The sequence below is a fragment of the Squalius cephalus genome (assembly GCF_949319135.1).
Source record: "Squalius cephalus genome assembly, chromosome: 5".
Taxonomy (NCBI): domain Eukaryota; kingdom Metazoa; phylum Chordata; class Actinopteri; order Cypriniformes; family Leuciscidae; genus Squalius; species Squalius cephalus.
In genome coordinates, this window is record NC_137126.1 from 18,626,027 (window position 1) to 18,746,044 (window position 120,018).

The 120,018-nt window shown below is 39.5% G+C and overlaps 3 protein-coding genes across 5 annotated transcripts; 2 read left to right on the plus strand and 1 right to left on the minus strand.

Annotated features, from left to right (window-relative positions):
• Positions 1–69,089: 69,089 nt before the first annotated feature.
• Positions 69,090–72,687, plus strand: fam163b (family with sequence similarity 163 member B). 2 transcript variants are annotated; one of them, XM_079873078.1, is made up of 3 exons: positions 69,090–69,314; positions 71,074–71,194; positions 71,284–72,687. In XM_079873078.1, exons 2-3 carry the CDS (start codon positions 71,102–71,104, stop codon positions 71,734–71,736), a joined length of 546 nt encoding a protein of 181 aa, XP_079729204.1. In that variant the 5' UTR covers positions 69,090–69,314; positions 71,074–71,101; the 3' UTR covers positions 71,737–72,687. The 2 variants fall into 2 exon arrangements, with proteins under 2 accessions (XP_079729204.1, XP_079729205.1); XM_079873079.1 differs by having other exon boundaries at positions 69,092–69,314; positions 71,079–71,194.
• Positions 72,688–78,340: 5,653 nt separating this feature from the next.
• On the minus strand, positions 78,341–107,149 carry LOC307159492 (ADAMTS-like protein 2). The gene is made up of 19 exons (XM_079872898.1): positions 107,072–107,149; positions 104,088–104,190; positions 103,586–103,728; positions 102,625–102,700; positions 102,303–102,405; positions 102,074–102,219; positions 101,847–101,970; positions 97,056–97,136; positions 96,006–96,181; positions 95,258–95,579; positions 91,320–91,674; positions 89,597–89,697; positions 89,351–89,477; positions 87,121–87,334; positions 86,739–86,894; positions 82,552–82,722; positions 82,298–82,474; positions 79,904–80,048; positions 78,341–79,211 (listed from the first exon to the last, which is right to left on the minus strand). The coding sequence occupies exons 2-19, from the start codon at positions 104,187–104,189 to the stop codon at positions 79,090–79,092; spliced, it is 2,841 nt and encodes a 946-aa protein (XP_079729024.1). The 5' UTR covers position 104,190; positions 107,072–107,149; the 3' UTR covers positions 78,341–79,089.
• Positions 107,150–113,189: 6,040 nt separating this feature from the next.
• mymk (myomaker, myoblast fusion factor) lies at positions 113,190–118,861 on the plus strand. 2 transcript variants are annotated; one of them, XM_079870464.1, is made up of 6 exons: positions 113,190–113,436; positions 114,558–114,672; positions 114,900–115,048; positions 116,329–116,445; positions 116,563–116,703; positions 118,087–118,861. In XM_079870464.1, exons 1-6 carry the CDS (start codon positions 113,302–113,304, stop codon positions 118,204–118,206), a joined length of 777 nt encoding a protein of 258 aa, XP_079726590.1. In that variant the 5' UTR covers positions 113,190–113,301; the 3' UTR covers positions 118,207–118,861. The 2 variants fall into 2 exon arrangements, with proteins under 2 accessions (XP_079726590.1, XP_079726591.1); XM_079870465.1 differs by having other exon boundaries at positions 116,563–116,740; positions 118,087–118,169.
• The last annotated feature ends 1,157 nt before the right edge of the window (positions 118,862–120,018 follow it).

Sequence of the window (120,018 nt, forward strand, 5' to 3'; positions counted from 1 at the left end):
ATTACTGCCATCCCTATGATCTTGGAGCAGTGCTGCTTTCCCCAGTGATATTAGACCAAACTGTAGTTAATGGTTTTGTCATAAAAAGTCAGTTACGTATTTGGAGACAGATAAGAGATTACCTTAATATAAAATCACTCTCCCTCTTAATCCCGATCGCAAATAACCCATCATTTCCCCCTTCGAGGTTGGATTCGACCTTTAATCAATTGGAAGGAATTGGGTATATGCACAGTCAAGGACCTTTATATTGATGGGGCGTTAGCTTCCTTTATGCAACTACAACAGAAATACAACCTTCCAAAAAATAATTTTTTCAGATTTTTACAGATAAGGAATTTCTTGCGTACACATAATGTCGCCCTGGATGAGGTCCCGCCCTCAATCAGTGATGATTGTCTCATTCAGTTTAGAGGAAACAAAAATCAGTTATCTTTAATTTATGGAAAGTTACAAGCAGCTACTTCTCCCTCTACAAGCTTGATTAGAGAGGAATGGGAGCGAGAGATGGGGATTGGAATCTCTGAAGAGATTTGGCAGAATGGTTTAGAGGATATTGATAAACAATCGGTCAATACAAGATTATGCCTCATTCAATTTAAGGTCTTACATAGATTACATTTCTCAAAAAAAAAATTACATTGGATTTTCCCCAATGTCTCGCCTCTTTGTGATAAGTGCAAATCAGAGGATGCTGATTTAGCCCATAGTTTTATTTTCTGCCATAAAATACAGGGATTCTGGGGTGAGGTTTTTAAAATGCTTTCAGATGTACTTAATGTAAACTTGGAACCAGACCCAGTGCTCATTATATTAGGACATTCTAACCATATATATTCGTTTAACAGTGGTCAAAAGAAATTTCTCACATATTGTCTGATAACAGCCAAGAAACAGTTACTACTGTTTTGGAAAAAGGTTTACCCTCCTGATGCTAAATTATGGCTTGAGGAACTGATGTCTGCTCTACACCTGGAACGAACTAGATACCTTCGGAAAGGCAACATTGGACAATTCCACAAGATTTGGGACCCTTTCATCTGCTACCTCAATAGGAATGTTACTCCTTAATGCAATGTATTGTAGGCTGACTTAAGTGCTGTGTATTAATGTCACTGGATTGTATATTAACAGGCGGGGGATGGGGTGTTGGTTATAGTAATTTATTTATTTTTTTTATTATTAATTTTTTTTATCTTTTTTTTTTTTTTTTTTTTTTTTTTTTTTTTTTTGCATATAAGAAAATTAATCCTGGAACCTGTAATTATTTCAAGGCTATTTGTTGTTTGAATAAAAAAACCATTTGACAAAAAAAAAAAAAGTAAATATATATATATAGGCTATTTTTTTTTTTTTTTTTTGGAGAATGACAGATCGTTTCGATAAGACCCTTATTCGTCAGCTGACATCATGTAGAGCCCTTTGCTGCATTGAAACTGCTATTTGGACTTTCAACCCATTGATAACCGTTGAAGTCCACTATATAAAGAAAAATCCTTGAATGTTTTCCTCAAAAACCTTAATTTCTTTTCGTCTGAAGAAAGAAAGACATGAATATCTTGGATGACGTGGGGGTGAGTAAATTATCAGGAAATGTTAATTCTGAAGTGAACTAATCCTTTAATTTTGGACTCTGCATGTATATTTATAAGATCCTTCCATTTGCCTGGTCAAATGCGGGAAGAGAAATGTAACACTATCTAGTGTAAATGATAAATCACATTTGAGCTGGATACTGTATACAGGCCACCAGGGCACCATACAGACTTTATCAAAGAATTTGCTGACTTTCTATCAGAGTTAGTACTGGCTGCAGATAAAGTCCTAATTGTTGGTGATTTTAATATACATGTAGATAATGAAAAAGATTGGTAACACTTTATAATAACTGCATGCTAATAATCATTAGTTAAGCATTAGTAAACAGTTAATTCATCATTTATAAAGCATTTATAGACATTAATAAGCAGATTATAAATACAGTTATAAATGCTGTATTCTTGATTTAAAAGCATATCTATAATGTGTTTAATTATTGTATTTTCATACTTTATTAATGATCAATAAATGCTTTATTAACATGTATTTCTACTGTAATTCAGGGTTAATTCAGGTAGTTATAAAGCATTTAGTAGTGGTTAGTTCACTATTTTGTGAGCTCATCTAAAGTGAGGACTAGTTATGCCTTGTAAATTAAATCGTTTATAAAGGAGATTTAAAGACTGTTAATATTTTTATGTTCTGTATCACTGTGTTGTGTTTGTTTCCTTTTTCTGTTTAGAAGAAAATTGAGTCTTTAAATCTCCTTTATAAATGCTTTATAAGGCATAACTACACTGTAAAAAATGTTACTGCTATTTACTTAAAAAAATTATGGTAACAATATTACACATAATATTTTTGAGTAGTTAAACCTTGATTTCATTCATGGAATCTACCTGAATAAATCATGTAAAATGCCCTAATTTATTTAGTCTATGACATAATGAATTACAAGAAATGTGCTTTTTTATTTGAAGTATTTTTATTCTCAAAATTGTGTGAAGTCAAGTGAATGGATATGACCTGTTTATATTTAACTTTGAGATATATTGTTTTATAAAAAGACTGTATGCTCCTAGGACAGCACAGAATCAAACTTGTTACTGCAATTTCATTAGCAGAGCTATTGCTACATGTATACAACAATATGCTTCAGAATATTAAAAAAATGCAGTTTTTCACAACCTAACCATAAGCCCTACTCTTCTGCACAATGGTAACGATCAAAACTTTAAAGGAGAACTCGGCAACTCTAGCGAACTCTAGTCACTTCTTCACTGATTTTCCGTTTTGTTGTCGCATGTTTTCCCCACGAGCTCCCCCTACAGCTGTGGGGGGGCGTATATTTCACAACACGGTCGTAAAAAACTCACTTGCGGCGGCCTCCTCCCCCTCTCTACCGCTGTTCATGTGCGTTTGTTTTGATCGGAACAAGCCAACTGTATCGTGTGGAGCTATGTCTGACTACCGAGGTGGGTAATCTGGTAATACATCATACATGCGTGTGTTTATGTCGAATTGCCATAAAGCAATTCGTGTTTCGCGCTCGTTCTCGTTCTCGTTCTCGCTTCTCACGAGACTTCCAATTTCTATCTTGCCGGGACGGTAGTCCCCAAGTTGCAAGGTTGGTTTTCCGCCTGGGAACGCTGGGGGGAGCGGGGAATGTCACCAATATCACCAGAACAGGTTGTGTAACCATCCAAATGATTTCTAGACAGTTTTATTAAGTTAAAAAAGTTACCAAGTTCTCCTTTAACATAATAGAAACCCTTTCAAATGTCAAACATACCTGAACATTAAACATTAACAGATGTTTCCCTTTACTCAAAAACACATGAAATAACACTTAATTTAAAGATTTACTCTCCATTTCCAGCCATGTGCAAAGCATGCTGGGAACAAACAATGGTGTCTCTAAATAAAACCGCATAAATGAGCTAATTCTCTTAAAATAAATAGGTAGCTCCTTTTCCTTAATTTTATGAGGTTTATCAGTTCCTCAATTCAAGCCTTAAAATTGTGTATGTTTCCTTTAAAAAACAGGAAAATGCATCTCTTGGTGTTATTAGTGAAATGTTCTCAATATTTTCAATAAAACACTGAACCACAATTTTCTTAATAAAATATACATAATATTTTTAATGATCACCTCAATTTTTTTTAATGAAAATTACTAGACTCATGATTCATTTTTTACAGTGCAGTCCTCACTTTAGATGAGCTCACAAAAATAGTGAACTGACCACTACTAAATGCTTCTGCCAACTATGTTGATTTTTAACACCATGTAGGCTGGCTATCCCATTGTGTCCTTCCACCATAATAACCAACTTAATTTGATGTAGCCTATGTGTTTGAGAGCACATGACATAAGCAGAAATGTATTTTGTATTTCAGATCACTTGACATAAGTAGAAATGTATGACTTTTCCATGTCACAGGGCCACCTCCGAGGTAACAGATCAGGATTTGTTGTTATTGAGAGAGCTGACAGGGACACCTATGAGCTACATAGCAAGCAAACCCCCAATAGATGTAGTAATAGGTCAGGAGAAGTACTCTCTTGGAAGTGGCTTGAGCTACCAGGTAAAGCAGATGTAAAAGATAATGACTCATTTCTTATCATTTGCAGGGAGACATTTTATTACAGTCACATAGCCAACATACATTTGATTTCATTCACAATAACAACACAGTAATTGATTTATCAATCATGTCAGTTAAAACATAAAAACATTCAAATTCAGGAGCTTATCTTAGCTGTGTGTACAGACAGATCATTGAGCTGGATCCTATGCTTTTATAATGTTCGGCTGGAAATTGGACAGCATACAGACCACAAACCATACCTGATTTATGTTTCCAAGCCTGACATTAGGAATCCTTCCAGAAACCATTTTAAATTTCTTCACTTTGGCTATGGCTCTTTCTACATGTACTCTATGTTTGGCTATTTTCTTTGTCATCTCAACGTCTGTAGCTGGCATCTGACTATTTGATTTGGCAAAGGGGGGAATGTTCAAATTAAGTCCAAGCTCCTTTACATCCTTATCAATAAGAAAACCCTTATCCACCATGAGCCCATCACCTGCCTTAAAGTGTAAGTTGCAGGTTAAATTTTTCACGAAGATAATGCAATGTGTTTATTAAACATAAAGATAAGAACCGCCCACCATTGTTTTTTATACCAAAATGCTGATATAATATGAAAAGTTGGCACTTTTAACAGTGGTTTTAACTGCTCCCGCTCCCTTCCACTAGATGGGGCGTGATGTCATAAGAGGAACTCACTAGTAGAGTTACCGTACGCTAGCAGCTATAAGCCTTACATAACTTCAGAAAAGTTGGTTGTATGTTTTATTTGATAAAAAAAATGATGGATAAAATAACTCCATTGTAAACATACTCATGTGTGCTGACTTCAAGGGGACCGTGATCATGCCTGAAATGAGAATAAGCTAATCGCAAAACAAACGGGTTCAGGCACGTCAGCTCAGCCGGTCACAGGTCGAGCTGTTCCACTAAACTCCAAAACGCGTTCACCTCACAGCAGCACATACTCTCCACTGCTGATTCAATTGGGTGGCATAGCCCACAAAAACACAGTGATGGGGACATCGATCTCTCTTTTTCTTTTCTGACAATAAACATCGCTAATTAAATCGTGAGAAATTGCTAAAGCGTGGATTGAGGAAGGGTATTACATGACGTTTGAGGCGTCGATGAGACTAGCGATTGATGCCTGTGCAGTGTGTGCATCTCTAACGTTACAGCTCTGATTTGGACTGACTTACTGTAAGTAAATAATGTCTTCAGTCGTTGTCCCTCCTTGCTATTCTACATGACGGCAATATTTTGAAAAGACTTGCTTGTTCCGTTATATTATCCGGGTTAAGTTTGCACCAGGCTAGACTTGCTCTAACGTAGCTAACGTTACTCACCGGGACACCTGGCTAACCCTCCACTCATTCTCCTCACACCAAACATTAATAACTCTTTGAGTGCCATGGCTCCCCTCTCTCACGCCTGACCAGTTAAAAATTGTAGGGCTGTGGTCCATAAAGAATTTGATGGTTTCCCACATCCTCAGTCGTTCTCCAAATAGCCATAATACAGTAGGAATCTAGCAGAGTATTGGTTGCGAGTTCCTCTTGTGACGTCATCACCCAGTAACTGAAAAAACACGCTACCTTTGAAGAAACCCCAATAAATTTTATTTTAACGCATTTTAAGACAGAAATAATTAAATATATACATATAGAGCACTTTAATTTACACATTAATTGGCTGTGGTGGTTAACCTGCAACTTACACTTTAAGGTAGCCACACTGAAGCAGACCTTTCAGTAAATCTTTGATTCCACATTGTCTAAATATCTCTTGGTCTGAGATTGATCCTGTGTAAAGTGTGGATACAAAGATAATGGCGCCACGAGGATCACAGGCAATAAGGCAAGTAGTATTAACATATACCATGTGTCACTTTTGGGTTGATTTATGACCCCTTTGATTGATTTATGATACTAGTGATTGACAGGGGATCCATGTGTCAAAAAACAGGGTCTCTGATTTACAGGGCCAAGCTGGCTGAGATTTGCGTCCTGATTGATATGTGACCGCATTGTCACATGTCTACCCGTGATGATGTCTGGTGGTGGATATTTTAAAAGACAAAAACAGATCAAACAGATGTGTCTCTGATTTACAGTGCCAAACTGGCTGGCCATTTGTTGAATGGTATCTGGCTCCTTCCAGTCTGATGGGGATAAACTGTTTGTCTGGACAGGATGCGGAATGTGTATTGTGACATTATCTGTGGTGCTAGGTGTGTATGTAAATGCCGTTGTAAGGGAACAGCCTACATTTAACACTTTTGTCCATCCAATGGTAGACTACCTGTATAAAATTGGGGTTCACTTCATCAGTATTCACCCAAGCAGCTCGCGTCAGCGTCTCTGTCTCGTTCTCAAAGTATTTTCCACGGTACATTTCGTTATTGGAAACGTGTGCATACTTCACAAGAAGATGGACGCCTGTCTTAACAGTAAGTGTTTTTTTATTATTTAGTAATATTGTTAAGAAACTTTTACGAGAGTCACTGTTCTATTGCGTTACTTAAACAGGTTCTCTGCGGTTCAGGTGATGCGACTGGAATGAGTCTTTTCGATATTGTTGAGGAGCTTAATTTCCTGAATCAAGCGAGCGGTACGTAATAATTACGTTTTCTGTTTAAATGTTGCTATTGTCTGTATGCGTGTGCGTGTGCGTGTGTGTGTGATGCATAGGCTAATCGTTTTTTTTGTTTGTTTGTTTGTTTAATTAACCAGGAGATCCGAATCATAGGTCTAGCGCTGTACGAAGTTCGGCTCTTAAGGCGTGCCAGGGGGGCCCCAACTAACACCCCCCATCCTCCCACCCGCCCGCGGCCACCGCCACCTTTGTGGACATCCATTTCAGATGGGCCATCTGAGTCTCCCGAGGTCTCGTGTCGACGCGCAAATCTGCGAGCAAGCTGCCCCTCGACCGGGCAGGGGCCGTCCCCAGGCGCGTCCGATGCTCCAATCGACTGGGCACCCCAACTTGACGGCCCGAAGGAGAGGGTGCGCTCCTCTGGGCCCCAGGCAACCCTGAGACGCCTGTTTTTCATTACCTTGTCCAATAAGAGTGTCGTCTCCCTCCTCTACAACACCTTGAGCATCCATGTTTGGACCGTCATTGCTTCAGCAGGAGTGCCAGCAGGTGTACGGATCTGACTTTGACCGGAGATGACCCACCCTCCCTGGGGCTGGCCCGGGAGGTCTGCGAGCATGGAGCTCTTCTTCAAAAACAAGATATTTTTGGACATTTTTATGGAGGAATATCCTCCAGTGTGTCTTTCACCCCTAGCTCACCCAGGTATGCACGCCCTGGCACCGAGGGACTGGGTGTCCAAACCAGACCCTATTTACTGGAAGTCTCGCCCGCACAAAGTGCACTTTCTCTGGGCTGGGTCAGGCGGTTTCCCCACCCGTTCTGACCACCACGGTTCTCTGGTCCGTGTTCCTTGTCTAAGCGGAGCATTGCCTCCACAAAGACCCAAAGGTCCGGTTTAGGACCAACTTTGCTCCAGACGGAGCTCCAGCGGTGGCGGACAAATCCGAATCTGGCCCAGGAAGGGCCACCCTCCTTGGGCTGGACAGGGGAGGTCTGACTGCATTGAGCTTCCAAATGTATCACAATATTTTGGACATAGTTCTTTTTTTTAGGAGGAATTTCCTCCAGTGTGCCATTTACCCTTAGCACGCTAAGAGCGTTGCACCTTCACTTGGATGCGCACCGGTGGGTCATCAAAAAAATTTGCTTAATTGACCAATCCCCATGATTCTGTTACTAGTCCGACATTAGTTCTGGAATGTGTGGTTGTCAAGCTAGCTGTCAGGATTCTAACTGTAACAACATGTGTTGTTATGGAAGTTTCAGAGTGGAAAAAGTAAGTGGATCAGTTTACCCCCAGCTGGTTCACTTTACCCCCTTGATTTCTCTGGTCTGTCTCAGTTTACCCCTAAGCTGGGGTAAAGTGAGACACAAGACCACTTTTTAAAAACCATTCATATTTTCACTGCCCTTCGTCCTGAATACAATCTAATAATTTCCATTGCTAGGAAACATCCTGAATTAATGGGAAATGTGTAACTTTGACTGATATATCATTTTAGCTCACTTAGAGGGGAACAAATGTAAAAAATGTCTCACTTTACCCCACTCTCCCCTATGTGTATTTCCAGAAGGCTTATCAAACATTGTGAACCGTATTGACGCGTCTGAATCCACTAATGATACGGAGAAGACTAGTTTGTGTGGAATAGTGGCAAAACCGAAAAACAGACTCAAGCGTAAAGCTGCTGTGGACATCGCCCTAAAAGCAAAAGTACCAGTTGATTTCAAACCACAGACATCAGCCCGGAAGAAGCCAAGACGATCAGCTGCTAAAAGTATGTGAACAAACAAAACTGATGGATTGATTTCTGTTTACTAAATCAGATGCAAATAATGTAGCAGAGTATGATAATGTTTTTATTTGGATGTAATAGAGAGAGAGCCCATGTCTCTCTCTCTGTGTGTGTGTGTGTGTGTGTGTGTGTGTGTGTGTGTGTGTGTGTGTGTGTGTGTGTGCGTGCGCACGCACGCGTAGGCCTATTGCGTTAGTTTAAAACTGTTGTTGACATGCATGTTGTTTAAAAACGTAAACTTGCATATCTCTTAGAGTATGCTTTTAGCCTATCTTTTTAACTGTCTGTAGTGGAGTACACTGTGTAAAAGTGTAGACATCTCTTCTCAAATACCTTTATAATTAGGCATGTTGAAAAAAATTAAAATATAATAATTTCATCTTTTAATGCATAAATTATACTATTTTTATTTTCTCCCACCTCTTTTCTCAACAGATGTGGTCGTGGATGACAATGCGGTTCCCGATATAAATGATGTTCAGAGCTGGAGTGATGGTCTGATAGAATCGTGGGATGACTGTGTATTTACACCCAAACCCGAAACACAGCAACCTGTTCCATCCAGCGAGCGTGTGGTGGCTGTGGAAGAATCCGACCCTGAACAGCTGCCTTCAAATCAGGAGGCTTTCAGACGGGAATCACAACCCAAAATAGACATTCAACACATATTCGGACTGATACAGGAGACTGTCAAGACCACATTGAACACCATCGAGGTACATTTAAACAAAACCCTTAACGAACGCCTTAATGGTTTTGAGAGATGCTTAGATGCTTATGAGAAAAAGCATGATGTTAGTCTTAGCTGCGCAACAATTGCATAGGGGTGATAACCAAAAAGAAGCCCAAGATCAAAGTCTGGCAGTGGATTTGTTAAAAACAGGTCGTGTTCATGCTTAAAAAGATTCACCGGTGAGTTGTGATTAGTTGTGTATTATTTTTATTTTAGTTTTGTGTGTTTTACTTTTTTTCTTTTACACAATGTGTTTTTTTTTTCTTTTACCATGTGTAATTTCAGACTGGTTGTATAGTTGTTGATTAGGTAGTTTTTCTTTCTTTCTTTTTTCACTGGTTTTATTTTCTGTAGTTTCAAGTGTACAACCTACCTATTGTTTAAATAAAAAAACAAAACAAAATTGTTTTAAAATGGCCAAACGTTGTCGGGAGTGAGATGATTTTGATCAGGATCGGGTAGCGAGGTTTAGACGGGACGATGGTAGTATGGTACCCCTTGATCAGTGCAATAACACAGAAACATTGCGTTATTTAATACAGACAATGGAGGAAATGAATAGGCCTAAGTCTACAACAGATACATTGCTAGAATTATTAACCATTATGAGCTCGATGTCAGATGAAGATCCAGAACTAAATTCTGATTTTGAACATTTAGTGAATACCCAACATATAGGAGAGGTGTCTGAACCTACTCCAGAACCAAATTCTGATTTTGAACATTTTGAAACTCCCCAACAGTCAGGAGAAGGGGTGTGTACACAGTCACAGCGCACACTCAATCCTGATGCACCCAACATGGGTCTCACACATGGCGATATAGAATCACTTGTAAGAGAGGGTGGTGATGTGAGTGGGTACACTGTACTGCCACGAACTCGGTTCAATGGTCTGGAAATCCACAGGCTTATAAATCTGCGGGAGATATCTTCTACAGATTTAGCAGCCTACACCGTGTTTTTACATGACACACTTTCTGAAATAGTGGCGTTTTCCAGACTGTTAGGCGGAGATGGTAGTTTAATCAGCATCACCTTGAGGGGTCCGAGTTTGACATCAGATGTTAGTACACTTTTGTCAGGTGGCAATGGTTACAGTGTAGATCTATTTATAAACGAGCTTGAAAAAATAATGCAGATCAACTCTGATGTGCAGTTTGATGAGAGATTGAATTTAAGAGCGTCGATAGCAAGAAGTAAACGTGGCGTTGCTTATCGAAAGTTACGTGACCTTGCCCGCAATGAAGTGATTGGCAAAAACAGACTTAATCTGTTCTGCCCCACGAACGTTTCAAACAACCTTTGTTTTGCAATCTGCCTGGCACATTTCCTAAACCCTCAGAAACCACACGCTGAGCTAGAGTCTGTAGCATCTTCATTGCAGAAGTCAGCTGGATATGCTGATCAACACAAGATAGCGTTTAATGACATCAGACAGTTTGAACGCATGCTGAATGTTAAAATAGTTGTCTTCTATTGGTCTGATACGGGTGTTTTGGAGAAGTATACAAACACTGACGATCCGCATGCTAAAACAGTATTTTTGTACCTGCATGACAATCATTATTTTATGATTAAAAATCTTCGCGCATTTATTGGCACACCATATGTGTGTGAGTTTTGCTACCAAGGATTCACCTGTAGGAGAGATCACAGATGTCGGTACGTCTGCGATGTCTGTAACGACCCAGAATGTCATAAACAACCCAAAAAGCCAAAACATTGCAACGACTGTCTGCGCTACTGTAAGTCTGACTACTGTTTTGAGATGCATAAAAAAACACCTCAAGGTATGCAATACGCACAGTGCCATGTGACCAAATATTGCGGGAAATGTAACGTTACAATGTCAGCGGCCCTAAACCAAGACCCCATAAATGCCCTGCAGTTCGTTGTGTGCACTGTGGTGAGAGTTTGGTTACCGATGGTGTGCATCAATGTTTTATCCAGCCAGTTAAGGCAGAGATGCCAAACGATCGTTACATTTTCTACGATTTTGAGACCTGTTATGAAAATGGAAGGCACATCGCCAATTTCGTATGCGCTATTACGTTTGCTGGCGAAGAATTCGTGGCTGAAGGACCAGATTGTGTGGATCGCCTCGTTAAAAAATTCAGACAGCCTCGTTACCGTAATTACACATGGATTGCGCATAACGCATCAGGGTTTGATAATTTCATCTTTTTGGAATACTTTACTAAGAAGGGGTTTGCCCCTAAAATTACGATGCAAGGCTGTCGTCTAATCTTAATGTATGACGCTGCATTCAAACAGCGGTTTATTGATTCATACTCCTTCATACCCATGCGGTTGGCCAAGACACCTGTTGCATTTAATCTGACTAATGCTGAGAAGGGATATTTCCCGCATCACTTTAACCGCGTTGAAAATGACAACTACATAGGCCCGTACCCTGACAAGAAATTTTACGGGTACACGACAATGTTGAGCCAAGACAGAGAGGCGTTTGATAACTGGTACAGTACCATCTCCGACAAAATGTTCGATTTTAAAAAAGAACTGGCGATTTATGGTAAAAACTACGTTGTTCTGCTGAATGTATGTCATACAACACGCATACGTCATACAACACGGAACGCATTGTTGCGTGTTAGTGCAATTGTGTCTTTAGGGATGAAGTGTGTTTTATACGTAGCCATACATGTGGCCGCCAAAGTAGTGTAATTAAACGGATCAAGACATGTACACAGAATGAATTCATTGCGATACTTCATACATACGTCAATGTTGCATACACGTTGCGTGTTGTATGACGTATGTATGAAGTATCGCAATGAATTCATTCTGTGTACAGGTCTTGATCCGTTTAATTACATTACTTTGGCGGCCACATGTATGGCTACATATAAAACACACTTCATCCCTAAAGACACAATTGCGCTAACACACAACAATGCGTACATCAACCAGAACAAGACGTATTCAAACATTTCAATTGAATGGCTTGAATATATCCGAACAACGCGGTCCATAGATGTTCAACATGCTCTAAACCGAGGTGAGGTGTCATTTGGAAAATACTATCAAGTCAAGTCAAGTCAAGTATATTTGTATAGCGCTTTTCACAATACAGATTGTATCAAAGCAGCTACAAAGTATTAAATTAAAATAATACAACAAGGTTTGTTTCTAGTGAAATTTATTGATTGATAAAATTAAATTAAATATTCCCAAAATATCCCCAAAATATCCCCAACTGACCTAATGGTGAGCTGAAACTCCATCAGGTGACCTAATGGAGAAAAAAAAAAAACCTTGGGAGAACCCAGGCTCAGTCGGGGGCCAGTTCTCCTCTGGCGTTTATGAACTAGAGGCCGGATTGTAGTTTGAACTGTAAGATTAAGAATATTATATGAATGCCTGGCTGAAGAGATGCGTCTTTAATCTAGTTTTAAACTGGGAGAGTGAGTCTGAGCAACGAACAGTATCAGGAAGGCTATTCCAGAGTTTTGGAGCTAAATGTGAAAATGCTCTCCCTCCTTTGGTGGATCTGGATATCCTAGGTATGACCAAAAGCCTTGAATTTAGTGATCTTAAAGAGCGCGATGGATTATAGGGCGATAGAAGATCCGTTAAATAGACTGGAGCTAAGCCGTTTAGGGCTTTATAAGTCAGTAGCAATACCTTGTAATTAATGTGGAACTTTATAGGTAACCAATGTAGTGATGATAAAATCGGTGTTATATGATCATATTTTCTTGATCTAGTAAGAACTCTAGCAGCTGCATTTTGGACTAACTGTAGCTTGTTTATTGAGGATGCAGGACAACCAGCTAATAAAGCATTACAGTAATCTAGTCTTGAGGTCAAGAATGCATGAACTAACTTTTCTGCATCAGAAACTGATAGCATGTTACGTAGCTTAGCAATGTTTCTAAAGTGGAAAAAGGCTGTTCTTGTAACATATGAAATATGATTTTCAAAAGACAGGTTGCAATCTAATATAACACCCAGGTCTTTTACTGTAGAGGATAAAGTGACAGGACATCCTACTATGTTAAAGTTGTATTGTGAGAGGTTTTGTGGGCGGTTTTTTGAACCGATAAGTAGTACCTCTGTCTTGTCTGGATTTAATAAAAGAAAATTACGCGTCATCCAATCTTTTATATCTTTAATACACTCTGTCAATTTGGATAATTTAGCGTTTTCATCCGGCCGTGATGAAATATAGATTTGAGTGTCATCAGCATAACAATGGAAACTAATTCCATGTTTCCTTATAATATTTCCAAGTGGCATCATATATATTGAGAATAATAGAGGGCCTAACACAGATCCCTGCGGCACTCCATAGTTTACTGAAGTTATGATCGATTTTTCTCCATTTAAATAGACAAAATGGTAGCAGTCAGATAAGTATGATCTGAACCAGCTTAATGCTTGTCCTTGAACACCAGTATAATTTTGTAGTCGATCTAAGAGTATTGTGTGATCTATAGTATCGAACGCAGCACTAAGATTAAGTAAAACTAGTATTGAGATACAGCCTTGGTCAGAAGCTAAAAGTAAATCATTTGTGATTTTAACGAGCGTAGTTTCAGTGCTATGGTGCGGCCTGAATCCAGACTGAAACTTTTCATAGATGTCATTTTCTTGCAAGAAAGAGCCCAGTTGAGCGGACACCACTTTTTCTAATATTTTAGACATAAATGGAAGATTTGAAATGGGTCTATGATTTGCTAGGTTATTATGATCTAATTGTGATTTCTTAATGAGTGGTTTTATAACTGCCAATTTAAATGTTCTTGGAACATGACCTAAAGTTAACCCCCTGGGGTCGGCGGTATCGCCGGCGATACCAGCTCGCTTTTTTTCTTATCAGTTCAAAAGAAATTAATTTTGCTCTGTTGACTTTGATATTACAAACACGTTTCATACATCAATCGATTCTGTTAAATGTGTATTATTTTTGTGTATACTCACAATAAAAACAAAGTGTTGTGCTTTTTGCCAAATAAAGAAAAATAAACGTGATGCGAGTTCTGCCTTCTCTCTGTCAGTTAAGTCCATTCTGAAACCCGTCCGAAAATGAACTGTAACTCAGCGAATACTCAGTCAAACAGGCATACAGACGCACAGGCATGAAGCTTGAATTCTCTTCTTTTAAATGAAGTAATTTATATAAAAAACAAATATTCTCATCTTGTGAAATCTGTATTAAAAGAGATCGATTCCAGTCGAGCTCATTAGAGCTCATTCAAATGTAATGTGACCTCGCCCCGGAGAGCGCATGCTATTCAAATGCAAATTCTGAGAACCATTTCAGACCTGTGAAACGCCCACATCAGCTGTAAACACAGCACGCTGCGAGTGAGGCATAATATAGCCTACCTAATAATCCTGGAGAAAAGTTTCCTCAGAACAGTGCTGATATGAGGAGCAATAGATCCCGCTGAGGAGTGAGGTAGGCTAAGTTATCTTTTCTCAAGTGTTAATGTGGAATAACGTTATGGAATAACGTTAGTGTAGGCCTATGTAAACCGCAAAAAGATGAATCGCGTTTCTATAATATGAATCGCGTTTCTGTGAGATGAATGAAGGGTACATATTTGTAAAGACTGTTTAGCCTAAATATGAATCGCGTGTCTGTGTGTGAAAGAATAAACCGCTTTAATCAACTAAAATGCTTTGCTATACTGAGATGAGTAAAAATCGACTGAAATATGTTGAAATAAAATGTCTTTGTATAAGCAACGTATTAAACTGCAAATTAACATTTATATGCCCTAATATTTCATAAAAACAACGTTACAGTCAGGCGAAATATGAAAGACAACATTTTGTTGACTAGATTTGGGTACAGTTTTTACTGTAGAATATACTGCCACATCAAATAAGCTTTTGTTTAGCAATTTCTGCTCATATGTTATATATATATATATATATATATATATATATATATATATATACTATTTACTATTTTTGTCAAAAATAAAGTCATAAACTAAGATGTTAGATGTTCCAATGTTGGCTATATTCAAACTAATGAATACATATGATAAAATGTAGGCCTATAATCATTTTTTTACAATGAAAGAGTACACTTGAAATATTGTTGAAATTGTAATTATTGTTGTAATTGTAACCTTTTTAATAAAATAGCAAAACATATTTACAAGATAGATGTAAGCAAAATCTTAAATGGTCAATATAAGTCTTCTTCTAAATATATCTTTTGTCCTTGCATTCATTCTTGGCTCAGTCAGTGTCACACCTGAATGAATGGCTCATTATACAGAGTCATTACGCATAATGGGTGGGACATTGTATTCTCAGGTGTAAACTACTCCTCCTTCACGCCCCCCTCGCATATTGGCTTTCCAAGCAAAACCTGTTTTACACTATTTAAATCAATGTATTGTTTTACGTAAACGATAAAGCAAGACTATTTTCACATAATTTTGAAGCCAGAACTCGAAGAGACAGCATCCATTAGTCAAAAGTCTTGTGGACACATATTTAGCATGAGTTTTGTGGTCTTATTTCAGCAACTTTCATTTTTATTTTTTTCAATAACCACGCATAAACATTATTCTCTTAAAAATACAAACATCTACATACATGTTGCTCGCATATTATGGTTGCCCTGTTTGTGCTATATAGAGTGAATTTACACCTTTGCCATTATCATGTTTATAAATAACTGAAAAAAGCAAAAAAATAAGAGGGCATGTCAAAACATCCCAAGGGCCCCAAAAACACCTTAGACCCCAGAGGGTTAAAGATGAGTTAAAGATGAGTTAATGACTATGTGGATGGTTTTTATGGCAACGGTACCGTGAAAAAAGCATTCGAATTTCTTGGGTGTTTTTTTCATGGTTGCGAACGTTGTTATAACCCTAATGATCTCAATCCGTTATCAAAAGTACCTTATGGTATTCTGAAAAGACAATGTGATGACAAGCTTGAAATTTTGGAGCGCGCGTATGGTCTTCAGGTCGAGGTGGTTTGGGAGTGTGATTGGGTCCGTGCTAAACAGACCGACACAGCAGTGATGGACTTCATGTCCACTTACAATCACCCTGAAAGAATGAAACCACGTGAAGCTTTATTCGGGGGTCGAACTAACGCGTTAAAACTGTACCACAAAGTCGCGGAGGGCGAGCGTATTAAGTATGTAGACTTTACTTCTATCCCTACTGCCAGGCGCGAAAATGCTACCCAATTGGTCATCCTGAAATAATATACAAGGATTTTCAAAACCTTGAAGATTATTATGGCCTCGTCAAGGCTACGGTCCTTCCGCCGCGGAAGCTGCTTCATCCTGTATTTCCTTACAGGAATGGGGACAAGTTAATGTTTCCACTTTGTAGGTCCTGTGCTGAACAACAAAACCAGACACATCCGTGTGCACACACAGATGAGGAAAGGGCTATTCACGGTTGTTGGGTTAGCATCAAGCTGTTAAAAGCAATTGAGAAGGGTTATGTAGTGACAAAAATCGATGAGGTCTGGCATTTTCCCCAACGATCTGAAACATTGTTTTGTGATTATGTTAAAACATTTTTACAGTTCAAACAGGAAAGTTCAGGTTTTCCAAAAGATGTTGTGACTGATGACGACAAAGAATCTTATGTTAGAGATTACTTTGAGAAAGAAGGGATTAAGCTGAATCTGGACAAGATCGAGTTTAATGCCGCATGCAGATCCATTATGAAGCTCGTTCTTAATTCATTGTGGGGCCCGGTTCTCTATGCGCGAACAGCTACCGACAACTGAAATACTTACAGACCCTGAACAGTTTGCCCGACACATTTTTGGCATTGAGTATGACGTCAAGCATTTCTCATTTGTGTCAGACACCGCTGCGATCGTTCAGTGGTCTTACGCAGATGGGAAAGGAGCTCAGACTCGTGACATTAATGTCTTTCTGGGTTCTTTTACGACAGCCCATGCACGGTTGGAACTTTATGATCTTATGCAGAGGTTGGGGGACAGACTGATTTATTGCGAAACCGATAGCGTTGTGTACATATCTAAAGACGGTGAATACGAACCCCCACTAGGCCCATACCTTGGCGACCTTACTGATGAAGTTGGGGATGGAGACCATATTGTGGAGTTTTTGGGTATCGAACTGCCAAGGGTAAGGTCTGTATGAAGGCCAAGGGTATCACTCTGAATGCAGTAAACTCTGAGGCCATCAGGCTAGACTCGTTAATAGGGCTTGTTGATCAGTATGTGAGGGGGCGGGGCGACAGCAGTTATATTCTTGCACACGCCGACAGTATAGTGAGGAACAAAAAGCAGTTCACATTACACAACAAGTCAGTTGTGAAAAAATTCCAAGTTGTGTACAATAAGCGTGTTTTGCTACCTGATCTAACCACATTACCATATGGCTACTGACAATGTTTTTGGTCATCGGGGGGTGGTAGACACAGATTGTTTCGATTTCAGAATGCAACACCCATTTTCATGTGTGTTAAGTGGGCCTTCTAGCTCAGGAAAAAATTTTTTGTAAAAATGTTGTTGGAAAATGCTAAAAGTGTAATTTCTAAAAATGTTGAAAACATTGTATACATTTATAATTGTTGGCAATCTTTATATGACGAATTGTTGAAACTGGACTTGACTTGACTTGAATGACGATCGTTTGTTTCCACCCAACAAAAATAATTTTGTGATTTTAGACGATGTTATGGATAATGCTAGTAACAATTCTGAAATCCAACATTTATTCACGATGTATGTGCACCACAAAAACCTGAGTCCTTGTTATATTGTACAAAACTTTCTCAAGGTAAATCTAGCAGGACCATCAGTTTGAACACCAATTATCTAGTGCTGTTCAAAAACCCCAGAGACAATACACAAATTAATGTATTAGCACGCCAAATGTACCCCAGAAACACACATTTTTTTATGGAGTGTTATGAAAATGCGACCAGCATGCCTTTCGGGTAAACAAAGACACGTTATTTTAGAGGCCGCTACAGACAAACTCATTGTGTCGTTGTGTGAAGTAGCTCTCAACGTAGTCCATGGTAATATTCCACTATCACCACAACAATATCAGAAACTAAAGAGAAAAAGAAACGAGATCAAGATTGTTGCAGATAAAAAGGTTGGCGTTAGACGTAAAAGATCAATCAACAAGGAGGATTTCTATTACCGTTGTTAAGCGTTGCAATTCCCTTTATAACCAGTTTAATTACATCTAAATAAGCTGGTGATGGAGTACGCTGAGAAGATGTTTTTAATCCCGCTAGCTACACCAGTTGGATAAACTGAAATCCTCTAACACCCGTGAATCTATACAGCATGTTGTGGAGAACAATTTGGATGCGACTATAAGAAATATATGGCAAAGGTCTGACATAGATCACCATGAAAAAGCTAAGATGTACACCAGTGTTTTACAGAGGTTTTTAACACTCACTAGACAGGGGGATAGGGAATCCTCCACATTAACATTAAGTCTCCCACAGCCTGACAACATTGTAAAAGAAGATCCACCCCCAACAGACCGCGTTACTGTCCGCGATGGTTTAGATGATTTTGCAGATGAGATTTTAAAGAATATTCCACAGAGGAGTGTGAAAAATGTCCGTTACATTTTAAATAAAATGTCTAAAACTAAAGATATTACATCGTGGACTGAGTCGGGAGAGTTTGTGTTTAAAGGCAGAACAATACCTGGTTCACACATGCTTGACTTAATTAAAAGTGTAACGGCTCCACAGAAGATTGCTGATGAGAGGAGACCTGGTGGGTGGCACTAGTTTCTGGAGGCTTTTGCTAGTTTAAATTTGCCACACTCTGTGGTGCCAAACCACTATGTCAGACATGCAATTAACTCTTTCAAAACCAAATCGACCCCAACTGTAACCGATTTACCTAGGAAGAGTAAAAAAACGGAAAGTGCATCCGAGCACACCGATACATTCAAAACATCCAGAAGACCTCATATTAAAATCACCCAGTCTAGACCAGAGTTGATGGTTAAGTTTTTAATCCCCCAGTTTGTGTGTAGCCTGTTGTGTTCTCTCTTTTTTTTTTTCTTTTTTTTTTTTTGAGAACTTATGACATGTATTGTTGAATATGATGTGTGTATGTTTAATAAAAAAGAGTTTAAAGAAAGAAATATCTGTTCTTAAGTTGTTTTATTTAAAAATATTAAGCATGAGACATGTACATTTCATCCAATTGCACACACTGAATACATTTGAAAACATTTTCATTACATGGAACATGTTTTAGTTTTTTCACAAATGTTGACACCATTTTATCATTTTTAATTAAATCATTGGTATACAATTTCAACACATAATCATAATCAAATCCCTTTGACATATGGTAGAGAAAGAACACGCAGTGTTGACCACATGTGTCTGATGAAAAATCTTGGACTTGCACAGTGGAATGTTGTACTTCACTAGAATTGAGATTTAAAAAGTATTTTATAACAGGGTGAAAGCCTTGGTAATCTGGTTTATTGTAAGTGGAATCTCGAAAAGAATAATGACCATCTGGCCTGACGGGGACAAAGTCGTTTTGCATCACGGAGGTACTGGAGATTTTTATGGTCAGTGATGACTTGGAATGGGTGGATGGCACCCTCCAGCCAATGTCGCCACTCCTCCAGGGCGAGCTTGATGGCCAGGAGTTCACGGTTGCCAATGTCGTAATTCCTCTCCGCCGGGCTGAGCTTCCGAGAGAAGTAGGCACATGGATGGAGTAATTTAGGTGTCCCATGAAGTTGAGAAAGGACGGCTCCAACTCCGGAGGTAGAGGCGTCCACCTCCACAACGCAAGGAAGCTCAGGATCTGGATGCGTCAGGAGGGGTGCTTGTGTGAAGGCGGACTTGAGGGATTGGAAGGCTGCGGCTGCTTCAGGAGTCCAGAGGAGACTTTTGGGTTTACCTTTGAGCAAATTGGTGAGTGGAGTGGTGATGATGCTGTAACCTCGTATGAAACGTCTGTAAAAGTTGGCAAAACCAAGGAATCTCTGGAGTTCTTTGATCTCGGTAGGTTCTGGCCAGGTAGTTACAGCAGTGACCTTCCTCTCATCCATGCGGACCCCCTGACGGTCAATGAGGTAGCCTAAGGACTGGACTGATGGAAGATGAAAAGAACACTTCTCGGCCTTCAGGAAGAGATGATGAGCTCTGAGTGTGTGGAGGACCTCCGCAACGTGGTGGCGATGTTCGACTTCACTCCGGGAGTAGATGAGGATGTCATCTATATAGACGACCACGAAGCGATGCAGGAACTCCCGGAGGACCTCATGAATGAAATTCTGAAACACGGAAGGGGCGTTGACCAGACCATAGGGCATAACCAGATATTCATAGTGGCCAGTAGGGGTCACAAAAGCGGTCTTCCATTCATCCCCTTCTCGTATTCTCACCAGGTTGTAAGCGCTGCGGAGGTCCAATTTCGTGAAGATGGTAGCTGAACGGAGTTGTTCGAGGGCCGCAGGGACGAGAGGAAGGGGATATTTGAATTTGACAGTACCTTGGTTTAGGGTCCGGTAATCAATGCATGGCCGCAGCCCTCCATCCTTCTTGGCCACAAAAAAGAAGCTGGATGCTGCGGGAGATGTAGAATGCTGAATGTACCCTTGATCGAGAGCTTCCTGAATATACTCCTCCATGGCCTTGGTCTCTGGAAGTGACAACGGGTAGATCTTACCTCTGGGCAAAGGAGCATCAGGAATCAGGTCTATGGCACAGTCCCATGGCCGATGAGGTGGTAGCTGGGAAGCTCTCTTGGGGCAGAAGATGTCTTGGAAAGAAGAGTAGATATCAGGAATCTTCGTGGACTGTTTCTCGAGTGGACTTTCGACTGATGTGACATATACTGGAACAGGATTCAGAACAGGACATGGAAGAACCGGAAAACATCTTGGTGAGCATTCCTTGCCCCACTTTATCACTTCCCCGGAGCCCCAAGAGATGATGGGATCATGCTTCACCAGCCACGGACGCCCCAGTATGATATCCACATTGGCTCCCTCCAGAACCAGCAGCTGAATATCCTCTTTGTGTAAGGCTCCGACTTGAAGTGTAATGGGTTCACATTTCCGGTGAATACGTGGACGTGCAGTGATGAACTTGGTTATGGGTTGGATCTGGTAAACATTTGACGAGGCTTCGGTACGGAGCTGGAGCTGGCGACAGAGGGTCCCCGAGATGAAATTTCCAGCTGACCCGGAGTCGATGAGTGCGTGAGCTGAAACAGAGGATGTTTGGGTGGTTAACTGGACACAAGAAGTGAGTGGATGCATCTTTTCTTCATCAATATGGAATACACTCACCGATGTTCGTATGGGATGAAGTGGACAGTTCAACCGGACATGCCCACTGGCTCCACAATACATACAAAGACCCCGGGTCAGCCTCCTCTGTCGCTCAGCAGCGGTAAGTTTACCAGATTCGATAATCATGGGCTCTGGTTCTGGAGGGCTGGCGGTTTCAGATGGGCGGAGGAGTGCAGTAGAGTTAGAATGAGACTGATAAGATTGTATACGGTCTGAGCATCTGATGGATTGTTGAATGAACTTTTCGAGCCCCATATTATCATCCAATGCGGCCAGCTGCAGACGGAGTTGAGGTGTGAGACCAAGCCGGTAGGTGGTCAATAAGGACCGCTCGTTCCATCCACTGGCTGCAGCTAGAGTGCGGAAGCGAAGGGCATATTCATGAGTAGACATCTTTCCTTGAGACAAATGATAGAGTTGCTCACCGGCTGATATCTCTCCATCCGTTCGGCCGAATACTTCTTTGAAGTGAGAAACGAAGGTTTGTATGGAACTAATGGCTGGGCCAGCTTGCTTCCAGATCGTTTCGGCCCATTGGAGAGCTGGACCGGTGAGTAGAGATGTAATGAATGCTATTTTTGACTGATCGGTTGGATATAAAGTGGGCTGCATGGTGAATATTAAAGAGCATTGAAGCAAAAATCCGTTGCACTCCTCCGCCCCGCCAGAGTAGGGCGCTGGTCGGGCCATGGGACTGGAAGATGCGGTGGTCGAAGAAGTGCTCGATGGTGGTGGTGCTGGTGGTGCGGGAGGCGTGATGGTATGAGAAGATGTTAATACCCTCTTCAGAGAATCCACCAGCTCTTGAAAGGGATCTGGAACACTCATGCTGTCGCTGTCTTTAGGTCCGGGCTAACTGTTACGGAAGCAGACGGACAACAAGGTAAGTAGTGATGTAATGTTTATTTTCAACAGCAGAGTATCAAGATGAATCAACGTGCAGTATTAAGGTGAGTATCAGAGTTCAGAGGTGGAGAAATCTTGAGTGCAATTCGTGAATGAATAATAGATGTTTCTTTTGCAGGAACGGCGGGATGAAACTTCCAGAGTGGATTCAGACTTCGCATGAAGTGGATGACAGGCTGACGGCACACACTCACGCACCACTAGACTGGACAGAAGGCTTACGGCTCGCACACCACTCGAGATGAGATCTGGACAGACTGGGACAGACTGGAATCGGCGTAGAGAACTGGTAAGTAAACACAGGTAAGTTTAGTTAGTGAAACTCGCAGAGAGAAACACTATGAGTCCGCTTCGGATAAACGAGCCCGGACAATGAGAGGTGCGTGGTGTGTGCTTATGAAGCAGAGTGGTTGATGGGGTGCAGGTTTGTCTAATTAAAACTCAGGTGACTGTGATCGCTGGGTGATTGTGGTGGAAGAACCTGGCCAATCCGTGACAATCGCACACCGGACGCGCACTTTCTCAGTTTATGGCCAGCAATATCATTACGTTTAAGGACATTATAGAATTGAGATAATGTCTGTACTATTTTATGATTATACTGTACAATTAAATACAATAGTTGCTGAGTCTGTCATCTGAACACTTTACCTCAGAGCGTCCGTTAACTGAATGCATTGAGAATATCACCTGAAAATCCGATAACATCAGCAATTTTCATTCAAGCAGCTGATTTCAGTAAATAAATGTAAAATTAAATGTAGGCTATATTGCAGCACAGGGTGAAATCATTTAGGATGGTTTGAGACAAATATAATGTAAATTTAATATAAAACTATGTAAATGGCGCTTTGTGTCGTGGCAGGATTTTGAACACGGCCCTGAGCCGTTGCTGGGCGCCGCGGCCGCCGGTGTGTGTACACTCATACAGAATGTGTTCGAATTTTAAAGACGTGGCGCTGCGCTTCTCGTCCGGTGTGCGACCACCTTTAAGGTGCTGTTTTCTTTGAAGCCGAATAACTCTGTTCTTATTACTGGCGAGCTTACTTTTTTCGGGTGTGGACAGTGTTTCACTCTAGCTGCGCGGGTGCGGACAAGTGCTGCGTCGTCGTCTTATTTGACAGGTGTCTGCGGATGCGATACTGCCACTTGAGAGGTCAACAAGGTACTGGCGCTGTAGCATTTACGTGTCATGTTATCATAAGAGTCCTATTCATTTTAAACATTGTGGTTATCGCCAATACCGGTATATTGTCACACTCTAAATTAACACGATGTCGATATTTCATGCGTTGACTATCACGATTATCGTCAACACCGGTATATTGTGACACCCCTAATATATATATATATACACATATACATGTACATATACATATACATATACATACATACATACATATTAGGGTGCATCAAAAAACACAATTCTTGAATTTTGATATGGCTGGGTGCTAAAAGTGTTCCAATATATGTAGAAACAACACATGCAAAATATTTTTCCAGTACATGATGATTTAGGGGTGCCACCAAACATCTGTTTTTATTGGATAAAGTGGTTAACAGTGCTCAATGGTCGCCATGGAGATCTGAGGTAAACAATACTACAGCTCAAGAAAACTGAGGTGATCTTTCTGTTTGAGGTGATCTTTCTGTGTTGGGTATGTATTATTACATATTACTATCATATCTGTAGTTGTGTCTTTGTATACTTATTTATCATAAGTCATTTAAGTCATATTTATAGGTATTTGGTGCTCATTACATCTAGCTAACGTTAGCTAGCAACAGTTTGCTAACCACAGTTAGCTATCTATGTTAGCTAAGCTATTCAAGTCAAGTCAAGTCATCTTCATTTATATAGCGCTTTTAACAATGTAGATTGTTTCAAAGCAGCTTTACAGAGATAAGCGTATAATTTAAGGTAACAGAGATTGTTTCGGCTTTACAGCAGAGTTAAGTTATTTCCATCTAAAGTTAGTTTTGATTGATTTGCTTCCGTCGCAATGATCATTTGTTATTAAATTAGGGGCCGCTAAGACGACACCATTCCCTCTACACAGACTTTAAACGCGAACCTGTGAGAAACACTGATGGCGTTCACATGAGCATTTAGAATGAGTTCTATAGTTATGTGCGTTTGAATATATGCAGGTTTGGAATTCCCTACAAGCCAAGCCTAAACAAAGTACTTGTCTTTCCCCATAAATTTTGATAAAGAATTTTATTTTATTTTGTTGCTTTGGGGTAGGAACGCGAAACGGATTTTCCCGACAACGCCTTATCTGTAGAGTGGTAGTGGGATCCTCCATAGGGAGAGACTAGTTGGCACTTCAGCACTGCGTTGTCATCGGTCCAGGCGAAGGTCCTTCGTCAGATCTGGATACGGCCTGGATCCGGCAGGCTGCAGGAAAACCTCGGGATAAACACAGACACTAAAATTAGCGTAGATGCCATTCTTCTCATGATGTAACGAGTACATCAGGATTTTTGGGAAGTGTTCCCGGTTCCGGCTGACCTAATCTATGCAGCCTAACATTAAATTATAGAAGTCTATAATGTATTATGTGAAAGCTAGGTCAAAGAGATGTGTCTTTAATCTGGCTTTGAACTGACAGAGTGTGTCTGCTTCCCGGACAACGGTAGGAAGACTGTTCCAGAGTTTTGGTGCTAAATAGGAAAAGGATCTACCGCCAGCAGTCGATTTTGATATTCTAGGTATTAGCAACTGGCCGGAATTTTGAGATCGCAATAGACGTGACGGACTATAATGCGTTAAGAGCTCGCTCAAGTACTGCGGAGCTAAACCATTTAGTGCTTTGTAAGTGATCAGCAATATTTTAAAATTGATGCGATGTTTAATAGGGAGCCAATGCAGTTTTGACAGAACAGGGCTAATATGGTCATACTTCCTGGTTCTGGTAAGAACTCGAGCTGCTGCGTTTTGAACCAGCTGTAGTTTGTTTATTAAGCGTGCAGGACAACCACCCAGTAGAGCATTACAATAATCTAGCCTTGAGGTCATGAACGCATGAACTAATTGTTCCGCATTTGTCAATGAGAGCATATGGCGTAATTTAGATATATTTTTAAGATGGAAAAATGCAGTTTTACAGATACTAGACACGTGACTTTCAAATGAAAGATTGGTATCAAAGAGCACACCCAGGTTCCTAACCGACGACGAAGACTTAACAGAGCAGCCATCGAGTGTTAGACAGTATTCTAGATTATTACGTGAGGAAGTTTTTTGTCCAATAATTAGAAACTCTGTTTTTTCAGAATTTAGAAATAGGAAATTACAAGTCATCCAATTTTTTATATCCGCTATGCATTCCGTTAATTTTGTGAATTGATAAGTTTCGTTAGGTTTTGAAGAAATATAGAGCTGAGTATCATCGGCATAACAGTGAAAGCTAATGCCATGTTTCCTAATGATATCTCCTAAGGGTAGCATGTACAGAGTGAACAGCAACGGTCCTAGTACTGAGCCTTGTGGTACGCCATACTGAACTTGTGATCGATGAGACATCTCATCATTTACTGCTACAAACTGATAACGGTCAGATAAGTATGATTTAAACCATGCTAGTGCAATTCCCGTAATGCCAACATAATGTTCTAATCTATTTAAAAGAACGTTGTGGTCAATGGTGTCAAATGCAGCACTAAGATCGAGTAACACTAATAGAGAGATACAACCACGATCGGATGATAAGAGCAAATCATTTGTGACTCTAACGAGAGCTGTCTCGGTACTATGGTACGGTCTAAATCCTGACTGGAAATCCTCGCAGATATCATTTCTTTCAAGAAAGGAACACAGTTGTGAGGATACTGCCTTTTCTAATATCTTTGACAGAAAAGGTAGATTTGAGATCGGCCTGTAATTGACTAATTCTGTAGGATCAAGTTGCGTTTTTTTAACAAGCGGTTTAATCATAGCCAGCTTAAAGTTTTTTGGTACGTATCCTAGAGACAAAGACGAATTAATGATATTAAGAAGAGGATCTATGACCTCTGGAAGTATTTCTTTCAGTAGCTTAGTCGGTATAGGGTCTAACATACATGTTGTAGATTTAGATGATTTAATGAGTTTAGTAAATTCTTCCTATCCTATAGCAACGAATGAATCAAATTTTTCCTCAGGGAGACTACAATGCACTGCCTGATGCGATACAGTAGTAGACGGTTGCATAGTTATAATTTTGTCCCTGATATTATCAATCTTATAATTGAAGAAGTTCATAAAGTCATTACTGCTGTGTTGCTTGGAAACTTCTGGGCTTGAAGCTTTATTTTTCGTTAGTTTAGCCACCGTTTCAAATAAATACCTAGGATTATGTTTATTTTCTTCTATCTCATCACTCCTGCGAACAGGAAGGGGGCCAGAGCAAATTACAGTCCTTGACATCGTACTTGCAAGTTCACACACCTCTTTAATATTAATTTTGGTGATCTCCGACTGGCGGAGTCGAACATCATTAGTGCCGACATGAATAATGATCTTAGAGAATTTACGATTAGCATTAGCCATCACTTTTAAATTTGCTTTAACGTCAGGCGCTCTGGCTCCCGGCAAACATGTGACTATGGTGGTTGGTGTCTCTATTTTCACGTTCCGTGTGATAGAATCGCCAATAACTAGGGCACAATCATTCTCAGTGGGTGTTTCACTGAGCGGGGCAAATCGATTTGTTATGGTAATCGGAACGGAAGAGTGGTTTTTAGATCCGCGACTAGAGCGATCCCTCACTGTCACCCATTTGCCCGGCTGCGCAGGCTCTACTTCAGCCGGAACCACGCCATGTAAAGTGTTCACTATTCTATGCGCATCCAAAACATCTAAAGCACTAGCACTCTTACTATCCTCAATTAAAGTTTGGATGCGTGTTTCTAATTCTGAAATCTTCTCTGTCAACCTAACTGTCTCCTTACATTTATCACATATAAATCCTATATTGTCGACAGAGAAGGCTATACTAAACATGTGACATGAAGTGCAAGTGACAATAACAGGACAAGACATTACTCACCGTGTTTGTTGACTGATTCTTACTCACCTGAGCTTTTTATGAACTCAAAGGCGCGGACGCGCGAGAGAAAAATAAATAAATAAAAATAGCTGAGCGCACGGGTGGCGCGTTAACAGGCTAGCGAATTACTAGCGTTTTGTGCTAGTAGTACTAATAACAAAAGCTAGCGATGTCAGGTTAATCTGAGATGTTGGGTAAAATGTAGTAGTATAAACAACTAGAAATGGTAGTAAAATTATGGTTCAAAACAAAGAAATATAAGGCTAAGACGGAGCTTACAGCACCGAAGCACACAAACACACTCACAGCAGGCAGCGAGGCAGACAGGAGCAATCGATCGGCAGACAGCAATCAACCTTATTAAGCTTAACATCAACAGTATTCTCGAGTGGACAATGTCATATTCAGCGTATACAGTGGGGAGAACAAGTATTTGATACACTGCCGATTTTGCAGGTTTTCCTACTTACAAAGCATGTAGAGGTCTGTAAAAAAATTTTTATCATAGGTACACTTCAACTGTGAGAGACGGAATCTAAAACAAAAATCCTGAAAATCACATTGTATGATTTTTAAATAATTAATTTGTATTTTATTGCATGACATAAGTATTTGATCACCTACCAACCAGTAATAATTCCGGCTCTCACAGACCTGTTAGTTTTTCTTTAAGAAGCCCTCCTGTTCTCCACTCATTACCTGTATTAACTGCACCTGTTTGAACTCGTTACCTGTATAAAAGACACCTGTCCACACACTCAATCAAACAGACTCCAACCTCTCCACAATGGCCAAGACCAGAGAGCTGTGTAAGGACATCAGGGATAAAATTGTAGACCTGCACAAGGCTGGGATGGGCTACAGGACAATAGGCAAGCAGCTTTGTGAGAAGGCAACAACTGTTGGCGCAATTATTAGAAAATAGAAGAAGTTCAAGATGACGGTCAATCTCCCTCTGTCTGGGGCACCATGCAAGATCTCACCTCTTTGGGCATCAATGATCATGAGGAAGGTGAGGGATCAGCCCAGAACTACATGGCAGGACCTGGTCAATGACCTGAAGAGAGCTGGGACCTCAGTCACAAAGAAAACCATTAGTAACACACTAAGCCATCATGGATTAAAATCCTGCAGCACACACAAGGTCCCCCTGCTCAAGCCAGCGCATGTCTAGGCCCGTCTGAAGTTTGCCAATGACCATCTGGATGATCCAGAGGAGGAAAGGGAGAAGGTCATGTGGTCTGATGAGACAAAAATAGAGCTTTTTGGTCTAAACTCCACTCGCCGTGTTTGGAGGAAGAAGAAGGATGAGTACAACCCCAAGAACACCATCCCAACTGTGAAGCATGGAGGTGGAAACATCATTCTTTGGGGATGCTTTTCTGCAAAGGGGACAGGACGACTGCACCGTATTGAGGGGAGGATGGATGGGGCCATGTATCGCGAGATCTTGGCCAACAACCTCCTTCCCTCAGTAAGAGCATTGAAGATGGGTCGTGGCTGGGTCTTCCAGCATGACAACGACCCGAAACACACAGCCAGGGCAACTAAGGAGTGGCTCCGTAAGAAGCATCTCAAGGTCCTGGAGTGGCCTAGCCAGTCTCCAGACCTGAACCCAATACAAAATCTTTGGAGGGAGCTGAAAGTCTGTATTGCCCAGCGACAGCCCCGAAACCTGAAGGATCTGGAGAAGGTCTGTATGGAGGAGTAGGCCAAAATCCCTGCTGCAGTGTGTGCAAACCTGGTCAGGAACTACAGGAAACGTATGATCTCTGTAATTGCAAACAAAGGTTTCTGTACCAAAAATTAAGTTCTGCTTTTCTGATGAATCAAATACTTATGGCATGCAATAAAATGCAAATTAATTATTTAAAAAGCATACAATGTGATTTTCTGGATTTTTGTTTTAGATTCAGTCACACACAGTTGAAGAGTACCTATGATAAACATTACAGACTTCTACATGCTTTGTAAGTGGGAAAACCTGAAGAATCTGCAGTGTATCAAATACTTGTTCTCCCCACTGTATATGTCTAATGTGTATTGAGAGTAGCATTGTAGTTGTTACAGTAAATTAACAGGATAAGGCCACGTGAACATGTCCCATTGACCACCATTCATTTTGTCTATAGGACAAATGAATGGAGAATCGTGAAAGTTGAATTCTGAGAAATGTCCAAGTTGCCCAAAGCGCAAACAAACAACTTTTACTTTTGATAACCCTATAGAACATGTTACTGTATAAAAGTTCACTGTACTCAACATTTCCAGGTCAACCTTTTGGCAATTAGATAAAAAATTTCTAATTTTTCTAAATTTCGCCAAAGTTCATGTGTTAGGTGGCACCCCTAAATCTCAATGGAATTCCTCAAAACTTTGCAAAAGTCATTTTTATGTTCATTGGAACAAAATGCAATGCCAGCCAAATTTATATTTTTAAATTTAAATTTCCCATTCAAATTTGATGCACCCTAATACATATATATATATATATATATATATATATATATATATATATATATATATATATATATATATATATATATATATATATAACATATGAGCAGAAATTGCTAAACAAAAGCTTATTTGATGTGGCAGTATATTCTACAGTAAAAACTGTACCCAAATCTAGTCAACAAAATGTTGTCTTTCATATTTTGCCGGACTGTAACGTTGTTTTTTATGAAATATTAGGGCATATAAATGTTAATTTGCAGTTTAATACGTTGCTTATACAAATAGCCTACATTTTATTTCAACATATTTCAGTCGATTTTTACTCAACTCATACAGTTTGCTAAAACATCATCATTCATTCACACACAGAAACGCGATTTAAATTTAAACTGTCTTTTTGCGAGCTGTGGTAAACAGCGCACATCTCTGCCGTTTATTCATTCACACACAGAAATGCGATTCACTTGAGAAGGAAACAGTATTCCACAGCTCAGTCGGATCCTTGCTCCTCGAAATACCCGCACTTCTGAGGTACATTTTCCATTATTATTATTCCTCACAGCGCTGAGAGACGGTGTAAACAAGTAGGCTACAATGATCTGATTAAACTTGTGTTTTCTCGAGCTGATATGGGGGCGTTCACAGGTTTGCGTGGATTGCCTCAGTTATTTGCGTTTGAATAGCGCGCGCTCTCCGTGGGCGGGGTCACATTAAAAATAATTAGATGAGATGAGAACGACTGACATCTCGCTCTTTTCTTACAGATTACATGAACTGAGAATATTTGTTTTTTATATAAATTACTTCATTTAATAGAAGAGAATTCAAGCTTCATGCCTGTGTGTCTGTATGCCTGTTTGACTGAGTATTCGCTGAGTTATTGTTCATTTTCGGACGCGTTTCAGAATGGAATACACTGACAGAGAGAAGGCAGAACTCGCTTCGTGTTTATTTTTCTTTATTTGGCAAAAAGCACAACACTTTGTTTTTATTGTGAGTATACACAAAAATAATACACATTTCACAGAATCGATTGATGTATGAAACTTGTTTGTAATATCAAAGTCAACAGATTATTTTGGAGTCTCCTTTGCACTGATAAGGAAAAAAGCGAGCAGATCACGCCGGCGTGATTGCCGACCTCAGAGGGTTAAGGTCCAATCCATTGAGTAAAAGTTTATCTTGAAAGAAGATGTCACTGTGAACTGGTGCGAGTAGTTTGACCACGTTACTAGCATTGGTGAAGGCTGCTCTCTTTGTCAGGCCACTATTTTCTCCGGCGGGGTCCGACACATCCATATGCCCCGCCTTGTCTTTGTAAAAGAGCCCCGCTGAGAAGAGTGTTTCAAGGGTGTCTTTACCATAATTAGTAAGACACTCTATCATACAGCGGTATGGATATGTGCTAGAACTCTGTGAAATGAGACGATCTCCAAGCGATACATCCACTTGTGAAAAAATAGTTGCTCCCGGATAGTTAACAAGCCCTACGGGATCTCCATCTCTAATTTCCGTTCCATCTGCATAAGTGATTTTGAGACGCATAAACAACAATGTGTTGTTTAGATCCAAGTAATCCTCCCCATTCCCCGCAATAAAAAATTCCAGAGGGGATGTGTCAGATATCGCTGATAATGGTGGTATTTCTATATAAGTGTTTTTTTCAATAGCGGTTTGTGTCAGTGGTACAGTAAACAGATCCAGTTCGGTTTTTAAACACTCTTCTGACATGTTGTGTAGTAACGCCATGATCTAAAATATTGTTTTAACAGAACTCCTTGATCTTTTTGAAGCACTGCGCTTAGCTGTCTCCTTGCGCTTGCGTTTTACAACTGATGTTTTCTTGGGGGTACGTTTTGTTTTCTTCTGCTTCTGGCCACTCCTCCGCACCCCCGGCGGCCTAGGTACACTTTTGTGGGCCATCACCATTAACCCGGATCCGTCTTGAGTATCGTGATTGTTATTAAAAGATCGTGATAACGTATTACTAACAACGTCACTTAGTATGTTATTCGCTGCTGATTTAAGATGTGGCTTGGCGATGCTAAATCCTCGCCTTAGTAGTGGTATAGCCATTCTAAAGAGCCCCCTAAAAAGTCCGCCCAAACCAGCGCCATACATAACTCCGCCTCCTGCATACCCCGGAAGTCCATTGCCGGCCTGATTCTGGTAATAGGCCACATAACGCATGGGATCAACATTGTGATTGTTGAAATATACCATTTGAATGAAAATTTTTTACAGGCCTAAAGTGTAGTTTAATGCACACTTTCCCGTAAGAAAATGGGACGTGGTGATTTTGATTGTCCTTTACTTCTATAGTAATATCTGCGATGACAGATTTGTTGATAGACACGTAGTGTGGTTTGTCGTATCGAACACTGACTGTGTTATTGTTATCACCTGTTATTTGTACACACTCCAGGAGTGGTACGAAGGCATCACCTACTGACTGGTATCGGATAATATCTGTGTATATATAAAGAGTATAGAAACCTCCGTGTATGTCGGCCTGATGCATTGCATATGTTACAACATCTTTTTCAAAATTAGTTTTTCCAGGGTTTGTTTTTTGTCGCATAGAATCTCCTATCGGGAAGCCTGGTTTCAACCCTAAAATAATGGCTAGTTTTCCATGGAAGGTTATTGAAATGTTAGGTTTTGCTTTCAGAAATACTTTGTTTTTTACAACATCGTAACCGAATGACCCATGAGGGTCTAGTAAATCATTTATCACACTAACTAGGGATGGGACCTTGTCGTAATATCCTGTTTTTATCAGTATGCGTAGTCTCGATAATTCGGTCTTCTTCACATCTACACCACGGCGTATGCTGTTAGTGTTTTTTTCGTCGTCGACAGTGATGGATTCGATGTTTATCTCAAAAATGGCATCTTTGCTGTTAAATGTGTACCAACTTCTAGGATATTCAATTTGAACAAGCCCCACCTCCCATTCTCCTTTTATATTTATAGGGGTAGCCAGCCTTGTTCTATAATTAGAGATTTTATTATCAGGGTATACAGACAGTGAAGCATTGCATGGTAGTGTGACATATAAACCACCCTCTGCCATGTCTGTTTTTTATACAACTGCAGGCAGTCTGTGTTTGTCCTTTGTTTCGTACTTGTACCTGTACGTCGACTAATTCTTTCTGATCGATCCATGACGCAAATTTTGCAGGCCACCCGAACCACTGTACCAGTACTAATGTTTTGCGACCCTTCGTCTTCTTATCTAAAATCTTTTCAACTTTAAATGTCTTGTTTTTACTGACAAAGATTTTTTGCAATTCTTCAGCATAAAAAACACCTTTGATAACATCCCCATCATAATCACTCAATCTGTAAACAGGGGGTCTCGTGGAATACATGCTGATACCGTAAAATATTCTTGTGTGTAGTTTTCCTCAAGCCCTTTTGCAAACGGGCCTCTGACTTTAGAAATTCGAACCACGTCACCAATCTTGTATTTAAATATGGGGTTAACATCGCGAGGTTTGGTATCTCCATATAGGTTATGTAGCACCACAGATTCGTTTTCTTTTCCCACATCAATCGGTCTCATCTTGATGCTTCTGTGATAGCTCACATTGTATCCTTGTGTAATGTCTTGAAGTATGTCGATGTAACGTTTGGAGTTTATAGCTGTTAAATATCTCCACATTCTTCCTTTTAAGGTTCTATTAAACCGCTCAATAACACAAGCCTTTAATTCTGTGTCTGTTGCAAAATGGTTAATATTGTACTTTTTTGTCACGTTTTGAAAGTGTTTGTTAAAAAACTCCTTTCCTTTATCTGTCTGTAATTTCTGTGGTACGCATCCCTCTTTCAGTATGGATTCAAAAGCTTTAGAGACCTCTACACTGCCCTACAAAGGCAAAAGACCTTAAGTCGCTAGAGTGTGGAACTGAGAAAAATGACTTTAAAGATTTTTTGTTGTCCCATCAAATTAATCATAGGTAGGACACTGGAAATCTGGCAAATAGATGTTTTAGTAATGGAAATTATATACATAAAAAAAATTTGAGCTCAAACTTGACTTTTGACCACTATTTTAAAGTTACTGTACTCTGCCTTTGTATTGTCAGCAAAAAGTGAGAAGTCATGCCAAGGCAAAAGGCAGTAACTTCCACATTCTCAATATTTGGTTGCTGATCACCATTAACAAAATCATTATAGTAACACCTGTATAAAATCTAGTGATCATGGCATTTATTTTGTATGATTTACAATTATTTATAGCCATCTACTTATTGCTATCCTGGGCTTTGGTTGCATTCTGATGGCATTATTAATACATTTGACATGACAAAATACCTCCATAGATATACTAGTCCAGCATTGGCTCGACCGTGTTTAGGGCGGGGCTGAAGGCGCCGGCGAAGTTTTGGCAATCTGCCAGATAGATACATGAGTGTTTCAACCAGGTCCTGTACCCGAACTGAGTGAGGCGGGGCTTTAATTCTTGGTTGTATTCATCTGATACGGCAATGCGTAACGTTTTTTTGTCAACTCTGCATAATCCTTCGCTATCGATATCGTACGTTAGTCGACGGCGGGTTCAGTTGTGCAGGACAAAGCTCTGAGGACATCAGAAGTTAGAGGGACTGATGGCAGCTGGACAAAGTACACAGGCTACACCGTAATGTTAACATTAAAACAAAGGCAGATAACCGTACAATCTGGTAGGTAGCATTATTTGATAGAACACCGGCACAGTAACTTCATATTGACGCGCGGCTAAACAAAGGCAGAGCACCGTAACTCAATTTGAGCGTTCCAAAACAAAGCCAAAGAGCGGTAACTGATGTTACGGTGTTCTGCCTTTGTTTCTCATGGGCTTTTGGAAGTTACTGTTAAGACAATTCATTATTTTCTCGAAAAAACAATGGAATTGATTTAAGATACTTATCCACATGATAAAGGAGGTCTTGAATGTGCCAAAAATATAAATAACTCATTTTCGACCAAAAACGAAGTTACGGTCTTTTGCCTTTGCACGGCAGAACACCACTCTTGTTTTTTAATGCACGTGTCCATGCGTACTTACTAAACAAATCGATGCATGTCAACAGAAAGTGGTTGTTGTCATTTACCTTGGCATATGCAGACATATCTACTAGATCGGCTTGGAACTGCATATCAACACCATAGACAAAAACCCGATTCCTTTTATATTTTAGTGGGGCACTTCTGTGTAGTGTATATGCATCCTCGCCAGCGAGCCAGTCTGAAACTTCTTTATCGGTTAAACGAACCCCCGTCTCTTTTAAAACAGCTTCTTTTAAACGTTTTTTTACCCCCTAAAGAACCAGGGTTAGAAGGTGTGTAATAAATCTTTTTCATTTCTTCTGACATATTGACACTTCACACTCCACAAAAGAATAACACAGATGGTTAAGTGGTTCAGGGTTTTATTTCTTAAACATTAAAAGGATACAAAAGGTATCATACAGCATCAATGTAGTGTAGAAATTTTATACACATCACAATGTTTTTCTCAAGAATGTAATCAACCAATGTTTCAACAATTTCACATACATCAGTCTGATTGTTTCTTGTCAACATGTCCACACATAGATCCGATACATATGTACACAAGCACAATATATCAGCTATTCTAATAAAGCTACCACATTCAGTCATCAGGTCTAAAACTTTTCTGATGGTTACACAAACTGGATCACCAGCATTAACGCATAATCGCATCATATCTGACCATTCATTTGACACATTTCTTACAACAGACATTTGTTTCTTAAGGTTTGTAAAATGTTTGGCATCAACACCACATCTGTTTACAGTAACCGATAAATTGGCACATTCATTAATGTTGTTATACAACAAGGTGGTCATCTCACATCTAATACGTTGTTTAAGTAGACACTTAGCCAGTCCAGTTGCAAAACAAGTGTTCCCCATGCTGTTGTCACAAACAGTCAACTTAGACAATACCTTTCCAGCTGTCCACAGTGTCATAGACAATTTGTTCACTGCTGCCGTCCACAACTTTCTCTCTGACTTTGCGAAGCTTCTCCACAATGAAAACCTCGTCACGCAGTTCATGTAAAATAGCATCCACTGACCCCTGAATCCTCTGGGGGTGAACCCTTAAACCACAACGGCTCAATGCTTGAGCAACGATGTGCTTAAGATCTGGTCTCACCAGATTACGTGTCAGTTCCTCAAAGTAGGCGTCAAAGAAATAGGGGTCCGGTTCAAACAAACAGGAATGTCTAATCTGACTGGGGTGATCCACTTCACAGCCCAAACAGATTTCTTTCAGCTTTTTGTTGATGACGTGTTCCAGAAGGACCACAACGGTTGCTTTTATGATTTTGAACCCGTCAGAACGGATACAACTGTCTGTGTCGTCAATTCCTGCTAAGGCCGCAGCTCCAACTATTGCACCGGTGTTGCCGTATGGAGTTGTAAGGAAGGTCAGGTTGTGATATCCTAGATCCATACAAAATTTATCCAACCAACTGTTGTCACATGTTTGGGGGTGGGGTTCCAGCGGTGTGGCATTGTCATCAGGCATCGCTGGGATAGTCTCGGGGGTGTTGCTGTAGCAGTAGACAGATGTAGATCCTTGAGACATGGTGAATGAATATTGCGATTGTACCGATCCGTGCGCGTTTTTAATGACTGTAATATGTGGGTGGGCTTAAGAGGCGGTCTTCGGGGTTGGTAACGCCCTTCTCAGGGTGAAACAATTGCATCTTTACAGAACTGTAACGATCATACATGTCACACCATCTAAACATCTTGTCTATGCTTGTAAATATATTGTCAAGCATACGAACATCTCTCCACTGAAACAGAAATTTCATGTCGTAGCACGTGTGATGCTCAGATTCTCGAATAGGCCACGCATGTACGTTGAGCTTTGTCTTGTCGTTGCAGCAAAAAATATAAACACAGTCGTCTGGTAGCTTTTTACTGTGGTCCCCGACCACACGAAATCTTGTGTTAGGAGTTAAGCCATCCCTCTCGGCAATGTATAACGGATCATCACCACTGTCGTTCAAATCTCTCCAAACGTAGTTGAAAAACAGAAACCAGTCTTTGTCTTGAAAAATCAGACATGGAGTATGCCATGTAAATTCGTCTCCAACATCTGCAGTGTAAAGTTTCACAATACGCAGCACCTTGTCAAACGCATATCTCAGCACGCGTTTACCAGACATTGGGTAATCACATTTCACATTAGCTATGTCTTCATGAAGAAACTTTGTCAAGCTAACATTTTGCTTTTTCCTAGGTGCAAAAGTTAGTTCCTCTCTCATTTCAACAGGTCCTCTTGTTGGCGAAATACACATGACCTTTCTAGGGGTTTTAGGAGTTCCCGGAGCAGCCATTGTAACAGGAAAAGATGCAGAAAGTCTTCTGTGTCTAACACTGCAATCCCTAACCTTATTTAATCCATGGTGTAGGTAGTGACGTAGGTGTGAAAAGGCAGAGCAGGGAGGACCATATCATAAAAACGTCTTTGGCATATGATGAGGTGCAAGTATTCACGTCAATCAGGACGCAAATCTCAGCCAGCTTGGCACTGTAAATCAGAGACCCTGTTTTTTGACACATGGATTCCCTGTCAATCACTAGTGTCATAAATCAATCAAAGGGGTCATAAATCAACCCAAAAGTGACACATGGTATATGTTAATACTACTAAGGCATTTAAGTGTGTTGGCAGATTTGTAGTTTGAGTAAGTCTGACTTTGAAGTAACAGTGATGTTGGTTTTTCTATCTTAATCTCTGTACCATCAAGAATTGCAAAGGTTGTTGGGAACTCTGCTCTGTAGTTGTCAGGCATGTTTTCTGTTATGCTGTCCCTGTGTGGCCAAATAGACATGTTGCCTAGTCTACCATACATGGAATCAATCCATGAATTGAATAAAATACTAACAGTTCGTTCTGGAACTTGAAATTTGAAGGCCAGCTCTTTCAGATCAAAGTTTTGCCTCAGCTTCATAAGCACGAGTAGGAACTGTTGTCGTAAAGGCATGAGGTTGATCTGCTGATCTACTCTGTGGTATGTCGCAAGTGTTTGTGTATCTGTTGCAGTGCTGGGTATCCTGAAAAATGCACACAGCTTGCTGAACTCATCATAACTAAAACCTGTGCAGTACTTAAAGTACTCAGGCACACTGCAGTTAGATATAGTCTCTGGTGTGAGTTTGTAATGAGCTTGAGTGGGTGTGGTGTGGGTGAGTGGGTGAGATGCTTGATAAGTTTTAATCTCTTCCCTCAGCAAGGCATTTTCTTTTTCTTTATCGGCAAGTTGCCTCTTTAATTGATTTACTTCCTCTTCCTCTTGGTCCTCTGTGCGATCCTGGTGTGGATCCTCTGTGTGAATCTGGTCTGCTGTGTGAATCTGGTTTTCTGTGTAAAAACATAACAATGAAATTATTAAAATGAGGCCTAGTTAAAAAATATATATAATAAAAAAAAATTAAAAAAAAAACAAGAAACATAATGTAAATAATAAATGTATTTTTCCCCCCTTCATTGCATACAGCTCCCACTATTGGACAACACTTCACAAGCATCCTCCCAATCAAACTCCACTGACTTCCCAGCATTCCCTTTGCCATCACAGCCAGGCTCTTTCTGTACTGTCCTTAATGAAGTGCAGATGGAAAGGTTCAGTACCATGGTAGTCTCAAAACCTGAGGCAGATGCACTTGAGAAAAACACCAGACAGCAGAGTAGCAATAATATCTGGCATCATGTCCGCTCCATTCGCCTAACCTCATCCTCCTTCAAGAGAATATTCTCTAGAAGAGCCGACTTTGAACAACTTGCCACCATTATGCAGAGGAAGAAGAAGAACATTATGACAAAAGCCATGAAGAGAGGCCTGGAGCTTGAGCCAGCCGCTGCAGCCCAGTATGCTGTCATCACTGGTAATGAAGTTCAAGTGTGTGGGTTTGTCATCAACCCTAACGCCCCCTATTTGGGTACATCCCCAGACAGAAGGGTTAAGAGTGGTGAGAATGAGACCTATGAAAATCAGTTACACCGATTGCCAGTACCTTAACCCTCTGAGGTCGGCAAACGCGCCCGCACGTTTTGCTGGATTTTCTTCACATTGTAGCACTATAAACTTAAATTTCTCCGTCATTTATGGTCATACAGAAAAAAGAAATATAAAAAAAGAATCTGTGATATTTCTACTTTTGTATGTGTCCACTTACAATCAAATCAAAACATTGTGCTTTTGTAAAATAAAGAAAATAAACAGGGTGTGCGTTCTGCCTCTCCGTCGCGGTGAACTTTTTTTTCTTGAGCACGTCTATAAACTGAAACAAAACTCAGCGAATACTTGTCACACATTTATGAGCCATATACCTTTATAAACAATTAAGTGTGTACTTTTAAATGATCGGATTCAAACTGAAAACAAATATTCTCTGTTTAAGTAATTTGTATAAAACCAACAAGATGTCCAGCTTCTCAAACGCTTCCTAATTATTTTTAATTTGAACACGCCCACTCACACGAAAGAGATTCACATGCAAATTTCCACATGGAACGCGATCGCGCTCATTACCTCAAAAACAAAACACCAAAACACTAGTTTTGAGTTTGAAAGAAGCGCCGTGAACTTACCTTGGATTTACATCAGAAGAAGAAGAACGCGATTTGAAGACAAGAAAGATGTAAGGTAAGAAATTCTTACATATTAGTTTGTTATTGTTGCATAAATTTCACATTGCAGTTGAACTGTTGCTAGATATGGTGAATATTATAATATTTAGACCCGTGTTTACTGTTACTGTGTTTGTGGATATCTGCTCAAACGTAGATATGTAGGCTATATGGTAACCATAATGTTTTATATTTGAGCGCGATCGCGTTTGAATGTATCATATTTTGGATCGCGATCGCGTTTGAAAAGCACCAAACGGCTTCATGTTTTTACTATTATCTCATTTCATATCATCATAACGAATGGAAACATTTGAAGTAACATGATAATCAATATATTTTTCTCTAGCTTAGTTGTTACTGAAATAGTATGGAAGATTTATAGGCTGCTATAGGTTATTGTTATTATTTTATGCAGCACTGCGCATAGCCTATGCCTACAAGGCACAACACACCTGGTGTTCATTATATTATATATTGTTGGAAACATTTGTGTGTGTGTGTGTGTGTATTCTGTGAATTTTAAAAAGCAATTTTAACCAGAAAAATCTAAAAATTTATTCCCAAAAATCATGCAGGCCTTTCTCTTGATATCAGTATGTTCACTTTTTTTTTTTTTTTTCAGGGACCAGATGCCACTGAGTCCTGCTGACTTCAACATTCACATGAGTCTCTGTACATGAACATGGTAAAGTGAAAATCAAACACCTTGGAAATGAAAGGTATGTACAATGTTTTTAGGAATGGCAGAAAGGTCTCTGTCTTTGGATCATTGTTTTCAATAAGTGCTTTTTTGTCATTTGTTGTGTATCTTTGGATTAGAGCCCTGCACGGGCCTCAAATCTAGGCCCGAGCCCGGCCCTGGCCCGAGACGCTCAGGCCCTAGCCCGACCCGTGTCCGACAGCTCATCAGAATTATCAGCCCGAGTCCGACCCGAGCCCTTTTTTTTTTTTTTTTTCACAGCGGCAGACTGCCATTAAAATATGTCCGTTTTGTTAGTTATGTTTCTTTTCATTTCTTTATTAAGCTAATTTAGACAAATGTTGGGAGCATTTAAAAACGTTTCGGCCAACCAAGCCGAGCCAACAGCGAGTAAAACATGTTTGATCAATTTAGCCTCTCAAATCAACGCTAATACTTTACTTAGCTACAATAAAATCCATAGATGTAAAACACTTCAAGCATATCACACAGACAGTTAGTTGTTTATTTATTAAACCACAGTGAGTATTTTTTTTTTTTGAAATACTGAGGCAGGCTCAGGCTGCTCGCAACAGCGCTCGCAAACGAAATGAGCAATAGTCAATCTAAACAAATTAAATTAAATAAATCAAAAACAAACTTGCAGGTTATCTTACCTAAAAAATGCACCACAGAACATGGCCATTCTTTTTTCCAGTAGTTTCCAACAGTTAAACGAAAATAAAGTCCAATCGAAAGAAAAACATCAGTAGTTTCCAACAGTTAAACGAAAATAAAGTCCAATCGAACGAAAAACGAAAAACATCAGTAGTTTCCAACAGTTAAACGAAAATAAAGTCCAATCAAACGAAAAGTTAGAATAGTCTCTACAGAGCATCGTGGAGAAAAAGAATAGCATCCACAGTGGAAGATTTTAACCCAGTCCTCTCTTCTATCACTCGCGATTTTTCTCTTAATATTCTCCATTATTTGCACATGAGGTGAATCGTTGGTTCCGCTGACGGGAAACCTTCTGTGTGTGTGTGTGTGTGTGTGCGTGCGACTGTCATGTCAATCATATGTCAGTGTAAATAATTATAAGATTATGAAAGTTATGAGGTTATTAAATGTCTTTCTATGTTTGTTTTTCTATCGTCAACGTCAACTTCTCATATTTTTTTATATTAATGTCTAAAAATATAAAAAGAAGGATAACTCAAAAAAGGCCCGAGGCCCGGCCCGCATGTGAACTATGACGTGAAAATTGGCCCGAAGCCCGGCCCTAGGGGCGTGAAAAAGTAGGGGCCCGTCGGGCTCGGGCTGAAATGCAGGGCTCTACTTTGGATTATGTTGTGTTGTAAATAAATCCAAACAATCTAAAAGCCATTCTTTTTTAAATCTCCTCATTCTTTGTGCAAGGTTGCTCAGAATGACAGGGCCTGATAGCTCCTAATAGGGCCGTTAGGGGAGGGTCTTTGTCTTTCTCAGGTGTGAAAAGCCTTACATATTAATGACCTCCGCATAAAGCTTTCTCACACAAAACACGTCGTAAAAATTTTAAATCAATATATTGTCTTCTCTGAATGAGCAGTCAGGGTGATTTTCACATAGTTTTAGAGCAAATATTCTAGGCTACGTCATACAATTTTCAAAAGTCTTGTGAAGAAATAATCAGTATGGGTTTCATGGCCTTATTTCAGTGAGAAATTTTTTTTGTATTTTCACAAACCACGCATAAATGTCATTATCTCAAAACTACAAACTTTTACATACATGCTGCTGATATATTATTGTAGCAGAGTTTGTGCTAAATACAGTGTAATTAGACTTTAGCCATGAAAATGTCACAAGTAACAGAAATAACCACAAATGTCAGAGCATGTCAGAACACCTCCAGGGCCCAGAAAACAGCTCAGACCCCAGAGGGTTAAACAGGTTAGTGATGACACCTACAGGCTCAATCGTACACATGAATATTACTTCCAAATCATGGGACAATTGGGGATAACTGGGATGCCATGGTGTGACCTTTTTGTGTTATGTGAAAGTGACTATCACCTGGAGCGAATTTGGTTTGATCCTGAGATGTAGAGGAAAATAAAAGATAAACTTGACTGGTACTTTTTTGAGTACTTTCTCCCTACAATGTGCAGTGAGAGTCCACAACAGTCACATGAACTGTAGCCCACCTGTTTCAATGACCATGGACAACTCCTCTGATGTGGTATCCTGCACTGATGAGCCTGATACTGTGGAAATGCCTCTGTAAATACATATGTGAAATTGATTAAAGTGTTTGATATTATTCTGATACTGTGTTGTGGCTGTAATATTCTTTCTGCAATTTAATTATTTTATTATAACTCTTATCTTTTAGTCGGCAGTCTTCGACCTTTGATTGCACTTCCTTCATCATGAATAGCAGGGACTGGATTTGGGAATTCGGGACTTGGTTCCCCATTGACAAAATGCTGAAATATTAATGTAAAAAATTGTTGGACTGTGGCAACACGGTGGCGGTAACGTTAGTCACCTTCAAAACTACCACAACAGTGTGTCTGTAACATTAAAGGGATAGTTCACTTTGAAATTAAATTTTGGTATGTTTTAGCTTACCTCAAGGGCATCCAAGGTGTCCTAGGTGTCTTTGTTTCCGCAGTAGTTTCAATTTTGATATTTTTAAGTCAAACCGTTCTTGTCTGTCAGTCATATAATGCAGGTCTATGGTCACCACCTCAAAGAGCATGCACAGAGAAGTCCAAATTATGATGGCCTAAGACACGAAACGAGCGGTTTGTATGAGAAAACGAACAGTATTTATATTGTTTTTACCTCTACACAACACGTCCAAGTGATCTGAGGGCGCGCGCGCTTCCTGGTGTGTGACGTGTGCGTGCGTTCTGGCTTTAGTCTGCGCAAGCGCCGGAAAGTGTACAAAAGGTAAAAACGATATAAATACTGTTCGTTTTCTCACACAAACCGCTCGTTTTGTGTCTTAGGCCATCAATGTGTACTTACGATGGGGAATTGTTTAATTTGGACTTCTCTGTGCATGCTCTTTGAGGTGGTGACCATAGACCTGCATTATATGACTGACAGACAAGAATGGTTTGACCTAAAAATATCAAAATTGAAACTACTGCGGAAACAAAGACACCTACATCTTGGATGCCCTTGAGGTAAGCTAAAACATACCAAAATTTTATTTCAAAGTGAACTATCCCTTTAACGTTAGGTGTTTGTATCTTGAATAACAAAGTTAGCTAACATCCAGCCGCTAGTCAAAACATACAATCCTGACTTATGTGATAACTAAACTATCGCTAAGCTTGCTTGCTAGCACCTTGATTCTTCATTAATTAGGGTAGAGAACCGAAATCATAACCTAAAACAGCATAAAACTGTCTAACTAGTATAACTTCACAGTAAGGTGAAAAGCAAAATTTACCTTAGAGCACACAAAAGTGTGCTTGTTGATCCTTGAGGGGTTTAGCTGACTGTGAGGACGTCCACACAGTTTAATCCAAAGAAGACACTTGTCAGGATTTGACTTCGGTTTTGGGAAGGGAAAAAAATGGACACCCCCTCCAACCTCTCTGGGAAACGCGTATCTGTGTTACAAATGCCCCAGGCACAACGTTTAACCATATTTTTTGATAAAACTACGACGGTAATAGCCTGCCGAGACCAAAAATATGAGACGCCTGCGTTAAAGTCAATGGAGCGCTGTGAAAAAGTGTCGGACCTCTGTGGGAGCTCATTCTTGGCTGCGCTGTGATTGGTCAATCTACATTCTAGGGTGTGGCTTAACCAAAGGCGAATTGTGGCTACACTTTAGTTGTGGTTATAAGTTGCAATCCTAAATTCACATAATATTTTTATACATTTAATAAATACATTCTTAATATTTGTTGTTTTTGTTTTTATGTTTGAGCTTATATATCTCAATATTAATAACAGTCTGGTTAATTTTGAGTCTTGAACTGTAAACTCTCAAGAGTTGGTTTTCTAAATATATGTTGGTTATGTGTCTATTCAGAATGACTTATGAGCAGCAACCTTTTTATTTTGGGTATGTCATGTATGCATCACTTGCCAAAATTGGGGCTAACTGGTAAGGGGTGCATTTAAAGACATTCTGAACTCTACTGGAGTTAGACAACACGTGTCAGGACCTACTCATTGTCGTAATCATACACTTGATCTAATATTATCACATGGAATCAATGTTGATGCCATTGAAATTCTGCAGCAGAGCGATGACATCATTATCTAGTCTTGTGTATACTTCATGTATACTTCATGCAGCCAAGGCTGCAAAGCCGACTCTGTGTTACAAATATGTTAGACCTATCACTTCTGCCACTAAAGATTGCTTCATTAATAATCTTCCTGATCAGTTTCATCATCTCAGCATCCCAGATAGCTTAGAAGAACTCGATATTACGACAGAAACTTTTAACTTTTCCAGCACTTTAGACACAGTTGCTCCGTTGCGCTTAAAGAAGATTAAAGGAAATAGTCCAATGCCATGGTACAATGAGCATACTCAGGCCCTTAAGAGAGTGGCCCGAAAAATGAAGCGCAACTGGAAGAAAACAAATCTAGAGGTATTTCGCATTTCATGGAAAGAGAGCACGATTGCATACAGAGAGGCCTTAAAAGCTGCTAGATCTGCTTATTTTTCAACCCTATTAGAAGAAAATAAACAAAACCCTAGGTATTTATTTGAAATAGTGTCTAAACTAACGAAAAATAAAGCTTCAAGCCCAGACGTTTCCAAGCAGCACAGCAGTAATGACTTTATGAACTTCTTTACTAACAAGATTGATAATATCAGGGAGAAAATTATAACTATGCAACCGTCTACTACAGTATTGCATCAGGCAGTGCATTGTAGTCTCCTTGAGGAAAAAATTTATTCATTCATTGCTATAGGAGAGGAAGAATTTACTAAACTCATTATATCATCTAAATCAACTCTTTCAATAGCTTAGTCGGTATAGGGTCTAATATACATGCTTGTTAGACCCTATACTGACTAAGCTATTGAAAGAGATGCTTCGAGAGGTCATAGATCCTCTTCTTAATATCATTAATTAATCTTTGTCATTAGGATACATACCAAAAACTTTTAAGCTGGCTATGATTAAACCGCTTGTTAAAAAAACACAAATTGATCCTACAGAATTAGTCAATTACAGGCCGATCTCGAATCTACATTTTCTGTCAAAGGTACTAGAAAAGGCAGTATCCTCACAACTATGTTCCTTTTTAGAAAGAAATGATATCTGCGAGGATTTCCAGTCAGGATTTAGACCATATCATAGTACTGAGACAGCTCTCATTAGAGTCACAAATTATTTGCTCTTATCATCCGATCATGGTTGTATCTTTCTATTAGTGTTACTCGATCTTAGTGCTGCATTTGATATCGACCACAACATTCTTTTAAATAGTCTCGAAAATTATGTTGGCATTAGTGGAATTGCATTAGCATGGTTTAAATCATACTTATCTGATTGTTATCAGTTTGTAGCAGTAAATTAAGAGATGTCTTATCGATCAAAAGTTCAGTATGGCGTACCACAAGGCTCAGTACTAAGATCGCTGCTGTTCACTCTGTACATTCTTCCTTTAGGAGATATCATTAGGAAGCATGGCATTAGTTTTCACTGTTATGCTGATGATACTCAGTTCTATATTTCTTCACACCCTGACGAAACTTACCAATTCACAAAATTCAGTGGATAATACCTAAAATATTAAAATCGACTGCTGGCGGTAGATCCTTTTCCTGTTTAGCACCAGAACTTTGGAACAGTCTTCCTAAAATTGTCTGGGAAGCAGACACACTCTGTCAGTTCAAATCTAGACTAAAAACACATATATTTGGCCTAGTATACACATAACACATTATAGACTTCTATAATTCAATGTTAGGCTGCATACTTTAGGTCAGCCGGAACCAGGAACACTTCCCATAAATCCTAATGTACTTCATAAGAATCATAAGAAGGATGGCATCTACATTAATATTAGTCTCTCTGTTTATCCCAAGGTTTACCGCAGTCCACCGGATCCAGGCTGTATCCAGATCTGATGAAGGAACTGCGCCTGGACACGACAACAACGCAGTCCTGAAGTGTCAACTAGTCTCTCCCCTGTGAAGGCCTCCTTCCCTTCCCTTTACCTCTATACAGATAAAACGTTGTTGTTTTATCTGTACAGAGTCACCACGTGGCTACGCGGACGTGATCAATAATTATGTATTATACATTTTTAAGGCCAGACAAGTAGTTTGTTGAGGGTTGATTTGTAAAAAATGACTACACGCCTGCGCACATATATATTAAAACGCGCATACCTATGGACTGAACACGTAATGCGCATGTGCGCAACGTCGGTGTTTGCGCAGAGGTTTGCACAGAGGTTGCGTAGGTTTGCGCAGAGATAACTGATAATCATTTGCACCTTGGAACCTATTTCCAGGAGTGCGTTCTCGAGCCACCAGGCACTGTTTTGTGCGAATGGGCGGCCGGAACTTATTGAAGGTTTTCTGTTAGAACGGTGTCATGTTAGCGGCCCCTAAGTTAATAACTAATGATCTTCGCAACGGAAGTGAATCAATTAATCAAAACTTTAGCTGGACAATAACTTTATCCTAGAGCTGCTGTAAAGCCAAAACAATCTCTGTTAATGTAATTTCCTATTATCACTGTAAAGCTGCTTTGAAGCAATTCATATTGTTAAAAGCGCTATATAAATGAAGGTGACTTGACTTGACTTGACTAAAAGTGTGCTGAGTATTTCCTACTTCCTGTCACGAGTATATTAGTTTCATTGAGTTTTGGTTTGGTTCTGTTCTGTTTGCCTGTGCTCCCGATCCTTGTTTGTTTCTATGGTTACTGATTACGTTACGCACCTGTCTTTAGTTCTGTTGATTAGCCTCATTGTGTATTTAAGCCCTTAGTTCCCTTTGTTCAGTGTTCGGTCTCATCTTAGTTTGAATGTGGTTGTGCTATTCTGTCTTCTGGTTTATCTCCTACATGTTACTTTGTCATTGTGTGCTCATTACAGCCACAGCCTAACAGAAAACCGAACCTAGATTAGATTTTTTTTTTTTTACTGCCGAAAATCAGGAAAGAACATGGATTTATCTGCTGTGCATCTCCTTTTGCTGGAGCAAGAAGAGTGTTCTTCAAGGAACACACAAAGGACTTTTTAGATCTGCTCGGTCTGCGTATTTTTCTACACCAGGCTCAGCGAGTGGTCCAAGGCACGCCTGCCCATTGACGATCCTCGGGAGAATTTCACCGCCTATGTGGAGTGGGTGCTGGTCTGCGCTGCAGAAGAATATGTCACCAGATCCAGAGCCGACACCAGAGCCAATCATCGTCCTGGAGCCTGAGCCCAACGGAATGTCTGACCAGGTGTGTGAGCCGGCAACATCATCCGTTCCAGTGGGTGTACTCATGGAGTACGAGGGGATGGGTTGGAGGTTCCTGCCCAGCTCCAAGTCTACTGCGTCTCCGCTAGTCCCGCCCAGTTCCAAGTCTCCTGCGTCTCTGTTGGTCCTGCCTAGCTTCAGCTGTCCTTTGTCGCTGATTGTCCCACCAGCCTCCCTCTCCTGCCTCCTCTACCTAAGACAGACAGTTCTTTGTCCCCACCTCCACTGGTCCCCTTCAGTCCCTCTGATTAACTTGAGGTAGCTAAATTAATATTACAATCAATTAATCAGTTCCAATGAACTATTTTGATTATTTATTTATTCTAAGAAAAGTGTATCTTTCATGGCCACCTGTCACGGTGTGGGTTTTGTGTCTTGTTCCTTGTTCTTGTCTGTCATGTAATTCCCTGCTTGTCATGTGATCCTGCCATGTGTCTTGTCCCATGTTCAACTGTTCCCCGTTATGTTGATTAGTCTTCCCAGGTGTTTCAGTTTAACCACACCCCCTTGTTATCTTGTTTAGCTTGTTTTCCCTGTGTATATAACCCTGTCTGTTTTAGTATGTGTTACGGAGTCCTTGTTATTGTTACACCACTTCTTTGCTCTGTTTTTGCCTGTTTATTGTTTTGTGTTTTTGGATTGCCTCATTTGGATTTTGACCCTTGCCTGGACTAGTTGTGAGTACGCATTTTCCCTAATAAACATACTGCGATTGGATCCCCTGTTTCCTGTGTGTGGGTACGTGACGCCACCGAAAAATAATTATTTCTTAGCATGTACAGCACTTAGAGTTTGTTGCAAGCAGAGAATCAGAAACCAAATACATATTGTGCACAAGTTTTATTAACTAACTCACAAACATAACTAAAACTAAACAAACATACATACAATCATACATAGGTAAAATGGTGAGTGATATGGAACCGTTAACAGGAAATGGAACTATGGAAAAGGTCTATTTAACTGTAAAAAAAATTGATACTTTAAATTGATACTTGCATGGTCTGTGCAGTGGACAATTCTTGAAGTGGTTGAAAATTGAGTTTGTTGATGGGTCCGTGAGTGTCAAATGTCACTGTACAAGTTGCAATCGGTTTCTTCTCTGCTGGATGGAGAAGATATGATGAACTTGCATGGTGGTTTCGACGCTGTTGTGGTTGAGAGAGTCCTTTTTCTCCTGAGGGAACACATGGCTGTTGTGAGTCGAAGCCTGCAGCCCGGCCCTGCTGAGGCCACGCTGGACAGCACGGCATCCTTAAGTGCCGAGAATGCCAAGAGTTGATCATTGCCCGTTCAGTGATGGTAAGGTTGCAGTTTTCTGGATTGAAGAAAAGGCAGTCTGACTCCCTTTGGGAGCATGAAGGCACTATCAACGTGAAGAAGCAGCAGTTGAGGCCAGAGACAAGAACTAAGAGAGGGAAGGGCTAGTGAAGAGGCCTTTTAAAGCTTGACAAAGGTCACACCTTGCAGGGCTGGCTCAACCAATAAGAAAGGTGAATTTTCTGAGCGCGAGTTTCTTCTGTGGGGAGGATTTATGACGCTATCTCAAGTCAAGTCAAGTCAAGTCATCTTCATTTATATAGCGCTTTTAACAACGTAGATTGTTTCAAAGCAGCTTCACAGAGATAAGCGTATAATTTAAGGTAACAGAGATTGTTTTGGCTTTATAGCAGAGTTAAGTTATTTTCCATCTAAAGTTAGTTTTGATTGATTTGCTTCCGTCGCAACGATCATTTGTTATTAAATTAGGGGCCGCTAAGACGACACCATTCCCTCTACACAGACTTTAAACGCGAACCTGTGAGAAACGCTGATGGCGTTCACATGCGCATTTAGAACGGGTTCTATAGTTATGTGCGTTTGAATATACGCAGGTTTGGAATTCCCTACAAGCCAAGCCTAAACAAAGTACTTGTCTTTCCTTATAAATTTTGATAAAGAATTTTATTTTATTTTGTTGCTTTGGGGTAGGAACGCGAAACGAATTTCCCGACAACGCCTTATCTGTAGAGTGGTAGAGGGATCCTCCATAGGGAGAGACTAGTTGGCACTTCAGCACTGAGTTGTCATCGGGTCCAGGCGAAGGTCCTTCGTCAGATCTGGATATGGCCCGGATCCGGCAGGCTGCAGGAAAACCTCGGGATAAACACAGACACTAAAATTAGCGTAGATGCCATTCTTCTCATGATGTAACGAGTACATCAGGATTTATGGGAAGTGTTCCCGGTTCCGGCTGACCTAATCTATGCAGCCTAACATTAAATTATAGAAGTCTATAATGTATTATGAGAATGCTAGGTCAAAGAGATGTGTCTTTAATCTGGCTTTGAACTGACAGAGTGTGTCTGCTTCCCGGACAATGGTAGGAAGACTGTTCCAGAGTTTTGGTGCTAAATAGGAGAAGGATCTACCGCCAGCAGTCGATTTTGATATTCTAGGTATTATCAACTGGCCGGAATTTTGAGATCGCAATAGACGTGAAGGACTATAATGCGTTAAGAGCTCGCTCAAGTACTGCGGAGCTAAACCATTTAGTGCTTTGTAAGTAATCAGCAATATTTTAAAATTTATGCGATGTTTAATAGGGAGCCAATGCAGTTTTGACAGAACCGGGCTAATATGGTCATACTTCCTGGTTCTGGTAAGAACTCGAGCTGCTGCGTTTTGAACCAGCTGTAGTTTGTTTATTAAACGTGCAGGGCAACCACCCAGTAGAGCATTACAATAATCTAGCCTTGAGGTCATGAACGCATGAACTAATTGTTCCGCATTTGTCAATGAGAGCATATGGCGTAATTTAGATATATTTTTAAGATGGAAAAATGCAGTTTTACATATACTAGACACGTGACTTTCAAATGAAAGATTGGTATCAAAGAGCACACCCAGGTTCCTAACCGACGACGAAGACTTAACAGAGCAGCCATCAAGTGTTAGACAGTATTCTAGGTTATTACGTGAGGAAGTTTTTTGTCCAATAATTAGAAACTCTGTTTTTTCAGAATTTAGAAGTAGGAAATTACGAGTCATCCAATTTTTTATATCTGCTATGCATTCCGTTAATTTTATGAATTGATAAGTTTCGTTAGGTTTTGAAGAAATATACAGCTGAGTATCGTCAGCATAACAGTGAAAGCTAATTCCATGTTTCCTAATGATATCTCCTAATGGTAGCATGTACAGAGTGAACAGCAGCGGTCCTAGTACTGAGCCTTGTGGTACGCCATACTGAACTTGTGATCGATGAGACATCTCATCATTTACTGCTACAAACTGATAACGGTCAGATAAGTATGATTTAAACCATGCTAGTGCATTTCCCGTAATGCCAACATAATGTTCTAATCTATTTAAAAGAACGTTGTGGTCAATGGTGTCAAATGCAGCACTAAGATCGAGTAACACTAATAGCGAGATACAACCACGATCGGATGATAAGAGCAAATCATTTGTGACTCTAACGAGAGCTGTCTCGGTACTATGGTACGGTCTAAATCCTGACTGGAAATCCTCGCAGATATCATTTCTTTCAAGAAAGGAACACAGTTGTGAGGATACTGCCTTTTCTAATATCTTTGACAGAAAAGGTAGATTCGAGATCGGCCTATAATTGACTAATTCTGTAGGATCAAGTTGCGTTTTTTTAACAAGCGGTTTAATCATAGCCAGCTTAAAGTTTTTTGGTACGTATCCTAGAGACAAAGATGAATTAATGATATTAAGAAGAGGATCTAGGACCTCTGGAAGCATCTCTTTCAGTAGCTTAGTTGGTATAGGGTCTAACATACATGTTGTCGATTTAGATGATTTAATGAGTTTAGTAAATTCTCCCTCTCCTATAGCAACGAATGAATCAAATTTTTCCTCAGGGGGGCTACAATGCACTGCCTTATGGGATACTGTAGTAGACGGTTGCATAGTTATAATTTTGTCCCTGATATTATCAATCTTATAAGTGAAGAAGTTCATAAAATCATTACTGCTGTGTTGCTTGGAAACTTCGGTGCTTATTTTTCGTTAGTTTAGCCACCGTTTCAAATAAATACCTAGGATTATGTTTATTTTCTTCTAATAGGGTTGAAAAATAAGCAGATCTAGCAGCTTTTAAAGCCTCTCTGTAAGTAATTGAGCTCTCCTTCCATGAAATGCGAAATACCTCTAGTTTTGTTTTCTTCCAGTTGCGCTCCATTTTTCTGGCTGCTCTCTTAAGGGCCTGAGTGTGCTCGTTGTACCACGGCGTTGGACTATTTTCTTTAATCTTCTTTAAGCGCAAAGGAGCAACTGTGTTTAAAGTGCTGGAAAAGAGAGAGTTAAAAGTTTCTGTTGCAATATCGAGTTCTTCTAAGCTATCTGGGATGCTGAGATGATGAAACTGATCAGGAAGATTATTAATAAAGCAATCTTTAGTAGCAGAAGTGATAGATCTAACATATTTGTAACACGGAGTCGGCTTTGCAGCCTTGGCTAAGTGCAAATTACACGAGACTAGATAATGATCTGAGATGTCATCGCTCTGCTGCAGAATTTCAACGGCATCAACATCTATTCCATGTGATAATATTAGATCTAGAGTATGATTACGACAATGAGTAGGTCCTGACACGTGTTGTCTAACTCCAATTGAATTTACAATGTCTTTAAATGCCAATCCCAATGCATCTTTTTCATTATCGATGTGTATATTAAAATCACCAACAATTAGTACTTTATCTGCAGTCAATATTAATTCTGATAGAAAGTCCGCAAATTCTTTGATAAAGTCTGTATGGTGCCCTGGTGGCCTGTATACAGTAGCCAGCACAAATCTCAAACGTGATTTATCATTTACACTATATATTTTTACATTAAGCACCAATGCTTCAAAAGAATTATATTTGAAACTTGATTTCTTAGTGGTTTTGAAACTATTACTATAAATTACAGCAACACCACCCCCTTTGCGTTTCAGACGAGGTTCATGTTTATAACAGTAATCTTGCGGGGTGGATTCATTTAAAGTAATGTAATCGTTTGGTTTTAGCCAGGTTTCTGTCAAACACAGCACATCTAGGTTATTATCTGAAATCATATCATTAACAATGAGTGCTTTTGAAGTAAGCGATCGAATATTCAGCAACCCAAGCTTTAGCATTTGCTCATCTGTATTATAGCTGTTTTTTATTTGTTGAACATCAATTAAATTTTTAACCTTAGATGGGTTAAAACGTTTTTTGGATTTCCAAATTCGGGGAACAGACACAATCTCTATATGATGATAGCTAGGTGAAAGAGGCTCTATGTGATGGGATTTATCTGACCTTGGTGACGCGAGGCCGCTAGCAGACGGTCGGTTTAGCCAGTCTGTCTGCTTCCTGACCTGAGCCCCAGATTGTCATGTTTGAGCTCTAAGACTATGAGCCATATTACTAGAGAGAAGAGCAGCACCATCCCAGGAGGGATGAATACCATCTCTTTTCAACAGGTCAGGTTTGCCCCAAAAACTTTTCCAATTGTCTATGAATTCTATATTATGTTGCGGACACCACCGAGACAGCCAACCGTTAAGCGAACACAATCTACTAACTATCTCATCACTCCTGCGAACAGGAAGGGGGCCAGAGCAAATTACAGTCCTTGACATCGTACTTGCAAGTTCACACACCTCTTTAATATTAATTTTGGTGATCTCCGACTGGCGGAGTCGAACATCATTAGTGCCGACATGAATAATGATCTTAGAGAATTTACGATTAGCATTAGCCAGCACTTTTAAATTTGCTTTGATGTCAGGCGCTCTGGCTCCCGGCAAACATGTGACTATGGTGGTTGGTGTCTCTATTTTCACGTTCCGTGTTATAGAATCGCCAATAACTAGGGCACAATCATTCTCAGTGGGTGTTTCACTGAGCGGGGCAAATCGATTTGTTATGGTAATCGGAACGGAAGAGTGGTTTTTAGATCCGCGACTAGAGCGATCCCTCACTGTCACCCATTTGCCCGGCTGCGCAGGCTCTACTTCAGCCAGAACCGACTCATGTAAAGTGTTCACTATACTATGCGCATCCAAAACATCTGAAGCTCTAGCACTCTTACTATCCTCAATTAAAGTTTGGATGCGTGTTTCTAATTCTGAAATCTTCTCTGTCAACCTAACTGTCTCCTTACATTTATCACATATAAATCCTATATTGTCGACAGAGAAGGCTATGCTAAACATGTGACATGAAGTGCAGGTGACAATAACAGGACAAGACATTACTCACCGTGTTTGTTGACTGATTCTTACTCACCTGAGCTTTTATGAACTCAAAGGCGCGGACGCGCGAGAGAAAAATAAATAAATAAAAATAGCTGAGCGCACGGGTGGCGCGTTAACAGGCTAGCGAATTACTAGCGTTTTGTGCTAGTAGTAGCTGCTACTAATAACAGAAGCTAGCGATGTCAGTTTAATCTGAGATGTTGGGTAAAATGTAGTAGTATAAACAACTAGAAATGGTAGTAAATGATGGTTCAAAACAAAGAAATACAAGGCTAAGACGGAGCTTACAGCACCGAAGCTAACAAACACACTCACAGCAGGCAGCGAGGCAGACAGGAGCAATCGATCAGCGATCAGTGTGGTTAGATATCTGCCTTACCTCTTTTCTATTCATTAATGCTCAGACAGATATAACAAACCCACACTGCATTCTAAGAGAAGGTGATGTACATCAAAGTGTGAGTCATTAAATGAGGATTAATTAGATAGGAGACATGATACAGGTGAGGTTACATTGACCGTTGGTTGGTTGTATAATAAAATACATACCATAGTATATACATAATAGTACACTCAACTCAACTCAACTCAACTTTATTTATATAGCACCACTAAAAACAACGATTGTTGACCAAGGTGCTGTACATTATTGCACAAAACATTGGCATTAACATCATTTACTACATAAGAAAACATGACAAAACACAGAACATACCAGACACCGCACAAATCAGCTACAATTATAAGCCAGAGAAAACTAGGACCTGTCATGGCAACTAGGACCGTCTTGCCCTGTTTGGGCGGATGGGACCACAGATCCCAGAGTGAAGTTTGAAGATTTTTTTGGTACATATACCAAATAATTGTGTCTGATTTGTCTCAGTCGTTACAATATATATATAACGTTTTGTATTTAGTTTCTTAATTTATTGTTTCATCATGATTTACAATTGTAATTATTTGATATCTAAATTAAAATCTTGATTTGTGGGGAATTATGTTATGGGCTTTTTATTTTTCAACTGCTTTAAGGCCTTTTTAAAAGTCAACAAAGAAACTGATTTTTTATTTATTTAATTTTTTTATAACTTTTAGCATATGATTTGTAGGAAAGCACGTTGTATAAGCCCTTATTGGCCTTTGGTTATTTTTAAAAAGGCAGGATACTGATTGAGAATAGAGGTTTTTGCAGTACAATTTCCATATTTATGTTGATTTACAGTAGATTGTGTGCTCAGTGTGTGTGATGGTAAAATGGGAGGTTATACAGATATCTGGATGAGACCACATTGTCTGCTGGAATATTTATTGATCTGTTCCGTCTTATCTCAGGCAAAATGACACTCACACAGGTGTCCAGGTGCAGGGCAAACCATTCAGTCTTTTGAGTCGATATTTACCTCACACAACACAAGCAAATCCTAGAGGTGCTAACTTCACATTCAAGTCATTATCCCTTATACTTGTGTATGTCTTCCATCAGAGTCATAATAATTATTTCTACCAGAAAGACTCGGGAGGCAAAATAACGTAACAAGTATGTATTTATTAACAGCCCAGCAAGCAAGTATTATGATATAAAGTTATTTGGCATAGGCCCTGTCCGTAGCTCGCAATCCGAGGGTATGGAATCTGCATTTTCTGCCTGAAGATGAAGGAGGGGGCACAGCTGACCCCCTGGGAGGTATGGGAAGGGACCATCCTGGTGGTGGTGGGGAGGATGGAGGTGAATGTAGGCGTCAGCATCTGCGAACTCAGACATGTGTAAGTACCGATCTTTTATACTACAAGTATTAGAACACGATTGGATAGATGAGAAGGTAATAAGTGACGTAACAATTGAGTCTTCCCGGCAGAACTTGCACTAAAGTTTTCATATCTGGGTTCATTTCTGCAGACAACACTCCATGTTCATCAGCCAGGAAGGGTCCAAAACAGTCCAAAATCACCGAGGCAATAGATTTACACTTCAGGGACAGTTATGATTTACTGCAGATGTAGTCTGCTGGTAGTTTGCATGTGTTTGCATAAGGGGAGGGGTGGACAGGATAGTGTGAATCAACTGTTAAGATAGTGTGAGTTGCCTGCCAGGACGCATAGTAATAACAGATACGCTGTATGGCAAGAGATGAGGGAGAAGTCCCTGGAGATCTATTTCTCACCTCAGGCAGGCCTTGAGACCTGTTCTTACACGCTAGCTGAGTTAAGGCTGTGGGGGGCTTAGGGCAGGTTGGGACATATCTTCAATAGTGCTCCATATTGCTCTTAATCTAATGCACGTCCCTCTGGCTCACAGAGTTTATCTTCTCAGAGGTATTGAGTTAGAAGTTAGTTTTTGACACTTTTCTTCCAACAGTGTAGTGACACAAAGTGATATTTTGACCCTGTAGATATTTAGGGAACATTATTGGTATTTCAAAAGTATGTATTTGATTTGGCTATTTAAGGAAACAATATATAATACATTTGCAAAAATTCAAATGTTTGGGATCAGTACGATATATATTTTTTTAAATGAACATTTTTATTCAGCACTGATACATTTAATTAATGAAAGCCACTGTAACACCACAATAAAGAATGCGTATCACTCCTTCCCACGGGCAGCTTTGGGGCTCACTGATCACTGTTTGGTTTATCTTATACCGACCTACAGGCAGAAACTTAAATCAGCTAAACCTGTAATAAGGACTGTAAAAAGATGGACTAATGAAGCAGAGCAGGATCTACAGGCCTGCTTCGATTGCACTGATTGGACTGTTTTTGCATGCATACATGCATTCCTACCAGGACATTCTTATCATTCACTAATGATAAACCATGGTTTACTGGGAAACTCAAACAGCTTCATCATGCCAAAGAGGATGCTTACAGAAGTGGGGATAAAATCTTGTATAACCAGTCCAGAAACAGACTGACAAAGGAGATCAGAGTTGCTAAAAGAAGCTACTCTGAAAAGCTGAAAATCCAACGACCCGGCATCAGTCTGGAGAGGCCTGAGGAACATCACCAACTACAAGTCACTATCCCCCCGATCTGTGGAGAATCAACAACAGCAGCAGCTAGTGAGACTGGGGAAACTCACATCCAGGACTCCCACAATCATCACTGGCACCTCCCAAGGGTGCGTTCTCTCCCCACTGCTCTTCTCCCTGTACACTAATGACTGCACTTCTAAAGACCCCTCTGTCAAGCTCCTGAAATTTGTTGATGACACCACTGTCATCGGTCTCATCCAAAACGGTGATGAGTCTGCTTACAGACTGGAGGTTGAACAGCTGGCTGTCTGGTGCAGTTATAACAACCTTGAGCTGAACACACTCAAAACAGTGGAGATGATAGTGGACTTCTGGAGGAACAGCCCAGCACTCCCCCACTCACCATCATGAACAGCACTGTGGAAGCAGTGGAGTCATTCAGGTTCCTGGGCACTACCATCTCTGAGGACCTGAAATGGGACAATCACATTGACTCCATTGTGAAAATGGAGCAGAGACTGTACTTCCTTCGCCAGCTGAGGAAGTTCAACCTGCCACAGGAGCTGCTGATTCAGTTCTACTCAGCCGTCACTGAGCCTGTTTTATGCACTTCCATCACTGTCTGGTTTGGTTCAGCTACCAAATCAGACATCATGAGACTACAACAGACAGTCCAGACTGCAGAGAGGATTATTGGTGGTCCCCTGCCAACCCTCCAGGACCTGTACTCTTCCAAAGTGAGGAAGAGAGCAGGTAAAATCATCACAGACCCTGGACACCACCTGTTTGAACTGTTACCGTCAAGACGGATCACTGGCCACAAGAACATCTAGGCACAGGAACAGTTTCTTCCCACAGGTAATTTCCCTTCTGAACAGTTAACATACCTCCCAAGACCAACACAGTCTCACCCCCAAACGTCACATACTGACGCGTCTTGACCAAACGGCAATATACGACGAAAAGGGTACCCCTAAAACGTCCGTATGTGACTATTCGGGTTATGGGTAGGTTTAGGTATGCGTTAGGGTACCGCTAAGAGGCGCTGCTGGTGCGCTTATGTCTTCGTCTCATATGGACGTTTTAGGGGTACCCTTTTCGTCGTATATTGCCGTTTGGTCAAGACGCGTCAGTATGTGACGTTTTGGGGTGAGACCGGGCTGCCAAGACATATGCCTGTAGTGCAATACTCCCATTGTTTAGTGCAATATCTTCTAAACTCAGGTGATATTTATATTTATTCATACTATTCAAAATACTGTAAATATGTTCATAATCTGTAAATGTTTATTCTGACTAAACCCAACTGTGACCTTGTACTTGTTTCATATTTTTATATTTATATAATATTTTATCACTGTTTCTTGTTGTATTTGCATTTGTAAATGTGCACTGGAAGCTTCAGTACCAAGAAAAATTCCTTGTGTGTGCAAGCACACTTGGCAATAAAGCTCTATATGATTCTGATTCTGACTTTTACATTGTTCTAAAAAACAAAACAAAATCCTATTTCAAATAAATAGGATGAACTTTCTGTTCATCAAAGAAATCCTGAAAAAATTAACATGGCTTCCACAAAAAAAATATTACGCAGCACAACTGTTTTCAACATTGATAATAATAAATGTTTATTGAGCACTAATCAGAATATAAGAATGATTTCTGAAGGTGACACAGAAAACTGTGATGGCTGATGAAAATTCAGCTTTTCTATCACAGGAATAAATTACATTTTAAAATATATTTAATTTGAAAACTTTTTTTTTGGTAAGAATATATTAGCCTAATATTACTGTATTGTATTTTTGGTGAGCATAAATCTTTCAAAAGCATTTCAAAATCATACCGATTCCAAACTTTTGAATGGTAGTGTGTGTCATTTACATCATTGTCTTGATCATAGACCATTACAGGCTGTGAGTGATATAAGTAATTACAATGCAGCTAAATAAAACCATGAAGTTCGAGTGTGTAGTTGAATGTACAGTGAAGATGCATCAGGCTGGTGTTGTGAGGGAAGATATGGATTTATGGAGAGTGGCGCCATCATCTGGTGTAAAATTCATCACTAGTGAATAGCCACTAACCTAAATGCAGGTAGTGAAGTTCTGCAATTAAAGATGATTTATTACTGAATGACAGTAAACAGGCCTACACATCAAACTGGAACAAAGAAACAAAAATATTTATTGTTAAAGCATTTTTATTTTTTTATTTTTTTCTGAAAGGACCATGGAAGCGGCTGCAAGCGGCATCCTACTTCATTTTAGATACAAGACATTTTAAAGAATGTTGGTAAGCAGACAGTTGACGGCACCCATTGACTTCCATAGTATATTTTTTGTCCTACTAAGTAAGTCAGTGGGGTCCATCAACTGTCTGGTTACCAACATTCTTCAAAATAGTTTGTGTTCATCAGAAGAAAGAAACTCATACAGGTTTGGAACACCATTAAGGTGAGTAAATGATGACAAAATTTTCAAGTGCAATCTTAAATAGGCCTAAATTTCTGAGAAGTACATAAAGTAGCCTATATATTTTTAGTTTAAAAGAAGTATAGGCCTACTAACAGCACACTTGAATAAACTTATTTTTTGTAAGGGCAATACTGTCTACATAGCCTGTGCACAGCACTTCATCTTTTATAACATCAGATTTTGGTCAAATGATAGAAAAAACTGAGTGCCCACATAACTATAATAAATTTTGTAACCTGTACAAAGTTGTAAAGTTGATGAAAACCTATAATGCGATGCACTTACTGCCGTTCAAATGACAGACAAAATATGTGACGCCGACAGTCGCTGGTAAAACATTGTAACTCCATTTGAGCTTCTTTTTGGTGAAAATGTCAATAATATAATGACACATGCAAGTGCCTGACCTTATATAAAGCCACAATATCAATCTTGTGTTGAATTATTTAAAAAAAAAAGCACACCATTTAAACTAATCTGTACCATATGTGAACAGCAGGGTGCGATATCACAGAATAACATTGAACTCTCAACTAGCTGAGTCTTTTGCTTAGAAAAAACAGAGTGGTGCAGGGATGACATCACTTCGTAAGTCAAAACATGGAAGCGAGTTAGCATTTTAGCACTTCCAGTTCCATCGTCACAAAGTCAATGGGTTTTTTGAATGGGATTTTGGTTGAATGGCTGAAATAAGGTCTGTGGTGAACACAAGCTCAAGATACTTTCACCTTTTATTCTACAACATAAAATACATCAGTAATACCCCACTCATGATTTTTTAAGATGTTATGAGTCTTGAAAAAGGCGATTGCTAACAAGTGGCTAAATGGGATTGGAGAGGCTGTCGAGGAGATTAAACGTCCACTTTAACAGCCTTGTTATGCTTATAACTGTGCTCTTATAAACTATTCTAACTCAAACTTTCTCGGAAATTTTTTTTAGATAAAAACTTAAAGAGTTGTTGAAGCTTAGTGATGGTAACTTTGAAATTGTGGGAATGTGGTGTAGTTCGTTTATAGCCTAACTTTAGCTTTTTACTTCTGGCGACTGCATTTAGGCTTCACAATTCATCAAAGTTGTGCTCAACTGTGAAAAATATCTTGATGGACAAAACGTGTAAGTATCATAAATTTTTGTTGATCACAGAGCTTGTTTTTTGTGATAATACAAAAGCCTATTGGAAAAGTCCTATTAGGTTTTTGTCGAGGGAACAAGTGTGATGCTAACTGCTGATTGGCCTACAAAATGATGTCATACCTGCACCACTCTATGCTGTGTGGTTTAAGGCAAGCAAAGACTAAATATTGCTTGATCTTCTGCATTTCACAAATCGTATTATGCTTTACAAAATAGGTTACAAAATAGTGTAAAGTGCTTTCACTGCTGTACTCCTTGATGTAGAGCTGGAATGAATTTAGAGAAATGTTAACATGTCATTAATTACATAAATCATGGTATAAAACTGCACAGTACCTACCAAATTTGTAGCTGATGTGAAGGAGAGCTTTGCCATTCTGTCATTATTTACCTCATGCTGTTCGAAACCCATCTCACTTATTCTGTAACACATAACATAAAAGCTGGATAATGTAGTGGACACTGCTTTCCAGTGAATCAGACCAAATGATTCATTGAAAAGAGCCGACTCAAAAGAATATTTCGTTCATGAATCAGACTTCATTTCTTCTCATGAACTCTCATAACTCTGCCAAGGACAGCTAGAACCGAAGATTTCCAGTGAATAACTTATGGCAGAAGAAGGACAGGAGTCGTGTGGACTACAGTATTTTTATGATACTTGATACTTTTATGGTGCTTTTGTGTCCTTTTGGATACTTGAAAGCCTCATAAAAGCCACTGGGAATAAAGAGCCAACGATTCAGAAGAGAAAAAGAGAAATACTGGATTCTCTAACCAGTTTCCCAAGGAGACAGAGCTTAGTTAAAGAAGCATGAAGTTAGGAGCATAACTGCTAGTCCTCTTTATCCTTTCCTAGACCACTTGACGTGACTAAACTGCATTCAAGATGACCAAAGAGCAATGTCAATTTATGTAATCTGATATTAGATATAATAATAATAATAGTATCATGAAATGGGTCTAGACTTACAGTATCTGAATCTGAATGTCAATTACAGAAACTCCTCCTGACATACTGAGCGTTAACAGATCTTTGAAGTACTATGGTTGATGGATGATCTGGTATGAGATGGAAAGCCATGAGTGCTTTTTCAGCAAATGATTCTATACCTGCTGCATTTCTGAAGCAATAAATAAAATATTGCTCTTGCGCTCCTTACAGATATGAAATGCTTCAGTAAATTGTCCCTCATGTGGAATAATGGTAAAGGTGTGCTGAGTATCACCATGTTTCCTCTCTTCTCCTTTCTGAACAACTCAGTATCACTGCTATAGGTATTATGGGCTAATGCACATGTTTCCAGTCTCCTAATGTTTAGAAGTCTTAGAAGTTACATTTATAGAATGATGAAGCAAAGAACATTATGTATGTATTTATTTTTATTTTTTTTGAATCTAAAATTATTTTTAATCATTTATATTCTTTTGTTTTAGCTTTTTGTACAGGACAATTTTTATATGCAGGGCATTGTTATCTGCACTGTAAAACATTTTTAGGAATTTACAGGAAAATCAATTTTACAAAAATGTATTTTACAATAAATCACTGTAGTCAGAAATGTACGGTGAAATCAATGCATACTGAGTCATTTTCTTACAAATTACTTTGAAACAACAGCAGAATGATGCTGCCACCACAGTAACTTACTGCTGTTTTACTATGATTTTACATTATAATGTTGTCTTCAATCATGCCACTGTAGGAAATTTAATTATTTACCACTGTAATTGTTTTGAAGTCACCAATACGGTGATTAGTGTTCCATTTGCTTGGGATCTTGGACCCACTGTATTCATATTCAAATTTCTGTTCTAGCCAAGTCAGAAATGTGACAAATACAAAACATATGTTAAAATGATGACAAGCCAGAATATGAAATTGACCAATTGATTCTTACCATGATTACTAAGATGTTTAGTATTATTTAAGCAGGAAGATTTACCAATAACTTATTTCAAATTCATAACTGTTTGTAGATGGATCTTTCACAATAGTGAAGCAACTGCTGAGGTTCGTCTTTTAAAGATGACATCCTCATCACCTGATGCACAGACATCAATACTTGACATACAAAACACAACAATGGTGACACTCAATAAATAATAAAAACACTAATTTAAATATACTCAAATATCTAGATAATATATTAGAGTAAGATACTCAAATATCTTAACAACCATGTTAAGATATTTGAGTGTTACTCATAAATGTTAGGAAATTTAACAACAACAAAAAAAAAATGGAAAAATGCTACAGTAAAATTTTAATTATTTAACTGTAATTTAAATTACCATATGGTGAAAATTGGTTTTAACAAAACAAATTAAATTTTATTTCTAAATGGAATAAATAATAATACCGGTAGTAATAATAATAATAATAATTATTATTATTTGTAATTATTATTACAAATGTATTTATATGCATGCAAACAATTCAATATTATGAAAAATATAAAGTGTATATTCTACAGGGACCAAAATTACATGCTGTAATCCCAGAAATATCATATGTTTACAGTAAAGTTATTGCAACCGCCACTGTCAGCTTTTTTCTTTTTAACCATAAATTAAATTTCACTTTTTAGTTAAACTCAAACCCTCTTCAAATTCATATGAACTAGTTAATCAAGGTCTTCAGGGTTATAGGCAGATGTGTTTTCAGGATGATTCGGCATGGACATAAATTCTGCAGGTCCGTGGACCAGTTAAATGGTCCATCGGTATGGCCTTTAATCAGTGCTAAATGAGTGAACAGCTTATCATTTATTACAGTCCCACAGTATCAATTGGGTTGCCCTAAGATTATGATTAAGATCAAGATTAAAATCATAATCTAATAAGTTTGGAATTACAAACAGTTTTCATCTCAACTCTAAAAACTGTCTGCAGACATGGCGTATTACTTTCAGTGTGGCTGGAGGTCACTTCTTCTTCTTCGGTGCACTTCAAGCTCTGTCTCTCCCACAGAAAAGTGACAAGGCTGCCTTGTTCCTCATCAAATATACATGCACTTTGTCTTCTAACACATTTGCATAGTGAAGCTGCAAAAATACCTTTCTCTGTTCTTGTGGGGCAGCCAAAATGAGTGGACCGCATAATCCCCATCCAACAGAATTTGCTCAGCTGGCAGAGCAAATGACATCACTCAGTTTTTCCAAGGAAGCACATCATGTTTCAAAATTCTCTCGCTGTCTTTTTCTTCCTGAAGGATGTCCTGAAGCTCAGTAAGCATGAAATGATTTAATGAAAAGTTTCAGTCATCAAACACAGATCCTTACTATGGTTTTTCTCTTTTTTCCATCTCAAAGATGATGGCAGCATTGTAAAAATGATAATGACAATAATGTCAGTAAGAATTAGAAACATGCCACATACTTAATCACTGTTATGCGCATGACAGAATAGGTTCACTGAATATATTTAAAGCTATGTCTTTCTTTATATGATTGGAATGTATTACCTTCCACTGATTCCCTATATGAAGCCCTTGACAAACCTAAATAGAGTAAATAACTGTTTCAACAGCATCATTATATCACTGCATCTCTCCACATGTTTCATGTAAACTGAGTCACATTCTGACCGTGTGTTCCTCTGAGCTGTTGGGTTAGTGCATGACAAGCTGATTTAATTAACTAGCCATATGAACCTCCCTCTGGCTCATGTGGCTAAAGTTAATTAAATCAGCTTGTCATGAATTGAAGAACAAGCATTGCTTTTGACAACATTAAGACTGAGACTCTGACTTAAACAAGTAAAACAAAATAATAAAATAAAATGTATTTTAGGTATGTATGTAAATCAAATCTGTGGTTACAGTATATGTGAGTTCATTGATTGATCACAGGATTAGAGATAAGATAAGAAACAAGACTGTTAATAGCAATCATACTCTCCATAAGTACTGAATAGACAAAGGAGGAACTGAAAGAGCAAGTGAAGGTTAAAATGAGTAAGAGAAATGGGGAGAAATGGTGCAAGAAGAAGAGTAAAGAGCTGGCGAGGAGAATAATGAGACTTGCATAAGATAATATGTTTGTTATGTACTGCTCCGAGACACGAAGATTGAGGATCCAAACGCAGTATTTACTGAAAGGGTAATCCAAAACAGTGCAAAAACAAGCAAAGGTCAAAACACAGGCAAAGAATCCAAACATATTCCAGGACAAGAACACAGGCAGACAGAGTAAATCCAAGAAACAGGCAATAGGGTCAAAACCAGGGAACATATAATCAATGGAGCGCACAAAAGTGCAGTATGGACACATACAAGACTTCACAATGAATGACTGAGTTGACCAGGTTTATTTAGGGTGAGCTAATGAGGATAATGAGACACAGCTGATAGCAATCACGGATGATGAGTTCAGTGAGCAGTGAGTCCATGTGTGAATGGCAGTGAACAAGAGGGGACCAGAGGGGTGCCAGGTCCCTCCAACAGGTGATTGTGCTGACTCCTAATGTGGTCAGAGAAGTCCAAGAGGCAGGCGGAGCGGAGGCAGACCAGGTTGCGGGGTGGAGGGTCAGGTCCATGGAATGGAAGAGAAGAGAAACGTAAGACGAAGGAAGAGCAGGAAACCAAGGTAGAGTAGGCAGGACATGTGGCCAGGGTGGCGCAGGCAGGGCAGCAAGGGCTGAAGACCACCACAGTGGAGCAGAAGACCACCACAACAGTGTAGACAGGATTGAAGACCCCCACGACAGAGCAGAAGACCACCACTACAGCGTAGACCACCACGGCAGAGCAGGCGGCAGGCTGAAGCTCACTAAGGCATAGTTGAGGACCACCAAGGTGGAGCAGGCGGAGCCGATGACAACCACGGTGGAGCCAAAAACCCCCAAGGCAGATCTGGTGGAACTGGAGTCCACCATGGCCGATCAGGCGAAACTGAAACACAGAGCACAGAGAGGTTAGGATTGGCCTCGAAGCAGACTGAAATCTCAGGGACGACCTCCGTGGTCATATCAAGGAAGACAAGAAACTCTGGGACGACATCCATGGTCGCATCAGGACAGACAGGAAACTCAGGGACGACCTCTGTGGTCGCATCAGGGCAGACAAGAAGTTCATAGACTAGAAGAGACACATGACTGAGCTCTGGCTGGATCGGGCTCTGGAGCAGACTCGTGGACTGGGGCGGGTTCTGGATCAGACTCATGGGCTGTAGCGGGCTCTGGAGCAGACTCATGGGCTGGGGTGGGCTCTGGATCAGACTCATGGGCTGGAGCGGGCTCTGGAGCAGGCTCATGGGCTGGAGAGGGCTCTGAAGCAGACTCATTGGCTGGAGCGGGCTCTGGGTCAGACTCATGGGCTGGATCGGGCTCTGAAGCAGACTCATTGGCTGGAGCGGCCTCTGGGTCAGACACATGGGCTGGATCGGGCTCTGGAGCAGGCTCATGGGCTGGAGCGGGCTGGAGCGGGCTCTGGAGCAGACTCTTGGGCTGGAGCGGGCTCTGGAGCAGACTCATGGGCTGGAGCGGGCTCTGGAGCAGACTCATGGGCTGGAGCAGGCTCTGGAGCAGACTCATGGGCTGGAGCAGGCTCATTGTAATAATAATTAAAATAAAATAATTCATTACATTTATATAGCGCTTTTCTCTGCACTCAAAGCGCTTTACATGGAAGGGGGAATCTCCTCAACCACCACCAATGTGTATCATCCACCTGGATGATGCGATGCCAGCCATATTGCGCCAGAACTCCCACCACACACCAGCTTATTGGTGGAGAGGAGACAGCGTGAAGTCAATTAGTATATATATATATATATATATATATATTATATATATATATGGGGATGATTAGGAGGCCATGATGGACAGAGGCCACTGGGCAAATTTGGCCAGGATGCCAGGGTTACACCCCTACTCATTTCGAAAGACATCCTGGGATTTTTTTGTGACCACAGAGAGTCAGGACCTCGGTTTAACGTCTCATTCGAAGGACGGTGATCTTTGACAGTACAGTGTCCCGATCACTACACTGGGGCGTTAGGACCCACACAGACCACAGGGTGAACACCCCCTACTGGCCTCACTAACACCTCTTCCAGCAGCAACCTGGTTTTCCCAGGAGGTCTCCCATCCAGATATTAACCAGGCTCAACCCAGCTTATCTTCAGTGGGCAACCAGTCTTGGGCTACAGGGTGATATGGCTGCTGGCTGGCACACACAAAGAGTAGAGTGTGGCCCAAACACAAAATGGTCATTGCCGTAACAGGGAGTGCAAATGACAGTGGGACCACCTCTGAGACCCCCAAACTTGGTACTACTGCAGAGAGGTCAGCTGCTCGTACCGAAATTAGGGGTGTGTCCTCCAGACTTGAGCCAGTCTCAAACACCTGGGGACTGCCTTGACTTCATTTGAAATGTTCATGACGATCGGGAACACTGATGTGGCGCCCATGATGGCTGAAGACTCTGGCATGGCATCCATGATGGCTGGAGGCTCTGGTGTGGAGGCCATGTTGTGGACAGGCTCTGGTGCAAGGACAACCGGACAGGAAGGTACTGAAAGTACAGGGCTAGCGACCATCAGGACTGGACATGTTGGCAGTCGTGGTAGGCCAAGCTCCACTTTATCTAATAAAAAAAAAAAAAAAAAATTATAATAAAGATGATAATAAAACCAATAAATCAACTTTACTTCTTCACCTTTACCAACTGTATTTTTCCAGCAATGCTGTAGCACACATGAAGCATTTAATTTAATTTAGTGGTGCATTGAAATATCTGACAAGACATGAACTAACAACTCATTGGTCATTTAATACACAAATGAAACTTTTTTCTTTTCTAGTTTGATGCTGAATTTACATTTACTCAAGGAGTATTGTTTTGTTTTTGTTTTGTTTTTTGTTTTTTTGGTTACACTTTATTTTGATGGTCCCTTCAGACATTGTGTTGACTGTAAGTTACATTGCACCTACATGTCAACTAACTCTCATTAGAGTATTAATTGAGTATTAGTAGACTGTTATGGGTAGGGGTATGGGTTAGTAGAATTTGGGGTTAAGGGGGAATAGTTGACATACTTGCAAAATTACTTAAAGACAGTTGAATGTCTGTTGGGGGGGCCGTCAAAATAAAGTGTTAGCAGATGTTAAGAAGACAGTCTACTAATACTCTAATGAGAGTTAGCTTACATGTAGGTGCAAATTTACTTACACTCAACAGAATGTCTAAAGGGAACCAAAATAAAGTGTTACCTTTCTTTTGTTGTAATCTTACAGAATGGGTTTCAGTGACAAAAATCACAGTGCCAGCATTCTAACATGTATTATCTTATCAATCTGTTAATTATTTTTTGTCTCATTTGCAATATCATATTATTTGTATTTTTTTCATAGACTGATATTTTTCATGCAACAATACACTATCATTTATGTTTATCTACATACACGTGTCTATACAAACTCTGTGTATATTCATGCAATCAGTTTTGTTCAACATTTCACCCCAAATATTCCAGTGGATAGAAAGGCGCGGATCCTCCGGTGGGAATTCTGAGAGCAGCTTTTGACACAGGAAAAGAAGAGAGGCAAAAGAGAAAAATAACCTTGCCTTATACACTGCATCTTTACTTATGAATTTATCATGACCATGTCCGTACAATACACTGGAATCTCAGCCTCCTTTAATATTTGAAGGTTTAATAATTAATATACTAAAATATGGTTTTCTTCACTCTCCAACTATCTCCTCTTAGCAGCACTCAAAGCGGTCCAACAGGAGGAACGGTAAGTCAGCGGCAGGAAAGAGTTTAAAGTGGGACTAAAAGTCAGTGTGAGTGTTTGAGAGTGTGAGTGTGTGTTTGACGGAAATAAAGGGGAAGTACAAGAACTGCACATTTTGCCAAATAATTAGGTCACTTGCAACTTAAAAATTAAAAATGAATTAACCGGTAGCACTTTAGTTTAGGGTCCAATTCTCACTATTAACTAGCTCATGCATATTACTAGGATTTTGACTGTTTATTAGTACTTATAAAGCACATATTAATGCCTTATTCTGCATGACCATATTCTACATCTCTTACCTAAACTTTAACGACTACCTTACTAACTAATAAGTGTAATTAGGAGTTTATTTAGGCAACAGTCATAGTTAATAGTGAGGATTTGACCCTAATCTAAAGTGTGACCATTAGCCTAACTGTAATCTACATTTTTCACACTTTGCATCTGCAACTTGAAGGAGCAGTTTGCTAGAATCACAAGAATAACACTCTATAGAGCATGTATTATATGCCATTGTTTACTACACATTCTCTGTCAAAACTAGATCACCTTAAGTAGGCGTCAGAATAAAGTAATATAGGCCCAAGCATAAATCTCAAAAGTATGATATTAACTCATATTTAAAGTATGTTGCAAGCGATATTTACCATACAAAATACGTACTTTTAATAAGGTTTTGGCAATATCAGTGGAATCGCGGACTGCGCTTCAATCTATAGTGAATAATCGTGTGGATCAGTGGGGAGAGGTTGACACACACACACACACACACACACTGAGATGTGGGACGTGACTCCAGCGGACGCTGTTCTCACAGCTCTCAGTGCTCATAAAGTCTTCGACTACATGTTCAGTGATATTTTTTCATATCTATTTATTAAGAAAGTTTATTCCGCCTGGACATGTGACCTCGTAAAAGCGATTTTTGTGGTAGTTTGTGGGTAAATTCGCCGGATGCGTTGGACAAGTGCCATATGTTCTGTAGATACCATAATGTGAGTATACAATACATCTTCTGAGTAAATGCAGTTTAAGTTGTATTTATGTGACAATTATATTATAAAAATGTGAAAATTAGTATGTTAATAATAATATTCTTATTATGGATAGCTTAGGCTATATGATTATCGACACAGAAAAATATCGATCAGAAAATCAAGAGATTATAATTTACAAGATATGGTATTTAGTTCAGATTTGATACTTTGAAATTGATAAATGAATTGAGTTCATAGATTATTGTAATTGATTAAGTTGTTACTAATTTATATTAGTAAGTCTGAATTGTAGGCTATTGTATATAGCCTAGGGTGTTATTAAAATTAGCCTAGCTCTATTTGTTGTCAGACCTGAGGAAAATATTTTCGCGTTAATGTTACAGTAAAAGTTAAATATTCCTAAATTACCTTAGACATCGTGTGTTGTTGGTTGTTAACTGATGATGACCTTTAGATTTAGTTATATAAAGCTTTGCCCGTCATTTGTGCAAATGGGTGAGTTTATTTGGGCTTGAATGAGTCTCTGGCCTGAGGTAGTCTAAATCCAAATACTGTCATCAAATCTAAAAGTCTTATTGAGGGGCCCTTTCTGATTCACTTGTGTCAAGTTGTACCTTCATTTGCATTTTACATAGACAGAGACAGGATTATTTGTAACAGTAAACAACACCGACTGACTAATTTGTGGTCTAATTATGACTGAATAACCTGAGCTTTGTAAATGTCTTTGGACTGTTACATATCGTCATTCCTTAGACATCCTGCAAATTGTGCAAATGTGTTTGGAAAAATAATTTAATGCATCATTGATCCGTTTATTATTCCACTGCTGTAGCATGTGTTTGGATATTTTTTTCAAAATTACTGAATTCATAATCAAAGAGCATGAAATAGGCATCAGATGTACATGTAATTTCAACAATAGCTAATAGAGAGAATATGCTTTAGGTTCATGGTAGTTCTAGACAGATATATGTGCTGATATTTGAGCACATATTGTAAGATTATAATTTTCTGTTAATATAATATTATATACGAATAAATATTTATAAGATTTTGGGGGTTGGTAAAATTTTTAAAATATTTTTGAAAGAAGTCTCTTCTGCTCATCAAGGCTGAATTTATTTGATAAAAAATACAGTAAAAACAGCAATATTGTGAAATTTTATTATTATTATTTTAAATAAAATATTATATATATTTTTAAGTATAATTTATCCCTTTAATGTCCATTTTAAGCATCATTGCTCTAGTTTTCAGTGTCACATGATCCTTCAGAAATCATTCTAATATACTGATTTGCTGCTCAAGAAACATTTCTTATTATTATCAATGTTGAAAACAGTTGTGCTTGCTTAATATCTTTGTGGAAACCGTGATACTTTTCCCCCAGCATTTATTTAAAATAGAAATCTTTTTCTAAATAAAAGTATTATTTTATATAGGATATATATATAAAAAAAATCATACTAACCCCAAACTTTTGAAAGGTAGTGTATTTCAGCCATAAAAAAAAAAAAAAAACAAAAAAAAACATTCCAAATCAGCCAACCATCCTATGTATGTAAACATACCCAGCAGCTTATCCAGGATTTGTACTATATGTCAGTCTTTAAAATAAGCGAGGCAGTGTCAACCCCCCCCCCCCCCCCCCGAACCCTCTCTCCCCCCATTATTATTTATTTTTTTAATTTATTTTTTTTAAAACAATTTTCTTTGTGTCTCTGTTTTTTTGTTTTTTTTGTCTTTATGGTAGCCCAGTTTGTTGATGGAGAGGATTTCGAATGACAGCCGGCACAGTGGTCATCACAGGTGGAATTTTAGCGGCAGTCATCTTGCTAACTATTGTCACAGTTTTGTGTTACTGTAGGCTGCAGGTAATCCTCCTCTACTGCTTGTCTCAATAGTAACTCCCTCTTCTCTCCTATCTTACGTACTGAGTGTGACGTCTCACTCTGCCCATTAGTATTACTGCTGTAAAAGAGAAGAGTCGGTGGAGGGGGAGGAGGAGGCTGACGTCGCCAAGCCATCGCCAAGTCCACCGCGCCAACCGACTCCACCCGAGAGTCCACTGAGTCTTCGACATTTCCCCGAATACGCATCCTCCAACCAGCTGCTAATGACTGCAGAGCCTTTTGAGCCCAATGGACCAGTCAGCTATCCTCAGTACACCCCACGCATGCCCTACAAGCCGCCCCGCTCGTACACTTTCTGCCCCTCCTGCTCGGGGTATCTGCCGCTGTATATGAGCCCACAGGAGGGTCTGCGCAATGGAGGTGGCAGGATCAACTACACGACTCTACAGCAGGAGGAATTAGATCTGCCAATGGATACGCCCAGCTTCCACAAACTCAACCTCATCCGCTCGGTCACCATGCAGGAAGTGCTGACTCATCACAGCATCAGCACGGATGTGTAGCACCTCGTATTCACCTCAAATATTGTGTGGTTCACATTTGTTATGCTGCTTTCTGTACCCAGTGCTCCATTTTATTTCATTAGATCCAATACATCTACTTTTTATTTATTTATTTATTTATTTATTTATTTATCAGGATAGTCATGTGCACTTTAAAGGAAACAAAAATGTGTAGAAAAACCGATAAGGCAATTATTGTTAAGTTTACTGACATTTCCTTTAACTCCTAAAAGAAAAGGTTCTATATAGAACCTTAAAGGGTTCTGTTAGGCAAGAACCTTTTTTATATAACGGGTTCTTTAACATTGACTCAAGAACCCTAGGGAACAGACCCTCTGAACTTTTTTTCTTAAAGTGAAAAACACAATACAATGCAATGTGTAATTCAAAAACGGGTCAAACTAAACAAACAAAAAAATAAATATAGAAAATTCTAATCCTTCTATTAAAACGGTACATTGTGTCCTATTTTTACAGACTTTTCTTAGACTGGGTAATAAAAGCATTTGCTTTATTATTCATACATTCCACTCTTCATATGCAACTTATTAATAGGGCTTTTTATTGGCATGAGAACTGGAGAGTAAAAGTTTTATATCTTTGATATTGTTTCACATTAATTTGTCTATCACAGATATTTACTGCTGTACTGAAATATTAAAATATATATATGGTTGGTATGATTTGGTATGATTAAACTGAAAATGGTGCGGATGTACAAGTTGTGAAATGAAATATCACCTGCGGTCATAGTTTTACATGTAGGATCGTGAATTTGTGTAATCTATTTAATTGACTGATTTTATAATTGTCTGCATTCTCATTTTTGTGTGTAGTGCCACTCACTTCGCATTGATTTTGATCCAAAATAACTATGAAGTCACCAGAATTATGATCTGTTATTGTATTTTACCTTTTCGTTTGTTAATAAATGCAAGATTTGTTAATATTAACAGTTGTTGTGTGACAATTTAATAAGCTCTTATGATGTCATAAATGAACATATTTAACGGCACATGCTTATTGCTGGCCAGCAGGTGGCAACAGTTTATGTGCAGGAAAAAAGGGTATATCCATACTTTGGTAAATTAAAACATTAAACAAGACAACATTAAACATGCTGCTCTTCTCTCTAGTAATATGGCCCATAGTCTTAGAGCTCAAACATGACAATCTGGGGCTCAGGTCAGGAAGCAGACAGACTGGCTAAACCGACCGTCTGCTAGCAGTCTCACGTCACTAAGGTCAGATAAATCACATCACTCAGAGACTCTTTCACCTAGATATCATAGAGACTGTGTCTGTTCCCCGAACTAGGAAATACAAAAAACTCCCTTACGCATTTAAGGGTAAAAATTTGATTGAGGTTCAACAAATAAAAAACAAATATGATGCAGATGAACAAATGATAAAGCTCGGGTTGCTGAATATTCAATCCCTTTCTTCAACAGCACTTATTGTTAATGATATGATTACAGACCATAACCTAGATGTGCTGTGTTTGACAGAAACTTGGGTAAAACCAGATAATTACATTACTTTAAATGAGTCCACCCCGCAAGATTACTGCTATAAACACGAGGCTCTTTGAAAAGGAAAAGGGGGAGGTATTGCTGTATTTTATAGCAATATCTTCAGTATTACTCAGAAGTCTAGTTTCAAATAAAATTATTTTGAAGTGATGGTGCTTTCTGTAACGTTATCTTGCATAAGTGATAAATCCCGTTTGACTTTTGTGCTGGTTACTGTATACAGGCCACCAGGGCACCATACAGACTTTATCCAAGAATTTGCTGATTTTCTATCTGAGTTAGTACTGGTTGCAGATAAAGTCCTAATTGTTGGTGATTTTAATATCCAAATTGATTATGAAGAAGATGCATTGGGATTAGCATTTAAAGACATTCTGAACTCTATTGGAGTTAGACAACACGTGTTAGGACCTACTCATTGTCGTAATCATACTTTAGATCTAATATTGTCACATGGAATCAATGTTGATGCCGTTGAAATTCTGCAGCAGAGCGATGACATCTCAGATCATTATTTAATCTCATGTATACTTAATTTAGCCAAGGTTGCAAAGCTGACTCTGTGTTGTAAATATGGTAGACCTATCACTTCTGCCACTAAAGATTGCTTTATAAATAATCTTCCTGATCAGTTTCATCTCGTCAGCATCCCAGATAGCTTAAAGAACTCGATGTTGCAACAGATATGATTGACTCTCTCTTTTCCAGCACTTTAGACACAGTTGCTCCATTGCGCTTAAAGAAGATTAAAGGAAATAGTCCAACACCGTGGTACAACAAGCACACTCGGGTCCTTAAGAGAGCAGCCAGAAAAATGGAGCGTAGCTGGAAGAAAACAAAATTTGAAGTTTTTGGCATTTCGTGGAAAGAGAGCTCGATTGCATACAGAAAGGCCTTAAAAACTGCTAGATCTGCTTATTGTTCAACACTTTTAGAAGAAAACAAACACAACCCTAGGTATTTATTTGAAACAGTGGCTAAATTAACAAAAAAATAAAGCTTCAACACCGGACGTTTCCAAACAGCACAGCAGTAATGACTTTATGAACTTCTTTACTTACAAGATTGATAATATTAGAGAGAAAATTATAACTATGCAACCGTCTACTACAGTATCACATCAGATAGTGCATTGTAGTCTCCCTGAGGAAAAAAATCATTCATTCATTGCTGTAGGAGAGGAAGAATTGTCTAAACTCGTTAAATCATCTAAATCAACAATATGTATGTTAGACCCTATACCGACTAAGCTATTGAAAGAGATGCTTTCAGAGGTCATAGATCCTCTTCTTAATATCATTACTTCATCTTTGTCACTAGGATATGTACCGAAAACTTTTAAGCTGGCTATTACTAAACCTCTTATTAAAAAAAACGCAACTTGATCCTACAGAATTAGTCAATTACAGGCCGATCTCGAATTTACCTTTTCTGTCATAATTAATAGAAAAGGCACTATCCTCACAACTATGTTCCTTTTAAGAAAGAAATGGTATCTGCAAGGATTTCCAGTCAGGATTTAGACTGTACCATAGTGCTGAGACTGCTCTCAATAGAGATTTGCTCTTATCATCCGATCGTGGTTGTATCTCTCAATTAGTGTTACTGGATCTTAGTGCTGCATTTGATACCATCGACCACAACATTCTTTTGAATAGACTCGAAAATTATGTTGGCATTAGTGGAATTGCACTAGCTTGGTTTAAATCATACTTATCTGACCGTGATCAGTTTGTAGCAGTAAATGAAGAGATCAAAACGACCGTTGCTGTTCACTCTGTACATGCTACCCTTGGGAGATATCATTAGGAAGCATGGAATTAGTTTTCACTCTTATGCTGATGATCCTCAGCTCTATATTTCTTCGTGCCCTGACGAAACTTACCAATTCACAAAATTAACGGAATGCATAGCTGATATAAAAATTTGGATGACTAGTAATTTCCTACTACTTAATTCCGGAAAAAAAATGAGTTTCTAATTTTTGGGCAAAAAACCTCTGCACGTATTAACCCAGAATACTGTCTAACAATTGATGGCTGCTCTGTCATGTCTTCGTCGTCGGTTAGGAACCTGGATGTGGTCTTTGATACCAATCTTTCATTTGAAAGCCACATTTCTAGCATCTGTAAAACCACATTCTTCCATCTTAAAAATATATCTAAATTACGACAGATGCTTTCAATGAAAAATGCAGAACAGTTAGTTCATATGTTCATGACCTCAAGGTTAGATTGATTGATTGATTAATTGATTGATTGATTGATTGATTGATTGATTGATTGATTGATTGATTGATTTGTTTATTTAAGTGTCAAACACCATGGTGCCCAGCCCTCATGGGCTTATTAGACACTAGAGTAATAATTTAACAATTATCTCCAGATAGCCACGTGATGTAACACAGAACCCAACATAACATAACTAAACCAATAAAAATAAGTACACATACAAATAGAGATGGCTTGTCATATGGGATACAAAATACTTTGCCACAGATACCAGGCCTTTTCTATAAATTTTGCCAAAGCAAAAACATCATTTTTGAGTTTCAAGGTTTCAAGGTTAGATTATTGTAATGCTCTACTGGGTGGTTGCCCTGCATGTATAATAAACAAAGTCCAGTTGGTCCAAAACGCAGCAGCTAGAGTTTTTACAACCAGGAAGTATGACCATATTAGCCCTGTTCTGTCAACACTGCATTGGCTCCTTATTAAACATCGTATACATTTTTTTATATTTCTGACTACTTACAAAGAACTAAATGGTTTAGCTCCCCAGTACTTGATCGAGCTCTTAACGTATCATAGTCGTTCACATCTACTGCGATTTCAAAATTCTGGCCAGTTGATAATACCTAGAATATCAAAATCGACTGCTGGCGGTAGATCCTTCTCATATTTAGCACCTAAACTTTGGAACAGTCTTCCTAACATTGTCCAGGAAGCAGACACACTGTCAGTTCAAATCTAGATTAAAAACACATCTATTTTACCTGGCATTCATATAAAACTTTACATTTCTACTATTCAAATCAGTTAAATGATTATTAGGCTGCATAGATTAGGTCAGCCAGAACCGGGGACACTTCCTATAACACCTGATGTTCTCGTTACATCATAGGAAGAATGGCATCTACGCTAATGTTAGTCTTTCTGTTTATTCCGAGGTTTACTGAAGTCAGCCGGATCTGGGCCATATCCAGATCAGATGGTGGACCTGCGCCTGGACCCATCCACGACGCATCCCTGAAGTGGACACGACAGCCATCGGCACTGATCCTCAGCGAACTCGTCTCCATACCATGATGACTCCGACTTCCAATCAGATGGAACTGGATAATATTCTGAATGTTTTGATCCAATCTGACTTCTGACCTGTAATGCTGCCTGAATCATAATCATACACTGTTTGCTCGTTGGCCAGAGGAGAACTGGCCTGACTTTTGCCTTGGCTTTTGGCTTGCTTAGTTGGGGACATTTAATATTCAACAATATTATTGATCTGCCTTACTTAAGGTGGACGATGATGCAATTTTCTTCTAGAAACAAACTTTGTTGTATTATTTTCATGTTATCACTGTGAAGCTGCTTTGATACAATCTGTATTGTAAAAAGTGCTTTATAAATAAAGGTGACTTGACTTGACTTGACTTGACTTGACTTGACTTGACTTGACAAAGTGTGTGTCTATTTGTGTATGATGGCAATTTTTGTAGATGAATCTTAATCAAAATTACTGCTGTTTTTGACTCCCTAAAACTGCTGAAATGTTTTGAAATCTTAATCAACTTATATAAAAAGTAATTTACACTGGGGTAATGTTAACTAAAACTATTTAAAAAATGATTACTTGAATATATATATATAGTACCAGTCAAAAGTTTGGAAACATTACTATTTTTAATGTTTTTGAAAGAAGTCTCTTATGCTCATCAAGCCTGCAGTTAAAAATAAATAAATAAATAAATAAATAAAAAACAGTAATATTATGAAATATTATTACAATTTATAATAATGGTTCTCTTTTTTAATATATTTTAAAATGTAATTTATTTTTGTGATGCAAAGCTGAATTTTCATCAGCAATTACTCCAGTCTTTGGTGTCTTATGATCCTTCAGAAATCATTCTAATATGATGATTTGATACTCAGTTATTATCAGTGATGGAAACAGTTGTGCTGTTTAATATATTTTTTTGGAATACTTTTTTCAGGATTCATTGATGAGTAAAACGTTAACAGCATTTATTCATAAAAACAGCATTTATTCAAAATAAAAACATTTCTAACAATATAAATCGTTACCATCACCTTTTATCAATTTAACGCATCCTTGTTGAATTAAAGTACTAATTTCTTTAAAAAAAAATAGTTATTGTTCCCAAACTTTTGAACGGTAGTGTATATTGTTACAAAAGATTTCTATTCTAAATAAATACAGTTCTTTTTAACTTTTTATTCATCAAATAATCCTGAAAAAAGTATCTCAGGTTATACAAAAAATATTAAGCAGCACAACTGTTTCCAACATTGATCATAAATCAGCATATTAGAATGATTTCTGAAGGATCATAAGACACCAAAGACTGGAGTACTTGCTGATGAAAATTCAGCTTTGCATCACAAAAATAAATTACATTTTAAAGTATATTAAAAAAGAGAACCATTATTTTAAATTGTAATAATATTTCATAATATTAATATAATAATAATATTATTAAATATAATTAAATATAATTATATTATTAAATATAATAATATATTTTGTTTGTTTTTTTTGGGTTTTTTTTTTTAACTGCAGGCTTGATGAGCATAAGAGACTTCTTTCAAAAACATAAAAAATAGTAATGTTTCCAAACTTTTGACTGGTACTGTATATATATGGAAAAAAAAGACAAAACAGAAACAGAAAATCTAAAAATAAAATATAATTCAAAGAATAAACAAAAACTATAATGATACTAAAATAGCACTCATTAATGTAAATTATTCTATTAATAATGATATGCTTTTAAAACCTATTAAAAATAACCAAACAAAAACAAAAACCCACAGCATTTTCTTTGGAGTATAATATTTATTATTTAATATTCTGAGAGGTACACAACTGTTTTTCTATAAGAAAATCAAATGACATACATTTGATTGTCTTTTGTACTTGAGGTAAGGTAGTATACAATATATGAGGTTTATTGTGTCTTAATGAAACAATATATGAATCAGATACATTTTCAACTATAGTATGTTCAAGTGTCAGGACTCACTCAATGACAAGGGTAAAATTATTTGGGTATGTCAAGTTCTGTTAAATCCATTGTCAATTCAAATCAAATGATACAAAATGAATTATTCGGATACAAACATATCAGAGAACCCAATAAAGCTACTGCTGTAACCAATAAATTAACATAAGCCTAGGTCTAGCAATAGTTAAACTGGATAAAAGTAAACAGTAGAGTGTTGGAGCCAGCAGTGGCTTGAGGGTAAGCCTGTTTGGATATACAGTACTAAAATCAGCCATCATCAGCTGCCAGATAATAAATGTCCAATAAAACCTGATGAATAATAAATACTTTTATGACATGCAATATAATCCTCTGAGCAATAATCAAATAATTTAATAATTCCTTTCGGTATCCCACAAACACAGGACATTGTCATGAAGTAGGTATCATTTTGTAATACTGGCAGTAATGCAGTTTTTATGGAGCTAGTTTAACATATAACCAAATACTGATTCAAACTTCCCTTGCTGCAATCCTCAAACAAGCACAATGCAGATGACATGAACAGATGAAAACCTGAGCATTGGAGTCTAGCTAGGAAGCTCGAAGATTACGGCAAGAATGGCAACAGGCCTTGCTGTAATACCAGTGACTGCACAAATTCACCTTCAGAGCCAGCGAGCAGTTGGTGGTGGGACGATCCTGGCAGTTTTCATCTGAGGAAGCATTGAAGCAGTTACAATTCATGTTATTTATGATTTCTTTGAACCTACAGTATAGGATTTTTGTTTCTTAGAATATGTAATATTACAGTCATAAGGCAATGTTTTAAAGTGCGTATTTTTATTAAAGTGCCTATTTAAGGATTAGTTCACCACAAAATTAAAATTCTGTAATCATTTATCACCTCTATGTCATTCCAAATCTGCATACAATTATAAACATAATGAATTGCAATAACAAGGAGCAAAAACGGCACATTGATGCCATGACACAAATTATATATATATATATATATATATATATATATATATATATATATATATATATATATATATATATAATATTATATATATTTCATATATATTAAAATGTTATATATTAATATTATATTTTATTATATTTTAAAATGTAATATATTCCTGTAATGTCAAAGCTGTTTTTTTTTTTTTCAGCATCATTACTGAATCATTACTAATGTCTTCAGTGATTCAGTGATCATTCTAATATTCTGATTTGGTGCTCAAGAAAAATTTCTTATTATTATCAAAGTTGAAAACAGTTGCTGGTTAATATTTTTGTGGAAACTGTGATGCTTATACTGTATATATTTAACTGCAAAAATAGCAGCATAAAGATTTAGAACAATGTGAGGGTGAGTGAATATTAAAATTTCTTTAAGGCACACCTGGAGGTTCGGTGGGGCAGGGTTGGAGTGCACAGGTCTGTTTGTTAACAGGTTTGGTCAAAGAGTCACATCCACGAACAAGCTCTCTTCCCTGGTAACACTTCACATCTCTCATTCGCACACCAACACCACAAGTCTTGGTGCACTGAGAAACAGTTGAGTACAAGCAAGAGAAAAAAACAGTGAATTACACTTGAACTTGGGAGCCTTAACTGGAAAAGAGAGACTTGAAGAGAAAATCTGTATTTTAAAAACTAGTAAACGTCTTGGTTAGTACTGTAACCCTGGTTCCCTGAAAATGAACCGAGATGCTGCATCAGAATGTTGATGACGCTATGGGACCGCTTCAGCATGGTTGTTTCTGAAGCACGTGTGGAATCACTCCAATCTCATTGCGAAATATCATCCCATGACGCATGACGGCGTACCGCGGAAGCTATAAAGGATACCCGGACCAAACATTGTCAGCTTTTGTTTAGCTGAAGTGAGTCAATCACAGCCATGCCGGAAGTATGGCAAGATGACACAGTGTCTCATTCCCTTCTCAGGGAACCAGTTACAGTTGTAACCGAGACATTCCCTTTTGAGTGAAATCAATTCTACATCAGAATGTTGACACTATGGGAACATTCTTACCCACTATACCATAGTGACAAATGCCTGTCCAAGAGTGAATCATGGTGAGCACAAGCATAGGACATAAGCATCTGAGATCCTGCCGTGGAATCCAAATCCAGGCTGTAGAATCTGATAAATGTGGAGTTTTTCAGCAGAGCACCTTGTGTCCTTAACTAGCTAAAAAGTCTTTGGTGGACACACAGCCTTAGAGGCAGCCATTTGTCTTGTTGAATGGGCTGAGGGGGGGCTAGAGAAATGACATTCTGCTTCTGTTGTTGCCTGAGAAAGTCCTGGGGTTCTGTACTGGCCTGGGGCTGCTCCATAGCAGCAGCCTCCAGGACCTGGATTTGTCGAGAGATAAACCTTTGAAATGTTTCTTTGCCTGTTTCTTTGCCTCATGAAACTGACAGTGTTTACTGCGTAGTCGAAGAGGCCAGGAGGGGAAAGCGGGGCATCCAACAGGAAGGTCCTTTTCTATATACCGGACAACCACAAATGTCTCTCCGTAGCCACCATAGCTGCCATACTGTATGTGGATATGTTGATGGCATGGGCCATTTCCTTGGTGGACCGGAGAAACAAATCTGTGGTCCGGTGTTACTCTTTCACAGCGTCTGGGCCCACACCCTCACATTCATCCAGATCCCTAAGCAGGTCAGCCTGGTATGCCGTATCGCCATTATGTGAAGACATGCTCCAGCCTGACTTACAGCCATGTAAGCTTCACCCAGCAAAGATAATGTCTTGCTACAGGGCTTGGTGGGCAATGTCGGGGCCTTAAGGGCGTTTTCACACCTGGCTAGCTTAGAGCTTCTGTTTTCGGAACCTGGTGCATTTTCTCCCTTTCTTCAGTTCGTTTAGACATATGAACATGGCAATCACGCTCGGATCCGCACCGGAACGATTACTCTGAGATTGCCTGAACGAGGTGGTCTAGGCCCGATTAAAAACAAATTCTGGAGCAGTTTGGTTGAGATGAGAAGTAATCCGACCCAACAGACTAACGAACCTAGCGATACCGTAATTCATAACGGGAAATGTGCTATATAAAAAGCAGCAGTGTCTGATTCTGTGATTCAACTTAAATAAAATGTAAGATAATTTATGTATATAAATTATCAGTCAGAGTGGGAATCAAGGCTACATTCGTCTAAGTTTTTGTGGGTGTCACGACAACTACAGATAAAGCCACAATAAGCTTGCAGAGCGAACTTGTCAATCCATCTTGATGGATGATGTAGAGGAACATAAACAGGTGAACTCTAGCCAATAAGAGGACAATTTTACTTACATGTGACTTGCATAAACACATTTTGGTACACTTTGAAATGTTGCCATGTGAAAACAAACTGAACCAAGAAGAAACTGCAACATTGTAACAAATTAAGTCCCTGTTGCGGAACAAAGCATTCAGTCTACATATAGGAAAATGCCCTAAGGGACAATACAGACTCAGGGAAGAGATAGCTTGCAAGTGTTTCTTCAGATAGACAGAGACATTATGACACAGAGAGTTTACTGAAGCACAGAAGCTGTCAACATTTCACAAATGAGATTGGAGTGATTCCACAGGTGCTTCAGACACTATCACGCAGAAGCGTTCCCATAGCGCCAATATTCTAACGCAGTGCTGAGTTCCCTCGAAAGGTAACTCACTTAGCTTACTGCAAATGCCTACATGGCCAGCTGTTGTACTTTCTAGCAATCTGATACTAGTTGTATTTTTTATTATTTCAATCTGCTATCATAAATTTAATACATTTTTAAATGTTTCACCTCAGACCATGGTGTTGTGTACCACTTGAAGCAAGGCCTTTCAAAGCAGGTGTCCTCATCTACTGGTTGCTTACTGCTGTCACATTCCTCATCACCATGGATCTGGACCTTTCCACCCGTGATGCCGACACACTGCACCGTCCTTCTCTTTACACCGCGTCCACATGTTGTGTTGCACTGGAAGGCAGAAGACAATGATTACTGAAGAAATGTTAACAAATCGTTATTTTCCACAACATACGCATAATCCTCACCCTCTCCCAGTCTTGAGCCAGCCAATGTGGAGGGCATTCATTGTCTCCACAGGGGTGAATGGCCAGAGGTTTGTTTTCAGGTGAGCACTGAGACTCAGGTACCACTCGTCCCTCTGGTGTTTTGCAGTACACATGACGCACTGTTTTTCCATGCCCACAGATGCCTGAACACTAAGTAGAAATGGAAAAAAAAATTTTTTACAAATTAAATGTCTTGCAATTACATCTAATCAAATCACATTTAAAGGGATAGTTCACCCAAAAATGACATTTCTGTCATCATTTACTCACCCTCATTTCATTCCAATCATTTTATTATGTGGAGAAAAATATCTTATATATAAAAAATATATGTTTTCTTCTTTTTTGCCAATACAATGGAAGTACAGTTGGCTCCAATGTTGTTTGCTTTCTAGCATTCTTCAAATATCTTCCTTTGAAGTTCAGCACGGGAAAAAAAATGGGTTTGGAATGACATGAGGGTGACTAAATGGGTGGACTATCTAATTTTTGGGTGAACTATCCCATTAAGTTATAAGGAGCAGGATTATGGACCAATGAGATCCTATTGTATAATGATGCAAATGGTGTGAGCTTCATTCGCATCACTCTTCATTTGCATAACTAACAAAACATAGTTGGGTAAAATTCTATAGCAGTCAAAGTCTAGGTTACTGATGTAACCCCCGATCCCTGGAGCAGGGAATGTCGGACTGATGTCATGGGTCTCGCCTGGGAGCCCAATCCCTTCCAAGTGGTAACTAAACGAGCCAATGGATATTGGCCAGTGTGATTTGCATACCGATTCACACCCACCTGGAAATACGGGTGTAAACATGATGTTCCCATTCAGTCAGTCACGTTCAACGTTACGACGTTATGTCGGATTGACGTCATGGAAAGCGCCACAGCCACTGAACTGTGTTACAAGTGTTGGAGACGCAGATGCTGGCACGTGCCCTTTTAGTAACTGCCCTAACAATGTCATAACCTACCCAGCACCCCAAGTAATCCCGAGGAGTAGACCTCCATTCCAAACGGACAATAGACATATGGGATTACCAAAGGGGAATCACAGCATATGGGCATCTAGCCCAGAACAAGGGCTGACCGGCCGGGCATGCACACGAGTACTGAGCCTGGCATCAGACTGCTGAAGGATGCTGGAGGAACTTGATTCAGGGTTTGCCGAGTGGGGAACTCACCTGAAGAGCAAGTAGGCACTCGTATTCCCCTGTAAGAGGGGAATGGCGCTGCAAGCAAAACAGCGAGCCAGCCTTCCCACACATTACCAGCTTGTACCCAATACACTGAAAGAAAGCGGCTCCACTCTGAGATTGTAAAAACTCGCAAATGTGTTAGGTGTTGCCCAGCCTGCAGCTCTGCAGTAGTCTGCCAGAGAGATACTGTGCACCAACGCCCAAGAGGAGGCAACACACCAAGTGAAGTGAGCCCTCACTCCGAAGGGGCACCGCTCACCTTGGGACTGATACACCAAGGTGATGGCATCCACTATCCAGTGGGCCAACCTCTGTTTGGAGACAGCCTTTTCCTTTTCCAGCCTTCAAAGCAGACAAAGAGCTGCTCTGAGCTTCTGAAGCTCTGTGTGCGGTGCACGTAAACACACAATATGCGAACAGGACACAGCAACACGAGGGCTGGGTCTGCCTCCTCCGGGGTGCCAGTGTTGTCAAGGTCCCGTCCAGGAACCCGAGGCTGCACTCCCGTTGCACACAGCACCACAACCCGTTCTGAAGGCATCTTTGTAACAACAAATTGCCTGGACACTTGTTGTAGGGGCACTCTGTTTGGCGACAGCTCGGCTACACCTACCATACCGTGACACATGCCCATGTTCACTTCAAGAGCATAGTTGTCTGGATGGGCTGCATCGCCGTCCTGCAGGAGGCTCGGGGTGGACTGAATGCCTCCGGTCTTCCCGGAGCCGGTGCAGCCAGAGGGGGACGCCCTCGGTGATGATCAGGCTGGGTGCCAGCCCGCAGTGGCTTGGTGGCAGTGTCACGTCGGGGCAGGATGTGCTTTATGGCCTCAGTCTGCTTCTAGACTACCGAGAGCTGCTGGGCAAAGTCCTCGACAGTGTCGCCGAAGAGGTCAAGATGGGGGGCGTCAAGAAAGCAGACTTTATCGGTCAGGTCCAATCAGAGATGGCATTCCTGGACCATCAGAGTGGACATCGTCTGGCTGAGGGCCCGTGGCGTGACTTTCGGTGCCCAGAGGGCAAGGTCAGTGGCTGTGCACAGTTCCTGCAACAACCCCAGTCCAGGGCTGCTGTCGTCTTACATGCCTTGGACAGGAGGCAGGGACGATTCCGTCAGGTGGCGGCATTTTAAGGGGACGAGTGCACCACAATTGCACCACCTGTTGAATGTCCACGTAACCCTTGGCGGCCTCGCCATCGAGGGCAGTGAGAATGGAGGAGGCAGAAGAGCAGCTTTGCACAGTAAAAGGTGCAGTCAAAATTCTGAACCTCCTCATGCACCTCCGGGAAGAAAGGCACTAGAGTGGTCGTGGTGGTCCGGGAAAGCATGGCCGTCAACTCCTCATCCTCTCCAGAGAACAAAAGCCCACTCCCAGATGCAGCGATCAACATTCGATTCTCATCCGGAGCGCCGAATGAGACACAAGGTGCCTCACGTGAGTGACCCGCGCCAACATTTGGGAACTGGAAGCACATGGGATGCTAGAGGAGTGTGAGGTTTGTGGTTGCTGGCCGGATGGAGAAGCTCCCACTGTAATCCTCAGTGCCCAAGTGCTAACCAGACCCGCAGCTCTACTATGAGAAGTGGCGGGGGGCTGGGTAGCAGCAGTGGGGACTCGTGCCTCCGTATTAAAGAAGGAGAGTCGTGACCGCAATGCCAACATAGACATGCTCTTGCAATGGGATCATGCACCATCCATGAATGCTCTCTTAGCATGCTGTTTGCATAGGCATGAGAGACAGCGATTGTGGCCGTCAGATGAAGTCAGCAAATGACCACATCCAGAAACACATGGACAGAAAGACATCTTGAAAAAGACGCTGACTGCCCGTGCTTGCTTTGCACTTCACTGGGCTTCTCTCTCGTCCACAGCAAGCTGGATACGAGACACCGCGGGATGTGCCTTCACACCGGCAGAGAGATCCCACAAAGAAAATAAATTAAAATTGCTGTTTCCTGTGGTAAGATCTCCAATTAGAATTGCTGTTTGCTATTTTTCTGTTTTCAGAAATATACTCTTTTTCTTGGAGTTAGACTGGAATGAGCGATTGCTGTACAACCGCTCGGCTTCAAAGCAAAATATGAATGAAGTAATGCCAGTCATATTTATACCCGTATGTCCGGTTGGTTGTGACTCGGCATGCAAATCTCACTGGCCGATGTTCAATGGCTTGTTTAGTTACCACTTGGAGGTGATTGGGCTCCCAGGTGAGACGTCATGATGTCAGTCCGACGTAACGTCGAAAGTGACTGACTGAAAGGGAACGGAAACTACAACAAATAGAAAATTTTCGTTCTCATTTACCCCAAAAGCAAAAGCAAAAAAAAAAAACACAATAGCTATGACTTTCCAAAAGAGTAAAAAAAGAATATTGAGAGATGGTCAGAAGAGAGAAAGATGTCAAATTTGTTGTCACTCCCTTGGCCGATGTATTAGAAACACTCCTGCAGCAGTTTTAACATCCATTCATTGACACAGATGTCTGTAATGAGTTCATCACCATGTCTATTTAAGTTCCTCCTCAATTATCAGTCTTTGTCCAGTATTGTTCGTGAGTTACAGTACACGCTGTTTCGTTTGTGTTTGCTCCCTTCTGGATTATCTATGTGCTGTGTTTAATAAACCTCATTGTTTATTAGAATTACTGGAACACTTTATTTTACGGTGTCCTTGTTACATATGTTACATGTATTTACCATAGAAATAACAGTAAATTATGCATAATTACATGCAACTAACCCTCAACCAAACCCTAATCCTACCCTAACCCTAGTAAGTACATGTAGTTGCTTAATATTTCTCAGTACTTAAATATATGATTACACTGTAACAATGACACCTTAAAATAAAGTGTAACCGAATTACTTTCATATTCCTTGGACTAAACGTTACAAAAATTATTTTACAATATGTTTTTACAGTCAAACATAATGTGTGTGCATTTTAAAATCTTCACAATGTCTCACCGGTCCCCACTCAGACACTGTCCACTGGCGCTCACATGGAGGGCCGGTGCAGTTTTTGGTAGATGCTGGGAGAGTTGTCTCATCACATGCGTGAATCTCATCTGAGCATCTGACCTCTCGAGTAACCAGACTCTTGCGACCACATTTAGCTGGGCACTGCACAACAAACAAAACAAGGTTCTCTTTGGTATGCTACATAACATTGACACTGTCCAACCATTTCAGTTTTCAGTTTGCTATTCATATAAATTGATATTGTTTAAATTATTTTTTTAGTCATTTTTTACTGGCCAAGACAAAAATACTGATTTAGAATATATTTATTTACTTACAGTGTATGGCGGTTATAATGGAGGATTAAGTAAAAGAGCTCTTAACCTACCTCAGACCACTCAGCTACTTCCCACTGAGGGCCACAAGTAGGGCTTTTACAGGCCCGGCGCTCTGGGGGGAGCTCTAGCTGTGCCTCTGTACAGAGGTCACTGTACACTGAGCTGTCTAGGCCGGGAGCCAGCATCTTCCAGCAACGCACGAGGCGAAACTGGAAACCTTCTCCACAGGTCCGAGAACACTCACTCCAGCTGCTTGCCTCCCATCTAGACATAAAGTGCACACCAAGAATTTTGTGTCAAGAAACACTTTTCATGGGACATAATCAAATTGGAATTGGATTTGGAATGACATAAGGGTGAGTAAATTATAGAATTTTTGGAAATTTTTCATTTTTTGTTTTGTTTTCATTCCTATTCTTGTCTTTGCCACAGAGCCGCGCACATGACATGCGAGGGAAAAACACAAGATATTGTGACCACGAATTAAAAATTTGTTCTCACGACTTATTAATTTGTTCCCTCTTTTTAGGTAAATGGGTGTCACTTTGTACTAATTTGTTCCCTCATTTTAGTTCAATTATGGCCAGAATTTACAAAATTAAACACTAAATTAAAGGGGGGGGGTGAAATGCTCATTTTCACTCAATCTCCTGTTAATCTTGAGTACCTATAGAGTAATATTGCATCCTTCATATCTCCAAAAAGTATTTTGTTTTATTAAATTTTTAACATAAAGATAGGCTGTACCGAGTCTTTCCGGAAAAAACCGAGCGGCTGGGGGCGGGCCGTGTGGGCGAAGCTTAGCTGTGCTAACGCGCCAAGCTAGTGACAACACACAGAGACATTTGTTCAACAAACAGTTTTACTCACCGTCCGGTTCCAACGCACGACCGCGAACCTTTATCATTGTGACTGCTCGATCCTTAAGCATTAGACGATCTGCAAATCCGTAGATCTGGGCTTTGTTTATAAAACAATCATCGTCGAAATGCAGGGAACAAAAGTCTTACACAACTCCGTTTATGCTCAGGAAAACAAACTGCCACGGGTTCCTTAACGCTGGGTTCTTTGGGAATCTGTGCAGGGTTGTCTTGCCCTGGCAACCAAAAACACACTTCTTTGGTGACATTGACTTCCCAAAAGCCGGGCAGGGCGCTTTGATGGCGAACTGCTTTCACTCTCTTGCTCTAGTCTACGAGTGCGCGCGCGGCCGCGATCTTACCGGAGAAGTGCCCTTAGGACCCATATAAGGAAATTCCGCCCTATCTTACGTAAGACAGAGCCATACTCGAAAAAAACTTTCCGAAACTTGTGACAAACCGGAAGGAGTATTTTTGGAACAAAAATACTCCTTCAAACGTACAACTTAGTTTTTGAAACTTTGTCCATGTTTAGCATGGGAATCCAACTCTTTACCAGTGTAAAAAACTCAGTATGCATGAAATAGCATTTCACCCCCCCTTAAGGACAAATGAATACATTTGTAGCAAAGATTTACCTAAAAACTAATTAATCAAATATGGCCACAATTTAACTAAAACGAGGGAACAAATTAATGAAACCATGGATTAACAAGTGATTTTCCACCCAAAAATGTAAATTCTGTCCTCATTCACACACCATCATGTTGTTCCAAACCCATAAGACTAAGATATTAAGATGTTTTTAATGAAACCTGAGAGGTTTCTGTCCATTCTTTGAAAGTCTAGTCACCAAAACTTACCAGATCCAAAAAGATCATAAAGGCATCATAAAATGAATCAAAATATATAATCCATTACATATAAAAACACATACATAGAGCGCATCACATATGGCAAACATGGGTGCATCACTCTGGAACAAAACTCATTGATTCTTGGGCATCACACATGCACGTTTGAGCTTCCGTGTTTACCATATGTGATGCACTTTATGTATGTGTCGATCATTGCTTAGATGTAAACTAATCTGTTCATCAAATAAAGTGATTGAATCTCTTCACAAAATCGAATTAAACAGCTTGATTCATATGGATTCATTTTACGACGCCTTTATGACCTTTTTGAAACCTCTCAGGTTTCATTAAATCTTAATTTGTGTTTCGTAGATTAACCAAAGGCTTATGGGTTTGGAACGCCACAAGGGTTAGCCTAGTGAATGATGACAGAATTTTCATTTTTAGTATCCCTTTAACTATCCCTTTCATCTGTGGCCACAATACCTATTGTTTTTTATGCATGTCATGTGTGGTGCTCCATACTTTTCCCCTGCATTTCTGTGACAATTGAGCACGCGCACCTGGGCTGGCATTCTCTGCCAATGCAGAAATCATGAACTGGCTCTGGTCGAGTCAAAGCATCACAATAAGCATCATCCACCTCAATGCCATCATACCGCACACACATGGCAAGTGATTTCGACACACCTATTCGAGATAGGACATTGTATAAAACAAACCTCCCAACATAAACAAACATGGTTATCAGCAATACTTATGTGTGGATGTTTGTGGCCACCGAGACTAAGTTATAATGTCTTAATTACCTATCGAGCATGTCATACTGCAGGGCTCCTGTGAGGACAACTTCCACCGGTACATGTCAGCAGCACTCATTTTGTTCTTCTGAAGGAGCCTTTGGTTATTTCTGCGGTAAAGAAAAAAGCATCTCAGACTAGGCCACGGTTCAGCCACCTGCACTGTATATTAGGCAGAGCATTCACGTTTGTTGATGCCGAGACACCAACTGACACTCCAGTCATAAAACCACTAACATTTGTACCATTCCTGGTCACACTCATTACCTTAATGTCAAGGATGGAAAACAGCGCATTCTCTCAACTAGACAGAAGCCAATAAAATTTGTTCCTCTTGATAAATTCCTGGGATTTATCTGATGCGACAAGCATAGTCTGTACCCGAGTGATCTATGGCAATTTTTTCCACAAATAACAAAAATTCTTGAATTATGTTCCTCAGAAAGTCCATCATCCTTACATTCGGCCTTCTTTTCTTCTCTCCACCTGGAATCTTTCTCTTCTCCTTCGGATACAAGTAAGGGCATTTCATGAGATGTTCTTTATGATCTCTGGCAGAGGGGCTGGTAAAGCAGTGTTTGGACACGGCGGAGGGAACCCAGCATGAATTATAAATATGATGGAATGCAATCCCGCCAGCCTCTGCTTGGCCGTCTCCCCTCGGCACTCTGAATGTCTCCAAGAACGTTAACAAAAAAACCAAGCCAGAGCTTGAGTCTGCAGCACATTCCATTCTCCCTTGAGGAGGGCTGTCCCACACATGCGCGTCCACAGCTTTGGCATGCCAGTGTGGAGGGCTAGGACCTTACATTTAAAAATGCCAAAGAGGCAACTGATAAAGATACCTGCTTCTTCATTGTATGGAAGATCTTGGCATGATCTTGAGATTGCTAAAATCATGCTCGAACAGCAAATAATGAGCAGATTTAAGATTGTGATTTAGCTTTTGTCAGTTTTTCACAATGTAGAATTTGAACAGTAGATTCAAGTTATGCCATTCACTTGACAAACCAGCAAGTTGGCTTTTCTGACTTTAAACCTCATGAAGTCAGAATTGGAGTTTTGACTCATCCTGCACTACACAGACTTTTGTCAAATGCCAATCAAATGCCTTCGAGAATGAGGATGCCCCATCCCATCAACACAACGACTAGCAAGTATCAAATCATCCTTCATGTCTGTTATGTAACGAAAGACTATTGGCTATTAAAATAAATAAATATTATAATAATTATTAGAATTATTAAAATATGATTAAAAAAATAAATATGATAAAGTATACAACTGTTCAAATGTTATTATAAATGTTATTATTTGAAAGAAATGTATACCAAATAATTAATATCAAAGTAAAGACATTTATAATGAACAAAAGATTTCTATGTCAAATAAATGATTTTTCTAAACTTTATATTATGAAAAATACACCATGGTTTCTAGAAAAATATTAAACAAAATAACTGTTTTCAGCTTTGATAATAATAAAAAATGTTTCTTGAGTACCAAATCAGCTTATTAGAATGATAACTGAAGGATCATGTGACACGGAAGACTGAAGTAATGGCTGCTGAAAATTCAGCTTTGCCATTACAGGAATAAATTACATTTTAAAATATATTAAAATAAGTGTTTACTGTATTATTGACCAAATAAATGCAACCTTGATGAGCATAAGACACTTTCAAAAACATGAAAAAAATCTTACACTTATAGTGTACATTATCATATTTACCTGGTGCGATTGCTGCGATTGCGTAAAATGGTAGTAAGAGTTCTGTTTGGGAGTAGGAAGTCCCCCGTGTCATTTTGCCGGTGCCCAAGGGTGAACTCAAGCAGTGAGTCATTAAGACCCGCTTGCTCAAGACTGCTGTAGTCTAACTCCAGTGGGCCTGCTTCAGAGGACAAACCATCTCTGTGAGTAAGAAGCTGATTGGTTGAGATGTTTGCAAGAACACCGTCTGAGCCAACTCGTTCTCCCAGCAGCACTCTCCAGATGAGGTTTTCAGAGTTTGCCATGTCCTCAGCAGGTCTGCTGATTGGTACAACACCAGGGGCTCCTACTCCACTGGGCCAGCTGCAGTTCCCCTCTTTTAAAACAAGAAGAAAGATAGATTCATTAAGGAAAGGATGGATTCGTTTGAAAAAGCTAAATTAATTATGCTTTAGGGCACAACCTGTTATGGTAGGATTAAAAAAAATGTATCCAAAAAACTTGGTCAGTACCAACCCAAAACGCAAGTCTGGGTTTTAAACGGATCACTGCATATCAATGCATTCAGTAACAACTCATTTGAGAGGATCATTGCCAATTTCAACAGATTCAGTTTAGGTTTTATAGTTGTGAATGCTCTATACAGAAAGGAAATTCAAAGAGTAGTGTGGTATCAAAGACTATAATGCAAGACAGGGGCACAGCCTTCATCAGGACACCCCACCTCATTTAAAAAGATCAATGTCAGACCAACAGCAAACACAAATGTCTGTAATTCTCATTTTAGCCAAGGAAAATGCCAGGCCTCTCTGAATTTTTCATCCTCTCTCGCTAATCTTTGTTGCGGGTTATGCATTATAAAGTACTCCATAGGGTCGGCAGAAAGAGGCCTTTTAACTCACTGATGATTGCCCAGTGAACCATGTACTTTTTCTGTCTAGTCTATCCTCCACTTACTTCAGATGTAGTGAAAGCAACACTCCTGTGTATAAATCTCAGAGGTGAGGCTGATGGGTCATTTTAAAGATCGCAGTAATCTTTATTTGGGGTCCATTATTTAATTTGTGTAACAGTTCGGTTATGGCAGGGGAAGATGCCTCTTCAGGAAACATGCATTTACTGCTAAGTTGTACTTATTTAGAGTATTTAGTGTATTTAGACAGGCGCTCAGGATGATGATACATAACGTTTCAGGTTAGGACTTTAACCATGGTTCCCTGATAATGGAACGAGGTTCTGCATGGCAAGAAGCGACGCTATACATGCGTCTTGAAGTATGTGTGAAATGTGTGAAGTATGCATCCAATGTCATGCCGGGGTGTCATCACGTAGTGTGTGACATCATGACCAGGAAGCTGTAAAGCGCACCCGGACCAAACCATGTCAACTTCTGATTAGCCGAATCAAGTCGATCGCAGGCATGCAGAAAGTGTGGCAGGGCGACGCAGCATCTCGTTCCCTTCTTAGGTAACCGTGGTTATAGTCGTAACCTGAGATGCTTTCGAGGGAACTCACACTGCGTCAGAAGAAGCAACCTTATGGGAACGAGAATGCCCACTAAATCATACTGACAAGTGCCTGTCTAGTGTGAATCCTGCGAGTACCTCGGCCATGAGACACAAGCACCTGGGACCCCGGTGTAAAGTCCAAGTCCAGGTTTTAAAACTGTACAAATGTGTGCGGAGATGACCAGCCTGCCACATCACATACATCTTGTAGCTTTAGAAGCCGGCATACTCCTAGTAGAGTGCGCTCTGACAGCCATCGGTGAAGGCTGACCGCACGCCTCATACGCAAGAGAGAAAGCCTCAACCTGCTCATTATCTGTCTAGTCGCTGGAGAACTTTTCTTGGGTGAACCAAAACAGACAAACAGCTGACTGGATTTCCTCCACAGGGCAGCTCTGTGGACATAAGCATTCATTGCTCTGACTGGACACAACAGATTAAACTTCTCATGGTCTGACATCTGATATGGAGGAGGACAAAAGGCTTCCAACATTATAGATCGTGCAACATTGCTTGGAACCTTAGGCAAGTAACCCAGTCTAGGGTGCAGAAAGGCTTTAACCATGCCGGGAGCAAACTCTAAACTCTAAGTTTCTAAGCTACCAGATAGTCTACTAACTAAGAGAACTAGCCTCTCAAGACTGGTCTCTGGTATATTTCGAGTAGTCAGCTCAGCGCCCTGAAGCAGATGACTGGCAGGGAACAACCGGCTTCTCTAGCAGAGAGGGAACGGGCCTCTCAATGGCGTAACATCTCAGAGCGGACACTGAGAACTGAAGTCGCTGGAAACCGCTGCACCCCTAAGCACCTGAGGTACTTCCTAAAGCACATGATGGACGGGAGCATTCACAGTTCAACCCTAAGGGCAGAGAATGGCTTCCTCCATGATCTTGACACCTCAGTGTCAAAAATCGCAGGCCCTGATGTGGAGGTTGCACAAAAAAAAAAATTATTTAGTTAATGAATTGATTAATAAGACATACATTTGACAACAAAAAAAAAATTGGGGGGGGGGGGGGGATAACACTTTTTCTAAGCAAGGATTCATTAAAATCATCAAAAGTGACAGTAAAACATTTATAGGGCCCTATTTTAACGATCTGAAACGCAAGTGTCAACGCGCAAAGCGCAAGTAACTTTGTGGGCGGGTCTTGGCGCTGTTGCTATTTTCCCGGCGGGATAAATGACTCTTGCGCCAGGCGCAAATCTAAAATGGGTTGGTCTGAAGAGCTTCATTATTCATAGGTGTGGTTTGGGCGTAACGTGAAATAAACCAATCAGAGCGTCATCTCACATTCCCTTTAAGAGCAGGCGCGCTTGTTCTAAAGCGGATTCCTATTATAACGGCGGGTTTGCCAGACGCACGCGAGGAGCGGTTCACAGCCGAGGAGAGCAACGCTCTCGTCAGGGACGTTGGGGATGGAGAAACCCACCCAAATTAACTTCGGTTAAAAAGGCGTATGATAATTTGGGTAAATGTGTAAGCTAGATGTATGCTTTTATAATAAATTATCTATCTATCTATCTATCTATCTATCTATCTATCTATCTATCTATCTATCTATCTATCTATCTATCGTCGTAATAATGTATGATTTGCAAAAATGAAAACTGCTGCTTCTGTGTAGATGAGAGAATCAAAGTGTATGCGCGTTGTGCACACGCTACATTGATTATGGCCAAGCATGCGCCCTTAAAATAGCATATGAATAACATGCGCAACGCGCCACTGACTTTAAACCATTTTTTCCTGGTTAGTGGCGCAACTGTTTTCTAAACCTGCAAAATAGCATGAAGGAACGTTTGCGCTGGAACACGCCTCCTTTTTTGCGCTGAACCGCCCAGGGAGCGCAAGTTCATTCCCTAGTTTAGCGACGTGCTTCTGTGGAGGAAAAAACGCGCTTTGCGCGGGTGCAAAATAGGAATGATACATGCGTCGGTGTACAAAGTCAATTGCGCTGGGTGCAAGATAGGGCCCATAATGTTACAAAACATTTCTGTTTAAAATAAATGCTGTTTTTTTTTTTTTTTTACTTTCTATTCATCAAAACATCCAGACAAAAATGCATCATGGTTTCTACAAAAATATTAAGCAATGCAACATTTTTCAACATCAATAATAATAATAAACATATTACCAATATTAGCAATTGGATGATTCTGTTCAATAAGCTAATAGGTCATGATGAATACTGAAGATAATACAATTATCAAATATTCTCATATATATAAATATATAAAATATAATTACAAAATAAAAACACCATATAATAGTAACAACATGTCACTTTTACTTTTCACTTTAAAATGAAAGTTGTCTTTTTCTAAATAAATTAAAATGTCTACAAATCCCTCATTAACTAAAAGACATAAAAACATTTAATGCAATCTCAAATTTGATTTCTCATTAAGGTACTTTTTGACAGAAATGTATAGACAGCGTAAATTTACCTGTATACTGGACTGGTGAGTTAGCATCCTGCTCACAGTCAATGTTAGCTGTCTTGTACACTTCATTGGTTTCCTGGCCAGGCTTTTGTCCTTCCACAGCCCTGGGCCCAGTGGTCTGTACCTGGTTCCCCTCCATCTCAGGAACTGCCTTATCATACATGCTCTCATTATGATGTAAAACACTCCCAATTTCTACAGAAACCAGACTAGATCCTCCTTGTGGGCCTCTGTAAATGGGGGGCTGGGAGACAGAAGCCATAGAGTCCCTCATCACTGTGTACTCATAGGTAATGTAAGGATTTTGGCCATTTTGGTTCCAGACCTTTAAGGGAACAGACAGAGACATGTCCAACAAATAAGAGACCATTAAGACAAATATGTTATGATAATATCCCATTTTAAACTTGCAGGAAACAATATATAAATATTCTGGACTAAAGGCTGTTCTGTTGCACAGAATCATGCTTTGTTTGGCAAGTAAAGGGCACTGCGGTTGAAAAATGTCCATAATTGTCCAAAGACATTTCAGAATTTCCCTTTTTGCAAACTGCATCATCCCACATTCATCCCATAAACCCAGATTAAAGTGAAATAGTCATTCCTCCTGGGACAATGTATCAGAATATTACCATTTACGCAGAGTGAACCATTAGACCTTTGGCCTGCACAAAGTCGAAGCCATTGTTAGCCAGCCAGTGAGATTACCCATGAGCCCTTGGCGGCGAAGGGAGGACCACGGCTACAGTACCAGAACATTGATGGGCTGATCGATGGGCCCTTTAGCCACGATGTACTCGATCCCCGTCTCATACACATCTGTAGGCCGCCGGTATTTGAAAATGGTCCCTGCTGCATGGAAGTTCTGTGGGGTGTCCACTTTATATGCACCATTGAAGAAAAAGTTCCCTGCTTGGTCAGTGACAGCTGAAAATAACAAGGGTGAACTATAGTGATGGGAGGATTTAATCATTTAATTGACCTTCTCATTCAGTCATGTTCAGCTAAATGAATTAATCTTTATTCAAGTAATTTTTTTCATTTGAGTGGAGTGGATATATATAATGCAGCCAATGATAAATAATGAGAAACATAAATGATTTGTTTACCTCCAGAGTCTTTCATTTATATGCATTTGTTTATGTATTTACTTGAATGCATATAAAATCTATCCAGTGCTGCAAAAAAAGTTTAATCTGTGGATGCGCAATGGGCATGTTTTACTTGGTGCCAATTCAACACCACAAACGCTAAAAAAAAAAAAAAAAAATATATATATATATATATATATATCTCCTTAAACTTGTATTTCCTTGTAAGTTCGGAAAGAGCGATTCTGAATGAATTAATAGGGTAATTATCATGAATTTCTCTGCACAGATTTGTGTTTATATGCCATCATGGAAAACCTAGGCTTTCACTTGATATTGTAGATGAAGTATGAAGTACTTGTCATACTTTGAAAGTCTAGTGCACAGTTGAGCACTCAAGCCATTCAAAGGGCCTTTTCCAATACCAAATGTATTTCCAGTATTTGGCCAGTATATAAGTGTTCCAGTGGGTGTGAAGACCGCAAGTGTGTGTAGAACTTTTGATTACCCCATGGGACACACTTATAGTGTTGTAAAAATGCAAGTAAAGTATTTACAGAGCTTTTTTTACACATTTAAATTTTCTATACTTTGCACTTTAAAATAAACCTCAAAAAGTCTCTTCAGTACTCCCTATGTACCAGACAACATAGGGAAAACATAATTCACACGCTATACCACTCTGAATGATTTACAGTACAGTTGCTCACCCAGGATATCTGCAGACTTCTTCCTCTCTATAATTTGGATGTCCCATGATCCTTCTGGGATTTGAGTTATCAAAGAATAACCTTCAAAGAAAGAGTTCACTTAATTAGGATTCTAGTTCCTTGATGAGTTTACTCAGAACCATTTAATATGAATGCCATTCTACAAAACGTCACGGGTTACGCATGTAACCATGGTTCCCTGAAAAGGAAACGAGACACTGCGTCATATGAAAATACGTTGGGGAACACCTTTGGCGTGAGCCTTTTGCACCTTTTGCAAGCGTCTGAAGCAAGTGTGCAACTAGTCCAATCTTGATTGGTGTTACTTCAGCCCATGATGTGTGACGGTGTACAAGGAAGCTATAAAGGGAAGCAGGCAATAAAGCAAAGGTAGCTTCTGATAGGATGAAGCAAGCCGCTCACAGGCATGCAGGAAGTATTGCAAAGGGATACAGCATCTCGTTCCCCTCTCAGGGAACCATGGTTACATGCATAACTCGAGATGTTCCCTTTCGAGGGAACTCGAGCTGCGTCATATGATGACACTTTGGAGAACAAAATACCCACTTCGCCATGCTGACAAATGCCTGTCTTTGTTTGAAGATGTTCAGGCACAACTCATAAGCACTTGCAACCCTGGAGTGACCGGGTGGTCCAAAGTGAGGAACCTTATTGAAAAGTGCCATATCCCTTGTGGAATGAGCTCTAGCTTGAAGAGGTGAATGCAGACTGCGCACCTCTTATGTCATAGAAATTGTTTCCACAGTCCACCTGCTTATAGATTGTTTGGTCGCCGAGCAGCCCTACTTAGGGGGCTGAAGCATACCAGTAACTGAAATGCCTGAAGGACTGTGGACTGGGCCACATTAGTGGGCACTTTGGGAACATAACCCGGCCTAGGGTGAGAACCCTACCTGGACCGAACTGGACCGAACATCTGTTGACACGATCTTGCAATGTCTAGATGCTCCCAACACTGGGCCTTGGGAAAGGAACCAAGGCCTTTTTCCACATGATCAAGGAATGAAGGCACCTGCCTATGCTATGGAAAGAATAGACGTGGGAGTAAGCGTCCTTTAGATCTATCGTAAAAAAAAATTCATTTGACTCACGAAAAGAGGAATTGTCAACATCTTGAATCTGAATCTCCTCAAAGAATAGATCAAGTCATAGATCTATGATGGGACGCAACCCCCCCCCCCCCCCCCCCCCCCCCCATCCTTCTTTGGCACTATAAAATAACGGCTGTAGACCCCGGTGTTTCTCTCTGGGGGAGGAATAAATTCGAAGGCCTTTTTGTCAGAAGAGATTATACCTTCTGTTCCATAACCTGAGCCTGTTCAGAACCTACTACGGTAAGTAGCACCCACTGAAATATATTGGGAAGTCCTTGTCAGGCTTCGAGGAAATTTACTAGAGCAATCAGCCTCTCGAGGCTGACCTCTGGGATGTTTTGAGTAGTGCATTCGGTGTCCTGAAGTGATTTCACTGCAGGATTTAACCAAATCGATATTCTACAGACCTACTATGGAGAGCAAACCCCTCATGACCACAACCTCAATGGGAAGGTAACAAGGTTTTGGTTCGATGGAAACCGCCATGCCCTGAAGCACTATGGGCCCTATTTTAAAGATCTAAGCGCATGGTCTAAAGCAGGGGTTTTCAAACTTTTTGTGTGTGTGGACCACTATTTGTAATCAAGAATTTTCACGGACCACCTCATAATACACATAATAAAATATGTCTACACAGAGTCCTACCTGAATTAATCTGCACCTCTAAATAGGCTTACTAGCTCTAAAACTATCATTGGTCATCACATCAGTACAACAGGCTTGTTAAAAGAAAGTTTACTGCACACAACGGCTGCCACATATTTAATTAATTTTTTTTACTCAAGCGCCCGAGGGCATAATCAGGTTCATTTGAACAACAGGCTTATTTCCATAGCAGTGGAGTATGAAATCTATACAGAACACTGGAATATAGTCAACATTTCAAAACCTTTGGCGATTTTAGGGGATTATTAATCTTCAGAGTTTTAGTTTTACAAGTCCTCAAAAAGTACCTAGGCTTGAGTTTGTCCACTTAACAGCACATCTGGAAAACATTTCAGAAACGCGAGATCAAGAAACTAACTGGAAATTAAAATAATAACAGGCCTTATTCATTCCATTTATAAACATTTCGTTACTGCCTATGCCTAACTGTGCGTTCACACCGGACGCGAATAGCGCGTCAAATTCAAAAAGGGATCATGTGTCAAATTCGCGCCTGCCGCGTCTAGTGATACGCTTGACCACTTTGTATCAATTCGCGCGTCGAGAGCGAAATTGACGCGCGTAAAAACTAAAGTTTGAAGCGAAATTTCGTCCGGTGTGAACGCACCATTAAAGGCTATGCGTGTGATGTGATAATGAGAACATATTTGCCTCTGCCCTTTTCTCTTCAGAGAACCTGTTGCTATCCACCGAACCAATGTTGTGGTTCTAACGGCACTGAACTTGAATGTCACGGCCGAACACCACTAGGCTATTTTAGTAATCACACAATAACTTGACAATTTAATTAAAATGTTATATCAATATAGGCCTACATATTCTTATTACTTTTTTGGGGGGGGGGGAATTTCCTGGTAAAATTAAGGTAAAAAAAAATGTTTTGCCTTTCCACGGACCACCTGCAGTACCCTCACGGACCACTAGTGGTCCGCGGACCACAGTTTGGGAATGGCTGGTCTAAAGCGCACTGTGCAAGTTCACTTAAGTCGTGTCCGAATCCACTTTTGCTAGTTTAACAACGGGAAATGTCTAAAAGGGTTGTCCCTATTCTCATAATGAGTAATGGGTGTGTTTTGTGATTTATGTGCATTAAACCAATCAGAGTCTCATCTCCCATTCCCTTTAAATGCCAGTTTCGCTCGCGCCATGGCAGATTTGCTATTAACATGACGGAATTTGATAGTGGAAAGACCGAAGCTGTCTCCAGAGTGCAAACGGAACTGCTAGTGCGCGAGATAAAAGTGTGCAAGCAGACCATCTACGGGTCCACCCTATCTTGATGTACACAATAATAATCTTTTACATTTTAATCCTTTTATTTGAAATATTTGGCATGTTTGTGTGCTGCTGTGCGTCCCTGTGTGTTTAATAAGCAGAGTGTACGCGCGTTGTGGACTCGCCACATAAAATAAAATATTGCGCCATTGACTTTAGACCAGGTTTCAGTTGGTCAAAAGCAGCTTTACAGAGATACCCGTATAATTTAAGGTAAGATTGTTTTGGCTTTATAGCGGTTCTTTAATAAAGTTATTTTTGTTTTGATTGATTCGCTTCCGTCGCAACGATCATTTGTTATTAAATTAGGGGCCGCTAAGACGACACCATTCTCTCTACACAAACTTTAAACGCGAACCTGTGAGAAACGCTGATGGCGTTCACATGCGCATTAAGAATTGGTACTATAGTTAAGTGCGTTTGAATATATGTGCGCAGGTTTGTAATTCCCTACAAACCAAGCCTAAACAAAGTACTGGTGTTTCCTTATAGTTTTGATACAGAATTTTATTTTATTTTATCAATTCGGGGTAGTTGGTCAATGGCACAGTCTATTTCTGTTGCCTCAAAATAGCAACGCGCCAACAATGCGCTAGAACACACCTCGTTTTCAGACCAGCATGCCCATGGGCGCACAAATGGGCGCAAATACATTTGCCATTTAAACAACGTGGTGCAGGACGTGAAAATGATAACTGCATCGGACTGAAACTATAAAAAAACACTTGCGTCGCGCTTGGCGCTGTATTGCGCCTTGTGTAAGATAGGGCCCTGTATGTGCCGGGGTTAATGAATCTAAATGAATCTTACCTGAAGGCTCCAAGGAGGAACGGATGAAATTCGCCTTGCCCACCAGCGAAAATGTTACATGGCAAGGCTTGGTGGGTAATGCAGGGGTTTTCAGGGACAACACAATCTCAGGGGAGAGATATGCAGTTAATGTCTCTTCAGGCATAGGCATCATCCCATAGCCATTCTCCTTGAGCCCCATGATCACTGAATAATAATAAACTGTGGGGAGACGTGAGGAGAACGGCTTCCTCCAGGACCTCGACACCTCAGTGTGGAGATCTGGAAAGAATGTCAAACCCCGACATGGAGGTTGTGATTTTGACTGCAGGAAGTGCTCATCTAGCTTGTCTTTTCTTGAATGCTTCCTGCTTCTCGGCCGGCCAGTTGATACTGAGTTTTTTGCCATGCCATCATGCCATGCACTAGTTAAAACCTCCACAAGCTCCTCATACTGCGGGGAAAGGGCTGGCGAATCACCCAAATCACCCGCATCAATGCTTAGGACATCCATCTCCTCAGAACTGGATAGTCCCATCAACATCCACTCACCCAGGGCAGAAGAAGCTGCAGAGTGGGCTTCCGGACCCCGAAAACGAGCACTGGAGCTAGCAGTTGAGAGCTGAGAAAGGGCTGAAGCCGTCTCAAGGTCCTCCCCTAGCTCCATTTGCGATCCCCACGAGTGAAGCAACAGTGAGACCCGTTCCCGGGGAGCGTGAGCCTGGGCGCTTTCTTTCTTTTCAAACACGACCAGGCAAGGGAAACTGTTCCTCAAGGGAAACTGTTCACAGTATACACAGCCAGCCCCCTCGAGAGCTGACCGTGCATGCTCCACTCCCAAGCAGCTCACACATTCAGATCGTGTGTACGTCAAAGGCATTCCCCAAAGTGTCGTCATACAACGCAGCGTGAGTTCCCTTGAAAGGAAACACTGAGCTAACATTACCTAGACTGGAAACCCCGCGACGAAAGTTCCCAGTAACACGACTGCAGCTGCTCCCATCTCCCTGACATACACCACACTTATCCAGGGTGTTTGGGGAGAAGAGAACACCATCACATCCAATGGGCTGCAAAGTTACACATCAGCTTATAAATTAAGATCACATGCATGAAAAGTAATATAAGGATGTATCCTTATATTAGTGTATAGCCATCTACAGTGTAACTTACTTCACATCTCCCATCTACACACACACCCCTGTAGTTGCTGTATTTGCAAGATGTTCCATCCCGTGCAGGTACCATCAGCTGTCTTTGACCATCAGAGGTTGTGCAGTGCAGGTCACATGGATTACTGGAAATGTGAACGTAGTCATCTACAGGAATATAAACAGGGTTCATTGTTTCAACATAAATGATACCTTCACAGCACAGCTTCATTAATTAAAACAGTTAATACCGGGATAGAGAGGTTTCCAGTGGTAATTTTTTCCACTATAAACTTGAGAGTTGAATGACCAGCACTGCTCTTCTCTGAAGCTCCTTCCTGTAGAAGGACATTCCTGTAATTCACAGAAATACAATCAGTTGAATACAACTGAATACTGCTTTTTGGTTGCCACTGCACAATAGGCAAACTTAAAACTGACTAAAATTATGCATTTACAGTATGCTTTGGGTGGAAGTGGAACATGAGGCTCGCTGTCAAGTTTCTGTTGGTCTGTCTAAATGCACTGTGTATATGTGTGTGAGGAAAGGAAAGACAGATACTGTGAGCTGACCTTTGCGTTGCAGAGATGATACTTTTTTGCATTGCCTGTGCACGTCATGTTGTCTTTACCAGTTGCTGTTTTCTTTCTTTGAAAGAAAGATATATTGTTTTAGTTTAGTAGACATTTATTACACTCTCAAATTTTCTCTTTTTTACTGGTGCCTAGTAAACAAAATGAAATGATTAACTTGGAGGCTAACTTGGAAACCCAATGGAAACCCATATCTCCCACATAAGAAAAAAAATCACGCTTTGGTAAATCTTAATCATGACATAAAAAGTTATAATTATGACATAAAAAAGTCTAAATTGTGAGATACTAAGTCATAATTATGAAATAAAAGGTCGAAAGTATGAGATTCTAAGTCATAAATATGAGACAAAAAAATTAAGACAAAAAAGTCAATTATGACAAATATGTGAATTGAATAAAGTTTATTTTAATGTCATAATTATGGTTTAGTATCTCATACATTTTACTTTTAATGTCACAATTATGACTATTTATCTCACGTTTATGACTTATAATCTCATAATTAGTATCTCATGTTCTCATAAAATTTTGATTATGGCTCTCTGCTTTTATGTCATAATTTTGACTTTATCTCATAATAATGACGTCATAATTTAGACTTTTTTCTTGTAATTTTGACTTAAGCCATAATTTATACTTTTTATCTCATAGTTTTGACTTTTTATGTCTAACTTTTTATGCTTTACCAAAGCATGGCTTTCTTTTTTTCATGCGTCATAAATGGTCTTCCATTCCAGCTAGCTATGATAACTAGCTACAGTAGTTGCTGTATTTCAAAGGTGGGGGAGTGTCAGGGAAACCCTGTGGAAATGTTCTTCACATAAGATGTGTATATTAAATCTTACCAGCATTATAAACAGTAGCCTAACTAAATGTTTTTATAATAGATGACTACATAGTACATATTATAAAATGTGATAAGCTGATGTTCATTGACCTTTGTTTTAGACAGTGTCTGTCCTGTGACATGACACCTCCTCCACAGGTACGTGTGCAGGCGGTCCATTTCGTCCATTCTCCCCACCAGTATGTGATCACCTCCAGCCCGTCCTCTAGACTGTTAGAGGCAACACCCTCATCCTTTGGAAAATAAAGAGTTCACTTATTAAAAGTGAGTATTGGAGACCAACATCTTTGCTTAGAGAAGGCTATAACGTTTCTTATATGTGTAACCTTTGGCATAGAGTATTACAAGTAGCACTACAAAAATAGTGAGATTTATGATAAAAACAAGAAAAAAACTATTTTTCAATGGAGTGAGATAGGTGTGTGTGTGTGTGTGTGTGTGTGTGTGTGTGTGTGTGTGTGTATATATATATATATATATATATATATATATATATATATATATTACAAAAATATGAAAATATTTTTCTGTAGTTTGGTGCTCTGATTTATCATCATAGTATAAAAACGAATAACTTGTCAACATTACAAACCTGTCCTCTGCTTGAGAGATTTCCCAGAGACAGAGCCAGCGTTACAAGACCAAGCAGCACCAGACTGCTCTCCACATACTGGGCCCTTAACCAGATCCCCATCCTGTAGGACATGAATATTTGGGGAAAAAAGAAACTGAATAGCCTCTCAAAGCATAGGTTTAAATGGTTCTCTACAGATATAAGCACAAAGGAGATTGTTTTTCGTTCAGAATGACTATATGTTCTGAGGATATATTTGAATGGATGACAGTGAGAGTATCATTTACGGCCCTAGGCAGATAGATAAGACATGACAAAAGCTATATGTGTGGTCCAGGTATTCCCTATGCAGTGGGTACCAAATGACAGGTACGCAATGATAGTAAAACTCTGTGGGGACAATAATTGAAATTAATTTCTAACTTTGTTCTATTAATTGTATTTGTCCTGTTGTTTGTAATTTGCTTCTTTGTTCTTGTTTTTAATGTGAAAAAATGTAATAAAATAACAAAAATAACTATATCGTGATATGTTTTTATCGTGAAATAAGATTTTTGTCATATTTCCGACCCCTATTTGGGTGAATCAAAGATGCCACGAATATCTTTTTTTTTTTTACTCAAAATCCACTTGGCTTAAAAACATTAGGAAACGTGCCCTCTCAGTTTCCATGGGCATGACGTTTTATGTGACCGGAACACATGAAATACAATGAAAGGATGAATGCAATTCTCTGGCTTGTATTTAAGTCCAGGGATGCAAGAACGTATACACTTCATTTAAGAAGACCATAAAAGTGAGCAAAAATCACCAATCACACAAACTTCTCCAGTTCTCCTCCATCTCATGACTTCTCATCAGACCTGCACCTCCAATTAGGTAGGCTCCTTAAAGTAAGCAAACAGATCATCTCACTCTGTTTGCAGTCTGGCTTTTCCTGGCACTAAATATTGGTGACAGGTGTCTTAAACTACCCACTGGAGCACCTGGAGTTCATTATCCACCCCAGACACAGCTGGAGCCCCGCCAGCTCGCCAAACACTCGTCTCCCACAGACCACGCGACGAGGCTGCGACCGCCGAGACAGACCTTCCTCTTCTGAGTTTCCCAGGCCACGAAAGAGAGTAAACACAGGCTAACCCCCTCCCCTGGGGCCTCTGCTCAAGGGAAGAGGGGTGTTTTTCTTTCCCTGGCAGCAGACAGACAGCAGGGCCATTCCCCATTTGGGGGGAGGAGGGGGAAGCCCTGTCTGTGAGCTGGAAGCAGACTCATCCTTCTCTGGAAGAGCTTCTGGTCACAGGGACCAGACGCAAGGATTCCTCAGTTCTCTGCAGCCTTCTCACGTCCACCGTCTTCAAGTGGAAAATCAATATTGCAGCTTTCTGTCTAACGGGTGATGGGTACACAGCATGTCAACCATGTAAGTGCTGAGAGACCAGCAGCAAGTGTTGTGACACATTTATGCAGATCAAACTGAACTATTGAGAGCAGATAATCAATAAACATTCACATTTACATATATGCATTTGGCAGATTTTATCTGAAGGGATTTCAAGCTACGGAATGTATACAATTCCTATTTTTATATTTCATTTATTTATTTTATACATTTTTATTTATTATGTATTACACTCATTATGGAAATTAAAAATACTAAAATTATGGAATAACGGATTTTTCTGGACATGTCTTTTTCTTTTGGACATTTGATTTCTTTATCTAATTTTTTAACATGGAAGAAAGCTATTTCCTGTGAATGTGAGAAGGATATATAAGTATAAATTACTAGAAGAATAATATGATATATTTTTAATATGTTTTAATTTAATATGATAACAAATACACAAAAAAAAACTCAAATAGTGAAAGTGACATTGGAAGACGTCAGTATTTATATTACTATAATATTGTTACAGTGCTCATCTTGCTGCTAGTCAAAGACAAAAACAAGCAAAAAACATTTTTGTACATTGTAAACTATTTTTTTCTCAGCTGAGAATTTACATAAAAATAATTTAAACTCTAAACGAAATTTTATGTTCACATATTTATTTAGTTGGAAAGTAGTTTAGTAAGCAAAATAATGTACGGTCAGATGATCATAATCGCAAATTAGTAAAAAGTTGAAACAGAATGCGTACTTTTGAATACTTACTTATGGAGCCCTACACATGACATTCTGGGGAAAAAAATTATGCTAAAAGTTTGTTCTTTTGTTTTAGTTAAATCATGGCAACCTTGTACTAAGTACTTCACTCGTTTTAATTTAGTTAGATCATGGGGAATAATTCTTAATTCATGGCCAAGATATCTCTGTACTTTTTAGGGCTTCATCTTTCTCATTCTTTTGCTTTGGATGCTGTCCACCCTTAAGCTGCTCACCAATTTCTTGTGGTTCCCCTCATCCATTCATCGTCCATGGTGATTTATTTATGTGAGTAGATAAACTATTATGTGAGTAGAAAATAGATTGACTATTTTCAAGTCTAATATCAAATTAATTTCCCTCTTGCTTTACACATTATCAAAACCACACATTCATTTTCTAGGGATTTTTCAAATGGACATTTCCAAAACATGATGGGCTCATCAGAGCTAAATATTTTAACTTAAGTAGACTTTTCAATAACAAACAGTATAAAAGAGCAAAAGCGCCATTTTCATATTTATTGCAGAATTTATCATGCAAGGAACATTTCATTTTCTACTTTGGACTTAAAGTAAGCCTCAGCTGTTCTCTGCAGCTGGACAAAAAAAATTGAGTGCCACATTACTATCACTTGATATATATATACCTGACAGACCATTACTTTCACTTTATTCACTTTGCATCAGCAGAGCAGTCAACACTGTATGTTTGGGTTTGTAGAACAAGTGTCTAGTCTGCTTGGCTTCCCATGCTCTTTTCCCAAAACATTCAGCACTATTCAGTGAAATGGACACACACACACACACACACACACACACACAGAGTCAGTCACATAGTAAATATTTGCCCTTACCTGCAGTCCAGTGGCACTGTTGGAGCTGAGTGCTGCTTGGACAGTGTAGGTGGTGCTGGTGGTGGTGGTTTCTGCTGGTGGTGGTGGTTTCTTATGGTGTGTTCTGAGGATGTGCTTTGTAAAGAGGGTAAGGTGTGCTCCTGCATCCCTCCTCTCCTCCGTCCTTTCCTCCTCCCTCCTCCTTTCTTCCCTACAGTCCCAGCAGGAAGAGAGTGGCAGAGTTTGGGAACGCCTTCGTAAAAACACTTTCCCGGCTGGTGCCAAGCTCATGGGCTGCCTTCTGCTGTGTGGTGGAGCGGAGCCACACTGCCATAGACTCAGCCAAACTGCTGTCTACTGGTCTCTGCTTGCAGACAGACAGGGAGGAAGTTGTCGTTTCCCACAGAGAAGCACCCCCCCACACACACACACACACACACACACACACACACACACACACACACACAGACTCCCCATAGCCCTCCTCATCACATCAGTCCATTCATCCTCCCCACACACAATTTGTCTATGCCAGATCATCCTCTCATGTCTCCTGCTGTACAGTAAGTTTTACTTAAAAGCCCACCACTGCCGAGATACCCATCACTTCCACAGCCCATAGTGTAAAAACACTTAATGGGAATCCTGATAATTATCCTAATGACAACAATGAGTACAATGACAAAAATGGAGACTAGTGGCTCTGAAAAGATAATGAAATGGGAAATGGTGACTGAGCAAACTAATGAAAAAAGAGAGCTCAATAAATTAATAACTGTATTTTTGTCTGTATTTCTTTTTTTGGAAAATAAACATTTCATTGTTGTTGGTCATTGTAATACCATGTTCTGTCATGGCATTACATCTGTCAACTCTAGATGGCGTAGGCTGGGTCCTTAATGCAACCTGCTGACAATTAAATTGTTAACTACACGGCACAAGCTGATTGGTTCCTGTTGCATCTGCAGCCAATAAGCTTGCTGCTCAACATTTAAATAGTTGGTCAGTGTTTGCTGTAGCAGTTTACAGAGCTTTTAAAGTTCCTCTGAAACCCTCCACCTTCCCCAGCTCCACCTGTATAGATCTACTATGGGTAATGTCATTTATGCTATTTGTGTTGGGTTTATTGGGACTTTCGATAGATAAAATAATTTTTATACTGTAAAAAATTTATATTATACCCCCTAACCCTAAACCCTCCCCTAAACACAACCCTCACTGAAATCTAGAAATAAAAAAATCTGGTATTGTACTATGTGTAAGGAACACCTGAACCACACATATGTATACAACATGTAAATACAATGACTATAATTAAACAAACAAAAAAGTTGCTTTAAGGAGCCAAATTTTATGTGGTTTATACTTAAAATGAAAAAAAAAAAAAAAACTTGATAAAGTAATGAAATTTTACTTTTTATTAAATAAATGTATCTTTCTTTATGGATGATTATCTTAGTGGAAAACAAGACAAAAATACTGATTAACAAAGTGATTTTTTTGCAGTGTAATAAAAGACTGGAAGGAGGAGAGAGAGATGGATGGAGAAAAAGACTTGGGCAGCACAAGCAGATAGTTGAGACCACCATGCCTGTGTGTGACGTGTACATTTATAGACCACATGTTCTCTTAGTTGCCTGTCTGTCTGCTCTGTACATTAGGGACGGTTCGCTTCACTTTTAGCTCAATCAAACACTCCTCTCAACCACAGATTTGTATGGTGATAGACATACTTCAGGAGATTTGCACAGTCTGGAAGTCTGGAGGAATGGTTGCTTTTTAAAAGCCTAAAATTACAAGGCAGAAAACACAGGGAAAGTTTGTGTGTGTGACACAGAGAAGGAGAGAGATCCTTCAATATTTCTAAGGAGAATGGCTGTGTAGGAAAAATGCTCTTGATGCATTTCAGTTGATAGAAACACACAAGAAAATAGAAGTTTTCCTTCACTCTAAAATGGCGATGGAAACCCAGGTGTATTTTGTGGAAATAAAAGAAGAAGTTGGGAATGAATAGACAACAACAATGCTCTCTAACTAGCGGTCTAATGTACCACACATGAATGCATTCACTACATTCATAGTCCAAACAAATGTTCTTCTCACTCGACAGGCATGTTATTAGAGCCTAATTCGGCAGGGTCTGTTTTGGCACAATGAATCAGCTCTGCTATGCTAACTGATTGAAAGCTAAGCAGATATGGGGAAATAAGCAGACTTGCATTTTAAAGTGCAAGTGATCACTATTTTCTAACAGTTTGTTGATGCCAAAAAGAAAACATATTTTGGTTCAGTCAACATGAATATCCTAATACGTGCTCCAGTCCGTTTTTCATTCATTAATGGTTATTCCAAAGAGGAAAAAAGTTTGTCTTTGCCATCAAAATTAAAGAAACTTGAAAATATGCTCTTCCTCTGAAACCGCGCTGTCGTCACTTAGGCCATACTGAATATTTGGTTAATGTTAACCAAAAGCCAAATACACTCAACTGTTTAGGCATTGTTTTCGGTCTGGCTAAATTCTGGTATGTAATTTTAAAGGGGTGTTTGATTATGATTTCGCTTTTCTAACTTTAGTCAGTGTGTAATGTTGCTGTTTGAGCATAAACAACATCTGCAAAGTTACAACGCTCAAAGTTCAAAGCAAATGAAGATATTTGCTTTTAAAGAAATCGTTTTTTAAGGAATACAACAAACAGCTGGTAGGGACTACACGACATTCCTCCCGGGTTAGTGACATAACTAACCCTAAAATTTACATAAACCCCGCCCCCGGGAACACGCAGTCCATGTAGAGAAGAGGAAGAGTTATTGTAGTACAGCACATTTGTGAGTCTGCTCAAGCTGTCGCATTCAATTTTTTTTTTTTTTTTGCACATTTATAGCAATACAGTGCGTTACACAAATGCAATAGCATGTCACTCTGTAGGCATCTTACAACAGTTCCCACACGAGCAATTTATAGATTATCATGACAGAATATGCTAACTGAAGATAGTTTACTACTCCACATCAGCAACATGTCACTTCTTGTTGAGTCTCTCCATCATTGTCCGACTCCAGATTAAACATAAAAGGCAGAACAGTTTCTGATATTTTAGAGCTTGTCTGCGTGAGGTAATCGGAGCTGCTAACACACAAGCTCTTGTAGCTCTACCCTCTGTGCCAATAGCAGCAGCACATTTGCATTTAAAGGGACACACATGAAACAATGTATTTTTACTGACCCTCAAAAAGGGACAATTTTAACATGCTGTAAAAGAAATTATGTGGGGTATTTTGAGCTAAAACACATACACACTCTGGGGACAACAGAGACTTATTATACATATTGTAAAAAGGGGCATTATACCACCACTTTAAACATGTTTTAGACAAACCCTGTTACAAACAGAATGTTTTGTTGTTGAAGAGCTAAATTACATACATTTTCAGATTTTCTCAAAATAATCTTAGGCTAATTTAAAAATTGTATATATTTTTTTCCCATTCAAATGAAATGATGTTAAAATCACCTGAATTAGGGACTTATGTTTTATATGGATAATGTTGCCGAAAACAACTGCTGAGACATCATTAAAAGAAATGCTTCCTTTATTGTATCTTCTGATAATGAGTAATGATATTTTTTCTCGGGCCCTCATTTCAAAGATAACATACAGACTTTTTTAAGTCAACAAAGTTTAATCCATCCAAAAATACGCATGCCTTGGACCAGAGGTTCTCAGCTTGGGATTCAGATGAGAGTGCAGAAGATTTCAAAAACTGTGTCAATGTAACAATCCAGCCTATGGGTTTATGTCAGAATTTCACTAAACGCACTAAAAGAATTATGGAACCTAAAAAATGCACTCTAAAAAAAGTTGAGAATACCTGCCTTTGAAAAACTCTATGGATACCTTTGCCAAAAAATTGAAGTATACTTCAAGTTAATTTTATTAAGTATACTTAAGTAATGTTCAAGTACATTTTTAAGTATACTTAATGTAGTATACTAATATCAATGTACCAGAAGTATACTTTTAAGTTTAAGGGTAACTGTAAACTTCGAGTGTACAACTAGTTTACAACTGTTTTTCGTTGTACTGCAACAAGTGAACCAACATGGTTTACCAGTTAAGTACTTGTAGCTAAATTTTTTTTAGTTTATGATAGTACACTTTGAAGTAAAATACTAGTTCAGTATAGTTTTATACTGCAAGTACACTTGTGAGTTTTCTTTAAGTGAACTTAACATCTTAATTATTTATTTATTTATTTATTTTTTGCATTTTTTGCAGATATCCTATTTAGGTATTCATTTTTATACTTGTAATATACCTTTAACTCCACTTTAAGTAGATTTGAAGTATATTCCTGTACACTACCAGTGGACTAAACAAAAATTCTCAATCTCAAAATTAGAAACATATCAATGTTTACAAAAAATTTAAGTTTATAAGACAATATGCAAAACTATGTGAAAGAAAAGTATTTAATAAGCTACTCGATCAAAAGAGTAAACACAAGCCATGTATACTTTGAATACTTAATTATACCTTGATCTAAAGATGCAAGTATAGGCCAAATATACTTTTCTGTCAGTATAAGTCAAGTATACAGTAGGCCCAGTTAAGTGTAATTTTAAGTATACTTCTGAAAAGTACATCAAAAGTAGACTAAAAGTATACTTTCTGGTTTTTATTTCAAAAGAACTAAAAGAATTAACTTATTTTTTGTAAGGGTTTTAAATTTCAACTCATTTGACTTTGCAAGGCCAAATTCAGCAGCAGTGCTACACAAAAATGTGGCCACAGCGAGATGAAAGCAATGATGTTGCACTTTTTAGCATGTGACCCCAAATGTGACATCTCATTCCAGGACTGGTCAAGAAAGTGCTCTTCTGTAAGTATCTGAGGTTTGCAATCTCTCTGGTGTCTTGGAGAATCACGTTACAGAGTAACTTAGAGAATGTCTGGCGTGAGGAGCACTCAGCACACTGCACCCTTTGTGCTCCTCTCGCAGGTGCAACAGCTGAGAGAAGAACAGCTGTGACTGACCAGCCACAAAGTCCATAGCAAGACTCTCCCTCGTGCTCAAAATAACAAAATAAGGACTTTCCTAACTGTTGTGGACTGTGTGAAGTCTTATTTAGAAAGTCGTTAAAGCCACATCAAAAAAGCCACATGGATTCAGAATGGTTAGGTTAAATCGTCCCGTGGTGTTGCAAGAACACAAGCGTTTACAGTTCATATTGCTGCCATTTAATGTGCTAAATTTCAATAGCACTATGTTTAAATTAGAGAAACGTCACTAAGTCACATCTGTTTCCTATTGATTTAGAGTGAACAAGTCTTTTCTGCCATTTACGCTGAATTAAATGGATCCTGATGCAGATCATCTGATGCTTGGAGGAGATTTTGACTTTTTGAAATGTAAATATGGACATTTTAGATGCTAAAATGTTTCAGCAGCATAAATTAATAGATTTCAAAGATATAAAAAACATATTTTGACCACATGAAATGTGACCAGTACAAAGTAAGAACTTGTTCTTGGGTTTCCTTTATTCATTTAATAGGCTCTTGGTCTATCAGTACATCTGGTATGGGTCTACACAAGACTCACAGGTCTCTAACACAAACATCTTAAGCCTACACCTTTCCAGAACCATTCACATTTTTTTACCCTCAGAACCACATTCACGTCAAACACAGATTTGCAATGACGCATCCAGGTGCTTTCGCGAGGCCAATGTCAATAACCCAAAAGAGACAGCTGTTTCTATAGCCACTGCTGAGGATCGATTCACCCATGAGAAGCTCAATGTCTGAGACTCAACACATTGCCGTCCAGACTGACCAGAGAAAAATACATTTCAAAGAATTCTCTGTACGCCCAATGGCGCACTAGCAATTTTTTTTTATGCGTGGAAACACTTTAACTCAGCATTGACTCTGTGATTCCATAGATTGTGAAGTTCACCACAAATAGCTTCACTTTTGTCCCGCTGCTGTTGTTCCACAATCCCAAACATGTGTGACAGAAGCGTGCCATGTGATTGCAGGCCTCTCCCAGTCCTCACGCAGACAGCTGCCGTTCTGATGACAGTGCGCATACATACCCCTCTGAGCCATTTAAACTTTAAAGATCCTCCGGAGGAGGTTGTGAGCATGTGAGAGTTCCTTCTTCACTCTCTCGGTCGTTTCTCCAAAAGACCTGGTGGTTTAAAACAAACAGACAAGTTGTCGACAAATCCTTTTATTTGGGTCACAATGGGAGCGTTTATCGCCAAGATGTTGCTGCCCACCATCAGCAGTTTGGTGTTCCTGCCTGCCGCCAGTGTGGCCGCCAAGAGGGGCTTCCACATGGAGGCCATGGTCTATTTCTTCACAATGTTCTTCATAGCGGTAAGATAATGGGTGCTTTTATTGATGTGTAATGAAAAACAGCATTTTCTTTATTCATTTGAAAGATGTGTGGAGAAATATACAGTACTAAGAGATTTCAGTATCTTCAGCTTGTGTATCTGTCATTAGTAATGATGTACTTGTGCTTAAAGGGATAGTTCACCCAAAAGTGAAATTTGTCATAATTTACTCACCCTCAAGTTGTTCCAAACCTGTCTGAATTTCTTTCTTCCGCTGAACACAAAGGAAGATATTTTGAAGAATATGGGTAACCAAAAAGTTTATGGGCCCCATTGAAAAATACTATGGACGTCAATCTGGCCCATATTCCGACATTCTTCAAAATATATTCTTTTGTGTTCAGCAGAAGAAAGAAAGTCATACAGGTTTGGAACAACTTGAGGGCGAGTGAATTATGACAGAACTTACATTTTTTGGGTGAACAAACTCTTTAAGGGGCCCTCCACACAGAACACGGTCTTACATTTGAAAACGTCAAAAGCAGCGCAAAATAAATGGTAGAAAATAATGTGTTTTTAAAGTTGACACACTGTCTTAATGTGGTGCTTGTGCGTGACGCGACGCAATGGTGAATCTAACTTTACATAGAAAAACAATATTAAAAATGCAAAAAAACCTACATAGAAATGACAGGTATGATATTTTCATTTCAATTAAAGCAAATCTTTGGTATATTATTTATTTTACCTTGACATGTCATCCAAACAAGATGCAGAAAAAGTTGTGAGAAGTGGTGCAATGGTCAAAGATGGATCTAACTTTAGGTAGAAAAACAACTGAAAAGGATCATATTGGAATGTAATAACACTTTCTTTGTGACATGGCCCTGAATTCTCAATGCATTACAAAAACAACCAATGAAGTAAAGTTTACAAAAGCTACTTCAGCTGGCCTAATCTGAATCACAACTGATAGTACAACTAGAGGCATCTCTGACTACGGCCATAAAAAAAGGGTTTGTTCATAAATTTTTTCAGACAAGAACACGGAAAGTTTCATCTAATCTATTCTAGAGCCTTTTAAATTTACATTTATGTTCTCAGCAGATACCTCTCTATCAAGGTGACTTGCAGACATGTGTTTTCTCCATCTGTTCTCAGATTTACCATGCGTGTGATGGTCCGGGCTTGTCCATTCTCTGTATCATGAAGTACGAGATTCTGGAGTACTTCAGCGTGTATGGCACAGCTATCTCCATGTGGGTCACACTACTAGGTGAGCAAATAATAATAGCATTTCCATATCCTAATGGTGAGCAAATCTCAATAATGTTCTGAAAAGGTATAAATCTTTTTATAATAAAGTACACGTGCACTCCCACGGGTCAAACAGTCAAACAAAGTGATTTAAAATACAATTTTTCGTGAGAAGTGTGACAAGTGTTTATAGCTTGCATTCCGGTGTGTCATGTAAAGAATATGTGTCCATTTGCTCTCATCCAGCACTGGGAGATTTCGATGAACCCAAGCGCTCTTCGCTCACCATGTTTGGTGTGTTGACCTCGGCTGTGAGGATCTACCAGGACCGCTGGGGCTACGGCATCTACTCTGGCCCCATTGGAACAGCTGTCTTCATGATTACAGTCAAATGGGTGAGTTTGAGACACATCAGATGCAGTGCTTTTAAGGCTACGTTTACATTAATCCACATGCATTTTCAAGCGTTTTTCAAACATTTCTCGTTCACACTGAAACTTCGGAAAACGCTTAAATCTTCTTTCTAAAACGTAATAAAAGCCCTCTGAGATTATACAGAGAGGCCAGACATTATACAGTTCTCATGCTGTCTTCTGGCTCGATTATTTTATTAGCAAAATATCCCACCAATTACTGGCATGTCCAGGTCACACTTTCCATTCATTGTATGGTTTAAACACTTCAGCATTTTGCCACAAGACAGCAATTGCGAGTATATTTTCTGTCATCATTGCAAGAATGTAATATGAAGATTGTACAAAGAACAAACATTTATCTTTAGCAGCACTGTGCAAGTGAACAGAACATACTGTAGCTGGTACATGCCGGTAGAAACATAGATATCTATAGACCTAATGTAGCCCCGCCCCTTTTCAGCGCTGTGCTCGTTGTGTTCTGTCTTCCGGTTTGTATTTCCACAGCATGAAGGTAAGATCGTACGGATTTATGAATGAAGCGCTCATTTTAAAAATTTTCCCGGTCTACTGACATGTTATGACATCCACTTCAAACATTACACTCATAACTTTTGTCAACTCTACAATAAGTAAATACAATTACTCTTCGACAGCGATACCATAGAAATATACAGAGCTACCATGAAAACGAAAGTTCAAAGACAAAATTCTAAAGATGGCTGCGCGGTTGTTTCTCTGGTGCATAAGGTCTATAGGTGCAATATGCGTCACATGACTAAACCAACACTATCTCACGACCAATTCGTAAACAATGTAAACAAGCGAGTAAAAGGTGACTAATTTGTCTAAACCCCAGTGAAGGTTTAGGGTGAGGTCGTATGAATTCGTACAAATTAGCCAACTCGTAAAATCTGTACGAATTGCCATGAGATCGGGTTGGACTAAACATGCATCATTGGTTTTGAATTCTTCTGATTTCACAATCCACACTACAATGCAAAAACAGTGTTTTCAAATGTATTTACTTTGGAGTGTGTCTTCAAAAAGAGGGAAAAAACGCCATCTCAATGTGGACGGAACATTGAGAAACATATTTGTTTTCAAATGCATCAGATTAATGTAGCCATAAGAGCGGAGCTCAAATAAGCTTGATGAGGAATTGTATTTTGCTCATATTGACAACATGGAAACTCAAGATTTTATTATCAACCGCAAATGCTTTCGCAAGGTTTTACAATGTTGTTTTTTCATTGTTCCAGTTACAGAAAATGAAGGAAAAGAAAGGTCTTTATCCAGACAAAAGTGTTTACACTCAACAAGTGGGGCCAGGGTTCTGCTTCGGTGCTCTTGCTTTGATGCTTCGCTTCTATTTTGAGGTAAAAATATGATGCAGCTCTTAAACAGCTATTGCAACTGGAGGAACACATTACACAATTTGTTAGAAAAGCATGTTTGCGTAACTGCGGTAATGACTTGCTCATTTACTCCTGCAGGAGTGGGAATATGCTTATGTCCACAGTTTCTACCACGTGTCACTGGCTGTGTCCTTCATTCTGCTGCTCCCCAAGAAGAACCGCTACGCCGGGACGGGACGCAATGCAGCCAAACTTAAATGCTACACCCTCTGCTGCTGTGTATGATGCATCTTTTTATCAGAGCAAAGCTGTAGAGGTGCTTTCCTTACACTGAAAGCCTCTTTAAGATGACAAACAGTCTCATAGTGAGCATTTAAAGGGACTGTTCACTCAAAACTAAGAATTCTGTCATCATTAATTCTCACTCACATTGTTCCAAAAACTTTCCTTCTTCTGTGGAACACAAAAGGTGAAATGTATAGTGTTGTTCCAGCCCGGTCTCACCCCAAAACGTCATGTACTGACGGGTCTTGACCATACGGCAACATACGACGAAAAGGGTACCCCTAAAACGTCCATATGAGACGAAGACATAAGCGCACCAGCAGCGCCTCCTAGCGGTACCCTAACGCATACCTAAACCTACCCATAACCCGAATCGTCACATATGGACGTTTTAGGGGTACCCTTTTCGTCGTATGTTGCCGTATGGTCAAGACCCGTCAGTACGTGACGTTTTGGGGTGATACTGTGTTAGTTGTTCATAACACTTTGATTAGAGCGAATGTGAACTCGATCCTTCGAGAAACAGACCATGCAAGTCGTCATTCACCAAAAGTCAAAAAGAGTTCATGAGAGCTCATTAGAGAAATAACAATGTCTGATTTAAGAGAAATATTCTTTTGAGTCAGATCTTTTCAATGACTCAGTTGATTCAGTGCTCAAAACTTGTCTGTGTTCTCAATGATTCATTATGGGAGGGGGACATTATCAGTGTATAATGACTTAATGGTAACACTTTATTTTAATGTGACGTAGTTACTACATGTACTTACTATAGTAAGTAACTAACCCTAATGAATTATGAAACCCAACAGTAATTTTTAATTGTACTGAAGGGGTACAATAAGGGTTAGGTTTAGGGTAGGTTTTGTTGCTATAATTACCATACGATAAGTATGTTTTTGATTGTATAATGTATTGGTTTTTTAATAGCTTTTATTTAATACTGCATAAAATTCAAAAGCAATGTACTTTAGCCTTACAAACAATTCCTAACGCATAAAATAAGAGACGTTGTTTGTAGTGCTGTGGAACGTCGACAGACTCTTCTCTAAATTTCTGTCTGTTCGTCACAAAAAAAGGTTTTCGTATCACTTCAGGCGACTTGAAATATAGTGTTTGTTGAATGGACCACTTTTATGATACTTCTATGTTCCTTTTGAGTCCTATTTATGCTTAAAAGCCTCAGTCCTCGTTCATTGCAATTTGAGCTACTGTACCATGTAAATTCTTTCTTCACAGAAGAAAGTAAGTCATACAGGTTTGGAACAACATGAGGGAAATTAAATGATGACAGAATTGTCATTTTTGGGTGAATTATACCTTGAATTTCCCAGAGATTGTCCCTCATGTTAATCACACTCCTTTTCTCAATGGCAGACATCACAACCTCAGATGAAGGAAAAAGCAAGGACTATCTGGACTACTCCTCAAAAACCCTGGATGCGGACATGTGGTCCTGGCCTGCCATTAGACAAATCCCGGCCACGCACCATGTAATGTAATAAACTGTGTCTGTTAACAGCGCCCTGAAAGTGAGGAAAGTTATACGACCTCCCAGCAGGCCAAGTATGCCTTGGACAACTTATTCGTAGGGATAGCATGATGCCCTGATGGTCAAAATCACTGAAAAGTTACTGAAATGTATGTTTAAAAACTCATTGCAAGATAAAGACTGTGACAGTGAAGACTTTCCCCATGACAAGGAGAGTTCATCTAAAAAGAATAAAACCAAGACCAAAACTGGATTTGACTCCTCAAATACAGCTGGAAAGTTTATGAGTCACAAAAAAACAGCAGACACATTATCTATCCAAAATGAATAAACTGTCTTTCAAAGGTTCCTCAGTAGGGACCACTTGTCTATGTCCATTTAAGAGACTGTAAAAGAGGCCATTAAATTCTTTATATTCATCTATTTGTGCCAGACAGGTCAGACATCATCTGGGTACAACTAAACTCTAAACTAAACCTATAAAGAAGCAAACAAACGGTTTGATATATATAGCGGTGGATGGAGGGAGATACATTCTTTAAGTAAATCAGGAGGTTTGTAGAAATTGTTTCTATGTAAATATATTTATTCATTAAATTCATTTCATTTTATGTATCTATTATTGTTTTTAATTTTTGAATAAAATCGTTTTTTTTATGATTTATTGCAGTATTTATTTTGAATAAGTCTGTTTGTGTACATTCAAGGAAAATTAACTGTTATATTACAACGTTGAGGAAAGAAAAATCTTGTGGCTTTCTTAAAACTTCATTGGATTTCAGACTTCAGTCCATTTAAGTCAGTCCATCTGCACGCTCCTAACACTCTCCAAAAATTACAAACATACGCGGCATGTTTTAGACAAAACAGTCTCCCAGCAAACGTGAATGAAATTTTGGTCTGCAAAGACTTCTTTGACTGGAGGCCAGGCCACCAGCTCCTGCGCCCAGAGAAAGGTGTTTTTGTCTGGGGGGGAAGCTGGCAACTCGTGACTCTCCTGGCTGTCTGTCCTAATCTGCCAAAAAGAGTAACCTTACACTTTTATTACACCAGTGTGAAGCACTTATGGGCTTCTTTATGACCACTGTCTGTTTAAAACCACTTTGTTCGTGGTCTCTGCCCCCCCCCCCCCCCCCCACACACACACACACACACACACACACACACACACACACACACACACACTGTCTGAGGAAACTCCACCAAGCCTCACCACCGCAAGGTTCATTCGAAAGCAAACGTATCTAGATTGCTGGTTGGCAGCATGAAATTCACAGTCTGCCACAGCCCTCTTCCACTTCTCAGCCTCTTTTTTTGTTTCTGAGGTAATGCATTTAAACCAAGATCAACTATCTATTCCTTCTATCGCAGACATCTTTTTTGATGTTTACTGTCAAGCTTAATGTGCTTCTTAAAAAAGTATAAACTTACTGTACTTACCAGTATGGAAGTATAGTAGAAGAACCTAATGAAAAGCTTAAGCTAATGCTGTTAATTCCTGAATGAGCCACTGCTAATACAGTGTTTTTAGTCATTTTCACGGATCAGTGTGAATGGGGATCATTTTGACCATGGTGTCATCTCTATGCGGAAAACTCAAAGTAAAAGCTTCTCTGTTTTAAGCATATATTTGTCATGTAAACATACCCTAAACCCTCTGTTCAGTTCAGCTCTTTGTCTGGTGTCTTCAGTGTTAAAAGTTGGTTTATGTTACTTCTGTGTAGTTCTCGTGTGCCGGAGTGTTTTGTTTTATTTAGCTTAATTAAATAAGACTGCTGCAAATATATCCTCGATTTGCTTCTATGTGGATCCAACCC

Bases quoted from the DNA above. Each gene is read 5' to 3' on its own strand.
- fam163b (XM_079873078.1), top strand. From the start codon at position 71,102: ATGACAGCCGGCACAGTGGTCATCACAGGTGGAATTTTAGCGGCAGTC. The intron at 71,195-71,283 runs GTAATCCTCCTC...TCTGCCCATTAG, and splicing joins TGTGTTACTGTAGGCTGCAG to TATTACTGCTGTAAAAGAGA.
- LOC307159492 (XM_079872898.1), bottom strand. From the start codon at position 104,189: ATGGGGATCTGGTTAAGGGCCCAGTATGTGGAGAGCAGTCTGGTGCTG. The intron at 91,675-95,257 runs GTAAATTTACGC...TTGTTTTAAAAG, and splicing joins CTCACCAGTCCAGTATACAG to AGGGGAACTGCAGCTGGCCC. The intron at 82,723-86,738 runs GTGAGACATTGT...ATTTCTACTTAG, and splicing joins CAGTGTCTGAGTGGGGACCG to TGTTCAGGCATCTGTGGGCA.
- mymk (XM_079870464.1), top strand. From the start codon at position 113,302: ATGGGAGCGTTTATCGCCAAGATGTTGCTGCCCACCATCAGCAGTTTG. The intron at 115,049-116,328 runs GTGAGTTTGAGA...TCATTGTTCCAG, and splicing joins TCATGATTACAGTCAAATGG to TTACAGAAAATGAAGGAAAA. The intron at 116,446-116,562 runs GTAAAAATATGA...TTACTCCTGCAG, and splicing joins TGCTTCGCTTCTATTTTGAG to GAGTGGGAATATGCTTATGT.